This window comes from Aulonocara stuartgranti (assembly GCF_965226115.1).
Source record: "Aulonocara stuartgranti genome assembly, chromosome: 7".
NCBI lineage: Eukaryota > Metazoa > Chordata > Actinopteri > Cichliformes > Cichlidae > Aulonocara > Aulonocara stuartgranti.
Genome location: NC_138945.1, coordinates 67,198,092 through 67,342,270, shown reverse-complemented (window position 1 = coordinate 67,342,270; position 144,179 = coordinate 67,198,092). Strand labels below are relative to the sequence as shown.

At 41.6% G+C, this 144,179-nt stretch overlaps 4 protein-coding genes across 10 annotated transcripts; 2 read left to right on the top strand and 2 right to left on the bottom strand.

Moving 5' to 3' along the window:
- Nucleotides 1-10,956: 10,956 nt before the first annotated feature.
- Nucleotides 10,957-28,473, bottom strand: mlycd (malonyl-CoA decarboxylase). The gene is made up of 5 exons (XM_082539359.1): nucleotides 27,539-28,473; nucleotides 21,382-21,494; nucleotides 18,753-18,909; nucleotides 18,155-18,307; nucleotides 10,957-11,906 (listed from the first exon to the last, which is right to left on the bottom strand). The coding sequence occupies exons 1-5, from the start codon at nucleotides 28,082-28,084 to the stop codon at nucleotides 11,361-11,363; spliced, it is 1,515 nt and encodes a 504-aa protein (XP_082395485.1). The 5' UTR covers nucleotides 28,085-28,473; the 3' UTR covers nucleotides 10,957-11,360.
- Nucleotides 28,474-34,181: 5,708 nt separating this feature from the next.
- Nucleotides 34,182-63,249, top strand: LOC309710502 (DNA topoisomerase I, mitochondrial). 6 transcript variants are annotated; one of them, XM_082540027.1, is made up of 20 exons: nucleotides 34,182-34,259; nucleotides 34,590-34,717; nucleotides 35,848-35,902; nucleotides 37,534-37,580; nucleotides 40,534-40,653; nucleotides 40,811-40,898; nucleotides 40,996-41,123; nucleotides 41,240-41,355; nucleotides 43,221-43,342; nucleotides 46,858-46,980; nucleotides 47,117-47,304; nucleotides 47,607-47,751; nucleotides 51,689-51,832; nucleotides 52,388-52,573; nucleotides 56,468-56,536; nucleotides 60,137-60,251; nucleotides 60,923-61,050; nucleotides 61,813-61,913; nucleotides 62,512-62,661; nucleotides 62,849-63,248. In XM_082540027.1, the coding sequence occupies exons 2-20, from the start codon at nucleotides 34,602-34,604 to the stop codon at nucleotides 62,949-62,951; spliced, it is 2,244 nt and encodes a 747-aa protein (XP_082396153.1). In that variant the 5' UTR covers nucleotides 34,182-34,259; nucleotides 34,590-34,601; the 3' UTR covers nucleotides 62,952-63,248. The 6 variants fall into 6 exon arrangements, with proteins under 6 accessions (XP_082396153.1, XP_082396152.1, XP_082396150.1 ...); XM_082540026.1 differs by having other exon boundaries at nucleotides 34,191-34,296; XM_082540024.1 differs by having other exon boundaries at nucleotides 34,215-34,370.
- Nucleotides 63,250-64,358: 1,109 nt separating this feature from the next.
- Nucleotides 64,359-67,273, bottom strand: hsbp1b (heat shock factor binding protein 1b). Its single transcript, XM_082540059.1, has 4 exons — nucleotides 67,098-67,273; nucleotides 66,154-66,220; nucleotides 65,892-66,018; nucleotides 64,359-65,793 (listed from the first exon to the last, which is right to left on the bottom strand). The coding sequence occupies exons 1-3, from the start codon at nucleotides 67,140-67,142 to the stop codon at nucleotides 65,897-65,899; spliced, it is 234 nt and encodes a 77-aa protein (XP_082396185.1). The 5' UTR covers nucleotides 67,143-67,273; the 3' UTR covers nucleotides 64,359-65,793; nucleotides 65,892-65,896.
- A 58-nt stretch (nucleotides 67,274-67,331) lies between these two features.
- Nucleotides 67,332-127,044, top strand: LOC309710514 (solute carrier family 66 member 2). 2 transcript variants are annotated; one of them, XM_082540056.1, is made up of 5 exons: nucleotides 67,332-67,666; nucleotides 70,055-70,336; nucleotides 70,539-70,672; nucleotides 99,875-100,091; nucleotides 123,095-127,044. In XM_082540056.1, exons 2-5 carry the CDS (start codon nucleotides 70,128-70,130, stop codon nucleotides 123,267-123,269), a joined length of 735 nt encoding a protein of 244 aa, XP_082396182.1. In that variant the 5' UTR covers nucleotides 67,332-67,666; nucleotides 70,055-70,127; the 3' UTR covers nucleotides 123,270-127,044. The 2 variants fall into 2 exon arrangements, with proteins under 2 accessions (XP_082396182.1, XP_082396183.1); XM_082540057.1 differs by lacking the exon at nucleotides 123,095-127,044 and adding an exon at nucleotides 102,515-102,655 and having other exon boundaries at nucleotides 67,386-67,666.
- The last annotated feature ends 17,135 nt before the right edge of the window (nucleotides 127,045-144,179 follow it).

Here is a 144,179-nt window from a genome sequence, read left to right as displayed (position 1 = left end):
GATGACGTGAGGAATTGTTTCTTGGTGCACTTTGGGCACCTTAGTACCAAATGAGTTAAACACACAGCTCAAATCTTCTTAAGCTGTTTTTGAACATGACAGTGAGTCACCAGCTCTCTGTGCAGCAGAGCACCTTTGAGAGGTGAAGAAATAGAAACTCACATAATGGATGTGCAGTCGACAAATCTTTAGGACTTTGTAACTCTCTCATGTCAATATGGACCAAAATGTATCCAAAGTGTGATGTTTCCATTACTTTGTTGAATTTATGCAATAACAAATTACAGCAGTTCTGAAGGCAAAAGAAGTCCAGCCTTTTACTGGCACCTAACAAAGTGGCAGTGAGCATCACCAAGGAGACTTTTGCTATTCAACTTTTCCCTTGCAGTGTACCTGGTGTTCAGCCATATGCAATCTTGCATATTCTTCCATAAAGCATAACCTCAGTGGGTAAAATTGATCAGCATAGCTAAAACATCACAAGCCGACTGAGGCTGAATATAACAACTACAAAAATGACATCATGATCCCCAGAAACATGGTGATGTCACACTGACACATTCACAAAAAATGGATCCATGAAAACTAAAGTTAGCTTAGTGATTGTCATGGACACAACACAGTTTCAGCTGGTTAACAAAACATGTTCACTTTACAGTTTTATGATAAATATTAGTGCACGACTTAAACATTCAAGTTGAACTTAATGGCTGCATTAACCATTAAGGCACTGCAGCCATTTTTTATGCACAGCGTTACTCAAATGATGGATCTTTAAAATTAAACACTATTACTTATTATTTCTTCATAAGTCTCGAGCAAGTAAAAAAATGACTCAGGTTCTAGTCAAAGGAGCTTGCAAAGAAAAGCGTCTGGACTTCTTTAAGTTGCTTGAAGACGTTTCACCTCTCATCCGAGAAGCTTCTTGACTACGATGACCTGGATGACTGAGAACCTTCACAGACTCAGGTTCTAGCATTTGCGTTTGGAGCTGCTCTCAGTGCAAGTGAAGCAGGCTGCAAAACAAACCAGGTCCATGAGAGAGGCAGAGGAACATTACGAGCGGACAAACCAACAGCCGAGTACATTCATAAAAAAGCCCGGACAGAAGACCAGGCTGATGGACGATTACAAGACAAGACAAACACCTTGACAAAAATCCAGCCATTATCCAAGTGTACAGAGAGAGCAAATCCAGAGGTTTACCTGAAGGTGCAAACTTTTGATGAGTCTTGAAAACAGAAGGGTCGGGGCAGAGTTTGTTAAAATAATACACCTAAAAACGCCAGACCCTCCTGGAACAGCATTCTTTGGATAGATGAAGCTAACCTCAACCAGTAGGACAAGAGGAAAACAGGCTTGAAATAACCTGATTATTTTGCAGCAAAAACAAAGATAGATAGTAACTTGATCTAAATCCAATCAGAAAATCCCCCAAACAAAAATGCAACTAAAGGACCTTTATTTGTTACGGTCCCAATGTTTTTCCTTGATTAGTGTTTTAAATTCTTAGTTTGAGGTCCTGATATCTGGTGTTTAAAGTTTAGATTTGTGTGGTTGATGTATCTTGCTGATTTCTGTTTTGTTACCTTTGTTAGTTTTAGTGTATTTCAAGTTATAGATCTGATATTCATTATTTTATTTATCCTATTGATAAATGTAGTTTTGTGATATGTTGCATTTGGGCTCTTGTGTAGATCACTGTTCATTGAAGTAGAGGTCTGCCTGGTGTTTCTGCCTCTGCTTCTCTGTGTTTTAGCTCCATGTTTACACCGTCTGCTCCCTTTTGTCTCTTTTTGACTTTCAAACTTAAAACTTTCCCGTCTTTCATTAGTTTGGTTCCCGTCTGTCTTCATGTCTCCATGATTGGTTTCACCTGTTGTTAATTGTGTAAAACTTTGTTTCTCCATGTGTGTACACAATGCAATATTTCTTTTTGTCCTTTGTTGTGTCGGCTGTGTTGCTTCCTCACCTTTCTGACTTTTCATCATGAATCCTGGATTCTGAGGAAGTTTGTTTCCGCGATGGGGGAACAGAAGAGAGAGAGAGAGCTTCCTCATTGGCTGAGTGAAGTCAAACCTTTAACCCATCGTCTCAACATTTTTCTCCAAAACTTTAAGCCAACTTAGTAGCACAGTGGTAAAGTCCACTAACACTACAACGTGCTAATTGGCACTAAAACAATGAAAAGTGGAAGGCAATAATAGATTATTAATTCTGCAAGAATAAAGTTTTGGAAATTTTGACCAGTTGAAGCACGAGTGGAAAAGTATGCGGTCACAGAGGTTCAACTCAAGAGAAACTGTGAACAGTGAACATCAGCCAAACAACTGCTGCCATATTTCTTCTGACAAAGATGCCCCAACAGGGGCAGTAATCACACGTTACTATTTAATCCTACAGTTAATACATTCCTTCATTAATATTTGCATTTTTCTGGTGAGCCTGCTCTGAAGCTTCGAGCCCGGATAACTCGGATGATTTGATCACAGTTATTTCCTCAAAAGATATTATACAACTGCTTTTACATAATTACTCCCAGAGATCTTTACATGTAAAACCACTGGAATCCCATTAAACGATATGAGAAAAGCTGCTTGAATATTTATTTATTATCCCATATTCATAAGAGTCAATTTTGTTCTCATTTATAAAGCATAAAGTAATTAATATTTTATGAAAAGCCGTCAGGTGCATCATTCATGCTCAGTGCAAAGTTTTAAAAATCTATAATAGCGTGAGATACGAGCGTTCCTGATGAACCGCTGTGTGCATCTTCAAAATCATCCTTTATCTGGTAAAATGGAAAACATATGCAGCGACCGAGAGACTTTTCTTCGTACCTTTTCTCACAGACAAATTGAATAATGAGTCTGGCTTTTCCTGTCAACGCGGTTTGTCTTTCTAGTCGCTGCGTGCATCCCTGCGACCCATTAAGACTACAGGCCTCCTCCGCACTTCAAAAATTGGTTTACTCTTTTTTTCTCCCACACATCAGCTCACACTGCACCCTCTCCATCTTGACTTGCCTCTGCGTCTGCCTCCCCTCATCAAGACCTACACAGTGGTTGCAGAGCTGCATATTGAAAGGATACGCAGTCTCACTTCATGAAGCTGTGACTCTCATTTACACAGATGCAGCAGCTGGGCTGACACACAAGCCTCGCCTTGTGAATTCACATCTACTTGCAATAGGAGAGAGGAAGTCGACAATGGTGTGACAAATTGCGTTTTCTTATTTTTCATTCTGCTAATTTATTCCTTCCCATATTGCATTGCCACGCATCAACACCCCTCTCTGCAGCTCAGCCACTCCTCCATCCGGTTTCCCGTGTCGTTATTTCCTTTGGAGAGGGAGGCCTGTAGCGGTGGGAACGAGGGAGGTTAATTGGCCTTGCTGTGTCTTTGGAAGGGTGGATTTTGATGATGGCAGTGGGTGGATGGGGGGGACATTCGTCCTGCTGAAAGCCTGAACCTTCTCCTTTAAGAATCCAGGAGAAACTTTCCCCTTTCATTCAGATAGTAACACCCTTTCAGTTACTCCCTCAGAGGTCATACTCTCATGCTGCACACCATCAGAAGGTTGAAGGGATTTGCATTCTTGCAAATGACAGCATAACTTGGACAAAACAATGAAGGCAATCACACGTTCACTATGATGCACTGCCTGTCTCACGAAATATTCAAGCCTCTGCAAGATGATGATTATAATCGTTTGAATTAAAAGCTAAAAAAAAACACTGTACATGCATGCTATTATTTCATACGCCTGTTTAGTTTCCACAGCAACATCACCTATGTTAGCCTTTGAGTCGTGTCACTTTAGTATTTATGACCAGTTGGGAATTAAGACGAGGATGTTTCAACCGTAACCGCGCTCAGTGAAATCGATCCCCAGTTCCAACCTTTTCATAATAAAGGTGCCATTTGAAGTTTTTACTCAATACTGGTGGCAAAAAACATTGATCCTTGGATTTAACTCCAAATGCTGAATGAAATTATTGCATTAACCATTTCAGAAGTGCAGTTACAGTCAAATGTAACCGGACAAATGAACTGAGCAAGTTCAAAATATTCCACTTCTTTATTTTCAAAAACTCTGATTTTTGTAATTGTAAATGTACTGTGGAAATATTTTGCTGCTATTGTTAATAATCATCCTCATTACCGTTGCATTAATAATACAATCTGCAGTATTGATATTGTGTTCAGATGTTTAAACATATTGGCACCCAATTAGCCTTTATTACAGGTGCAGTGATAACCACTTTAAACTGTTGAGTTGAATCTATAATCTTAAACGTGCATGTGCTGATTCTGTTGGGTCGTAAAAGAAAGGCCTAACTCTGAGTACACTCTGTGCAAAGTAGACAGGAAACTGCAGGCTTTTGAGCGTGTTTGTGAAAGTTACTTTGAGGAGCTGTTGGGAGGATGCTATTTGAATAACCAGCTTATTCATTATTGTCTTTTATTCATTGATATTCTTTGATTAAGCTTTTAGTAGAGGTTCCTGATTAAAACATTTATTCAACATATTACAGATATAGTTTCAGTTAGGTTATTATGCACATGAGAATTGGCCTCTCTTCTCATAAGACAAAGTTCGTGTGAGGTCGAGCCACACACACACACACACACCTGCACACACTGTAGGTAGGCTTATGTTAGGTGAGAGTTCAGATATATTTTCTTGCAACTGCATTTTTGTGCGTGCAGAATTGCTAGTTTGTTGCAGAGCATGGCCCGAGGTTTTGGAGAGGCGAGAGTCAGAAGATGGACAGGAAGCACCTGCCGTGGAGACGGAGACAATGTTCTTTTCAACCTGTGTTAAAAGTCACTGTGGTTTTGATTTGACGCATGCATGTATTGTATCTGATGACGCATGAGGGGGCGTTAACCCTGATGAATCAAGAGCAATCTGAAGAGTGTTTTTGGGTGGAGATCTACAGCTGATGTTTTGCGTGTACATCTCCCCACGCTGCGTGTGGTCATTAAAATCAATTGTTTGACCAAGCTCTTCTGGACCATGGTTGTTTTTACTCTCCTCCTCAATACTGAACCCTTAACAGTACACCGAAGACCCGTTATCCTTAATCTGAGCAGAAATGACACATGTAGGTCTGTACACAAATACATCTGGCTCCTCTCTTCTGCAACACCATCAATAATAAACACCAGTGACCCAGTGCCACTGGGAACCGTGCGTGCTCGTAGATCACACTGCTCTGCCTCTGTCTCTTTTTTGTTTTATGGTTTGGATCACGAGCTATTCCAGTCCATGCTTCTTCTTTTTCTAACCTTGGGGATGCTGTGATTGTCCAGCACTGTTGGTGGCCATCCTTCCTTCTAACTTTGCTGAGCTCACCTAAAAATGTGCTAAAATATTTTTCAATGATTTTGATGAGAGTGTGATGTTCTCGCTGTCTTTCTGATGGATTTGATTAGTTTCTTAAGTGAAAGAATGGCCTTGCATTGAGAGGTTCCTCCACTACTTTTTGTGTTTTCACAAAAACAAAGAGGTCCATTTAAAATAGTCCAGGTTTTTACACATTTCTAATATGTAGAAACAAAGAGCAAAAGGCCACACGTGTCCACACAGCAGCGTTCGACTGGACTGTTCAGTTGTATTTTAGGCTCTTAAAACTGGGAAGTAAGATTTCCTGTTAATTCCTTTAATGAAAAATTTCAGTTCAACCTCTCAGATTAAAGCTGAAAGTTTGCACTTTGGTCAAGCGTTCACATCCATCATGTAGTTAGATTGAAAATAGTGTTGGACACAGTGTCAGAGTCCAAAAATAGAAGAATTATGAACAGTGCAGTTGTTGCTACTGACAGTTACGTCTTCCTCAGTTGCTCAGATTTTGCTTTGTCAGTACTTAAACATTGCTGAAAGACTGGTGAGGGCAGATAAAATATTCAGGACATCTGGTTTCATTAAATTTCTTAACATCTGGTTTGCGTCACAACTGTCAAAAGTTTGGGGAATTTCACTCATGCACAGTGAGAGGCAATTTAAATTAGCAGCGTGAGAGACAGAAAGGTGTTTCCAGGTTTTTCCAGGTGGCCCCAGCACTGAGGGGAAAAGGAAAGCGGGAGATGAGCTCGAGGTGAGCGAGCCTTCAGACAGTGAACGATCAACGAACTCGGTAACAGAGCCTCGTGTGTACATGTGTGCTATATGCATGCGTATTAACGTATTGTTTATCGAGTCTGCTTCGTTATATCTTTGAGTCAACGAGGCACCTTGCTGATGTCTCTTTGAGGTTTGCACGTGCATGTGAGTGCGTCACATTTCAATCTGTCTGGCATCAGGATCAGGGCATAAAGTGGCTTCACCCTCGGGGGATGCCACCGCTACCTCTGCGTGTTTACCTCCTTTTCATTCAATAACTCAATCTGATACAAGACGTCAGGTCAACTAATGCTAACTAATTGGTTTGAATGAAGGGTGGTGGAAAATGCCATCAGCAAGGCAAATGAGTTTTAATTACAGCTTATAACCAGATATAGCATATCTGTCAATCTCCAATTCACTCCACAACCGGAGCAGAGAAGCAGTGGTTGGTTTGAATTTAAAGCAAAAGGAGAAGAAGTGAGAGAAAGAGAGGAAAGGAAGAACTTGATATGAAAGAGAGAGGCTACGGTAAATTCTAAAAGGAGGGAATGAAGGCGTTTGGCCAACACATCAGAGCAGCACGGTTCAAACCAGAAGCAAATTCACTCCAAGTGAAACTCTGCTGCCCTCTAAAGGCTCCAGCTTGCAAAATACTGGCAGATTCGAAAGGCACCGTGTGTGCCGCAGGAGTGTGTGGCCACGCACACGATGGCGGTGCGTGCACGCGTGTGTCCCGATTGCTCGTAAAACCGTGAAGTCCTTTGAAGACGGACCAAGGGATTGGATGGGCTGTGGGTGCAGGGTCGGGTTACCAGGGGGTGGGGAAGGAAGAGAATGGTGATGATGTGAGGTGAGAAGCATGAAGGAGGGCCAGGGACAGCAACCAGGAAGAATGGATTAACACACTTGGATGAACCCTCCCTCCCATCCACACACACTTCAACACATACACGGGAAAGTCAGTGGCCTGCAGGTGAAGCCAGTTCAGTGTCAACTGAAAATCCCACTTTCCCTCACATCATCACATACCTGAAAACGCAGCAGCGAATGGACCGCACAATGACATTTACAGCATGTGTGCAAAAGCCTTCATCATAAAAAGCGACTCGAGCCCAAAAAGCGAGATGCATTGATTTCTCTCAAATGTCACGAGTGAGTGTTGCAATAAAACGGTACAAAATTCCAGAGGATACATCTTTCAAAGTGAGCAGATAAACTTCAAAAGCACGGAAAAAATCCTTTTTTAGGGTAAATAAACAGCTGTCTGGTGCCAACAGTCTCAGCGGGGTGATGCTACGAACAATGAAGTGCTGCATGAGCACAAAGCCGGTGCTCTTTAAACAGTGTTCTTATTGCAGGTTTTAAACATCCCATTTTGAAAAAGGTGATCAAAACTGAGTGAAATCCGATGACATTAGGAAAGCTGCTGCTGTGTCACTGTCAATCAAAGCAGGTGTAAACACATCACGCAGGCACGAGGCAGCAGCTTGGATGAGTTTTTGAGTGTTTAATGCTTGATAAAGTCAGCCTGTAATGTGTCACAGCAAAGGTTCGGGTGTAGTAGGTTTTACTGGTTACAGCTGTTTATCAGCACTCGAGTTCATCCGTTTGGACCAAAATTTCAGTGGTTCCCGGGAACGTAATGGCTGCCGAGCGGAAGGTTAAACGAATTTCATCGTGTTTGTGTTTCAAAAAATAATGACTTTTGCATTTTCTTCTCTTTCATAGCATTTTCTCTGCTGTAATTACCTTTGAGGGTGTCACTGGTGGATTGAATCTTACTTGGCATCTTTGTGTGTTTTCCACTGTGGCACAGAAAGCACAACAAATATTGGGCCGCACCAAGTTGGAATGGATTCGTTCGTGCTGTGCGCCAATGTTTATACTCTATAGTCCATAACATTTAAGTAATCGAGCACTTCAGTGAAAAGAAATGACACGAGAGCATTCGAGGAGGAGAGAGACGCAACGCAGTGTTTTGATGATGTTCTGGAGATGCTGATTAACACCCTTTCAAAATCATAAGCTGCTATTTAGTTTTACGCTTTCTGATGTATTTATAATAAAGTGCAACATATCAGAGTTTAAAAGTGCTACGCCCCAGCACTTATTTCCTCTGCTGTCCCTTTTAACTCCCTGTACAGAGAAGGACAAAAGGCTTTTAAATCTCAGGCCTTATCAGAATGAATTAAAACGTGAAAATACCACAGCCGCCACTCTCAGACTTTCCTGGTCACTGTGATGTGTAAAAAATGGATTAGCTTCATTTGTAAGGCAATTTCCTCCGAACGAGGAACAAGAAATGAAATGCCCCACTGCCGTGCGCGCGCACACGCACACTTCACATCTAGGGATGAAAAAATAAAAGGAGCTTCTGAATTACTGAATTATTTTTAGATGAGGCATGACTTTCCACAGCAGACAGTTTTGTAATCAATCGTAATTAGGTTCTCTGCTGCTTTTTTTTTGGAGGGGGGGGGGGGTATTGGCTCTAAGATGTGTCAGACAACGGAGCAGCGCAATATTGAACTGGGCTGTGAATCCATTATCAACATGCGCAGGGGCTGGAAATGTGACAAAACTGCAATCTGATTAGACAAATATCAAGACTGGTCTGAGCACACAGCGCATCAGTGACCTGAATACTCGGAGCTACATTTGGCTTCAAAAAGTTCTAACCTGGAATTTTACTGCCAGATCTTCACCCCATCATCATCATCGTTCTCTGACTTTGTTGCAATGACATGTTTAGTAAATCGCGTTTAATTTGACTTATTTTGACTGCCGCACAAGAACTAAACAAGCGAGCACAAGAAAAGTTGAATCTTTGCTTCCTTTTTGCAGTTTACTTAACTTTGAGGTCAAACACTAAGAGACAAAATGTTTTTTGTGGGGATTTTGGAACGTCGCCTCCACAACATGGAACAGGAGCAGAAAGAAATTTTTCAAAATAAACACTTTGCTGGACATTTTGTTCCAGCACTTTGTCTAAACAGACGCTTTGTTTGAGCCAGGAATCTTCACTTCAGTGGAGTTACATCAACCAATTTTTAAAATGTTTTATTCTGTTTTTACAGACTGAGTGTGCTTATGTTGTTCATAGCTTCATTCATAGAACATTTTATTCCCAAGAACCTGGCACTTTTGCAAAACATTGATTTTTTTGGCTGGTTGTTACCTGCAGTTTGGGGTTTTTGGAGTAAGGCTGTAGCTTTACCCAGGAGCAAGAGTCTCCGCTTATCAGAAGGTCACTCGTTTGATCCTGGGATCCTCCAGCCTGCACATAAAGACACCAAAAGACGTCTGTGGGAATGGGTAAATGCGCTTTGAGTGGTTGAAAAGTATGGTGAAAGCCTCATAATCCCAGTGCAAGCACAACCCGTTAACCTTAAAAGAAAGTCTACCCAGAATCCTTTGTGTAAAACTCTAATATCAACAATCTGAAACCAGAGTTTTCATTCATTTTGATGCAGTTCTCTCCCAGGATCTGTTGGGGTAAAGCATGCATGCAGATTAGTCCACACTTACAGTTGTAATAATTAAACATACGCTGTCAGAAAATGTGTCAAACAAAAATAATTATCTTAATGCAAGTAATACGCTTTTAGGGCTTTACTGTGATATCTATTAGCTGTTGTTTTAACCCCACCGTCTCGTCTCCTCTTCAAACAATTAGAAGCCTTCAGATAGACTCGCAGCGTGAACCGACTCGTCCTCGAAACATCCTCCACTGACGAGGTTTGTATCATTTCATTTAGAGGCAACCCGGCGTGTGCGCAAATCAGGTTTCAGAGCTGTAGCTGCTCGCCACATGAGCAATTTGTCCTCTTACTCCAAGGGGAAATACCTGACTGACTACTTTTAAAAAGTCATTACTGTAAGACATCATTTATAAAGTTCGTAATTAAAAGCTAGTGGACTTGGACTGCTGCGTGCACAGTGCCATTGGCCACTCCTGGGCAAAGGTGACTCAAAAAAACCCCTTAGCTTCCAGTGTCAGGTGTGGAGTATGTTGCTGTTGTTTCCGTGGCAACAACCACTATTTCCTCTATTGGGAGACAGAGGGATGGTCCCCACGCACATCTGTACACAGAGACGTATGCGTCTGCTACTGCCACAAATACCTCCAGAGACACTGTGTCTCAAGGGCATCCCTTAAACAACTGTCCTTTTTATGCTTCCTTATCCCCCCCAGCCCCCCCCCCCACAACCGAACACCATCAATCTAGCCATTTACTTTAACTTTATTTCTCACTCCATTAGTTTCTAGGACACAGAGCGGCACAAAGAGAGAATAGGGTGGGGTGGGGGCTGGAGGAGGAAGAGTGTGAAAAAAATGAAAAGAAAGTTTGGCTCCTTGGAGAGATAAAATGTAATTTCACAGTCAACTTACTGTGATATATTATTTCACAACAATGGGGTGTGGGCTGATATGAGCCCTGCTTGGCACCTGTACAGAGCACTTAGAACATCAGCGATGGTTCTCCGGAGACGCTGGTCATATGTAATTGTGTGTGTGTGTGTGTGTAGGCGTGGGCTAAATTATCCCCAAAAATCACCTGAATGGAGCTACCAGGAGGGTCCAGCCCACTGGGTTAAAGCGAGCACAGTCAACTGGAAAATATAAGCAGTTGTAACAAACGCGCAAAACAAATCTAATTTTTTTTAGTGTTATTTAATGTGAAATAATATTTCCAGTCTGTGATTTCATGTCGTTGTGTGTTGAGCTTTAGTGGGAATAAGCAGCAGGTGTAGATAAACCCAAGCGCAAGAAGAATAAGAGACAAAATCTATTTCTACCCCATCCTTTGACATATTTGCAACACGACAGTTCAGCCAAATGAAAGAATCCAAACATCATTTATTCCAGTAGCTGCGCTCCCTCGTTGCTCGCACTTTACACAGAGTCTTATCCAAGAACATGTTACAGCAGTGATGGATGCCTCGTGCTTCATTAGCTGCAGTCTGTCCTGGGAATCACTTACACACAATATCAAACAGGCCAGAAATCTAATGAGGCAAACAGCAGATGGCGAGAGTTACGTCACGTGAGAAATGCTCTCATTTCAATTCAAAACATAATATCGACTAACATCCGCTCAGCGGTTCTTCTGGAGCTGCTGGTCTTTGAACATTTATTAAACACGCCAAGTATCGAGGACGGATTTAAATGAAATTCTCACAAATATATAATCGACCGAAACAGCAGAACAACAGAACGGGTGGGCGTGTCCCCATCGCTTAATCACAGTTTGCTGGCCTTCTGAAACTGGGACACGAAGCCGAGCACCTGATCTGACGCTGCGATGACCTTATTCTGAAGGTAACGCGCGCTGTTTTTAGACGTCTCGTTCAGGAAGTAACGATAGTTCACCATGATGCCGCAGGAGTTGGCCACACCCCTGGGGCTGGTGTCGGCACGCCAGTTGAGCCGCCACATTGTAGCGCCATTTTGCAGGTGGAAGTTAGCCACTGGATTGAGAGCATAGCCGCGCCGCTTCTCCCCGTACAGGTACCAGGCGCACAGACGCATCAGAACAGGCTCCAGGACTCCGCACAGTCTCTCTGAACGCATCCACTCGTTAGAGCTGAGGAGCTTGCGAAGGGAATCCACGGTCGGGGTCCCCGGGGTCGAATCGGTGGCATGTTGTATCTCCTTCCACTCTTCCTCAGAGAGCAGATCAAATGCACGGCCCTCCTTCCTGCACTGGCTGAGCAGGCCTTGAAGCCAAGCGGAGAAGCCTGGAATGGGTGACAGGCTGGAGAACTGGGCCATGACAGGGAACTCGCTCTGGAAGGCAGAAGAGAGGCACAGAGTTATACCCATGACCTATTTACATCCAGTCGAATTTCATTCATTCAAAAAGGCCTGTGCATTTCAGGCTGCAGCACTGTTTTTACAGTATGTACAATCATGTGCATTAATGCAGTAAAAGCCGTAAAATAGCCTCAACTTTTCCAAACAGGCGGAAAGAAGAAAAAAGATCATTTGAAAATCCAAACTGGGGATGCAAAGAGGAAACAGAGAGACCACGTACGAGGCAGCACAGATCTTATCTTTACTACAATGTAAAGGTCACCAGTTTTACAGCAGTGGAAAAAGGAGTGATGAACACTCACCTCAGCATCAAAACACCCACCAAAAGAAATGTTTGTTCCCAGGCAGCTGCTCGGGCCTTTAGCTCCTCAGAGAGGGACAGCACTGCAAATCAGCTCCTCTGCTTCATGATCCTGCCCTCCTGATGGAGATGGATGACCCTCTCTGTCCTTACCTCCCTCTTATCCTCTGTCCCTTGCACCTTTAATACCTGTCCTTTTCTTTCAACAGCCGCCCCCGCGTGTCTCTGCCTCCTGTTGTCTGCCCACACACGAACCAGTCACCCACCCACTCACCCATCTCACAAGTCCTCTTCCACCCCACTACCTCTCTACTTTCACAAAAACGCTCCCCCTCCCCTCCCCGGCCCATCTTCGCGCTTCGGCGTCTAGGTTGATAAGTGACGGAGCAAATGTGGCAGGCAGAGAAGTGAAAGGCTGCCGATGAAAGTGTCAGACAAACCCTGGAGGGACACGTCGCTGTCTGTGTGCCTTGTTCTGCAACATTGTTTCTATTCCTCCCTTGATCTCGACCCCCTCGGCCCCTTTTACACTAAAAGCCAACCTTCTCACTCTCAGCGTCCTGCTGCCTTTGTACTTCTTTGCACTTCCTTATTCTAACCTCTACTTTTAACTACTGCCTGTTAGGAGTGGGCAGTGTTTACAGAACAGGAAGGTACCCGAATCAGGACAGAAACAGTAAGAAAGGAGGAAAAAGAAACTGGGAGGATAGAATATAGAAGAAAGGATGGAGCGGTGCCAGAACTACGCTCCAGGGTCCAATCTACAAAGACAAGCAGGGCGTCCTCTTTACCTTAAATCACCACGGTGACCTTTTCTTTTCCCCTCTGTCATCTATCAGTCATCAGAGTGCTCCCTCTGTGCTACGCCGCTCCTCTCTTCACCTTTACAAACGCTAAAGAAGCCAAGCTGAGAAACCTCTGCCACAGCTGGCTTTGAAGTAAAGCACTGCAGTCACTCGTCAGGGTCACGGGTACGATTCCCATTCATGGAAAACTGTCCAGAAGATTTCTTGAACCAAACAGAAGAATACATTCTGCCTCCCTGAAATATCATTCTATGTTAAAGCCTTTTATAGCATGTTGGAAACACCGACTCTGGTCGAGGAACCACGTGCAGATGAAACCAGTGCTTTCACGCTCTGCCCTGAACAGGCAAACACACGTTTGTGGTTTTTCTCCCTCTTTTCTGCCATGAAGCAAAAATTTCAATACACCAGAGTAAAGACTCCTCCTAGTTTTAGGAGACGACCTGACAAACCCTCACTCGGGCTTCTCTCCGCCGGCCCTCCGTAAGTTTTCAGAATTCATTTTGAGATTTTGCTTTGCACTTCTAAAACACATCTAGGTCTGGCCCCGAGCTACGTGGCAGAAATATTAACCCCATAAGAGCCCGTCTGCAGCTTTCAACTCCTCAGTTAGAGCTTTTCTGGCTGTTTTAAGGCAGCGGCTTAAATCCAACCGTGCTTTTGCCACCAGGGCTACTCAGCTTTTTCATGACCTGCCTGAGGAGATAAGGAGTGCTGAATCTGTGCCTTCTTTTAAATCACTTTTAAATACATTTTGTAGAGACTTAGTTTATAAAGTATTTGGTATATGAAGCAGTTGATATTATCATGATGATAAATAAAATCCCTAAAGCTAAAGACAGCTAGAGCTAAAAGCTTAAATTAGCTCAGGAGGGCAGTATGTATGTACTGATATTAAATTTTACTTAGTTAATTATAATTTTTGCTGTATACATTATTAAACAGCAAGATAAATAGCATAATTAGCCAATTGTGCCACCCACGACCCTGACAAGGATAAGCGGAAGGATGGATGGATGAAACGATATATTTTTAGACATAAGTTGTAACAGCCGCCGTTTTCTTTGTGAGTATTTATTACACGGCCTGCTGGGGGAAAAGCCTGTTCTAACGTTTGAGTCTAAGGTTTATTTTTTAGCACCTGAGGCCCTTTTTTTGCTTCTCATCCGTAAACACTCTGCATACTCGTTCATGGGATTCAGTTTATTTTGAAAAGTCTCAACAGGATCTTGAGCTTTATTGTGAAAGGTTTATGTGGAAAATAAACAAGCGGATACGCGATGGTGTTACCGTCGTTGTTGCTAACGACAACGCATAAAATCAGGCGCTTGTCTGTCCGCAGTGTGGTTCTATTAAATATAAGAGAAAGAGAGAACTTTAATAAATGAATATAGCCACTACAGTCACCATCAAAACCATGAAAAAATATTACCATAAACAGTTTATTTTGTGACACCACGAAACAAACGATAGACGTTTTTATATATATCGTTATATCGAACAGTTATGAGATAACTAGTTACAGTGACACTGTAACTAGTGTCACTGTAACCCCTATCTGTCTGCATGAAAATGGATTTAGAAATAATTTGGAACTTTTTTCGCTCTGTCTGATCTGTTGTCTGTTACAGTTCACACCCACCTGCTAACTTCCACCTGTTCTTTCTAATAATGCTTGATCTGTTATTGTTCAGTATGTTTAATAGAGTATACAGGCAGGCAAAGATGTATACATCTATAGTAGTTCACTGCTATAAACATACAAGCAGTTATTTCCTCATTTAAACTGCCAGCTCTCTTCTTCAACGTTGCTTCGTTGCTCTGGAACGATTCCAAAGCTCAAGATCTTTAAGATTGCTTAGTGTGAGTCCCGTTCAGACCACTTTCACTTACACTTCTGCCACAGTGGCTGGACATCCTCCAGCGTGTCAAGTTTAGATTTTTCCTCCAGGAGGAGGGACTGTATCCGACTGCCAGGGTGGGTGCTGAGTCAAAAAAGCCCCCACACAGACCACACAGCCACCATCTCAGCTCCCGTATTTACAGTAGAAGGTCAATAAGCAGTATCATTTTGCTAATCAACTTTCGTGTGCACAACCCTGTGAAGACCAAAAAACCACCTCCTGACCTGAAGGCCTGCATATCTGCTCGTATGCATGCGTGCAAATAGTCAGACCAGCACTTCCAGGTAGACATTTATAACTAATAGCAGCAGGAAAAGTGGTCAAGAGGAGATGAAAGGACAGAGACAGGTGTCTCACAACTGTTAAGCTACTTTCTCTTTGCAGATAGAAAGGAGACAGAAATCTGCATTAGGAGGCTGGAAGAGCTATAACAGCACAAGTCAGAGGAAGTGAAAGAGTCTGTGAGGACTATAAATACCTTGGAGTACACATTGACAATAAACTGGACTGGGCTAAAAACACCACAGCACTTTACAGGAAGGGCCAGAGTCGTCTCTATTTTTTGAGGCGACTGAGGTCCTTCAACATCTGCCAGAAAATGCTGAGGATTTTCTATGAGTCTGTGGTGGCCAGTGCGATCCTCTATGCTGTTGCATGCTGGGGGAGCAGGCTGAGGGTCGCAGATGCCAACAGACTTAATAAACTAATCCGTAAGGCCAGCAATGTTGTGGGGATGGAGCTGGACTCCCTCAAGGTGGTGTCGGAGAGGCGGATGCTGTCCAAGATAAAGACAATGTTGGATAACACCTCCCACCCACTCCATGACATGTTGGTCAGTCACAGGAGCTCGTTCAGTGAGAGACTGAGATTACCGAAAAGCACCACTGAACGACACAGGAAATCATTCCTGCCTGTGGCTCCCTGTACAACGCATCCACTTAACACACTGTTTGCTGCTACAGCTACACATGTTTCTTTTCCAAATATTTATTTATAAGTGACTTATGTATGTATGTATGTATATATATGTATATATTGTACTATTCTTAGTTAGTGTATTGTCTGTCTTGTCTTAATGTTGGTTTAAAATGGAGCACTGTAACAAAAAATAATTTCCCCCAGGGATCAATAAAGTATTCTGATTCTGATTCTGATGTACCGTTATTTATTTTGTTCCAGTTCCTGTTTCTTTCGTTTCTTTTGTTTCTTTACTTTATTAAAGTCTCATTTCTCTTACACGCCTTCACGAATGCAGAATCCGCATCTTTAAGGCTTCTACAAAACAATGCAATATAACATCGGTGACGTGCGACACCCAAAGCCTTACTGCCGACGCAGAAAACACAAAACCATATCTGCGCTGCTCACTCAACCGTATGCTTCCATTAATAACAATGACAATAAGCAAACCACTTACAGACATCAAAACAGTCACTTTGTATGGATAAATAAAATGAAAACACTTTAAACCTGATTTTCTTTTTTTATGAGGATACGCTATGAAAAGCTATTTCCCAGCTGTTGATGAGAGAAGCTTTTGATCTTCCATTCAGTGTTCCAATCGTTTAACAAGTGCGAGCTAGAGTGGTCCAACACAAAGAGCTCTTCTGTGCTTATTGAGAGGGATGGATGAGATGTTAGTACTGCCTGTCAGCTGAGTACTTCTCTCTTTATGTATACATGCATTCAGGCGCTATTGCAAGTGGGAGATTTATGATTCAGCACTAAGAATAAAAAAAAGGATGCTAAATGTAAGAAAGTAGGTCAGCTGGACAACACCTGAAGAAAGGGAGGAGCTCTGTGCCATGTGTGCGTTCACGATAAGGCGTTATTATCTAGCTGTAATGGAAAGGTTGAGAAGCGTCACTGATGTGCCTCGCTACATCCTGGTTATATTTAGATAACACATGTTTACTTAACCTTGCTGCATCTCTTTCATTGACACTTATCTGGAATGTCATCGGTATTTTAAACAGGTACCGGCAATTTAATTAGCAGAATTAACCAAAAATGTTTTGCTCTCATCCCATCAACGGGAACACTGAGGCATTTCCAAATAATTCGATCATATCCTCAAAGACAATTCAAGTTCTAGTAGCTGCAACTGAGCCAAGGTAAACTCTGTCAGGCTAAAAATGTGAAAATGTGATTGTTTGTTGTATATAAGCACTAGGGGTGCAACGATACACAAAATTCACGGTTCGGTTCGATACTTTGGTGTCACGGTTCGATATTTTTTTCGATACAAAAAAAATGTTCATGCCTTTTTAATTTGTCATTTATTAAAATTATAAATATATATTTTAACTCAAAAGTACAGTTTTTAAATTTAATGTTGCTGAAACAACAAAGTAATAAAAAAATTAATCTGATGGAGAAATCGCTCATCTTTGGAAAAGAGAGTTTATTACAGAGAAACGTCTCTTTCCAAAATAAAAGCTATACTATAGCTTCTTCTGGGCTATATTCTCAGCAGCATATTAAACATATCAGGTCCCCATAAGGAGAATCCTGTGCTAACAGCTGTCTAAATGACTCGGGTAAAGTTTGTAGCATGCTGCTTGTTGTTTTTGTCTGCTTCCACTTGTCTTTGCACTAGGATGATGTCGGAGTAAATGTGCAGTCATACTCGTTGTGTTCCCACTAGTGCTGTCAGCGTTAATCTGAAATGACGTTAACGCCACAACACGGAAAATCTCCGTTAACGAGCTACCGCGGATCGCCCCGTGCGTGGGGCTGGACGGCCAACACGTTAACGAGCTAACTGCGCTAACACACTAGCTCCCACCCATGTAATTGAGCATTGCGTGGCACATCCGACATACTGTTTTACTTTGTCCATGACGCGCTTACCTTCAGGGTCATACGTCACATGAAAACCAAAATAGTTCCAAAGGCCAGATCTGAATGAGGGTGGGGGAGGTTCAGTTTGCTATGTTGCAACGAGCTTAGCTTCTGTCTCGCTAGCTTGCGCTGCGCTCAGTGAATCTGCGTTCGACTACTCTGCCTAGGCTGCACTGTCGAGCACAGATCCACTGAGCGCTCAACACAGACAGCATCGTCAGAAGGAAAGTTGATAAAAATAAATTACAAATGTTGTATTGTTCGATACATATGCGTACCGAACCGAAAGCTCTGTATCGAACGGTTCAATATCGATACGAGTATCGTTGCACCCCTAATAAGCACTTGCAGCCCACATTCGCTTACCTGCAATTCACGCACCACCCTCTTGATGAGGACATTGCCCAGTTCCACCCCTTGCAGGCCAGCTTGTGTTGAAGAGATCGAGTAGAAGATAGCTGAATTGATCTTATTCACGTCTTCGTCTGAGTCCAGGGTGGCAAACTCACGAACAATACTCTGAGAAAAAAGAAAGAGAGAAGATCATTTTTTCTTTAGGCTGGAGTAAGGAAGACAAATCCTGCACTACTCATGCAGCTGTAAACCCATTTTCAGTGTTCTTAGCTGCTGAGCTGCTGTCAGGGCAAGTTTCACTACAACTATTTGAGAGCCGCTGGGGCAGAACTGTGGAAATCATTGCACAATTTTACACTGTGAAATATTCTTGGATTTCAGTGTTGTGAAAACCGCCTTTAGCTCGCACAAAAACAAAAAGAAGCGATTGCTGAGCATAAAGCTTTGTTTAAACAGGAATGTGCAGTTACAAGGCCTTGGCCGTGATGTTTCTTCATACTGGTCACGTGACAGGAGGACCGACACAGTAAATCCCAGACGTGTAACTGTCTTCTACGCTTTAATAAAGGGACACAAACCGTTACAGCAGCCTCCGGCTACTGAGTCTAACCTGTATGTTATCAGAGATGTCTTCAGTCAGAGCCACGTGGAGTACAACCAAGGGCTCTCCCGGCATGGCAGCATGGGTGAAGGCATAGCAGCGTCGGTACGGTCCCACTCTGCGCTTCAGGTCGGTCCAGTTTCTTACAGGGTGCACTGCCTCATACCTGGGAGAAGGCAGGCTCATGGTTAGCTCCAAAGTCCTTGGTTACCGATATGAAATGTTATTAGTTACACGCCTCCAGCTTAAATAATCACAGCAGCTTAAAAAAACTCAGTGTCCTTTTTGCAGCACAGGATCCTTCAGCTCAGACGGAGGTCGACAAAAGCGGCGTCTCATTCGGGCGGCTCAAAGAACCACCACAAGTGGGTCTGATTAGCTGCGTCGAGCCAGTTAGCTTTGAATGACATTTTCCTCATTTTTCATTCAAAGATAAAAGTGTTGTGTTACTCAATTTCAAATATTACGTTTTTAATTGCAACGGTTTGCAAAAGACCTTCTTTTTCTGCTATTCTAACATAAAATAGCCAAATTAATATAAAGCTAAATACAGGCGTTACAAAGTTTTAATTAAAGTGATTACTAACATTTGTGTTTGCAAACTTTTACATCAAACTGGCTGCTGTGAAAGATCTTTATAGCAATAGCTTCACATGGGGCGCTTAATAGGGCTCCTATTTATATTATATTAGAGTATATCGTTGATTATATCGAACTTCCATCGTTGCACCATCGAGAGCATCCTGACCAACTGTATAACAGTCTGGTACGGGAACTGCTCTGCCTCGGACCGGAAGGCGTTGCACAGGGTCGTGAAAACTGCCCAGCGCATCGCCGGAGCACCACTTCCTGCCATAAAAGACATCTACAGGAAGCGGTGTCTGAAAAGGGCTGGGAAAATCATCAAAGACCCCAGTCACCCATCACATAGACTCTTCACCCTCCTGCCCTCTGGGAGGCGCCACAGGAGCCTCCGGACTAAGACCACCAGGTACCGGAACAGCTTCTTCCCCACAGCTGTCAGACTCCTGAACTCTGCCTCCTGACATCTGACCCACGTTAAACTCATGGACTGAACATACACACACACAATGGACAACTGTACCCTCAAACACAATAATAACATGGACTGAACCACCACTCACAACCACCAGCACTTTATATAGCCTCTGTAGAAACTATCTACACCCTCACTTATCTTAACTGCACTACTGTATAGCTCTGTGTAAATAATCATTCTGTACATTCAATAATTTTTAACCCTACAACTGTTTACAACTTGCATAGTTCCCATTTCTGTATAACTGTATATCTCAGATTCTGTAAAGTTATTTATTTCATATTCTGTATAGTTTTTCATATTTATATCCTGTTCATATCCTGTACATAGCTTGTACTTACTACAGCCCACATAGAATATAACTATAAGTTATATTCTATAACTTATAGTTATAGAATATAACTATAAGTTATATTCTATAACTTATAGTTATAGAATATAACTTATAGTTATATTCTATAACTATAAGTTATATTCTATAACTTATAGTTATAGAATATTCACAACATACTTCATACCGTGTACATTATAACATAATAGACCCATTTCTGTAATATACTTACATATCTATATTATTGCTAATATATATTGTAATATATCTATATCACTAAGCACTTCTGGATGGATGCAAACTGCATTTCGTTGCCCTGTACCTGTGCATGTGCAATGACAATAAAGTTGAATTCTATTCTATTCTATATAAACTATGTTGCAATCGTGGCTCAAGAGTTGGGAGTTCGCCTTGTAGTCAGAAGGTTGCTGGTTCGAGCCCCGGCTTGGACAGTCTCGGTCGTTGTGTCCTTGGGCAAGACACTTCACCTGTTGCCTACTGGTGGTGGTCAGAGGGCCCGGTGGCGCCAGTGTCCGGCAGCCTCGCCTCTGTCAGTGCGCCCCAGTGTGGCTGTGGCTACAATGTAGCTGCCATCACCAGTGTGTGAATGTGTGTGTGAATGGGTGGATGACTGGATATGTAAAGCGCTTTGGGGTCCTTAGGGACTAGTAAAGCGCTATATAAATACAGGCCATTTACCATTTAGCTAATTTCACTGCAATATTTTGAGGACTGTCTCACCTGCTACCTTGTTTACCCGCCTTCTAAAGTGCACCTGATTTCTGTACAGTGGGAATAGGAAGTGAAATGACTCCCCCTAGAGCCTGGAGTAAAGCTACAGTTATATTCTAATACTAATCATTTCCAAAACCTGTAGCTGAATCTTTAGGTAAAGATAAAAGAGAGAAATGCACAGCTAGTTGGGCTGCTTTAAATACATTAATCAGCTGTAGCACCTTCTCCCAACAAGTACTTCAAACTTGTGTGTGCAAGCAGGTGCATGTGTGTGTTTTTACCTCCCTCTGTCATGCTACAGCAGCCCTGTCCACGTGTTTAAATGCTCATGAAGTTCATTTAAACACGTGGACAAGCCCGCTGTCCCTATGGTTACAGAGGAGGGGTTAAGTAAACAGTCATTTTTAAAACTGTGCTGTCTAATGTGCTTCAGGGAAGAAGAAAAAACAGCCTGCGATGCGATTCTACAGTTAAAGATGAGGAACAACACTGGGTCGCAGTGATGCCCTTACTGGCTGATCTTCTGCAGGATCTCGCAGGGGGACTGCCAGGTGATTCTCTCGAGTCGCAGCAGACCTACAGAGAACCACTCAGACAGCAAGCTCTTCAGCGCACCATTCAGGTCCTGTGGGAGAAAAAGGGGAGCGTTTAGCTGTAACAGCCACATCCAGCTGATAATTGAAACATTCGCCACATTCTTTCTGTTTCAGAGAGCAGCTCAGCAGCTGCTCTGTCAAGTAAATATAGTACAAGAAAAAGAAGGTCATCCACAATATTGAGTAATGCAAGCACTAACTAAATGTCATTTCACTGTTGCAGTGAAAAGCTGGAAGTGGAAAATAAAATACTGTCTTTTCTATTCCTATTAAGAACTGGATAAATACAACCCTGTGACCTGTTTTATTAGAAACTCACAAAGTAGAGCAGCGCAGCAGCTGAAGTTTGTCTGTGGCGATGAACAATTCATGGCCACATCTTGGACACTGTGCCTGGGCGTCGGTATACAGTTTGAATGTTTTCACATTATGAATAGTGATTTGTTCGAGCTTGCAATAAGCGTAGAAGGGGCACTTCAATAAGCAACTTGCCATTTGAAAGCAGGCCTGTCCTCCAACAAAGGTCAGACTTCATTTAAAGCAAATCTCTTGCAAACACACAAACAAGCTCACAAGGTGCACACACTCAGGCACATAAATAGAGCTTATATTGGCTGTTTCATAGGATGGCTTCTCTTCAGGCTTACTTTAATGACAGCTTGTCAATCATAATAAAAGCTAATACAAACAAGCACAACTACAGTCACGGTGTAAAAGCCAGTGGCTGAAATTCTCCACGAGCAGCGATCGAATCCAAAGCTAACAGCATTTGAAATTCATCCCCACATATAAGCATCATGCCCCGCATTATTCAGCTGTACGGTTGAGAAGTTTCAGACTAGAAGATTCTGTTGAGCAAAGAGCAAATCAAAAGTAACCCTGAAATACAATTTTAGCAAAACTTCAATTTCGACTTATTTCATAGTATATATGTGTTCCTCAGACTTCACAAGCTGCCAGAAGGGAAATAATCTACGATAGCTGATACGCACATCAACAACGCCGTGAGGGAATAGCAGCCGCTGGCTTGGGCGGCCAATTTTCACCCACACAAAAGAGAGGTCAAACTGGGATGTGTATTCCATTGACCCAGCAGAAGATGGAGTCTTTAGAAATGGAAGAGTGCATCACTCAAGGCCTCGAGTTAGGAGAGAGGGAGAGAGGGATGGCAGAAAGAAAGGGAAGGGGTAAAAAAGAAAATCCTGCAACCCATTAAAAAGAAAATGAAGCGACACTTTTGACACCGGAGCCGTATCAATGCAGCCGAGAGCGGATGCTGTAAGGTGATACAGCCTCTGCTACAAGCAGCCTCTCTACCTCGAGCTGGAGTTATTTTGTGACTATACAGTGAGCCAGCATGAGCTGCCTGCACAAGGCCAGATGACCACTGACTGTCCAAGTGTTTCAAAGGTCAGTCAGAGCCTGCCAGTACCTTTGCTCCAGCAGGGCGCGTGCCATTTGTAAGCTTGTGCGTTGAAGGGGAAAAAATAGTCCCGCTGACACGTGCACCCCCAGGGAGCCAACTAACACGATATCCTTGACATGTCCTAACCAGTGTTGGGCAAGTTACTTTGAAAAAGTCATTAATTACTTGAAAATTAACTATTACGTTACTTTAAAAAAAACGTTTAACCCCCTGGGCTCCAGGGTATAATTGGCCATTTTTCACTACGTTTGATTTTCCCTCCACATTTCACCTTTAAAAACTATTTCCTTTGCCTTGTTTATCATTGTTTTCAGCACAACCTCACGTGTCTGAATTTACAGTCATGTTTTCATTTTGACAGACTGTATTGATCTAAAAATCAGACAAAAAACATAAAATCCGAGTAGAAAAGGTGGATTTTTTACTGTAACAACCACAAACATGTTTAATGAATCATATTTCATAACTTTAAATGCAAATATAAATTGTCAATTTTAAAATCTATGTACAACCTATGTACAAGTTTTGCAAATAACAATGTTATTTGCAGCCATTTACCTTTTATTCCTTTTTCAATAAGATGCCACAAATTGTTTGTGCCACTCCAAAAACATAATTTCTGTCCACTATAAAGGAAACATCACAGCCTGATACCTGCAGGTCTGACAGCAGCAGGTGTGTCACTCCTGTTTCTTCCTGGAGACAGCAGTCGCCTCATTGTTCTGACACACAACACAAAACTATCCACAACACTACACACTAACTACACAAGACAACACATTAACTACACACTCCAAACACGCTAAACGTCACAAATCTCTCACATCTCAAAACTCGCTCTCTCTCTCTCTCTCTCTCTCACTGTCACTCCTAAAACTTCCGCCTCTTCCTAAACAACCAAACGTCATGTTTCCATATCATTTCTTGATTGGTCGACATGGTGCATTTTTCCACCAACACCAAAGGGCTGTTTTTTGTTTTGTTTTTTTATTTGTTGCTCATAAGCAGAGAGGTCTCGAGAGGCACCTTGTTGCTTTGTCTTTAAGTGGCCATGTGATTGGCTTACCACGACTACTTTATTCTTCCTCAGTCAAACAGCAGCACTCATGCAATTGTTTTGCCCCCTGAGCTCCAGGTGTTGTGCCAAAAAGTGATCGTCGGGCAGAAAGTGATCACCGCCCGCGGGAGCGCGAAGCTGCTTAAAGCTGCAGCGCCCAGATTACTTACAGCTACTTCCTGCAGCTGATATAAGATGCAGTAAGCTGAACACAGCTTCACCCGTCTGCTTGTTGAAAAATAGTAACACGACCGCATTTTCTCGTTAGTAACGGTAACGGCGTTGTAACGATAGGAACAGTAATTAGTTAGATTACTCGTTACTGCAAAAAGTAACGCCATTACTTGTAACGCCGTTGTTCCCATGACTGGTCCTAACATCTTCCAGTTGCAGTTTGGGGCAACACAAATGAAAGGGCCTGAAGCAAAAAGGTGAGAGGGAACATCAAAAATCAATATGCAAATCCAACTAATCTAAATGAAAGAGAAACACAGCGACTCGGTCTTGGGTACATTTAAAAAGTGAATGTACCCAAGCCTTGTATGCTGTACTGTAGTTCTACAGTCATTACCATATTCTGATTGCAAGGTCTCCCTTGGTATGCACATACCTTCAACGCAGGTACAAAAAGCTTCACGTAGGCTGTGACCTTTTCTCATTTTTTAGCTCAATCAATGCAGGCGGTAACAACAAGCAAAGATTACGAGGCACCAACAAGACCAGATACAGTGCTGAGAAGAAGTCGGTACTCTGTTGGCAACTTAGACCTTTTTAAGCTACACAGGCTCTCAGTGGTCCTGGGTTATTGAGATTAAGCACATCTGAACCACGTTAGAGCAGGAACGGTGCAATCGGGGTCTTTAAAAAACATATCAGCCAGTAGCACTTAACACATGAAAACACATGATTGCAAGGTCAAAGGCATATGCACTTTCAGTGCTTTCCAAAGCAAAACGTAGAAGCTGAAGATGACTAAAGTAGGCTTTCATAAAATAGCTGCTTATGATACCAGAAAAAGACATTTTAGTTGAACTATAATAGCTTTTGATTGTGGTTTTCTAATTTTGATTCACATATTTCAGCACAAGAATTTTACAGATCAGCAGCTTCCTTTTTATGTAGTATGTTGGAGAATCGGGGGGGAAATCATTTTCATGAGCTACATAAAGAAAAATGTGGGTTTTTAACACAAAACTAAACAGAGATGTTAATGAGGTTTTATCAAATGTTGAGACTGAGAAAGATTTGCTCATTCTGAGCTTGATGCCAGCAAGCCAAACTTATAAAAGAAAAAGTGGAACTTATATAAAGGCTGGAAAGACGTGCAATGCTTAATAAAGAAAAAGTAGAAGTGAAAGAAAGTACCTCAGCGTGATGGCTTATTACTGAAAGGCATCCGTCTTTTAGCCCTTTAATAAATATAGTGAAGTACACTCACAAAGTGCCAGTACTTTCATTCCCATCTAGATTTCTTTAAAATAGCACCTTGTGCGCCTTCAAAGACTTGGAGTTGAGAGCACTGCTACGCTGTATCTTAAAGGAAGAAAAGCACCTGTTGGAACATGATTGGATTAAAAAGGCGTCCCGGAGAGACCGTCTTTCATAAGTGAAAATGTGGAGAGGTTTACCACTTTGCGAATGACTGCACAGGCAAACAATTCAGCTATTTTAGAATAACCTTTCTCAACATAAAATTGCAAAGAATTTGCAGATTTCATCATGTTTGGTACAAAACCTGAATATAACAAATAAAAATAGGGTTGCAAACTATCAATTAATTGTGATGGCTGACTACAAAAACCAGTTCAAACTCAGGAAAGAAAAACGCTGTGCCTGAGCTTGTGTAACACAGACTAAAGTTAAATGCATGCCTGCGGTCTGAAATTTTATCTGGCAGGCACTGGTCTACATCTATACCATTACTGCTGAATGATATATGCAGGTTTACTTCAAGACAATATCTTTCTTCATTGAAGACGTATGCCTGACCCAACGTTTTGGAATCTGCTGCTGGCATCAAGTTTAAAATGAGCACAAACTTATGTGACATTCTGTCTTTGGAATCCTGTAAATGAAATCCATGGTTTACGCAGTTTGAGCATGATAGCATGCTTACATAACACCAGTGGGTTATTTATAACTCCACTTTCACATCTAATCAGTCTGGGTCCAACATTGAGATCCAGCAGGCATAAGGGAACGCAAGTCAGAGGCTGACATGAAACCAACAGAAAAGTCATCCTGTAAACATACTGCAGTTGCAGGAACTGCCACATAAACAATGCATGTATGCAATTACCAGTACTTGTAACTAACAAAATCATTTTTTATGTTTCTGTTATGTTTAGTTCAGCAGCATGTGTAAGCTCTTTGATCAAGTTGATATTTTCTATGTTTAAATACGATTATTGTTGTAGTTTGAAATAAAAATGTCATCACACAGAATTTCCATCTTTACTTTTTCCACACCTGACCAGACAATAAGAAAAAGATAAAGCCGATGTTGTAACTGTGGAAAAATCATGAAGAATATGTTACTCTGACAATGTAAATATTCTAAAAAATGTAAGTTAAAAAAATCACAACTGCTTTATTTGTTTACATAGCACTAAGGTTCAGTTGATAGACTTTCTAGCACATTACACTGAATGACAGAACAGATATCAGAATCAAACCACTTGTGGTAATTTTATTATTGCTATTAGTATCAAATATGGGGCTTTAGATGTGAATACCTCTACAGTGTTTATATCTGTACTCTCAAACTAAGTGCACGAACTACACGCTGACAAACCCACTTAAAAATATTCCACTGTTACCACTTACAGCGTGCATAAGCACTGTTACACCCTAGTGTGAACTGAAAGGTGTGATTATATTGACGCCTGAATGATGAGGCCTGTGAGACTGCCTTTATGGTTAAATGCGCTGCCAGAAATGTACCATTATAAGTGGGCAAAGAACATGGGATCGGTGTAATGGGATCTTTAAGGGTTTCTTTCCGCCGCCTTTTCTTTAAAGTCCGTTTTAACTGTCTTCAAAGGATGCATTCAAAATATTCATTACATGCCTGATTAATATTCAGTTCTTTCCCTTTGTAGCTACGGCAGAGAAGTTCTTATTCAGCTATAGAATTAAACATTTGAAAGTCTTTTTTAAACACGAGAGATTTCCAACAACAGTGGAAGACAGCTCTGATCAGCTGAGCTGTCCATCCAGAACACGCAGGAAGTCTGAAGAAAGCTCTGAAATTGAGCTTGACAGTGTTTTTGTCCCAAACAAGCCCCCGTCTAATCAATATGTTAAACAATCATACACTAAGAAGGAATCAAAAAGGACTCGTTAATCACATGGTTAGTAAGGGGGAGTTAACTGGGGCAAAGGTGCACTGAACCCGTGATGAAATATGAACCGGGGGGGCAGCGCACAGGCTGCAGTGTGCAGGCGGCTATACTGTAGCTACCGTTGGATGCTGTCAGGTTATGTCACATGCAGTGTCTCTATATTGGCAATGTCAAACACATAAACGCGAAAGGTATTTCTTGAGCTCGAGTCAAGCGAGCACCCGTAGAAATGTGAACGAATATTACCCTGATGTGCGGGCTGTCGCTAGCTTTGGACGAGATTATTTCGAGCACATCCGCTCGCAGATCCACAAGAAACTTCACTCCCCCCTCGACTCTGCTTATATGACTGAACAGCTGTTTATAACGGGGAGTCAAGGTGTACCGGAGTCTGTCTTCAGCTAGCAAAATGGTCGCCAAGTCCCGTAATTGAGTGTCCAGTAGCTTCAGTGCGAGCTCCGAAACACTTTTGTGGTCCACCCCGAAGTCTTGTGATAGCTTCGTTAGGAAACAAAGTTTATCTTCCTTATCGAGACTTTTGTAGAAGTACATGAACTCCAGGCTGTTAGTTTCGGGTGGGGGCGGGGATTTGTCCCTCGTTTCGTAGGAAGGTAAAGGTGCAACGACCCTCGATAGTATCTCCTCCATACCGGAGACACCGCCGCGACTATGTGTAGAGTACCGGCGCCTGCAGCGGACGTCTGAGGCCTCCAGAGCCACTCTGAGAAGAGCCCGGTGTCGCCAGCACCTTACACTGCTCCGGAAAGCCAAAATCACGGGATGGGATGTCATTACCGGGGGGAGGTTAAGCTGTCTGGAACCCACGACCAGTTACCACACACAGGAAATCATTTCCGGGTCTCTTAAAGAGACAGTACAACAAATAAAACGCACTAACCCGGTGTTGTGCCAAAAAGTGATCCTATGGACAGAAGTTCAGTTTCTGATGGCACAAAGTTCTGCCTATAGTGACGCCTGCCAAAAACTGATGTCATATGTTTCCGTGTGTTTGTTATATGTGTAATATCTTTACTTATGTTGGTATTCGGTGGACTTCGGTAATCAGGGTTTACAAATGGGTTATATATAAAATATATAAATTACCTGTTTTTCAAGTACCTTTGTAACTCTATGTTATTGTACTTACATTATAACCAATCCGGTCCTTTTTGTCCACTTTAAATATGTTTACAGAACTATTATTATATTTGTTGCAATGTCTGCTGTCCTCTTGCCCAGATTATTCTTTAAAAAGACATTTTTAATGTCAACGAGATTTTTTTTTAACTGCGTAAATAAAGGCTATATAAAAGTCACTACCAAAAACTGATTGCGGCTTGTACCTTCTTACAGGAATGTTGTTTGTGACTCAAGATGACTTGATATCATGAGGGATACATCTGACATATGTTTCACATATTTTAGAGCAGAGCTTCCCAAAGTGTGGGGCCCGCCCCCTAGGGGGTGGAGATATTAGCTCTTTATACAGTAAAGTTACAGTGAGATACAAATAACATCAGGCTGATCCTGCCATGATTTGTTCCCTCGGTTCAAATCACGGACAAACAGGATCCCACAGCTGTTTTTGTTTTTAAACCCATTTTGCACATAGAGACATTTTTTGAAAAATGTATTGATAGCAATGTTGAATATTATTACACAGGAAAAAAAACAACTACACGTACAATAATCACACCGTGACGCCTCTGCCTTTCTAATGGAGGGAGAGTAACTGTGTGTATGTAAGCGTGTAAAACCTGAAGATAGTCAGATTAACAGTAACAGTATTTTGTCTCTATTTGCAATTCATCTCATGTAAACAATAACGTGCGCACAGCGTGACGTGAAAAAAGGCACATACCTTTGACTTGCCTGATGAACTCTGTATTCCTCGTCCACACGTAAACACAAAAAAGGAGTTTTAAAAGATCTCCATTTTCAGTGATTCTAAACGTCGTTTACGTGTAGCTGAAGGACCCGTCCCATCCTGGCAACAAACTGTTCCAACTTCTGCAATCTGGTAGAAGGTTCCGCATCTTCCGGGCAAGGACAGAGAGACTCAAGAGGAGCTTCTATCCCCAAGCCATCCGTGCCCTAAACACACACACCCGCCCTCTCACATCATCTATAATTGACTGAGACAGGACTCTTCCAGACACTAAACCAAGGCACAATGTACATTTCAATTCCTTTAATTTTAAATATGTTTATATTGTCTATCCTGTAAAATAGTCAGATGTCTATTCATATTAATGTACAGAATTCACCTGCTTGCTGCTACTACTGCACATTCACCCAATGTATATACTATATATATATATATAATGTTCTTCCTCTACCCCCCCCCCCCCCCCCCCCCAAATTTTTTGCACATGTCGAGGAGCGTGTCAGGCTACATTTCACTGTGTGTTATACTTGTATATGCATGTGACAAATAAAGAACCTTGAACCTTGGACCTAGCTGCGTTTTCAAAAACACCGGTGTACGTGCGGACGTAGCGTAAGAGAGTTAGCAGTTTAATCTCTTACTACCTGTAATTTATTGCAGGTTACTTGTATTTGTTTAATTGTTTACTAAATGTTTGAGGTGTGAAATAAACCGCAATGGAGCAAAAGATGGGTGTGTGTGGCTGGAGGATGTGTTTGTGCGTGTCCGTGTGCGTGCGCGCACTGGGGGGGGGGGGGGCAATATTTTTCTTGTAAAACAAAGGGGGGCCCAGCAAAAAAAGTTTGGGAGCCACTGTTTTAGAGCAACAAGTTATTTATAGCACAGTGACTGGAACACAAGTGAAGAGAGATGTAACATCATACAAGACCATTGTTTCATCTGCCTCCATAATGACATCTCTCACCTTATCAACAAATCCAAAGTGTTTTGGATGCAGTGATTAGAGCTGCAAAGGGTTCATCTTTCACCATCTTACAATGCTTTGACTGCAGCCACTCCCCAGCTCTCTGTGAATGGTGCTCATGGCCATTGATCAATAGTCATCGAACAGTGGTCGCTGATCAATAGTCATGACAATAATGAGCAAGAAACTGACCTCACAGCCTGTTGTTGTCAGTGGTGCTGCTTTCAATCATTGTGCAAATGTCCTGTTTATAAGGTTGGGAAACCTGCAGTCATCTGAGCCTGAAGACGTCACCTGGATGATGACGAAACGTTTCTCCCACTGAAAATGTCCAGATGAACAGAATCAGCGTTCTGGGATTTCCTTACCTGGATGACTGAGCTTGTAATGACATTTCTGTGTCAAAAAACTATCCTTGTTTTCTTAGAAGACATAATGATACCATAAAAAGTTTTACTGTGTTTTTGTGGGTATTTTGTCGACTCCATTTACATATAGGGGATTTTCACATATTTCACTGAAGAGGCATGTGCCACCCTGCCTAGACCTCTTGCCCCTCCTTTGTCCCCCCATGTAAAAAATTCTACAGCTGATTCTGCTTTACTGCTTTGAGTCCAAGACTTGGCAATTAAGGGGATTCACAGGAAAGAACATAGCCACTGAGAAGTGAAAAGATTAATTTTAAAATTACTTTTATCCATCACAGTCAAAGGAGCTTGCAAAGAAAAGCGTCTGGACTTCTTTAAGTTGCTTGAAGACGTTTCACCTCTCATCCGAGAAGCTTCTTCAGTTCTAAGGTCAAATGGTGGAGAGTCCCAGATATAAACCTAGTGGGAGTTTCCCCCCACAGAGGGACAAAAGGACCCCCTGATGATCCTCTAATCGCCTGAGCCAAGGTGTGAAACTGGGTGTGGGTCCCAATCAGCCAGAGTTTCGGGTGTGTTCATTGTGAAACCTGGCCCCACCTTATCATGCGAATTCCTGAGGTCAGATGGTCCAGGATGTGAGTGGGCGTTAAGGCGTCTGGGAAGGGATCTCAAAACTGGATTATAGATGGCAGAGAGTTGGTGTCGTAAACCCCGCCTCTGTTCAAAGATGGTCGCTCACAGTGGACATAGATGGCTTCTTTCACTCCTCTTTCAAACCATCTGTCCTCTCTGTCCAAAATGTGAACATTGGCATCCTCGAAAGAGTGACCTTTGACCTTAAGATGCAGATGGACTGCTGAGTCTTGTCCTGTGGAGGTGGCTCTTCTGTGTTGTGCCATGCGCTTGTGAAGTGGCTGTTTGGTCTCTCCAATGTAGAGGTCTGAGCATTCCTCACTGCACTGTACAGCAAACACCACATTGTTAAGTTTGTGTTTTGGCGTTTTGTCTTTCGGGTGAACCAGTTTCTGTCTGAGCGTGTTGCTGGGTCAAAAGAGTGTCCTTTATCCTTAAGATGCATTTATCCTTAAGATGCATCTTAAGGTCAAAGGTCACTCTTTCGAGGATGCCAATGTTCACATTTTGGACAGAGAGGACAGATGGTTTGAAAGAGGAGTGAAAGAAGCATCTATGTCCACTGTGAGCGACCATCTTTGAACAGAGGCGGGGTTTACGACACCAACTCTCTGCCATCTATAATCCAGTTTTGAGATCTCTTCCCAGATGCCTTAACGCCCACTCACATCCTGGGCCATCTGACCTCAGGAATTCGCATGATAAGGTGGGGCCAGGTTTCACAATGAACACACCCGAAACTCTGGCTGATTGGGACCCACGCCCAGTTTCACACCTTGGCTCAGGTGATTAGAGGATCATCAGGGGGTCCTTTTGTCCCTCTGTGGGGGGAAACTCCCACTAGGTTTATATCTGGGACTCTCCACCATTTGACCTTAGAACTGAAGAAGCTTCTCGGATGAGAGGTGAAACGTCTTCAAGCAACTTAAAGAAGTCCAGACGCTTTTCTTTGCAAGCTCCTTTGACTACGATGACCTGGATGACTGAGAACCTTCACAGACTTTATCCATCACACATTCCTAAGCAAATTCAATCTACAAAAATTTATTTATTTGTATTTATTTATTTTACTAATTTTTAAACATTTAAAATAGAATTAACCAGTACTCTCAATATTTGGGTTAAATTAAATGAATAAAGAGAAGGTTCATATATGTTTGAGGGGTTTGCCACATATTAATGTATAATTTCACATGAACTGTGCTGTTTTGAGGTATTTGTGTTTGTGTGGCTAATGGTTCGCCCCCATCATGTAGCCTAATATTTTTATTGACATTGTGTATGTGTGTATGTGTGTGTGTGTGTGTGTGTATGTGTCTAACACCTGGCTGTGACTATATGTGGCCCTGTCAAGAAAGTGCAGCGACAGCCTTCAGCTGTCTGCTTTCACCGACTTCTGTGGATACATACCATTATTGCTTTTTCCAACAGTATTTTAATGCAAATTCATGTCTTCCTGCAGTAACTGTATCCTTCATTCAAGCTGAAAACATGTTTAAAAAAAAAATAAAAAATTTCAAATCATATCCACAAAGGTTCAGGAAACACAAATGATATACTCTAGCTATTTGCTTCTGGGTTTAACACAAAGTAATACATCCTTGTGTTAGTAAAGGATGGGCTAAGAAAGCAAAGAAAATTGATTGGACAGAATAGAAAAATAGACTCACAGTTGAGATATAATGATGCTGCAACCATGTGACAAAACCAAGTGTCAAGAGGTTAAACGGCATCCAAACTGGAAGATTTAAATGTGAAGTAGCTTGATCCTTACTTACTTAAACCTTAATTAGGTGCAGCCTCATTAAGGTTTAAGTAAGCTTAATCTTCAGTGAGTGTAACTTTTTTCTTGTAGTTTATTCAGATACAGTTCATAGTAATATATGGTAGGCTTAGTGCACCATGGATGCTTTTATTTTCAATGCAAAGCACCAAGAATTTCATTATTAACATGCCACATGGCAAGTGTCACAAGGCCTTGCATATAGCATTTTAAAATATTACATATTCATCTGTTACTCATCACTTTCTAATCATCTCGATTGTTGATGCTTCGTGCCATCCTTTCCAGTGTTGTCAGATCAAATAATGTCAAAGAACCCCAATGTTCTAACTCCAGGATGGGAACATTTTTCAAAAACACTTATCAAAGACTTTTAAGTAACAAAAAAAAGATACAAAGCTACCTTAATGCAAGAAAGGGCAGGGGGCAATACCAAGTTCAAAGTTTGTACAAAGTTGCAAACACTTAAACTTGTGACTATTTTAGCTACAGCAAAAACCATAGTTACATGTTACCAGCAGGCAGAGGTGGGTAGTAACTAATTACCTTTCCTCAGTTACATTTACTTGAGTAACCTTTTGTAAAACAATTACTTTTAGGAGTAGTTTTACTTTTTACTTTTACTTGAGTAATATTATTATAAATCGCTACTCTTACTTGAGAAAAATTGCTGGCTACTCTAGTCAGTGTGAGTAACTTCACTGAATGAATGATAAACAAGTTTAAACCAAAAATGAATGAGACACAGACACAAACCTACAGTTTGTGTCAAAGCGACACTTGTTGTTTGTACATAAAGTTTGTTGATTTAATTCTATTCTATCTGCTGAGCCTGTTGTGCCATTTGGAGATCAAATCAATTAACACCATATATTGTCACTGGGAGTACTTTACCCAATTTTAATATATGTGTGTGTGTGTGTGTGTGTGTTTTATATTGAACAAAAATTGATTTGGAAAAGTGTTTCTTCTGCTTAGATGTATTATTTTGTAATCATGTTATTTATATGTAGCGAAGTTGGGCTAAACTTTATATTTTTGTCTGTCTGATTGTCTCATTTTTGAACATTAAATCAGATGTTATGATCAGTTACTCAGTACTCAAGTAGCCCTTTTTTACTAAATACTTCTTTACTCTTACTTGAGCCATTTTCTACTTTTACTTGAGCAAAACTATGTTGAGGTAGTGCTACTAAAGAATACAATTTTTGGCTCCTCTACCTCTGCCAGCAGGTAAGGTAGGCTGCCCTGTAAAGAGAGTTCACAGGTGTAGCGTCACCAAACTTCGTCACCCAATCAGAAGTCAGCTGGGTGTGACGCGAAATAACCAGGCGAGATTCAGCGCTGTTTGTTGAGACCGCGTAAAATGTTTGTAGCCTACTGCACACGGAAAGCAACCCGTTATTTCCTAAAACTACAAGTGCTGAGGAAGTTTATTGATAGTACGAACTTCTACTGGCTTGTTATTAGTTTCTGAAGGGAAAATTCGCTGTAAGCTAACAAATGTATTCTTAAGTTCACCGGCGTTGCTGAAGCTTGCTAGCTAACTGATTAACTTCAAGGCCACGTTTTTACAGAACGACTAAATGTTGTAAAGCATGTTTTTTCCTGGTCTATTTGTTGCAAGTATGCTATTTAATGTTCTCTGTACTCTGCCAAAGAACGTGTGAAAGATGGGGCGGGAGAAGGACGCTAAAGAAGACGAGAAGGCCAAGCACAAAGCGACGAAACTGAAAAGACTGAGTGACAGTGAACGCGCAGGAGCTGGGGGAGATAACATCAAGAAGAGGTGAGTGTTGCGCGTGTCTGCTGGAAAGCTATATATACACACATGTATATGACAGGCACAGTTTAGCGAACACTTTATCATTATTCCATCATGAGAGACTGAGGGGCCATTATCAAATCAGCTCCCCGAGCCACCGTGTCCTGATTGCAGCTCCCTGATGATATATGCATGTGACCTGACTGAAGCACGTCCAACATCTGTTCAGCGTCGACACAGGGACCAGATCAAAGCTGTTTTTCGCAGGGAGCTTTGCCTTTCATGTTGTAGAATGTGGAGACAAATTAATTTGGATTAAAAAATGTTAATGAATAAGTTGAGCCATATGGCAGTATGGGTGCCGCTAAATGGGGGGAAACAGTGTTACTGGAAGACTGCTGTACTGGCTGAGCTGTCACGCAGGCTGATGCCATTGAGTGCATGCATTAATTTCACTGTGTACAGTGGGTACTCCATCTTCATATGAATAAATTAATTTACTTTGATATCTGATGCGTTTATTAGCATGCATATGTGAGCAGACAAATGAATGTGGAGTGATCTGTCATTGGCTTGTGTAATTGATGAGAGCAGAGAGATGAATAGACACCTGAAAGCGGCACTGGCAGCAGAGCAGACGGCTTTCTGTGACAGCTAGCCTCATGTTATTTCATGGCACACTGACTGAATTACTGATAAAGGATCAACTTATCCTTCTCAGGTACAAGACTCGGGGAACTAATTTTCCTGAGCAAGTGGCTCCTGCTTTAACTGGCGAACTGCCTCATTCAGATGCTGAGGATTTGTAATTTAAAAAAGAGAGGAGTAATTACAGCTCAGTTTCATTTGGCATCCTGCTCTGAAGGTTGGAAAGGTCACAACTCAAAAAAAAGCAGGCTCAGGGCTGTGGGAGGCTCCTCTGGGACACTGCTTGTCTGATTGGTGGCATTTTGTAGTGTTGTCTGTCTAGAATAATCGTATCTCGGCGTGGACACGAGTCTAACATCATCCTAATATGCCCTCAAGCCTTCACTTGATAACAGCATAGCTCTGTCTGTTAATGCAGTGCTTCTCTGACTTGTCTTGTTTCAAAGACGGCATCATTAACAGCATTTTTCTTTTCCTTTCGTCTGTCATGGCATCCCGATGAACAGCCCAAATCCAACTAAAGCCACGGAGAACATGGATAAAAGAAAATCTCATAAAAAGGTAATTTTTAAAAAGCGGCCTATCAGCCACTGAAATGTGACCCAGTGGGGAGGGATCATTCGTGTCCGCCTATAACTCATGCATATTCCACATGAACATGAACAAATCCCACTCCATTGTCTAACTCAGTGGTTCCCAAACTTTTTTTGCTGAGCCCCCCTTTGTTTTACAAGAAAAATATTGAATCAAGAATGTGGGATACTGTCCGTGATTTGAACAGCCCAGCGCTGCTCCCGACGAAGGGAAAAGCAATTCTGCAGGGGAGACCTACCTCGGCACTTGTGCAGGTGAAGCCAAAGGGAAGATTTGCTTCACCATATTTTCTAGTCTTTGGCTTAGAATGAAGTTGGTTTGGAAACATATTCAGCGATGCTTCATCTCCTGCTTTGCGTTTGTGTGGGCGCCCCGTGCTAGCAGTGTCCAAGCGTTTAGTTTTTTTTCTCCTTGGCATACGGGGGTGGGCCCCACACTTTGGGAAGGTCTGGTCTAACTGTTTGCATATTAATAATAGTACTTTGTATTACAGTGTGTAACATAACCCGATGCTATCCGGTCGTTAAGTGATGACACAACGAATCCTATTTCCGGGCCTAAAGTAGTCTGCATTTAATATGGCTTTTGTGTTGTTAACATGTTTAATGTTTTGTATTTTCTTCTATTTAATCTCAAAAAGCTCCTAAAACAGTCAGTGATCCCTGTTGACCTCCCTCGGCTTTTATTACCACTAATCATTTATTTAAGCTCAGTTTTTAAAACCTTAGGATGTAACTACAGCCCAGCCCATGCAGCAGTATATGAATGACTAACCTCGTATTGTGGATGGATTATCTCAGTTGTTCTCCTGGCTGAAGTTTGGTCCTTTTACAGCATCCTGCCATGCGATTACATTTGTTCCTGACCACCGAGAACACTCACGTTAACTTTTATCGAGTGGAAAAAAGTTAGCTTGTTTATATTATGCTAACATAGCTGCGTCGCTAGCGGTCACGTAGCACATCATTATATACCAGCTAGCCAAGCTTCAGTAACCCTACAAACGTCACTGCTGTTTAGTTTTCTGTCTTCATTTATGCTGGAAGTGATAACAGAGCTGTACGTTTTAATTTGTTTCCAAAACCCCGCAGTCAGGACATGCTATGTTGTATTTAGATAGAAGCTAGCGAGCTAACTCCCTGCTAACTTCTAACTCCGTTAAATGTCATAAATTCCGTTTTCATGGATGCCTGGATGTTAAACTCAATTGTTACACCTGGTAGAGCAGAACGCTGATCATTTTATTAAAGATGAAAGACTTTAGACAGTTTTTCAACTCTCAGTAATGCCACAGTGATCGTTTGATATATGGACCTGCAGCGGAGTTTAGACCCAGACACGGCTAGTGACGTCAGACTGAACGACCGGATAGATTTAAGGACTGTAGATATTGTTTCATTGTAAGGAATCTTGATTATTCTCGGAAAAAGTTGCTATTTAAGAAAAGCCCAAGCTTGTAACCTTGAGGTGCAGCACTGTTACAGAGATGTGAAAGAAATGAGTCGCACTTTTTTTTTTTTTTTAACACTTCTGGTGCTTTGCATGAGATCAAGGTCCAGCTGTCTGTCCTTGAGCTTTAATCTATGTTATTCCCTTAGGTCAAGACACCAAAGATGGAGAATGTTGAATCATCCAGCAGCATCAGGTAGGGTAAAAGTCCTGCTACCAGCACTGGATTACTGTTGAAATGCTGAGATAATAATCTCACTAAGCTTTGGTGTAACTGTGCCAGAGTTTTCCTTTTTTTTTCTTCTCCCTCCCGAGGTGATGAAAAATTAATTCTTGTGTTTTGATGTTCAGGGTCCCTGGACAGAAGCATTCCCATTTTCTACAGTGTGTTATGTTGTCTTTCAGAAAATTAATTTTACTGTGCACTGACGACAAATATCTTTGGCTTGTCTGCAGTGAAATAAATGAGACTGCATAGTTTGAGTAGTTGGATGCTCAGCGGGGTGTTGCCAGGATGGCAGGCTGTGGCCGAAGGCCCGCTGCGTCAAATCTGTTTCACAGCAGTGTTTCCATAGAGTTGTTAATGGATTATTTCCCAGATGTGGATTTAGCCCAACCCAATGTTCTGAGTGACATTTCAAAGGAGATGTCATATGGAAAAACGTTTTGTGAAATTCTGGCTTTTAATGTTTCCCTTTAGGGTTTTTTTTTTTCTCCCCCCACAAAGGCTCAGGTGGTAACTGTGCTAGTTGAGTGGGTTTCGTGCAGAGAGCAAAGTTAAGGCCTTGCAGCAGAGTTAGTGAAGAAACATAAGGCTATTAGAACCACAGACCGTAAATGTCAGTGCACACAGAGACCCAACCTCCTTTTTATAGCTTTTTATGGATTTTGCTCAGTAGTGCAGTATACCACAAAAATATAACCGTTTCTACTAGCGCGACGTTTTTTTCCTTTCATTGAGCAGTTGAACTGAACATCTTGACCTCGGTACTCTTACGTTTGCAAAGTTTGACTGAAAAGAGAACAGAACGACAGATAAAGCGTTTTCCTTTCATCGTCTTTTTCCAAAGTGAGCATATTACACGTTACATTAAAAATCCCTCACTTCCTCCATAAAGCCTTACACAGAGTGAACCTTCACTAACTAATCTATTCAGCTCGGCTGCATTTGGCTCAAATCCTTCTCTTCCTTCTCATGACTTCATGTTAAGCGATGTTTCGGCTGTGAGCAGGTGGGAAAAAATCTTTGGGAATGATGTCTTGTTTTTATTTTTGTGATTTTAATATTGTTAAAATGTAGGAAAAGCTCATACATCATCTCTGCTTCAATGCCTGGCTTCCTTCTGACTCATAATAGCCAATCATTAAATTCACTAATTTTTAGTGCAACAATGAAAATGACTGTAGTGTCTGATTAAAGACGTGATGGACCATAAAGGTCAGTAATGACATATAAAGGTGTCTTATTGTCTACAGCGTGTACAACAACTGAAACGTCCATCCATTCGCTTCCGCTTATCCTTTTCAGGGTCGCTGGAGCCTATCCCAGCTGTCATAGGGCAAGAGGCGGGGTACACCCTGGACAGGTCGCCAGTCTGTTGCAGGGCCAACACACAGGGACAGACAACCATTCACACTCACATTCATTCGAACATTCACACCTAGTGACAATTTGGATTATCCAATTAACCTATCCCCACAAGCTGCATGTCTTTGGACGGTGGGAGGAAGCCGGAGTACCCGGAGGGAACCCACACAAACACGGGGAGAACATGCAAACTCCACACAGAAAGACCCCGGCCTGATGGTGGAATTGAACTCAGGACCTTCTTGCTGTGCGGCAACAGTGCTAACCACCGTGCCACCGTGCTGCCCACACAACTGAAACGTTACTGTAGAAATTAGCTTTGCAAATATGCCTAAAGTGTTCCAGTGATGTAGCTTCTGATTTGTCAAAGTAGCTACAATAACACAACTTATCATAGTAAGACTCACTAATACTAATGATGATAATTACTGGTTGTGTTCTGTTTCAGTGTTTCTGAAACTCACAACAGTGTGATAGGTTGTCAGGCACAGAGTCCACTTTTCTGTCACATGTTGTGAGCTGTGTGGATTCTCTCCAAGTACTCGGCATTCCCACAGTCCAAAGACGTTAGCTTGGGTTAATTGATTCTATATTTGTTTTATTCTGTGGGGTATACTGGTACTTTATTCTAATTGTATTGTAAAACAGATATCTTTGTTTTTCTGCCTGAGTTCATACAGTATTGGGTGCAGTGACCGGATGGAGTCATAGACCTGAGAACCCCAGGAATAGCTCATTACCTTCAATCTGAAAGCATCAGGGTCCTGCTGTAGCAGAAAGAACATTATCCTGATAAATGCACAGTGAATAGTTGCTACTATAGTGCCTTGTAATTTGGATCAGTAAGCCAATTTGGCAATTATGTGCTACACTGCTTTACATTTTCCACATTTTGTTCATTTCCAGAATGTTGTGGGAGGAAAAGGAGAAAACTAATTTTTATTAGCAGCAGTGACTGTAATTTGTTGATTTCTTAATTTGGGCCATTTCTCTACCCATCAAATCTTCACTCTGCAGGGAAATCCAGGCTTGCACTTGTGTAATTACTCCTTTTTTTTCTCTCCTTTTTAAAATCTCTAAACGCTGTCATTATGTCATTATCATTACTGTCGATAATTTTACTCAATTACCACAATTATGCTTGATTTCTTATGGTCAGTGAGTCATCACGGTGTGCTTAAAGATTTTCTTTCTACGCCAAACAGGAGGGCAGCAGTGAAAAATAAGGCATCAAGCTTTTATTCTGCATGTTAACTTTATTAAGTTGATACAAAACCATCTACTCAAGTGAGATTAAAAATGAATAAAATATAGAACACTTGATAAGAATTCAGAAATGTGTTAGTCTAAGTCTTAAAAAACTAAAATAAGGTCCGACTTGGGTCCAAAAAAATTAAAATTAAAAATTGTGAATTAAATTTTGAAGGCTTGCTGTTAAGACTAGAGCTGCACTTTGGAATGAATATTTTAATAATTATGCTAATATGTCAGCAGAAATGTGTAACTCTGATGCTACAGAGTGGATACATTTGTAGCTAAAACTGTTCATTTTGTCGTTCAGTGAATCTGTGAAACAGGAACTACAGGATGATGCTTTTACAGCAAAGAAGAAAGGAGTGAAAAGGAAAAGAATTGAAGATGACCCCAAAGAAGGCACCAGTGATTCTGCCAATTCACCCACGTAAGTCTGACCAGGTCTAGAAAAAATCCTTGTGTGTCCTTCTTCATGTAGGATCACTTTTACTGAAAGCTGCTGCAGAAAAATGTACCTTTCATGAGTAATTCACTTAGTTTTGTATGCAAGCCATTAGTTTCTTTCATTCCCATGTTGCATGCAGCCTGAAGAAGAAGAAAAAGCAACGTCATCTCGAAGAAGAAGGTGATGGAGTGGCTCAGACAAAGACGTCAAAGAAGAGAACACAAAAGGTAAACTTCTGTCTCCATCGGGGTAATCTTGCACCTACAACAAGTTCAGCACGAGAAACATGGTTCATGGTGAGTTTTTTTTCTCTCTTCTGCACAGATGGTAAAGAAGGAGGAAGAAGAGCAGGCTGTGTCAAAAAAAAGTAAGAAGACAAAGGAGGAGATTGAAGAAGCAAGACAGCTGAAGATCAAAAAGAAGGAGGATGAGGAGCAGAATCGCTGGAGATGGTTGTGGAGTGCTCTTTTCATCTGGACACTCTTCCCAACCACACATACAAACACAAAGTGCAATTTTAACTTTCACTGATGCGTCTGTACTTTTTTATCATCTTGGTTTTTGTCAGGTGGGAGGAAGAGAAGTATGAAGATGGGGTGAAATGGAAGTTCTTGGAACACAAAGGACCCTACTTTCCCCCTGAGTACCAGCCTTTACCTGACAATGTTCACTTCTACTATAATGGTCAGTTGAGTGTGTGATTGAAACAAGGGTGACGGGTACAGGAGCTCTACTTTTGTGTCTTACAGATACTGTTGAGACAGTGTTAAATGATTTTACAAGTTAGATGCACTTCAGTGTAGGCTTCTCTGCTTCTATACAGCGCAGTCAGACATTACCGACATCATTTACTGATACGTCTGCCTCACTCTAAAAGCCAGAATCAGCTCATGTACGAAAAGCATTGTGTGGGTCTCATTTATGGAGAGCGTTACAGTTGTCCTAGAAAAATTATGAATAAATAATTATACAAGAATTTCATTTTATGCCAATAATTTACGTCATGATTGTCTGTATTCCTAATCTAGGATTACCAGTTATGTATCAAATCAATAAAATGTAAGAGTGAGTTCAATCTTAGACAGAAAAAAGGTTCAGTGTCGATTCAAGAGGCTGTGATGGATAGTCTGTTAATGTTTCTTCAGAAGCTTTTAAAAAGGTTTATTAAACTTTCTTTAAGAAAGATTTTAGACTGATTATCAAACCTTCATGAGTGTCCTTCCAGAGCCAAGGCCAAAGCTCCATCCTCTTTAGTTTAAGTGCTGCTCTGGTCACGGCTTAGTTTTGTAGAAGAGCAGTCCTTTCCAAGAAACATCATCAGTTGCTGTTGGAAAAAAAATAATGAAATGTTACATTGCAGTTCTGAAAGGTATTCATGCAGTCCTGTGAAATTTTCTTTATGCAATACAGATATTTAAACCCCTCACATTCACACACCCAGACTTCAGGCCTGCATCAAGATCACGTGTAGAAATGAACACGGCTCTCACACTGATACAAAAAAGGAATCCCTCCCTGCTCATGAATAACCTCCACTGCCTGTGATATCCATGTATGGCTTCCAGATATTCACAAAGTGCCGTTGTTTGCCCATGGCAATGTATGAATCTGTGATTTCCTTCTTCCAGAGTCCCATGGAGGCTGCATCCATACTTGTCCAGCATAGTGCAGTGGCTCCTCAGGCTCGAAGCAGTCCATAGTCCAGTGATTTAGTCTGCTTTATCAGTACACAGTTTAGCCTTTAAGGGGATTTTAACCTTAAACACTTCAGACAAACACTTGGTGACATCTTTCCAGAATTCCTGAATTTTAGGACATTCCCATAGACAATGGAGAAGAGTTCCTTTTTCTGTATTTCGTACAAATGTCCAGAATGTCATTGGACATATGATGGAGCCTGACGGGTGTTATATAGGTTCTTATGAGCCATTTATATTGCAAAAGTTTAAAGTGTGTGTTTGTTTGTTCAGGTTACTTTATAAAGTCGCTTCAGCTCATTGGGCATAAAGGTGCAGCCACACAGTTTCGCTCGGGATGAGGTCTGAGCTTGGACTGTAATTTTAAGACAATCTTGTGAACGCTAGCGTACACACATCCTGACTTTGTTTGCTCACACAGAAGACATAGCCGCACACTATTGGGCCTTTAGGATTCAAGACGTGTTTGAAGCTGGATACTGATTGATGGCTGTAATTGTTTTTGCTTTGTTTAGCAGTCCAGCTGCAAACGGGGTCCTACGGGGACTTGGTTTGTTCTGTTAATTCCTGCACGTGCATGTTTTTAAAGGTTGGTCCTAGCAGTGGCCTTGAATGTAGATCACTGTCCTTGCCTCTAATCCTACCTCCCTCTATCCACGGGCTAGTCTGACAGCCTGGAGGAGCTAAGGTGGGGGTGGTACTGGGTGGTGGATCTTCAGAGGACCCCGAGCTCCCAAAGGCTTGTGTTCTTGACTAGTACGGCTCGATAAACGTATAGTTCTGACAATAAGGCTTGGTTGGTTTAATGCTGTTAAAAATGATCTCAGTGTAAGTGATGCTGCTTGTGTGCAGGTAAAAAGGTAAAGCTGAGCCTGGCGGCAGAAGAGGTGGCGGTGTTCTTTGCCCAGATGCTGGATCATGAGTACACCACCAAGAAGGTGTTCCGCGAGAATTTCTTTAAAGATTGGAGAAAGGTAAAGCCAAATGCATCATGGAAGTTGGAGTAAGTTACCTTTAGGTGTGATTATGAGTTTAAAATGTGCTGCAGTAGACTGGTGGCTCCAAAGCCAGCTGGGGTTGGTGTCACCACATCTGCAAACTTTGTCTTCATGTAACAGTTTTGCAAAAGTTGCGTATGTTCAAGCCTTTTGTTAGAGTGTGAGTGCATCATAAATAGATTGTATGTGTGTAAATACAGGACGAGTGTGACTGGTACATGCTCGCTGGTGTCTGTCAGGGTGTCCTCTGCATGGAAAAAAACACCGTGCCAAGCCCCTAGGCATATCATGCAGAATTAATTTTGCGCTGCTTAGTGCTCAATGCACTTGAAAATACGATTTATGTGAAGGCATTGATATGCTAATCCAGACAACTAGCTCTCCTGCATATGAACAAATCCAATTAAACTGTTTTATTATAGCCGGAAAAAACTCTCCTCGGTCCACTGCCCTCAGTGCCCGCCCACTGTCGGGTGTCATTCATGCTTAGACACGCAGGCTGACTGCCTGTCCACGCTGTCAGTGTTCCTGAAGGTGTGTGTGTGGTTATGTGTAGGTCTCTATTTGCATCTCATCTTCTATGACGGTAGATAACAAAACTGGGCTGTATCAGTTTGATGGATGAGAGTCATTTCCTTTATTCCTAAAGTTTGTGTGTGTGTGTGTGTGTGTGTGTGTGTGTGTGTGTGTGTGTGTGAAAGATTTAACCATTTTGTGTGCATTTCAAATTACGGTCAGTATTTTTGTGTGATTATTACTGCACTGTTTATAAAAAGCACCTCTGTGGTAGTAAGTGACAACTTATTAATACACTTGATCATTAATTATTATTAGCAATATGTCATGAAATACAGATTCTTTCCCTACAGCTAGACAGCACATTGAAAGCCACTGATGATATTTCAGCATCACAACAGCTTAGAGCTGCAGCTGAAACAGAGTTGCTTTGCCCTGTTGGTCACCTCTGATATGACCTCTGGTGACCCCTTGTGAAACAACTTTTGGCAATTAAAGTTGAAACTCAGCTGCTCCACCTGGCCTGTCAGGATTCTTTATTTAGCCTGCTTAGCAGTGACCTTACAGTGTTCACACTCATAGCTACTGTAGTTCTGGGAGTGATGTGTTGTTAAAAGTGCTAAATACTGGAAAGCTGTAACATTTTCTTATGTTTCTGTGATGCAAAACTGCAGCTTTGACTGTCCCCACTTTTTAAATGGCTTGTTAGGAGAAAGTACTGTAGCCTTTTATGACAGCACCAGTTGTTTTTTTTTTTCGACTCTGCTTCACCGCCGTAAAAATGAGTAATTAAAGGAAAGGTCGGTGATCTGTTTGAATCCTCCTCATCTAGTTTTTCTTTTGTTTGTTTTTAATGATGCATTATTGCGTTAATTTGTTATATGAATAGACAAATGTTATGTACTCTGTTTTCATAGCTGGTCAGTAGGGCTGCCACGATTAGTCGACTAGTCACGATTAGTCGACTATCAAAATCGTCGACGACTGATTTAATAGTCGACGCATCGTTTGAAGCTTTGTAAGATCACAAAAGACGCAGGAATAAGTAGCAGGATTTAAGAGTGTAATAACGGACTGAAACAGAAGATGGCAGCACTGCATGTACAAGCATGCCAGCTGCCGTTAAACCCCGAAGAAGAAGAAGCTGTGTCCCAGAATTCATAGCGCGGCCCAGCTCAGTTTCCAACAATGGCGGCAGCTGGTTAGTTTTAATATTACTCTTATTATTCTTTCTGGGTCACAAAATAAACGTTTAACATATTTTCAGGTAAGAATGTAGCTGTGTAAACCTCAAATATCTGCTCAGTTTATCAAGACACCGCATATTTTCAAAAGCGCTCCGAAGTTTTCGGAGACGTCTGTTACCCACTAGCTCGATAGCTAGCCGGGGGCTAGGCTCACTAGCGCCGTGAGAACACCGGACTCCCGGCAAATCGTTTTCAAACCCACCGCCGTCTTTTGCTACTCAGGTTAAACATGATATATGAGTCACTTAGATAACTTAAAAATGTTATTGTTTGGCTTTTTTTAGTATTTTATTTGTTCCTGAGTAAATCGGTTTGGCTGAGATTAAAGTTTTTACACAGCTGAATAAATGTCAAGCAGACAGCTGATTATCAGAAGTGTGAGATGCTGGACTATATACTATCATGTCTTTATTTTTAGTTAGCACATACCTTAAACACTTAAAGCTGTAAGCTAATGATAGTTATATAAGAGCAGATGCTGCTGGTGCAATAAGCTGTAAGTTTTACGTCCAATGGATGCTGATCTGATTAGTCGACTAATCACAAAAATAATCGGTGAATGGTCGACTCAAAATAATCGTTTGTGGCAGCCCTACTGGTCAGTGAATATAACAAAGCAATGCTCTGTACAGAACTCTTAAGAGCTTCTTCTGCTGACTTTATCACAACACCGTCTTTGACCCCTTCCTCATTTCTTATTTTTTTTTGCATATTTGTCACACTGACATGTTTCTGTTTTTATTAAAGCTACATTCTAAATATAAAATTTAGCTTTTAAATGAGTTCATCTATTCAGGTGATGAAAAAACTATCCCAACCTGCCTGGCCTAATGTGATTAAGTTACGGCCCCTTAAACCTAATAACACAGTTAGTGATGATTTCATTTATTAAAGGCAGAAAAGCCCAAACCTAATCTGAAACTGCTTGTGGCACCGTTGGCAGCGAGAACTGCAATCAAGGGTCTAACTGTCAGTCTTGGTGTGGAGGAATTTTGGCTCTTTTTTGCAGAATTGTTTTAATTCAGCCACAGTGGAAGGTGTTTGAGCACGAGTGCCAAGAGAATCCTAACCGGCCTAACGTCCGGACTTTGGCTAGGACACTTCAAAACATTCAGTATTTTATTTTTGAGCCGTTTTGCTGTTATGTTTCCAATCATCGTCCTGCTGACTGTGTCTTGGTTTTGGGCATGATGTGTTGCTATGTATTTTTAAACACGTCTGGCAGTAATCTGCAGTGGGTGTGGTCAGTGAGACTGAACTCAGCTTTCCAAAATTGTGGTTAATCAGATTTAACAGGTGGGTGTTCGTCTTCACAAGAAACGGGTAGGTGTGGATAGTTTTTTTTTTCTCCTTTCATCAGCTAAATAATATAAAAAGTGCAGTTTTTAATTGCTCAGATTATCTTTCTCTGATATTTGTTTGATCTGAAATGTGTGAGAAACTAAATGGATAAATGGAGGTTGTTATAATTTTTACAGCAGTGTAATTGCTGTTTGCATCACTGGAGGCGAAGACACACGATCAGTTTCTGCAGTTATTCTATCATCACTTTAATTGGAACCATTTATATCATGTTAATTTTTTCCTGTAAATATAAAAATAAAGAATAATGCTCACTACAACTTCCAGATTGTTTTGGTTAATAGCTTGCGTGTTCTTTTTGTTGCTGCTGATATTCTCAGACTTGAAATGAGACTGTATGCCTCAACACACTTTGTGCTTGTGTAGGAAATGACCCATGAGGAGAGGTCACTGATTCAAGATCTTGATAAGTGTGACTTTGGAGAAATCCATGCCATGCATAAAGCCAAAACAGAGGCAAGGAAAAATATGTCCAAGGAGGAGAAACAGGTAAAGCTCGCGTTCCCTTCTTTGTATTTGTATGCTGCTGTCTTCATAATGTGTAGCGTAATAACTGGAGTAAGTCCAGAGGAGCACCCTGTCCGTTTCTGAGGTAACGCGATCTGTATCTGAAATCTTTTTGTAGGCTTTGAAAGAGGCAAACCAGAAGATAGTGGATGAATACGGCTACTGCCTTCTGGACCACCACAAAGAACGCATTGGCAATTTTAAGATTGAGCCTCCGGGGTTATTCCGAGGTAGAGGCGAGCATCCCAAGCAAGGCATGCTGAAGAAGAGGATCCAACCAGAGGACGTCATCATCAATTGCAGCAAGTGAGAGTGTGATTGTGAAATCAGTGTATAGTTGAGTACAGCTTTAGTTTCAGTCCCCTCCGTGTGCCCTTGTGGCTCAATGCAGAGCAGTGACATTTTCACTCAAAGAAACAAGTTCTTAATACACAAACTGTTTAAATGTGTAGAATCACAGGCTTGTTTTGTTTTTTCTGACAGTGTTCAAATCAACATGACTAATATTATTTTTTTTGTTACTTTTTTTTAGGCTTAAATCTGTATTTGAGCTGTGCATCAGTGCTGGTCATTTACATACTGTATTGCACTTGTTCTTGCTCTGGCAGAGAATCTCGTATCCCCGCACCACCCGCTGGGCACCACTGGAAGGAAGTTCGACACGATAACACCGTGACATGGCTCGTCAGCTGGACTGAAAACATCCAGGGCTCCAATAAGTACATCATGCTTAATGCCAACTCAAAACTGAAGGTGAGCTATCTGTTGCATAATGGGGGGGATGCACATACAAGTGGGTACAAAGAAACATGCTGTCAGAGCTGCAGACTTTGGGTTCAACAAAGTTCAGACTACTTTGGCAGCACAGTTCTCAAACTGGTTTTGGAAAAAACTAGTATCTCAGATTATTAGAATATTGTTAGATTTGTCTGCCAGTCCACAGGTGGTGGTCCCCATCTTTAAGAAAGGGGACCGGAGGGTGTGTTCCAACTACAGGGGGATCACACTCCTCAGCCTCCCTGGGAAAGTCTATGCCAGGGTGCTGGAAAGGAGAGTTCGTCCGTTAGTCGAACATCGGATACAGGAGGAACAATGCGGTTTTCGTCCTGGTCGCGGAACACTGGACCAGCTCTTTATCCTCTCCAGGATACTTGAGGGTGCATGGGAGTTTGCCCAACCAGTCTACATGTGTTTTGTGGACTTGGAGAAGGCATTCGACCGTGTCCCTCGGGGTGTCCTGTGGGAGGTGTTGCGGGAATATGGGGTGTCTGGCCCATTGCTACGGGCCATTCGATCCCTATACAACCGTTGCAAGAGCTTGGTTCGCATTGCCGGCAATAAGTCGGACTCGTTCCCGGTGGGTGATGGGCTCCGCCAGGGCTGCCCTTTGTCTCCGGTTCTGTTCATAATTTTTATGGACAGGATTTCTAGGCGCAGCCAAGGGGCGGAGGGCTTTCGCTTTGGTGGCCTCAGAATCTCATCTCTGATTTTTGCAGATGATGTGGTTCTGTTGGCTTCATCGGGTGAAGGCCTCCAGCTCGCACTGGAACGGTTCGCAGCCGAGTGTGAAGCAGCGGGAATGAGGATCAGCACCTCCAAATCTGAGGCCATGGTTCTCAGCCGGAAAAGGGTGGAGTGCCCACTCCGGGTCGGGGATGAGTTCCTGCCCCAAGTGGAGGAGTTCAAGTATCTCGGGGTCTTGTTCGCGAGTGATGGGAGAAGGGAGCCGGAGATCGACAGACGGATTGGGGCTGCGGCTGCAGTAATGCGGACGCTGCACCGGTCCGTCGTGGTGAAGAGGGAGCTGAGTGTAAAAGCGAAGCTCTCAATTTACCGGTCGATCTACGTCCCTACCCTCACCTATGGCCACGAGCTGTGGGTAGTGACCGAAAGAACGAGATCGCGGATACAAGCGGCAGAAATGAGCTTCCTCCGAAGGGTGGCTGGCCTCTCCCTTAGAGATAGGGTGAGAAGTTCGGCCATCCGGGAGGGGCTCAGAGTAGAGCAGCTGCTGCTCCACATCGAAAGGAGCCAGCTGAGGTGGTTCGGGCATCTGACAAGGATGCCCCCTGGGCGCCTCCTGGGTGAGGTGTTCCAGGCATGTCCCACTGGGAGGAGGCCCCGGGGCAGACCCAGGACACGCTGGAGAGATTATATCTCTCGGCTGGCCTGGGAACGCCTTGGTATTCCCCCGGATAAGCTGGAGGAGGTGGCTGGGGAGAGAGAGGTCTGGGCCTCTTTGCTTAGGCTGCTGCCCCCGCGACCCGGCCCCGGACAAAGCGGATGAAGATGGATGGATGGATGGATGTTAGATTTGTATTGTTGATTGTCATTTATGCTTAGAAATATTTACTTATATACTAAGATCAATTCATACATTTAAAATACAGAAACATCCAACTTCTGAAGCATGTGTTCAGTCACTGGTTGATGATTCTTTACCATAAATGACTTCATTGTGTGCCGCATGGAGCCGATCGGCTTGCTGCTTCACTGTTATTGGCTGCTTTGATAACAGCCTTTAACTTGCCTGTTTCTCATTTTCTTTTCTGACTAAATGATAAATTCTCTATCGGCCTCAGGTCGTCTGAGTTATCTGGTCTATCAAGTACAGCAGTAACACCGCTGGTGTGTCACTGCATCAAACTAAACTGAGATAAGCAGGATCAACATAATATTTCATTTTCTCAAACTTGAAATTTTTTTCACAAGCTGTAAGTCAGATTAAAATGACAAAGGCTTGAATCATTTCACTTTACATGTAATGGACATGATATAAATAAATTTTTGAGATGCATTAGTCAAAGTGCTTCAGTTCTGATATTTTCCTAGCTCGCATTATGCCATTTTAAATAGAAAAGAATAAATAAGTATAAAGATATTTTGCTGTGTGTTTCGCTCATCTTCTACTGTTGTTCATGTGGTGAGCAAACACTTAGCCACTGTCCTTCAAAGATAACTTGATAAATGTTGGAATTCATCATTCAGAACATTCAAGCTTTGTTTGATCTGTCACCAAACATCTCTCTATTCATTCTGTGGACTCCTTCAACCAACATTGTGAATGCTTTAATCCCACATTAAAAATATGAAATGTAACAGAAGCGTCCCGTTTCCAAAGGATTTACTTTTTCTTTCCCTCTTGAACGTAAGAAGCAAAACCAAACCGACTGGAAAAGCAAAAAAGCAGAACTTCAAAACACCATTTTCATCATCACCAAAAACTGCATGTGCACCAAACGTTTGATATAGAATATTTAAAGTGAAACTCCTAAGAACCTGTTTACAAGTCATGGGTGGAACTACATGTGAAATAAGTTGTGGCTTCAAAGTGAGTAGAACTGATAAGTTTCTTCATTTGAACTAGTTTGATTCTGCAGACTGCAAGTTTGGGGAAAAAATGAAAAAGAAGTTTGTAGAATTAGCTGCTCGTGCAACATCCTCCTCCAGGCTAGAGGCTGGCTGTAAAATTAGACGAACTGTTGTGCTGCAGAGTTGCGTAGTAAGTAAATCAAGAATCAAAACCTTACAGAAAGAATGCAGGGGAATGCAAATAACATTATAACCAAGTTATAATAAAATAAATAATTTGAATGGTTTGCATTTTGTCAGTTCAGCTCCAGATCTGCCAACTGACAAATGGTTGTTGTCCTGCTTCTGATATTATTCACAGAGCTGATTTAAATGAAACGTTAGCATAAACACAGCACAGATTTACAAACAAATCACAAACCTGGACACTTTTACACATTATGTTGAGCTATAATGCATAAAATGTATATTCTTAAACAAAATTCGTAATTACTTTTGCACAGCATGTCTTTTATCCCGCCTTCCTTCTCTCGCCCCGCCCCTCCCTGAGCCGGAGGTTTCTTCCTGTTAAAAGGGAGTTTTTCCTTCCCACTGTCGCCAAAGTGCTGCTCATAGAGGTCATATGATTGTTGGGTTTTCTCTGTATTATTGTAGGGTCTACTGTACAATATAAAGCGCCTTGAGGCGACTGTTGTTGTGATTTGGCGCTGTGTAAATACATTGAATTGAATTTGATAATCCAATATCAGAATCAGAATCAGAATACTTTATTGATCCCTGGGGGAAATTATTTTTTGTTACAGTGCTCCATTTTAAACCAACATTAAGACAAGACAGACAATACGCTAACTAAGAATAGTACAATATATACATATACATACATACATACATACATACATAAGTCACTTATAAATAAATATTTGGAAAAGAAACATGTGTAGTTGTAGCAGCAAACAGTGTGTTAAGTGGATGCGTTGTACAGGGAGATGGCCACAGGCAGGAAAGATTTCCTGTGTCGTTCAGCATGTTCAACATGTTGTTGTTCTGTGCTCTGTTTGCTGACTCGTCTTCCTTTCCATCTTTCATGCATAAAGGTTAAGTTATTCCGCAGTTCTCCGTGACTGTATCGGCACGTTGACTGATGGAGGGTTTAATTGTATGTAGATAGCAATAAATAACCAGAAGCAAACAGCAGACACAGAATGTTGTCTTATAGTGGAAGATCCTGTGTTAGTGATTGTTTCAGGGCTTTTAAAGGAAAACCACTTTTTCATCATTTTATTTTATAATTGTCATCACCTGTCACTTTTGCTTCGTGTTTCCGTTTCATGTTTAGTCTTTTCTCTCTTCCTGCTTATCTTGCCTTTCTTTCTTGCAGGGAGAGAAGGATTGGGAGAAATATGAGGTTGCTCGGAAACTGAAATCACGCGTGGATGACATCCGTTACCAGTACCTCCAGGATCTAAAGTCCAAACAGATGGTTACACGTCAGAGAGCTGTGGCGCTGTATTTCATAGACAAGGTTTGGGTTGCACAACTGATATTACAAATTGTTACATGTTCACACAGCAGAACTAGAAAGAAACTTTCACACGTGAGCTTCTCTGATATCTGTCCACACGGCCTCTGTCGTAGCTTTGCTTGTGATGTTTGCATGAATGTCGAGAAAAACTGACGACTGCAGTGGCCGTGTAAATAGGCTGGAGCAAAGTGAAGATATTGGAAATCAATTCAGTATGTCTTGATTGCCTTTTCTGTTTTCCAACATAGTTGGATGAAAATCTTTTGCAAAGTAAATGGATTACATGTAGCCATTTTCTTCCAGAGACTTCAAGCTAATTATCTCAGTCTGTATGAAGTGAAATGATGGATTGAGGACATGATTGCTTTTGGCTCATGCCAGAAACTGTTTCAGTTGCCATTTTTGTCTTTCGTTTGTCACGAAGGTCTTTTTATTAGTACGTGTATATATTTTAACGGTTGTCTGACTCGCATGCGTGCTGTGTACCTTGTGATGGAAAAGCTCGGCGTGTACTTCTGCATCTGTGGTAATCTCTGTATCCTCTGACCCAAAAAGCTGGCCCTGAGAGCTGGCAATGAGAAAGAGGAGGGAGAGACGGCGGACACGGTGGGTTGCTGCTCGCTTCGTGTTGAGCACATCACTCTGCATGAGCAGCTGGATGGCAACGAATGTGTGGTGGAATTTGACTTCCTGGGTAAAGACTGCATTCGTTACTACAACAAGGTTCCTGTCATCAAAAAGGTAAAGGAAGAAATGACATAAACACGTTGGCACTTAAACGGGTGGATGCTAAACAGTGTTCTTCTCATGGGTGCACAGTGGTCAGCGTGATCGCTCTAAGATCACAAATGGAGGCAATTTTTAGCCTGGTTTCTCATTAAGATAATCATGTGCGCATCTTTGCATAAACCTGTACTTGTAACACACACAACCACACAACCACACAATGTTGGCAGCTCTTTCCTCTTTGAAATCATGGATGTGTGTGGGGAGCAGCTACACTAATCTCATCATCAGGAGGAGGAACAGGAGGGTATCTTTGTTGATTTGATTTTAAACTGGAGCTTAATCTATCTTAGTTTATAAACTTGTGTGTAGGGAATTTTGAATGAAGGAGAGACGGATGAGCCGCTTTACACACAGCAAACAAACTGCCTGAATGACTTACTGGACTACAGACCCGAGCCAAAACAGAGCCAGCCAGATGTTGTGACAGATACTGTTTTAATACTTTATATGGTCACTAATTATGGTGCTTATGAGCAATATCATTACCTTAACAAGTACATGCACTTGTTAAGTGCACCTGCAGTGATGATTATATTGATTAGAGGTGCTGTTTGTTTCAGTAGCTAACACCCTGGAAACTCTGGGTTTTCTCCTCCAGAGAGAGTCAATTACTGGGGAAAGACTCAGGTTTTCTCCCCTCTGACCTCTGCTTCTACTGCACCTGAACCAGCTGTTTTATTTCGTCATTCATAAAATTGCTATCAAACGGCACAGCAGAGCGAATTCATTTGTAGAAGTTTTAAAACCCCTGTTAGCTGTTAGTTCACTTTTTCCTTGTCTTTTTTGTGTGACTGCTTTTATAGTTTATCAGTACTCAATACAAGGACAGAGATCAGCTTAGAATAAACTTTGTAAGTTTCTAATTGTGTGACTGTGATGCAGCTAACAGCTAATTCCTGCACTGGAATCACTGCCCGTAATAACGTTTCTCTGTAAAGTTGTAGGCGAATCATAAAATCAAACACTGACGTCACACAGAAAAATGACTGTCACTATTGGGATCCTGGAGATGATGAATAGTATATAATATTTGAGAAAAGTTGAGGAGGAAATCACTTTAAAAATGAACCTAATACATTTTAAAATCACTTTTTAAATACACGATGCAGGAGGTCTGATTGTAATTTGATTACATTTCATGTTGAAATGTGTTCAGATTGAGATTTAGTCCTTGTACAGTTTCTGAAAACTCAACATAGTTTCCACTGAAACTCTAAATCAGAACTGGATCCGCTAACTGTCCAGTTTGGAGTCCACATGCATGATTGTTCCAAAATGGGTCAAGATTACAAACTGAGACTGGATCATACCTGGATCCAGTCTGGCTCCGGGCATTTCCAAGTCTTATCCCATCAGGATCCATTCATAGTGGCTTATTTAAAACGGCTCAGCCTTCGTCCAAAACTGAGCTGAAATGTCTAAAATCTAGCCGATCAACGTGTCGATGGCTCTTTAACAGCCCGGACACTCGTGCACATGCTCGGTTCAATTAACTGTGTTTGTTCACTCTAACTCTGCTCAGCTGCTCAGGAACCGAAAACTATTACAGAGATGATCTTAGTCACTCAGCTCGGTTTATTTTTAAACTCAGTTTGTTGAAGATGTTTCCTGGAGCAGCGCCCTGAATCTGCAGTTTGTAAACAGTAACGCTGTTTTGGAAAAGTCTTTACTAATGTAGTTCATGTGAGGCAAATCTGTCCATTCTCAGTAAGACAAGACATCAGCAAAAGCCACTGAGTCCAGTTTATATCATTATAATAATCAAGGTTTTGCCCTTTGGTTTTTGGCACAACTCACTGTGGAGAAGGTCACACGTGTCGATGTGTGCAGAGCCCCAAGCGCAGAGGGAACTGAGATTTGTCCGAGGGATGCAGTTGTGGATTGGATCGCTGCGTTGGTTTAATTTGTCAGGCTGCTTGAGTAGTTCAGTCTGCAGCTCTCGGATCCAGAACCACAGCACGATGCTTACATAAAGTGCTGCTTCTGTCATCTGGACGCTGCACTGATACGCATGTAGTTCTGGGAAATAGATGGTATTGCAAGTTTAAGCTTGTGTTGCCATGTATTTACAGATAAAGGTGTATTCAAACGATTTATTATTGTGCACACATACAAATGCTTTGTTTTCAGGAGAGAAAATAGAAACTGAAGGCAGCAGATAACCTGTACTTTTGCTCCTAGTTCAAAACACTTGGTATTACATTTGCTACAACGTAGCTTAATAGGATCTGTCAGCAGACCTCATTTTTAATGTCACCTCACATGACTATAAGTCCTTTTTTTTTTTTCGAGCCTTCTTGATGATAAATCAAACAGCTTACTTTCAAAGTCACCAGAGAGCCGTTTTACAATGTAGCGACAAGAAACCTGCTCAGATTGTTTCCAGTTCGCTGTCCTGACACATAACAGGCAACGTTTGTGAGAGAGCACTTTAGTAAAATAACTGAAACTCACTTCTGATTGATTACAGTTAAAAGAAGGTTCATCATGTTTTGTCACAAATGATTGCGAAATTAGTCTCGATGTTTGTTTGCTGGACATTAGTGCAGAGAATTGAGGGGCTGCCTCAGACTTGCAGGACCTTGACGTGTCTGTATCTGATGCACTAAATGATAATGCAGACTTAATGAGCAGGTTAGCAAATATCACAACAGAAGAACAAAATGTGACTGAAAACTTGACAAAAGAAAGAAGTCTAGAGTCTGTCAAACAGCTGTCTCGTGCGGATGTGTGTGTCTGTGTGCGCACACGTGCATATATGCATATGTAAATTTTTAACTCCTCCTCTGGTGTCAGCCAGTGCTATCATCTGTAGCAGAGATGGGAAAAGAAATGTTAGCACCTGACAGCCAAAGTGTTTTGTTTCTTGGCAGAATGTATAATTATTCAAATGAGTGCATTCAAAAGCATCACATGAGCTAGAATTAATTAGTCCCTGCATATTTTAGCATCATCAATTCCATGGAAAATCAGTAAGATTGCTGCTAAATGTCACCAGGAATAAAATGGAACAAGAATGGAAGAGAGGAATGTTTAGTTCTAATATCTGGAGATATCCCAACACATTGAATGCTATCATATGTATTTCACTTATCCTGTACATTTTGCATTGACAGTTTTTCTCAATTTTTTCGAGTCATAGAAAAAAGCACTGGAATAAATAACCGAATCATTTTAAAGGGAAGTCCTGTATGTTGTTCGTTAGCATCAGGCTGTCAGTGCGTGGCCACCGCTGTATCAACTTGGACGACAGCCTGACTTTTTCAAAGAACCCAGAGTGTGAGGACACATGTGGATGCGTAAATACAGACACATACTGATTTACATCTCACGCCCAAAGCATCGGTGCTTTGCTTTTTATATTTGCAGCTCGTCTTTCAAAGGAAACAAAATTGACACACAAATCAGCCGGTGAATATGTCAGCGTGTTTTATGAGGCAACACATCTGTGGCTCGTAATTGGTGTCTTGCATATTTTAGTAGTTTATTTGGGGAAAGGATGCATCTGTGAAACCCACAGAGTCACTTGAAATGTCAGATTTAATTGTGCCAGTTTTAATCCTCTGGCTTTGAGATGGACAAATAAAGCGAGGCTCCAAACGTGCCCCACAATTGCACTCTGGTGTGTGTGTGTGTGTGTGTGTACCTGTAGTTGTGTGGTATTTTTAGACCTGTCAGAAAATATTTTCTGTTTGGTTTTTTTTAATTTCATCAGTTTTTTTCAGCCAGAATCCACCAATGAAACATAAACCCAAGAAAAATCTAGTGCAGCACCTGTGCAGATGTATTAAATGTTCTTATTTCTCTCTATACATGTTGATGTACTTTACCTGCATCTCTTTTCAGGTGTTTAAGAATCTTAAACTTTTTCTGGAGAATAAACAGCCCGGAGACGAACTCTTTGACCGCCTAAATGTGAGTCTGTCTCAGCATGCATCTCCTCCAACATGTTGCACCTTTTATATGATCATTGCTATTAATGTGTCACAACATGGGACATTATGGGAGTTTTTTTGTTCACATTTTTAGCTGCTACACAAATGTTGGTGTCAAAAGCAAGCAGCTGATTTGATTTGAGTGTGAGGTTGTTTAAAAAGGGTGAGGAACCACCCCCCCCCCCCCCACCCCCCCGAGTAATATTTTAAGAAAACAGAAAAAAATGGTGGAAGCAAAGTAGAATTACACTTTTTATATTTTCTAGGGACAGAAAGCTGCAGTGAGGGGAAAAGTAGGGACTAAATTGTGAGGTGTAAGAGATGAGATTGAATGAGGATGAGCCGTTGGTGTGGAGAGATGAAAGGGCTAAATTAAGGAAATGGGAGGTGCAGAGAAGGGCTCGAATATTGGAAGCAGGGGGGAGACTGAAAGCAGAAAGGGAGTTTCAAAAGGGAGAGGGGATGGACCCTGGCAGATAAAAATGAAACTGTGCGCGTGAAAATTGAGAGTGAACATGTTGGGCGGATGAATTTCCACACATCAAAATGTGGCATCCTCTGAACCTTCTCCTCTAGCTTCAGGCAGACGGCAAAGCCTCACAGAGTGCTCGGCTTTCTCGAAAACGACCTCACTCATCTGTTTGAGACAATAACCGATTTCTGAAAAATACCTGACTTTGCGATATGTTCAGAGTAACAGTGTTGTATAAAAACATACAGAAGAAAATGCAGATTAAGATTCATGTGCAAGATTAGAGAGCCAGTCACGTGTTTGGCATATTAAGACTGACAGGCAGGAGAAGGATGTTGCAACACAGGACAGGAATGTGAGGAAGAGATGAGAAAGATGGAGCAATTGAAGGAGGGAGTACAGTGCTTCTGCTCTCTGCCCTCCTGTGTGTGTCAGGAAATGTCAGTGTCTGTTGGAGGTGGAATGGTAATGGCTGCAGAGGGCAGGCCTGATTGACACCTGGAAAGGCCAGGACACCGAGAGAGCAGAGGCAGAAGAGGTGTGTAGTAGTAGATGAAGCAGTAGAAAAGTGCCAAATGGTCCAGTTGAGGGGTGGTTTAGTAGAGAGGGTGGATGATTGGTAGAAAAAAGGATGGGGAAGGTGGTGGGAGGGCAATTTGGAGAGGTGACAGGCAGGCAGCTGAGAAGAAAGGGAGAGTGGGGATGGAAGATGGGTAGAAATGTAAGGAGGGGGGGAGATTCTGACATATACCCAAATCAGCTTGGCTCATAAGTTTGCTGTTCATTATTGCAACACTGATGATATTATACCAGCACGAGTTTTCTTCTTCTATAGAACACGCAGCCTAAACAAAAGGGCAGAATAAGAGCATTGAAGCAGCTGCATTTGTCGATTAAATGATGTATTCTCAAACACAGACTCAGGAGTGCTGAGTTGTCAGCGTCCCCAAAACAAGCTAGTTAATGTTGTGTAGTTCAGCCGCATGGCGAGGTAAAAGTGTTTGTTTTGAATGCTGCGGCAGACGGCTGGGTGAAAAGATTTCTATGGCAGAAATGGTGCAGATCGTGATAACGACAAGTACTTTTTTGTGCTTGGAAAGTGCCTTAGTTGAAGCCTGCAGGCACAATTTAAACTTGTTTTTATCTGCTTTTTTCAATTTTAGAAAAGCAGAAAGTTTATTTTTCTACATCTGCACTCAGCTACACAGACTGGAGGAAAGACATCAGGAGACGAGGCTTATGAGTTAGACATCAGTGAAGATGAATTTCAAGGAGTGTGTGTGTAGCTGCCATCACCTGTGTGTGAATGGGTGGATGACTGGATGTAGTGTGAAGCGCTTTGGGGTCCTTAGGGACTAGAAAAGCGCTATACAAATGCAGGCCATTTACCATTTGCACACTGGTCGTGGGTGACAAAGCACATTCATTATTTCATTATTTGGAGATTTTGTTTAAAAGCTGCACATATTGATGGTGAAAGAAGAGCTAGAGTCTCAAATAGGACAAAACATCCTGGGCAGATGAACTTAAATACTTTATTTCAGTGTTTTAGTTAAATGCATTCACTTAAAGGAATCACTGTTAATTTTGTGGAGGGTGAAGCTGAAGGAGAACAGGATGAGTGTTTCGGGTTTTTTCATCGGCCTGCTCCTTCTTATGGTGCTGCTTTGTAGGCCGTGAGATTTCACATCTCTAAGCATTCAGTGTCGTGTCTTAGTGAATAACATTTTAGAGAAAGACGAGGAGAGTTGATGCTCATCAATATGATTGCAGAATGCCTCGCTAAGGTGATTGTGGGTTTTATGAGCATGCACACAGATAAACACACACATAGACAGACATTATGTTAAGGTCTGGATGTCTGATCTGTTTTGAAATTGCAGGTATTTTCAGCTTCTCTGGAAGCCTCTTTACTGAACTCCACATCATTCAGGTTAGCTGTAATAACTACATCTTACAAAGATGAATTAAATTACAACCAGCAGTGTGTTGTGGTCCTTACGAGCTCCTTTATTCGGTACATTTTCCCTCCACTCTTTTGTATCATTTACCCATCTATAGGAACCGGTTTTGTTTTTTGGCCGAGGAACCGATGCACGCAAATTAGACCCAGTGAGAAATGAAAAGCACCTCATCATAGGCGGTGTAGAAAGGCAATAGTCGATATTTCCCTGGCATTAGTAGCCATCACAACAAATTGGATAGCAGTATGTTAATGAGAAAGTCCAGTATGTTGCATCCTGTATTATAGATAGGAAATTAGAACTGTGGTAATGACGCATTTTAATAACGCCTTAGGAGAAGACATGGATGACACACACACACACACACACACACACACACACACACACACAGCGCACCATGCCGAGGGAGTTGGGGGTGTGAGAGGTATCGTACTCCCCCCATAGACTTGCAAACTCCTTCATTAGCATCGTAGGGCCAGAGTTAGGTAGCTCGTTAGCAAGGCAGCCACAGCAGCAGATGCTTCTACCTGCGTGCTCGTGCTCCAGCACACGCATGCACACATACACTATATGTATACATGGAAAAACACCCACTCAGCTTGCAGTGAGACACAGTGATACAGGCCTGTGGCCCCAGTAGGTCCTGATCCTGATGATTAAACCAGCATCATTATTATAGACTATCAGAATTACTTCTGCTTCACATCTGAATGCTTTCATCCATATTCAAAATGCATGTGACGCCTTCCTCATCAAGTCTATATTTGCACCTGAAACTGCCGTGTGTGCATGAGCATATGGTTTTTGCTCTAACTCCAGTGAGTCCTCTCACACTGTTAACTCTGTTTCATCTGTTTTGTAAAGACTGCTGTTTCTCAGGTGTTAATGGAAATGTAAACTAGCTATATACAACTTAAACTTGTTATAACACCTGCAGAAATGTCAGTGAGACATAGAATTATGATCTGTTTTATTCTCCCTGATCTAATGGATGATGATAATGAAGTCAGAGATTCTATTTTGATTTATTTGTAAGATGGAGATTCTTTGCCACCGCAGTGGCACATTACCACAGTGCCACCTAGTGGTAGATGGCATGTGTTGATTTATGTGTTTTCTTTCTTGTTCCTGTTTCTCGTTGCAGACCAGCGTTCTGAACAAACACCTGAGTTCTCTAATGCCCGGTCTGACTGCGAAAGTCTTCAGGACATACAACGCCTCCATCACTCTGCAGCAGCAACTTAAGGAGCTCACAAACAGTCAGTCACACCTGCTCGCTGCACTGTAACAGTCTAAATTGACTTTAAATGCTCTGCACCACACATGAGCATTTTAAAGCGGTGGCTCGTGTTCCTCAGGTGCTGGTGCAGGGCGGTTAATAATGTAACTTGCCATCAGTTCAGCTCATTGTGTCACAGGGTCCAGTGAAAACACTGCAGTGACCCTCTTTTATATTTAGCGGGCTTAGTTCAAGGTATCCTGATGTCAGTCGGGTTTCTCAGTTATGACAGGAGTACATTATCACTAAACCCAGAGCTGTGCATCTCGGTCTCGCTCTTATCAGAGTCCCATTGGCTGCCTCGGCCATGATTTTTCCCTTTCAGAGATAGAAGTGTCATACTCGTCTCATTTCTGGCTTGCCACTGAGAGCCAATATGCAGGCTGACATGTGGTTGCAGGCAGTGTTGTGTGAACCACAGGAGGAATAGATGAAGTTAATACACGTGTATAAATGAAATAGGAGAATGTAATTGTATGAATGTGACTTGAAGCTTGATGTTTTGTCGCTGTGTGAGGTAATGGCATTAGGCGTGTCAGCATGAGTTTCTCTTTAATAGTTTCTGTGCATAATTCTGGTTTGATATCTGTTCTCACTTGGATTTTTTTCCTTGTTTAAATACAAATTACTTTTTTTTTTAAAATTCCTCAGAGTCTGACAATGTGGCAGAGAAACTGTTGTCCTACAATCGAGCTAACAGAGCAGTTGCTATTCTGTGTAACCACCAGCGGGCGCCGCCAAAGACCTTTGAGCAATCCATGGCTAACCTTCAGGCAAAGGTAAGGGCAGCTTGATTGAAAGTTACTTTAGTTTATATTTTATTGGACACAGTAATTTAAATTGGATTAGAAAGGGGCGATCGTGGCTCAAGAGTTGGGAGTTCGCCTTGTAATTGGAAGGTTGCCGGTTCGAGCCCCGGCTCGGACAGTCTCGGTTCGGTCGTTGTGTCCTTGTGCAAGACACTTCACCCGTTGCCTACTGGTGGTGGTCAGAGGGCCCGGTGGTGCCAGCAGCCTCGCCTCTGTCAGTGTGCCCCAGGGTGGCTGTGGCTACAATGTAGCTGCCATCACCAGTGTGTGAATGTGTGGATGACTGGATGTGTAAAGCGCTTTGGGGTCCTCAGGGACTAGTAAAGCGCTATATAAATACAGGCCATTTACCATTTATTTTTTTGTATTCTTCTCATTGTTAATTGACTGAAGAACAGATGAGAATTCAAGTGACAGTAAATGGTAATGGTAAATGGCCTGCATTTGTATAGCGCTTTACTAAGGACCCCAAAGCGCTTTACACATCCAGTCATCCACACATTCACACACTGGTGATGGCAGCTACATTGTAGCCACAGCCGCCCTGGGGCGCACTGACAGAGGCGAGGCTGCCGGACACTGGTGCCACCGGGCCCTCTGACCACCACCAGTAGGCAAACACGGGGTTAGTATCTTGCCCAAAGAGATTTGGATCCACAGCCTGTCCTGTCACATTTTGAATTTAAATGTGGTGCCTGTGTGAGAGCTTGTATCCATATGTTCTCCACCCAGATTGATGCCAGGAAGGAGCAGCTGGCCTTAGCCAAGACGGAGCTGAAACAGGCCAAGAAGGAGGCCAAGACGAAGGGGAGTTCGGACCCGAAGTTGCAAGCGTGAGTGTCAGTAGTGGTGCGGCGGACAAAAGAGAAGCTTTGGTAACATTTTGTCCTGTCCATGCGTTGGACTGAGGGCTACCACGAAGTAGCTTTAACCATTTTGGCAGATACCTGATATCCTCTGTCCTGAACATTTTTTTTCTTTAATACAACCAAAAAAAACAAGAGCATGAAACTTTACAGGTGTGTACCCGAGATCAGAATAAAGGTTTTAAAATGGTTGCGGTGGAATCCACGGTGCACTGCTGGAGTTACGTCATCGTTCTTTCCTTTTTCTTGTATGCCTCCTATTTTTAGAATATCATTCATTCATTCATTCGAATGACCCTCAGGCAATGAATGGTTTCATGATATCTAATATTTTCATCACAGGGTAAATAGGAAAGCGCTGAACAACTTTGAATGCGTTTGCAATGACAGCATCAGATTTATTTCCCCCCCCCCCCCAGTAAAAATGTTTGTTTTCGGGTCTTTTCTACTATTTTCAAATATTTACACAAACTCCTCTTTAATTGTTACACTGTGAGAGGAAGTGATACAAAAAGGTTCTTCCATCCACACATATCTGTACCAGTGATGATTCCTTCTCTGTCAGGCTGGTGGAGCGGAAAAAGGCAGCAGTGAAGCGTTGTGAAGAGCAGCTGCTGAAGCTGGAGGTCCAGGCAACCGACAGGGAAGAGAACAAACAGATCGCTCTGGGTACCTCAAAGCTCAACTACTTAGACCCACGGATATCCGTGGCCTGGTGAGTGAACACTACCAGCTGTTAAATATATAACACAAGATGTATACTGATATTTTCCCTCAGACTCAGAAGTGATAGCTGGTTTGTTTGAACTTTACCGTCTGTGTACCTCTGTTTCTAGGTGAAAAGATCTAAACCTGAATAAAGACGTTTAGGCTCATTTTTAATATTCCTCCCATCTATTCAGGTGTAAAAACATGGAGGTACCTATAGAGAAAATCTACAATAAAACCCAACGGGAGAAGTTTGCCTGGGCCATCGACATGACAGAGGCAGACTTTGAGTTCTAACCTAAAACTTGTTCAAGTCTCTCGTCTTAAAAGGTGACATAAGCTGCAATTCAGGAACCACTCCGTTAATTTTACATACAGTACTTTAATGCTGCATTTATTGTATTTTCAAAGACTGCCCATGTTGTACTTATAACTGTGTGGTATGATCGAGCTGTGCTTAATGTGCTTTTGCTTAGTGGTGTTTGTTTTTGTTCAACACTTTCTTTGGAAAAACTGCTGTTATTTGCTGTTTGTATGTTTTTGTTTGCATTAATCTGAATAAAGGTTCCCATTAGGCAGTAACGGGCCAAAGAAGCTGTCACGAGTTCTTAAACACCACTTTTGGGGAAGTGTTGTTTCAAATGCATAATTCTGCTGGTGTCGGTTTGCATTAACAAAGACAGTTTGTATAAGACTGAGGGCCAGTTCATTCTAAACACAGTGCTTTAAAATTAACAATGGGAAACACTGATTAGAATGCAAATAAAAAGGCAGTAACTTTAAAATCCTTTAAACCCCATATTTAATTAAAATGGTACAAAGACAACAGATTTTGCTTTTTGGAAAAAATCAATGAAAATATATGCATGCGCTGATTTTTATTTAAGGGCAGAAATACATTTAAACAAACTTTTATGACCGGTGTTTTCCAGCGTGTTGCGTGACCTCTTCTTGAACTGATGAGACTAAATGTTGTAGTTTTTAAAGTAAAAGTTGCATTTTCCAGTTCATAGCACACTAAAGTTTACAGTAGATAATTTCATCTGTGGATGCGATGACAGAGTCTTTAATGACAATAAGTGCTTCTGAGCCCAGTGACTGAAGATTCTTATTTTTGTGCCGTGTCACTCCATACATCTGAATATATTATGCACTGTCCATGATGGGCTCACATACTTATTTGCTGTGTCATTGTCCTTATTAATTCTGAAACCCTTGGTGTCCCTGTGGTGCTCATGATGAAGTTTCAACATGCAGGGTTTAAATGATTATTTACATTTTACAAACTGTCCTAACCTAAGAGGTTGATTATAATTTCATTACATTATAAACAATATAGATTTAAAAACCATGCAACACTGAGACGTTCCACAGAATTTGCATCTGAAAATACGATTCTGGTTTAAAAAAACAAAACTACAGAAAAATGCAGAGCACCTCGGAGTTGGATGTATTGTTAAAAATTCTGTCAGCACCAGAGGGGTATGATACGAAGAACATTCAACACAGGCAGGCTCTCTTTGCTGTAGCTGGCTTGACAAAACGTAAAACTCCAGTAAGAGATTTGTTTTCAGCTCAGTGCGCGCTCGTGTAAAAAGGGGTTTCATGCATCGTGACTCTGTGTCCACGCAAAATGATCCAAGTGCCATCTACTCCAATCTCAGACGTTATCAGATGGTGTAAAAACTGGATTTGGTGCATAAAGTGGTAAAAATTAGAATTTATTATGTTATTGCCGAGTGTAATTTCAGTGCTGTCACCTTAGAAATAGTTCTGAGTCTTTTAGACTGGATACATTAAATGTGCCTGATGTAAAGGAAATGCACAAATCGCTTTCATTTGTCAGCAGATTGCGAAATGAATTTCACATTAGTACTCTTTGTGTGGGTTCTGTATGCTGGACTAAATCAGGGGTGTCTAACTCCAGGCCTTGAGGGCTGGTGTCCTGCAGGTTTTAGATCTCAGATCTCACCCTGGGTCAACACACCTGAATGAGATGATGAGGTCATTACCAGGCCTCTGGAGAACATCAAGAGATGCTGAGAAGGTCATTTAGCCATTTAAATCAGCTGTTTTGGATCAAGGACGCATCTAAAACCTGCAGGACACCGGCCCTCGAGGCCTGGAGTTTGACACGGCTGTACTAAATAGTTGGGATAGGCTCCTGCCCCCACACACACATCTTAACTGGATAAGCAGGAAAGAGATGGAATGAAGTTTAACATTTATACATTTTTTTTTTTGCTTCACTAAAATAAACATGCACATACATAATGCAATTTCCTGACGATGATTTTAGTGGTTCCACTAAAGTGCAGCTTAACAACTTGTGACACATAAAACTTATTCCCCGAACATGCGTATAAATAACACTTTTTAAAAATGCGATGGATAAAAAAAAAAAATAAAAACTCTGAAAATATGGATTTTTAAAACAAACTCTGAACATAACCTGCGGCCGAGCGGCTTACGTCTTCAGGTTAAGTGACCATAGTGACTTAGGTTAAAAGAGCCGCTTATCTTAAAATCAGTTTTCATTACAGAAAACTGATTTTAAGTTTGACCAACTCCAATAACTCACTGATCTCACTTCATAGTGCACCCCTCTTTCCAAGTATTGACCATACATGACAAACAGCCGTGTATTAAATAGCTTTAATAGAAGACTATCAGGATTGGAATGCATCCCACACAATGGTTGTAACAGTGCTCACTGTGAAACACTGCTAGCTTTAGAGATTCGCTGCACCGTGTTGGTGCGGACACTGGGTTAGAGGTTTGTACTAACCTGTTAGCCTGCAAGTTTTAGTCCTCGTCAGAGGCTAGGGCAAAACCAACACTGTCTGCTTTCGTGTCAAGGAATTCAACTACTGATATACATGTATATGAAAATAACCTCCAGGTTAGTACGCTAAATCTGCAATCCTGCACATGAGCACTTGAGGTGCTGAAGGGCATGTCACACTACTCTAGCTTACAAGTAACGTTCAAATTTTCAAGTCATTACATAACCATTTCACAATATATAAAAAAGCATTTCACACAACGACACACCAAATCAATATTAGTCATTTTCAGAATGGAAAAAGTCTGCTGCTCCTGAATACAGGACCGACTTCACGCCTTGTGATTTAGGAACCTGTGGGACAGATTTAGAAAACCATTCACTATTAAAGCTGACATTCAACATATTTACAGGAAAACTGACAAAGCTAGATGTGCCGACTACTTGATTACCTTCATTATGACCCTTGACCCTCTTTAGCTTTTTCTGGTGTTGCCTCGATCTCCTCGACACCAGCCTGGGTCATCAGGTCAGCAATGTTTTTTTCCAAGTCATCAATACGTGTGCTCATTTCATCAAGTGGAGAATTAGTTAAGGCTGGTAATTACAACTGGAAATCACAAAGTCAGCTAACACGGAACAAATGACCCAGCCTACAATTATTAACTTTGATGCATATAATCAATACAATGTTTTAGATGATTATTAGGATATTCCTTCCAATGATCTGGTCTGACATGGTCTGGAACTTGTCCTGCATCTGTTGCAGCAGAGTCTGAACCTGTGGAGGGGAAAAGAGCAGAAATTATGAAACTGGAGCCACTTAGTAGTTAAAGTTTATGGAGATATAAAGTGAAGTCATAACACTGCCAGATACAAACACTTAAGCATATGGTCTGTGAATCTGTTTCTATGCCAACAACTTAAAAGCTTGACTATGGATCTATGATTTACTGTAACAAGTACACCTGCAGCGCCCCCCCCCATCTCTTCATTCTGCATCTCCTTCACATAACAGTCAAGTTAATCCTCAGCTTCTTTAAATCTGTGTGAATACGACTGTAGGAAACTAGGTAATGCATAACAACAAATGACTCAAACTAGCGGAGGTGGTTTTTAAACGTTTGCGAGGTTTACTGAAGCTGAACGTCTCTCACTGACCCCCATCTCTATGGCAACACTCAAACACTGCCTACGCAGGCTTTGTCGTATAGGAAACACTAAAAGAATCATTAACATATAATCTGTACATTTTAAGGTCTGTGTGAAACTGCGCGATATTCAGTAGTCAGACACTGATAAGGGAAACCTACTATATATAAGTGCCAGGTGAATAAGGATAGAACATGTACTGCAGGTAACTTTTACATAATTCTGTGCAGTTTACTCGTTGGAATTTGGTGATGCCATTTACATGACCGGTTGACCATTACATAACATTCTGGAGCTAAAGTCTGGGATTGTGGTTTGGATGCAACAAGCTCAACACACACTTTGAATCTAGAGTTTTACACACCAAACAAAATCCACGAAACACCGCATAAGTGCTAAAATTTGCTAGCTCAGATAGCTTGCTATCGTTAGCATTGTTATTGGCTTTGCTAGCTAAGGCTAAGCTACTGTGGCTAAAGCTAGCTTGCCTCGCGATCACGACTCACCACATTGGTAAGGTCCTGCACCGATTTGGGGTCCGTCTCAGCCATGTTGTGATGTAAATGATTATCAGCGCCTAAACAGCACAAAAATTCAAACCGCTATCTAGCGACTGTTTTGCTATCTACTCGAAGTAAGCAATCTCGCACAACACCCACAGCACAGTCAGCTGTTCCAAAGCACAGAGAATCTCGCGAGAGCTGCTCCAAAGTACAGCGAGTTTTGAATGGGCAGTACAGAGTTGTAGATTTTATTTACCCCACGTAGCTTCATAAAACTCCTGACATTCAGATATTTGTTCAGTGCAGTAGTCTGCCTCATTTAGGCGTCCGGGTCATAGAAACATGCACACAAAAGCCTTTGTTAAATCTGTATTAACTAAAACAAAAGATAGAAGTCGATGTATCCGTGCGAGTGCGTGTGCGCCTGCCTGCGCGCGCACGTTTCTCCTCATCTGAACGAGTTGGATTTGAAAGTTGGAGCTGCCGGGAGCCCGGTGTGTTTTGACGCCGAAGAATTCGTGTGCGGGTTTTGTTTATGTTACAAACGGGCGGAAAGTGAACGACGAGGCTTGGTAAGTAAAGCTTGAAGTTTTAAGTTAACTCTTAAATTAGGGAACTTACTGGGGTATAAAATCCTTATAAGGGGCGATACAGAATCAGCCCCAGTGAGCTCGTTCTACTATTATAGAAAACGGTAGACTTTCTTTGGTGATTTAATTTTTGCCCTTAAAAGTTCTTATTTGCACAGGCTTATACGAAACCTTCATCTGTTTATAACAATGTAACCACTCGCTGTGAATGCTGGGCCTCTGTGTCTTGTTACTCTGAGGCTGGCACAGTAGCCTAAAATTGATGTCTGGAAGTTCAGGCATGTTAGCCCAACCCAAAGAAGCTATGCTTTGCTTACGTAACAAAGCTCGTTGTGTTATCAGATGTAGTCCATGACATTTGGGCTGCTCTCATGTGATGGTTAACTTCTACAGCAGGCGGAGGGAAGTAGCTGGAGACGCCTTGGACTGTTAAATTTCCTGAATAATATTTAACTTTGGAAAACACGTAGAAACCTTTTTATGGAATGTGTTAAAGGTCTGCTGCAGGTTTTCATTCACTTTGCATTGTTAATCATCACACCTTTAAAATGCTTTCTGCAATGTTGGTGTTTTTACAGCCGTTATGTCCTTATTACAAATAAATGCCCTCTGATGTTAATCAGGCTGTACACAGGAGATTCCACTCAATGCATCTGCTGTTACGTTGAGGAGAAAAGGTTAACAGCAGCAGTCTTACAAGAAGAGAACCTGTTGGTGAGGGTTTTGTGTTATCACGACAAAAGTGTGTTGACCCAGTGCTGACTGGATTTCCAGGTTTGACTGATTCGTCAGCTGAGCCTTGTGACCAATCAAAAGAGCACATTCATTCTAGCGCGTTTCAAGGTTTGATAATGAAAATATTACACAGTCATTACTGAACAGGAACACAACAGTACCCACAAGCATGATGCCACTGCTCACTGTTGTTCAGCATGTGTAGGTCAGGGTTTTGTGTACACAAAATACGTTTGTTTTTGTTTTGTTTCTACTGAAGAACAACAATAGGGAACTGGAGTTTTAGGGAACTGTATGAAATCAAATTTACTGAAACATATTGTAACACTGTTTGGAGGGAAAAGAGAACTACTGTGACCATTTGTAATAAAGTAAAATAAAATTCACTTCCTGCTGTGACAAAACAAATTTCCCACGTGTGGGACTAATAAAGGTTATCTTATCTTATCTTATCTTATCTTATCTTATCATGCCAAGTAGTCACAGTAGTCACTTTGCATTGCTAATAATAATATTAATTTGAAGATTTAATTTAAGAAAACATTTTGAATTACCAGGACCTTTGTTATGAAGACAGCCTGGTAATAGAATATGTTTAACTGAACATTTAAGCTAAGAAGAAAAAAGAAAAGCTGGTGTATGCAGTTTGACAGAAGTCGGTGCAGATATGCATTTTGACTTGTTATTTAAACAGTGTGGTAGATCCCATACTGGTCACCTTAGTAACGCCCCTAGCTTCACCAGCCGGTGACTGTTTAACCTCTCCTGGCAGTCCATGTCCTCTGTTGCTGTACATTCCCAGACCTTTGACTCCCACTTGTGATCCCTGTTCTGATATGTGGCCACTATAAAAGACAAGAAGTTTAAATAATAGAAAAGTAGTTTGCTACTTGTCTGTCCTCCTTGACCTATTTATGTAATGAATTAAAGTACAGTATACTATTTCCAGACAGTCATGGGTCCATTTATTGTAACTGTTGGGAAACCTGAATAAAAATGAACATTTTCTTTGCTGCACCTCTGTTTGGAATCACTACTACGCCTGCCTGTAACAGCAGAGCTTGCCTAAGATGTGTTATTGAATGATTTTGATTGATGGAAATGGATGTAAAATGATTAGAAAAATAAGATAACTGCCAACATTTAGAAGTTGTATTTGGACAATAATGAGCCTTTTGTACTTTAAAAAAATATAAAAAGATAAACATTTAACAGCTGTTTTTGACTAATCAACCAGCAAATATGTGAAACTGTAACAGACTATGCAACAATGACATAGTTGTCTACTTCAACATTATGTTCTGCATAAAGAAGCTTAAAAGCAGTATTATGCCTGCATTGTATGTGTGCATTGATAGGCCAGAATCAGCTGACTGAGATCATTTTGGCTCTAATATGAAAGTATATTGCTTCATGTTTTATGTAAGTTTGGTTGTTTTGGTCATCATGCACAGGCTACTTTCCTGTAAGAGATTTAGTGCTGGAAATAAACATGAAAATTGTGATGTGAGATATAAGAATGAGGCATTTAATTGCACTCGGGCAATGTTAATCTCTGGTTAGTGACTCTGGGCGCCTCATAATGCCCATTAATGATAACGCTGCTGACCTCCCATTACTTTGACTCTCTGACAGTGGCCTGCTGTCTGTCAGATCTCCTACTGCTACTCATCCACCTCCTGAACACTCGTAATATTCCCTTGCTGTGATGGATGCCGAGGTGGTTCTCCAGGAGGAGGACATGGAGGGCTCGTGGACGCTGCTCTCCTGGCTGGCATCATTCGTAATGGTGTTTGGGGGAGCCCTGCCTTATGTGCCGCAATATCAGGAGATCCAGAAAAGCAGCAACACTGAGGGATTCTCCACCAGAGTCTGTCTGGTGCTGCTCATAGCTAACATCTTGCGTATATTTTTCTGGTAAGAAAGCATTTGTTCTTTACTCATAATTTTTATCCTTTTGCTTTTCTGTTTTATTCCTTTTAAAGGTGCTAACCTGTCATGTCAGCCTTGAGGCTCTGTATTTAAATACAGCTGATCCTACCGGACTACATGCTGATCTATAAGAGCTCTGTATCTAAAGTCCTGATTGATTTTGGTTGCCTTGGTCTTGTTCTTGCAGGATAGGGAAGCAGTTTGAGCTGACCCTGCTGCTTCAGAGTGTGGTCATGATTCTCACCATGTTTGCCATGCTCCACCTTTGTTGCACTGTGCAAAACGCCAACAGAGTAAGCACCAAGCAGCATCGCCTTTCAGGTAACCGCAGCTTACCATGCAATCACTGTCATGAGCATTTACAATTACAGCAAGTGACGCATCCAACATTCAATGCTTCCCTGTGTCAGCAGTTTTAGGCGAGAACTCCTGCTTCTTTCCAAAAGAGGGAGCTAGTGGAAAAGCTAACATTGCAAGATTGCTGTTCTCAAAACACCTTACCTATGAGAGCTACTTTTTTATATTCTGACTTGTCCTCTGTATATTGAATTCTTCTTTTCAGTTTCCAGTGTGACGAATACGCAAACACACTGAACACAGTAAAGCTTGAAATATCATTAAAATATCACGTTAAAGAATGTGTAAGAAGTGCAAAGCCAAACAGAGACCATCCACTATAACTGCAAACCCTTCTTTAACCTTATGGCATAACCTGAAGTGCACCTCCCTCAAAATGTAACTACATGTCATGTTCATGCAGCCTGCAACTAGTTTTTAATTTATCAATAATCACGGTCTCAATGTAAAAAAATGGAAACTAATATAAAAGCAAAATTCTGGAGTGAGATCACTGAAATTGTCCAAATTGATGTGAAGGGATGAACAAGGCACTTTATTTGTTTCTATTTGCTGGCACTGCATGTAAAGCACCAGGACTCAACCATAAGGTGAATATGCACCAGCACAAGTATAAATGTCGGCAACAACGTCGACCACTAAACGTAGGTTACGTCGTAGACGCTACCGCAGACGTCTAAAACAGCCATTAGTCAGTTTGTGTGGAAATAAGCCGGGTTACATGGTGGCATTGTGACAAATATGTCTTCATAACATGAATTATAGAGTACAGCAAGGTAAAGATTTGATTTAAGGTGCACAGGCAGCAGGTCTGCAGAATGTCGGCCCATCCCACCCTGTGAATTACAGGATATCTCTTCTTAGAGTGCGTGTGCACGAAGTATAAGAAATGTGATGGAAACACAAGCATGTGAATGTGTTTCTTAGGAGGCTGTGGATGACGTATTGGTACAGAGTGAGAGCAGATGATGTGAGCTAAGATTAAGCGCACCAATATCAGTGTCTCCTCTGAATTGTGTGTGTGTGTGTGATGCCAAGACGGGGAACCCAACCAAGATTATTTACAGGGTCTATTTTTATAGGCTGCTGTCTTTTATAGGTAAAAGACGCTCGAGTTGATTGCCAAATATCCTGACAGAAATTCAATCTTAGTGCAGTTTTTCTTTTTTTGTTTTATTAGACAACGAAGTAAAACTGAATAATGGAATCTTGTAATAGTCTGATCATGCAGAGCACAACGTGTTATTAAAGACATAAATCACGATAACTGATTTTAGGTTGATGGATATGAAACAGGGAGAATATTTCTTTGTAAAGACGAGCAGAAAGCATGTCTGTTTGTTAGGCTGCCAGAGGCAAATCCCTCTAAATGAGTTTTGATTGAGGAACTACAGACTGAGTGTGTGTGTGTTTAGACAGGAGAGTAATGATCACCTTTATGTTAGACTGTGCTTCTCTTGCCTTTACAAAGAACTGATCTATTACTCATCAGCAGCCCCCTCCCCCCTCTGTTTATATTATTTCAGCCTACGCCAAACAGTTTTTGTGGTGAATAAAATAGTTTATTGTAAGTGGAGGTGGATCGTCTGATTTCCATATAGGCTGTTTGTGAACGTGTAGCAGTGAACAACAATTCTGCCTGCAAGCCACTGAGGCGTAAACTGTTAATCAGAGGAAACAGAGCGATTGGTTTAAAGCGATCTTTATTTTTTAATCACACTATCAGATAAAACACATCATGAACACTCTTTCACATTAAGCCCCTCGCTCTCTCTTAAGGGCAGCTCTGAGGTCCAGTTGCGATGGGGGATGGTGGGGTCGGGACAAGAATAGATCAGAACGGCTCTTCTCCCCAGCTGCCTGCTCTTCCCTCCACGTTTCTTGTGCAAAGTCTTTCCAACAGATCAGGGTCATCTCTATGTAAAATAGTTACTTCTAACCATGATGCATGTCGGCGTGGTTTACAAACACGGAGCTATTTTTGTGGCTCCTTCATTTCTTAGCTCCTCGCTCAGAAGTCCTGACTGCTCTTTATTTTTCTCTTCTTCTTTTTCTCACACCTTCCTCCACTGTTCTTCTACTCTCCCATCTCCTCCTCCTGTCGATCCTTCTGTTGCAGTTTCAAGGGCTCCCACTTCTTTTCCTTAACTTCTACTTTTATGAACAGATATCTGAGACTGCCAGAGTCCATGCTGAGGTCATCTCTGATCCACTTGCTTTAATGCCAACTTCTGTCATCTGCCTACTAACCTCATTTCCACTGCCTCAAAGCACACTCGAGCAGAACATAACCTGACTGACTGAGGCCAAACAGAGAACTGCATGTCTCCTGTGAGTGTCATTCTCCCACAGTTAAAAAAAAAGATTAAAATTTTGCAGTGCTGAAAGTTTTTTTCTTTCTTTTCTGTTGGCTATACCAACACATTGTTGTTGCGTTCCTAAATACATTAAGATATAGTGAAATGTTTCTTTTATAACATTGCTCTTATTACAATATTACATAGTCCAGTGTATTACTTACCTTTTTACGCTTTATAGAAAGTAATTTATGAATTGCTCATTACATTACTTTTTGCATTACTCCTCAGCATCACATAGGAAGCACTGTCACTTAATTGCCTATATAATATGAAACTTTCCATCTACATGTATATATGGATATCCTGACAGTGAAGACTTATCAATGATCTCCTTTCAGTATTTAGTTCTTATCACAAAGCTGAAAACAGCTGGGAGCACTCGACAGCTGCTTCGTGTGTTAGCACGCTGCCATTGAAGCTGGATGCTGAGATTTGATATCGTGCACAGGAGATGGGTTTGTTTTTTCTTCTGGATTTCACAACCTTGTGTCCAAAACATTAGCATAATGTGCATATCTCCACCCCTGAAGATCTGTAGACCACTGTGCCATTTAGGCTATGGTTCACTAATGATGTTTTACTCAGAGCTGACTCTGGTCTTCTCAGCCTTCCTGTCCTTTTGGATCTGAGTTCAGCCTTCGACACGATCTCTCCTTCTAAACAGACTTTCCTCTCTTGGCGTCTCCGACACACCCCCAGCCTGGTTCCAATCATATCTCCTTGACCGCTTCCAGTTTTTTAAACTCAAATCATTCCGCTCTCGTCTATTCCCGGTCAGTTCTGGTGTACCCCAACGTACAGTCTTAGGCCCTCTTCTCTTCATAACATACATCCTCCCTCTTGGTACCATTTTCCATAAATTTCATCTTTCCTTTCACTGTTTTGCTGATGACACCCAGTTAAATCTCTCCCGCTGGCCTGATTCCTCCCTCCCACCTTCTCTTATAGAATGTTTATCGGAATTAAAATCCTAATTTTCTAAAGCTCGATGAGGATAAAACTGAACTCCTTGTTGTCGGCACTAAATCCAGCCCACTGAAGGCAAATCATTTCACTCTCACTGTTGATAACTCCACAGTTTTCCCTTCTCCTCAGGTTAAGAGCCTTGGTGTCATCCTAGACAGTTCACTGTCCTATAAATCTCACATCAGTGATCTCACCTGTTCTGCTTATTTCCATCTATGCAACATTAACCGATTACGTCCTTCTCTTTCCACCCAGTCTGCGTCCATTCTTGTTTAATAGTCTCGTTACCTCCCGCATTGACTATTGTAATTCTCTCTTGCATGGTCTCCCCCAAAAATCCCTCCATAAGCTTCAACTGGTTCAAAACTCTGCTCCCGGCATTATTACCAGAACCCCCTCCTTTTTTTTTCTTGCGCCTGTCCCGTTTGGTTCTTTTGCCATCAGAATTATTGTCTAAAGGCAAAGAAAGATGCCCAACGAACTTCCTCCTACAAGCGCATCACCTGTCATGTGATTACTGAATTAAGGAAAGTACCACTGCTTATGAGAATCACAGTTAGGCTTCTCCAAATAGGTTTGAAACTGGTGACTGGGAGTTCCTTTTTGTGTTTCTGTCACTAAGATGTGGTTAATAGTAAAAATTTGTAATTGTTTTCTCCTCAAAGGGTAGGTGTAAAGCCATTGTTGCCCGGTAACAGTGCCTCCTGCTTTTGTATTGTATACGTGAAAACAGGTAATTGTATAAAGTTGTTGCCAGAATGGCACGACAAAGAGAAATGTCAGTCAGATGAGCAAGCTCGCTTCTTTCAAGGATGAGCTTGTTGTGCAAGTTTTATGCCCACACTTTTTTTTACTCCGGCTTTCTTATAAACAACCAAAGAGTGCCAGTAACTACATCATGGCATGTGAAAAAGGAAGTGCTGTTTTTGGCTTTATGCACAAACTGTAGCACAGTCTGGAAGTTTCTTCAGACTATCTCACCAGGAGTGCTCAGACTTTAGAAGTGAAGCCAAGCTAAGAGATAACAAACACAACTACACAGCCTGGATTTTCTCGTCAGGTCACCTTCATTATTATTTATTGTTTTTGTACTAGATGTGTAAGGTGTGTGTGTGTGTGTGTGTGTGTGTGTGTGTGTGTGTGTGTGTTTGCATCCTATACAGTAGCTCTTTCTGTCTCCTTAATCCATTGATGATGCAGTGATATCAGGATGAAAAGTCAGCAGAAAACAGAATCTGTTTTTCGTCTGCATCAGCATTGTTACTCTGCCCATTTTGATGCCCTTTGCATAATCGTTCATAGAGGTGAAACTTCATATATTTGTGGTTAAAATGTGTTCTTGAGTCTTTGTCATAGTCTCTGCCTGTGCTCACTCAGAGTTATGACTTTGCAAAGTCTTCAGTACCTGCCACAGGGTGCCACATTAGCAGTCCTGGCCTTATAATGCAGGAGTTTGAAGCCAGATAGAGAAGTAAGGGGTCTGAATATATTCAAAGACACACGTGACCTCAGGCTAAGTGTCAGATTGGTGCAGACAGTAACTCTGAGTATGTGAAAGAAGAGAATTCTGGGGCTGGATAAAAAAAACTTGATTTAAAACAAGTCAAGAATATCTAATGAAGTGTAATTACTGAGCTACTGTGAGGTCGCTGAAAGTGGAACACCATAAAAGCTGAACAACATCCTCCTCTGTTGGCTGAAACGGGTAAAGCACACACATTTAACGTTGTACTTACAGCTTACGTTTGTGTGAAGAAAGCGCGTTTGAAAGTTAGCAACAGCTGCTGTTTAACATTCTGTTTGTTACCTTACCTCACTATAAACAGAAGAGGCGGGGCTCTTGATAACTAGCGTTGACCCTGTGGTCTTCCCTAAAAGCATTATCACTCAAGACAGTGGAAGCATGATAGGAATTGTTGAAGTGTTCACGAATCACCGTCTCTAATGTGATAAAATGAACTGCTACTCTGTCCTCTGTTGCCTCATAAATTCACATCATAGCTGCCAGATGCAGCCACAGTTCTTTGAAACAATACTGCTAACTTGATTTTAGAATGTAACAATTTCAATGAATTAATAGATAGAAATTAGACACGAGACACACCTGTGGGTTCAGCGCATCAAAATAAAAAGTGAAGGAAGCTGAATATTTGACTTATTTTTGAATTTCCACATCAAAGTTATGGTCGTGTTGTACTTAAATTGCTCGTGTTAACATACTAATATTAATTCAAGTACAACTTTAACATATACTCATAGTTTCATACAGTCCAACAGCTCAGCTTTTGCTGACAAAGGTTTTAATGAAGTTATTGATGAAGGCCACAGTTAATGAGACTGATGCACTGTTGTCTCTCTAATAAATGAAGTGTGTGTGTGTGTCTTTGTTGTTTTCTAGCATCTGTTCATCAGGTCTGCTGTAGAGCTGGGTGGGTGTATATTTCTGTTCCCTCGAGGAAGTGCACTTGTATTTTAGCCAAAAGCTGTTATCCTGTCACAGCAGTTAGACACAGGTCAGACTTAGGGCCCGTTCTTCGTACCTCGCTAAGTAAGTTAGCCGGATTTGACTGTTGACGATTTCGCGTGATCCTGGATCGTTCGGTTCTTCGAAGCCCATCCGGGACTTGCTGTCATAGCAACAGAGCCGTAAGCGTAAACCTGCTCGGGAGCAGGCTTACTTTATGTAAACAGGATTAGATCGCGGCCACGCAGGTATGCCCGCGTCATTCATACGAAAGCAACAGCGATATTTTACCACTGTTGTACCATAAATAAATAACATCAATGTAACTCAAGATAATGCAGTATTTGATCCTTTTATTGATGTCACACAGATACATACAGGTCATTTCCTAAAAAAGGGAAATGTACTATTAACATTCTATTACATGTATGTGATTATTACAGATGTAATTCATATTTCAGAGTAGCAATTGCAATTTACTTCGTGTAATCAAGATGAGAGACCACGGCTATAAAAGCGAAGGTGGATTTGGGAAGTCTGTCGCAGCCATGTCCTGTCCGTTTACGCGAGCAGCCCATTGCGGAAGGTGCAAGATTGATAAGGAGAGTCCTCAGAATTCAGCGTATATTGCGGGACAGACAGGATCCTTTAGCTCAGCGCGACAGTGTGCTCATTGAGAGATATCGATATTCCCGTGAGGGTATTATTCACTTAACCAACTTGTTGACGAGGGGGTGCAGGACCACCACCTGTCTTTTTTTGCGCTGCCCCTTTTCTTGGTTGCTGTTATGAACAAACAAACAGATTATTTCAGGGTCTCTGTCCAAGAGACGAAAAGCAATATAAGTGATAAATATTACCATTCTGTGGAATATTCTTATATTTCACTTTTACTTGTTCCCATGTTCTAGTGGGTCCTGTTGTGGCTCTAATGTGAAAGGGGATATAATATAACATAATGTAATATAATATAATGTAATATAATATTGGATAATATAGTGTGATATGATAAATCTACCCTACCACCTACTGGTGTTGGCCAGAGGGGCCGATGGCGCGATATGGCAGCCTGGCTTCTGTCAGTCTGCCCCAGGGCAGCTGTGGCTACAACCGTAGCTGCCTCCACCAGTGTGTGAATGTGAGAGTGACTGAATAGTGGCATTGTACAGCGCTTTGGGTGCCTTGAAGAGCGCTATATAGATCCACTCCATTATTATTGTTATTATTAAATTACTTACGAGTTTAATTTGTCAGCAACTTTCGGCCAGCCCTCTCTCCTTGCTTTTGCAGCCTTTGCAGTGTTCCCTTGCGTTTTAATTAGACTCTGAAACTCCTAAAATCCCTCACTCATGAGTTCTTGCTCTGCTGCCGAAGAATACCGAGCGCGCTCCTTCGACATTTTCGCCGACCAATCAAAGGGTTGCCGATCAATGTTTCTACTATCGATGCGTAGCCCCTGTTGGGCCACCCAGTGATCTCACATTACTTCATCCAGCTATACTAATCGTCAACAACAGGTGTGTTCGGGGAACCGGAATAGCGAGCTCAGAGTTAGTGCGATGATTTGATCTTGGATGTAGTAAGCGACGTACGAAGAACGGGCCCTTAGTGTACTAGTAAGCCTGTGTAGCGTCAGCTTGTTGTACACTGTCTGTGTCCAAAGCTCTTCTAATCTCCGTCTTATGTCTCTGCTACATATCCAGCTCATACTGTGCAGCTCTTTCTGAACTATATGCAGATTTGTCACTTTGATGTGAAGTCGCTGTGGATGCTATCTGTAGTTATTATCAGCTGTCCAACAACTGAATCACTGTGGTGGTTATCTCAAAGAAAGAGACTAATGAGGGCTGAGGTTGTGTTTGATATCAGGAGTAAGCTTGAATAGTTTTTAAAGTGACATCAAACCTTTGGTTTTATTTTATTTTTTTAACTAGCCACACATATAGTCAAGGTAAAGGTACCAATGTTTTATGTATCAGGACACAATGATGAATCATGTGGTCCTTAGTGTGTCTTAAAATAATTTCAATAAAAACCCAAATGAACAACATTTGAAAACTAAGGCTAAATACAGAAGCAGTATGGGAAAGTTGAGCTTATAGAACCACCTTAAGCAGCTTAAGCAGCTTAAGCAGCTTATAGAACCACCTTAAGCAGCGATAAGTTGTTTTACAGTTTAGAGTAAAATTTCAATCATATATATTTAATCTCTGTAGTATTCTGGATAAAGCTATTTCTTATATTTTGTAACTTTGTAAAATATTGTATTATTTACCCCAACTGGTCACAGCAGATGGCCCCGCCCCTCCCTGAGCCTGGTACTGCTGGAGGTTACTTCCTGTTAAAAGGGAGTTTTTCCTTCCCACTGTCGCCAAAGTGCTGCTCATAGGGGCTCATATGATTGTTGGGTTTTCTCTGTATGTATTATTGCAGGGTCTACCTTAAAGCGCCTTGAGGTGACTGTTGTTGTGATTTGGCGCTATGTAAATAAAATAAAATTGAAGTGAATCGAATTGAATTGAGTTCAGTCTGTTGGAGCAACTGTAACCACATAATTTCCTTAGAGTAAAGTATTCTGTATGACTTCAACAGTCTCTTACATTGTTGTGGAGGCATTTTGGGCCACTTTCCTTTACAAAGTTGCTTTAGTTTATTGAAGTTTGCAGGTATTCATTTATAAATCGCTAGTTTTAAGGTCTGGCACAGCATTTTAATAAGTTTGAAGTTTGGACTTTGACTAGGTCATTGCAGCTCCTTGATTATTTTCTCTTTCAGCCAATCTGTTGTAGATTTGATGCTGTGCTTGGTTTCACTGACCTGTCGCTTGACGGCTAAAGCTCGGCCCATTTTGGTGTGCAGAGGAGTTCAGCGTCAACTCTGCAAAGTGCCCAGGTCCTGTATGGCTGCCAAATCATCACCTTTCCACCACCGCTGTGTTTGACAGTTGGTGTGAGGTGTTTGTGCTAATATGCTGTGTTTAGTTTTCCTCCAACTTGGCTCCGTACATCATGGCCATATATCTTCACTTTGCTACTTTATCAGTGTCCAAAGGACATTGTTCCAGAGGTCTTGTGGTTTGTTTAGGTGGAATTTTACAAGCGTTCACCACGCTGCCTCGTTCTTTTTAGAACAAAAGGAGACTTCTCCTGACAACCCTTCCACACAAGCCATGCACATTTAGGCTTTTTCTAGTTGTACTGTCATGAACTTTTACTTTTTACATGCTAACTGAGACCTGTAGAGTCTCAGTCCGCAGCTCTTTTTCTTTTGCAGTTTCTCTGAGCATTGCATGTTCTGTCCTAGGGGGGGAATTGTTATGATGTTCACTCCTGAGAAGACTGGGAACTGTTTTCCACCTGTGAATAATCTTTCTGACTGTAGAATGATGGACTGGAAATTGGTTGGAAATTGACTTGCAATCCTTCCCAGGCTGTTGGGCAGCAACAATTGCTCATGTGAGATCACTGCATTGTGTTAACACACAGCCGGAACGCTCCGGACCACCAAACTGCCAAAACGTCTGTTTTAAAAAAAGGTGCTCACACTTGCTCAGGATCAGATAATCATTAGCAAGCACGTTCTGTTAACAGCAGTTGGCTGCTACTTAACATCCTAATTGCTATAGAAACAGACACTGATTCTATATTTTGGCATAAACAATAATAATAATAAAAATGATAATAATAGCACAATCTAGTATGTCTTATGTTGTTGCAGTGACCTAACTGTAAAACCTGCTACAGACCAATTTCACACATATGTGAAATCCTGGATTTGAAAGAATGCATACTTTATTTATTTAGCATGACTGTAGACACATGTATGGGTGGGCTCAATGTTAGCCTGTGCATGAGATTCATCTGGATGCCCGTTCAAGAGCAGTGCAACTGAATTATTGCAGGTAAAAGTTGGCAGCCCTATTCCTCCTGCAGTAAATGACTTCTGTTCACTGTTCTCTGGTGTAAACCCTCAACTTGTTTTCATTATCATATTGAGAAAGTATCTTTTTTCAGATAAAAACTGTGTGGTCTCAAGACTAATTCTACTGTGTACTGTCTTTATTTTCCTATGTTCGTTTTTATTCACCTATAAGGGCACACAAGCTGAACGACCAGACACCGTCCAACGATGGACTCTGTGTGTCGTTCAGTATTAAAGGTGCTTCACATGATGTGCTGAACAAATAACTTGCAGTTTCAGGCTCTGCCCAACATACCACAACAGTAACACACTCACAGAGCAGCGCATTAAATGAAAACCGCTGCTCACGCACATCTGCATCACTGCGGTGGCACAAATCAGGTGTAACAAACATTGACCGAGATTATGTGCAGCCTAAATTGAATTTACATATCCTGCAACAGGAAAAAAGTGTTTTGCTCACTTTCAAAGTGATGTATTTTAATTAAAGCCCCGATAACAGCTGAGTTTTATTAGCAAGTCAAATGAAGTCAGCTAGGTGAGAGGTGTTTTATTAGCAGCCAGGCATACTGGATTACTCCAACAGGATAGATAAAAATGCAAATAAAACGAGGGGGGGTATTTGCAGTGATAATTTTTGTTCCCGGAAGCTCAAAGGAAAGTAGGAATGAGAAAACATTTTTGAGACGAGAGATAAGTGTTATAATTAGTTTTGGATTTGATAAGGCTTTATTCATTTATTTTTATATATTGCATTTGCAACAGGAGCAGTAGGTTTTTGGTTGGTAATAAAACCAGAACATTGGCGACTCTTCCATTGGTCTCATGGACCAGGCGACGGTTCATCCCTCAGGGGCGGTTTGTTCCCAATCATGCAGCTAGCATTTTTCAAAGTTTATGGGCTTTTTAGATTTGTACCATGTAACACATAAACCTAGCAGGAACAGTACTGGTGCAACAGGCTTTTTCATGGGTCACATGTGCACATAAGAAAGTCTTTGATAATGTGGCTCTTTCAGATCAGTGCTGTGATATGGAGCCTGGTGGCACTGTCGGGAATAATCATGCATTCATATGGCTTCAGATGATTCCATTTACAATATTGGCAAATTGTCTGTGACAGTGTGAAGTTTTTTCATACTCTGGGGGAAAAAAAGGATTGGTTCACCACTCAGGACCTGACTTTTTCTGATTATTTCACACCCATGTAAAACTTTTCAGCTGCAACAGGCAAAAAATGTTTTTGTAGCTCTTTTATACTCCAGTTGTACGCACGCATTAGCCTGCTGTCCGGTCAAATTGTCAACACGTCTTACGCGGCATCCACTCTGAATTTCTTCCGAAGAGAGGATTTGGTTCTTCTAAACCAGGGGTAGGCAACTCCAGGCCTCGAGTGCCAGTGTCCTGCAGGTTTTAAATCGCACCCTGGGTTAACACACCTGACTCAAATGATTAGTTCATTACCAGGCCTCTGGAGAACTTCAAGAAATGCTGAGGAGTCATTTAGCCATTTAAATCAGCTGTGATGGATCATGGACACATCTAAAACCTCCAGGACACCGGCACTCGAGGCCTGGAGTTGCCTACCCCTGTTCTAAACCAACATGTCTGCCCATAGCTGTGCCTCAGTGTAAAGTTTACAGCAGCTTGTCAGCTGGTTTGATTCTGCCCATGGAGCAGCTCCATCAGTCTTCTTTTAGAGACGTTTTCTGAAACTTGGATCGAGTTTAAATCAGAATGCATGTTTTAATTGAACTACCTGATGCCCTGCAGGGCTTTGCTAACAGAAGAGAAACCCCTCTGGTCTGTCCTGATACCTTGTGGTTATTTATGGATGTGGGTTAGTAATTCACAGAGTTGTCTCTGACCCTGTTGACCTGGTTGTGTCAGTCAGGACAGGGTGTCGCCTCATTAGACCAACACTACGGAGAAGACCTGACAAACAGATAGCATCCATCACATCCGTCTCCACTACATAACCTGACAGGTGTGTGTGCCTAAAGAGAGGTTCGGACATCTACCCATCTGTTAGTGTGGTCTGCTACGTGTGTGTGTGTGTGTGTGTGTGTGTGTGTGTGTGTGTGTGTGTGAGAGAGAAGGACAATCTCAGGGGGTGTTGTACATCTGTGAGGGTGTGTGTGTGTTATGTCAGTGACGACCTCCATCTATCAGTCCAGGTAGATGCTAACTGAAGATGAAGGCAATACCATGTAAGTTAGGTAAATGAGACGGTGCTCTATGAATTACAAAGAATGAAATATAAAATTACCACTCGTGTAAATGTTGTTTGTTCTGATTTATACTCAAGAAAGAACTGAAACCACTTTTCTTTATCATCTTTTTCCTTCTCAGTTTTCCGTCATGGTGCTAGCTCCTGATACGCTCTATGCTGTGTATCCTGATCAGCCAATAGCTGATAATTAGCTGGCTTCCTTGTCGGTGTCTATCCGTTTTCCGCTCTCATCTGTCTGTCTGAGATGTCTGGAAAGAAAGATTTGTTTTAGTGGCTCGTCTGAGTCAAACTGATTATACAGATATAAACACACCAGACTCACAAATACAGTTAGCTGGAAAATTATTTTTCTGTACTCGATTTCTTATTTTTTTGCAAATTTGACTATGAAACAAAGATATCCCAAATAAAAAGTTTCAAAATTATGGTTTATGTATTAATGAATGCATTTCTGAATGAATTAAGGGAAAAAGCAACCCGAGTCTACCTGGCTCTGTGTAAGTAATTCCCCCCTAAACCTGATAACTGGTTTTGCCACCCTTGGCAGCAACAACAGCAGTGGTGTTTGTGATAACTGGCAGTGAGTCTTTTGCATCACTGTGGAAACATTTTGGCCCACTCTTCTTTGTAGACTTGTTTTAATTCAGCCACACTGGAGGTTTTTCAAGCATGAAAGTCTGACTCTGACTGGGCCTTTCCAAAGTTTTCATTGGTTGTTATTTTTTCTTTTTTAGCCATTTAGAGGTGGATTTTCAGGTGTTTCCAAACTTTGTCACGCTGCAGTACCTGAGTGCCTTCGAATTTCCAGGGTATGAACTGATCGCTGCTCATTCTCCTGGTATAAAATACACTCATGGTTTCATTGGTTACGGGAACTTTCAGGTCCTGAAACAGAAAGCAAACATCACACTATCATCAGTGTCCACGCTACCATTCTGAGATCATGTGAACTGAAATGAGTGAAGTATCCTTTTCAGTCATCGGTGTGCTTTTTGCCTTGGAACTCTCCTGTGGATGCCATTTGGCTCATTTTTTCCCACCTTTGGTGATGCCTGCAGTTCTTTTGTTCTTGGCTCTATTTTGGCCTCCTGGATCCGTCATTGATGTGCTCTTGGAGTAATTTTCCTTTCCTGTGAAGGTTCACCGCTGTCCCTCCAGAGGCTTTCTCTCCATTGTGGATAATGGCTCCCACTGTGGTTTGATGGAGTCCCAAAGCCTTAGATGTGGCTTTGTAACCCACTCCAGACTGATAGATGATGCTGATAGTTGTTTTTAGTTAGTGGCACGATGTGTTGCTTTTTCGAGATCTTTCCTCCTTCACTTTGTCAGACACGTAATGTCTTGATTCATCATGTCTAACAGTAATCAGATCCAGCCAATTGGAACTCAGTTTTATAATAACAGTTAATTCATGATTTTAAAAGGGAGGAAATGACTTTTGCACACTGGTCAGGCAGCAGTGAAATCGTCATTTAAAAACTTCATTTTTTGTCTTTAGTTGAACGATATTTGTTTGATGGTCTGAAACATGTAATTGTGGCAAATACGCCCAAAAACGTATGACGGGGGAAATGCGTCTTCATAGCGCTGTACATTAAAAATGCTGATCATGGACAGCTGGCACCTCTAAGAATTCCTTCTATGCTGCTGCTACAAACACCTCACAGTTCTTCGTGGGTCCGTATTAGTGTTTTAGTCATTTGCTTCCCAAAGACAATGATGCTGCGTAATAAACACTGATTGCTGTGAGGTTTAAGCTCATTATTTCCTCATCCAGTTGTGCTGAAATGCAGTTGGGCTCAGCCGTTCCTCCTTCGCGCTCTCACCGCTCAGGTTTTGCGCTCTGATCAGGCGTGATCAGAGGGAATATGAGTCAAATTTTAAAAGCCCTCAGGCTCTCTCATTAGAAAACTTTCTGCCTCTCACTAAGACCGAACCTGCTTTTACTGTAGCCCTGAACTTTTTTTGACATTCCACTGTGGGTGTGAGGACGCAAATGTCTGGACATGGAGTCGTTTTGAACAAAGTGTTCGGTGGTCTCCATGTGAGGAGGGTTTTGTCCTGAGAATATTCACTCTTCCTTATCAGTATCCACATTTATGTGGATATTTGGCCAAATATGTCATTTCTAGCCTGTTTTTGAAGTTTGTGACACGATTTAACGCGTAGTCCTCGTGTCAACCACACGAGTCACAACAGTTTGAGCTCCACCTCAAACTTGCCACAAAGTCAAATCTGCCAAAGTTTTCAGTGTTAACTCTACAACAATTTAGAGATAATAATTTTTGCACAGGAGCAGGAACTTCCAGTGGTGTGTAGTAGATGATGTAGCAGGGAGCTTTCCTGCTGTCCTAATTGGAGAGGTGATGCTGCGCCCTGGGCACTCTGCCATCTACGAGATGCTAGACTCGTCTCCAGCATGTCACACAGCGCTTCCTGAGAACATCGGTGCCTGGAGGACTGCCCTGAAACAAACACACACACACACACACACACACACACACACACACACACACACACACACACACACACACACACACCACTAATATCATAAGACAGTGATAGAAAGATAGACAAACTGCAATGCCACTGAGGAAACAGGATATCACAGAGACAAAAACAGACAACCAGGTGATGCGAGTGTCATTATTGTTTGTTTATGCTCGTTCTTGTTTGGATGAGTAATTTTTAATCTCTTGCTGCTTCCACAGTTTTCTGAAAGCAGGCACTCCACAAACAGCTCCGGTTTATCAGAAGCGATGGAAGCACAGACAGTGTTAGTACACACTGATGCTTAATAAGGCAGCGATTGGCAATGTTTAATTATTATTTGAATGTCGCGCGAGTCATTTAACACATGGCACACAGTGCAGTGCGGCCATGATTTAAATCTTTTCGAGTTCACGCTGTGAACTTTACGCCGTGCTGTTATTGAGTTTTCCGTTCCGCTTTTAGACGATTGATTTTCTTCTCTTAGATTTAGGAGAAAAAGAAGTTTTGAATCTGGAAACCAAAATGCTGTTTGAATGTTTGGATATGTAACTTGGCTCTGCAGTTAACGTCAGAGTCGCTCTGTCGTAAGCAGGCGACACATTCAATCATCAGCTGAGATTCCTCAGAAAAAGTAAAATATTCTCTCTACAGTAAGTCGTCTGTCTGTTTTCCCCGACATCCTTTTTTGCATTATTTGCACGAACTTTTTAATTTATTTTTACTTCCTGCTCATCTCTCCAACCCTATAAATCTTTCTTCATTCATCTACTCTGTTGAAACAAGTGGACACTGATGCAATCTCGCAGCAACTGCCCGGCTGCTGCTGCTCAGGCTGCTGCTGCTCAGGCTTCTGTCCGTACCGGTATGACAACGAGCACCGATGCACGTCGCCTGTTATTTAGATCAGTGTCTGACAGAGTGTTGAGTGATGACTTTTGAGAAGATCTTTTCGCCGTCGGCTGAGGTCCTTTAGGGTTCGTATGAAGCGCTATGTTTGCACCTAAAGATAAGCCCAGATTCAGCTTATTAGCCTTTGGCAGTCAGTAGTCGCCCATGTTTTTCTCCGCTGTGTAGAAATGTTAAAAAAGCCAGCCGAAGCAGATAACCTCCCTCTGATTGACAACATCAGGGCTGCAAACACAAGAACATAACACAATTTCATGCTTATAAGTGTGTATTTGTTATGTACTTGGCATATCTGCTGTTGTTTGCTGCAGTAGCAGAACATCTGCTCTGTGGACACCTGGTATCAAGAGCTGCTGATAAACGCTCATTAAATTGCTGTGGGCGCTAACTTTGAACAATGTTTCTCAGCGAAATAATGACTTAATGTTGCTGCTGTGCTTGTAATTGTGCTCTCTGACTGAGTAATGTGATAATTATACCTGTGTGTGTGTGTGTGTGTGTGTGTGTGTGTGTAACACTGTGGATACAGACGTCCTGTGTATCTCGCTAAAGTTGCCAACTCGTGTATCACTTCCAGTCGACGCACGTCGTTGTCTTTGTTGTCTTTGTTGTCTGGATCTACGGAAACATTTTTTTTAAAATTTCTTTGCTTTTGAACATGAATGCACATCTGGCAGAAGATCACACTGTCAGGTACGGATTCTTCTTATTCCTTTACATCTTTGTACGAGCTGTGAGAGCATTTGGATTCATTTATAAAATGATAACATTTTTATTGCATTCTCCATCTGCACGCTTCAAGTACTTCTGACAAAAGTGCAGCTGTACAAATATAACGCTGCATTTGTCAGCGTATTGCAAAACATGCCTGATTATATTTTCATGCATCAGGTCTGTGTTCCTGCTGCAGGGGGGTCGCGGCGGTGACGTAGATGGAGCTCTCGCCGCTGTTGCTCATGTCATGTGATCCACGCAGTCACGGCGTGCACGACCTCACTCCTAGCTCTGTGACCGAGCGGGGAATGTGCAGGGCTGTTCAAACATCTACGGCGTTAACCACGCTGTATCAGCTTCCTGAGTTTGCAGGCATGTGAATCCCAACATGTTTACATGCGTCATTGGTACAGATTTGCATAGATCAGCTAAAAGTCGTCCTGCAGCCTTAATGCTTTTGCGTAGCTGCATGTCTGATATTTTCCAGTATTTCAAAGGAAAGTCCAGTTATTTAATGTGAACAGAGTTTTTAGACATGTGGGAGGGTTGAACGTGGTTTATGAACGCTCCTAATTCTGTTGCTTAACATTACATGACATTACATAATGTTGTAATGTCAATACATTCTATTTTTGCAAGTGCTGTGAAGTCTTTGCCCTGTAATGCTGGTCTGTGTATATCATATGTTCACTTAAGGCTTTATTCCCCTCCAGGAATCTGCACATATTAATAAAGCACAGCATTAAAGCATTAAGAGGTCTTCTTCCAACATAACCCTTAGACTAATACACAGACACGGCCCACATAGCACATCTCTGCCATGAAGGTCATGTTGTTTGGTCAAGAGAGCTTTTGTCACACCCAGTGGTCTGCAGCAAAGAACAGTACTGCTGCTTATCTTTGATTAACACCTGCTTATCTGAACAGAAAGAAAGCCTCCCATTGATAATGTATCTGCCGAAGTAAAGCTTTAATAAACAGTGTGTACCTTTTTCCTTATCTGGACCTCCTGATTCTTCCATCTGGTCAACAGCTGATTATTATCAGAACAGATCACCTTCACACACACGCTTAGCTTTGACTGCATTAGAGCGTCTGTGTGTGAGTGAATCTGCATTAAGCGGAAAGTTGGGAGAGAAAAGAGGAAACAGGTTGTGTTCTACATATGTGTGCACCGTGTATGTGCATGCACATCATGTGTGTGTTTGTGTGTCTGCGAGAGACCGTCAAGACAGGACGAGAGAACAACAGAGCCAAAGTGTAGTTAATTTGATCTCATGCTTCTCTGTGTCTGTCATGCTCTCGCAGTGTGGATTAGAGTGGGTAGAGTGCTCCGCTGACACCACACCTCCTCGCTTCTGTTCACTCCACTCCTTCATCCTCAGCACCAAGGTCACAGCATTTCAGTGCTTCGGCCTCAATGCTGGTTGTCATCCATCAGACACTCTCCATCCTGGACAATTCCAACTGTTCAGTCTTTCACAGCCCTTTTGAATCTGCTGTGTGGACACAGAACGGAGCTGCTTTAGAGCTGTGGAGCTAATGGAAGGAGCCTGAGTGATCCAGGACATTTGGATGTTGTTGTCTGCCTACATCCACTTCAAAATGTCTAATAGCTTTGCCTTAATCTGAAGAGTTTTTAAGCAGAGATATTTGGTGTAACGTGTAATGACAGAAATGGGTAAAGAGGGCAGACGCTTACTAAATGCCACATAATTTGCTAAAATGCAGCTCCTGAATATTTTAACTGATAGCTCAGCGGTCCCCCGCCTGTCCCCAGCCACGGACCGGTTTGATGCCAGGCAGTATTTTCACGGACCGGCCTTTAAGGTGTTGCGGATAAATACAACAAAATAAAATGATCCGACCAAGACAAAAAATGTGGTATTTTGTAAATATAATAATAAACATGAATTCACTGTGTAACTTTATTAGCAGCGTCCTCCTGAAATGCGCCTACAACACTGAGTAACATCCTCCGCTCTGCCCCATAATGCTCTCTGGTCGCTATGGTCATGTGTAAACATTTCTTTCAAAATGAGACACACAATTACAACACAGGAAAAGACCCCGAAAACCATAAATGTCACGCCCGAGCCTCAAGTCTCGCGGCCCGGCGCCAAACGAGTCACGGACCGGTACCGGGCCGTCGCCAGGGGGTTGGGGACCGCTGTGATAGAAGATATATTAATAGTAATAATTGTGTAGTACTGTTTGAGACAGGTATCATAACTCTAAAATCTTCACCATATAAGCCCATCGGCGTGTCTGGTCCAAATGAATTCCTGTCAAACATCAGCATTAGGAACTGTTTTTTATCGTAAGCTACAAAGCTGACGTTACACGGCCGACTCTGTCTGGGAGCAGGTGTACGTGAACATCACACAATCATAGACTCACAGATGTGTTTTTGTTTCTCATGCAATGTGCTGAGTGCAGCGAGAGCAACAGAAACATTGTTATTATTATCCTATCCTATTATCATACTTATCCTGGTGCATGAAGGGACATTAGCACAGTCAACTTTGCTGGACTTTGCAGCTCAGCGTCAGCTCTGTGCTTTGACGTATCAAACAAGTCCTCACAGCTCAGGCTCGTGCTACTCTGACAGCATGAGCTGCCAACACTGGCTGAAAGTGCCAGTCTGCAAAAAAGTAGAAGCGAGGCCACGGATGTTTTGCTTCATCTGAATCACCTGAAGTTGCTCCTGCTGAAAACAGACTCCGATCCGTCTGTTATTATCTTTAAAGTTTCTGAGAAGAAAAGAATGAATAAAAAATGACTACTTTGGAGAAACTGAGGACTTCTTGTCTTTTATGTCAGTGTGTTAGAAACGGGCTTCGGTGTTTGGGATTAGAGGGTGACGGCTTATCAACTGGCATCAGTAACAAAGCACAGCTGCTCACTCAGCCTGTATCTGAAAAACATGTGAAACACAAGAACAACAGCACTTAATTTGAACCGATGTTCTGCTTTCACTTTGCTGCAGACAGCAAATTCTAAGCAAAAAAACAACTTAAAAAAGAACTTGCTGAAGTGTCTTGAGGCCAAACTACCTTCAGACTTACCCAAATTTGGGAATTTCAAAAAGGTTGAAGACATTTACGGATTGAACGGGCATGCAAGGTAAGATAGAGGATTATGCAGCTGCTGTTGGGGCAAATGAAGGACAGTGGCAGCAAAAAAAGCTTTTAAATTTTGATTTTCTCTGCTTAACGGATTTTACAGTGTAAGAGAAACACAGAAGGACTGAGGGAGGATAAGAGTCATGGAAACATGTGCCAAGTGCTCCTTGTGACTTGAGGTTGGTTGCACAGTTTAGCTGTGTTGTACTGCTTCTATCGGATAAAGTGAGATATCAAGGATATCTCACTTTATCCGAGCCGACTGTATATAATTTTGTTTCATTTCATTTTAAATGTACTCGTACTTATTGTTCTAAGGCTCGTCATGTTGAACTGAATACAATGAAATAATCGCACAAACACAAAGATTGCACTGAGTCTTGCGAGAGCCTGACTGTGGTGGCCTGTGCAGACGGGTCATCGTTTTTGAGCACAGCATGCACAGCTGACTGACTCACTCTTGTTTATCTCACAGCTGCAGGTGGAAGCCGTCCGCCGACTTTCAGGGAGGGAGACTGACAAAGGAACTAGTGTAAGAATGAAAAGTAAACTGGATTGTGGCGAGGATGTGAGAGTTTGAAAGTACGTTAAAACTGTGAGCGGCCCTGAAGCTGAAATAGAAGTTGCAGGTCGAAGCGACTCTTTGCATAAGTAGTGAAGGAGCACATGCTGTGATATGAAGCTCTTACAATTACTCTTCTATGTTGCTGTGAGTTATTAATGCTAATACAGCTCGTTAGTTAGTCCTCATCTCAGTCAAAGGTTAAAGAGAACACACACACACACACACACACACACACACACACACACACACACACACACACACACACACACACACACACACACGCCTTCATCTTCAGTTAGCATCTACCTGGACTGATAGATGGAGGTCTTCACTGACATAACACACACACACAATCTGGTACCCACACACCCTCACAGATGTACAACACTCTCTCTCACTCTCACACGCACTCACTCACTCACACACACACACACACACACACACACACACACACACACACACACACACACACACACACACACGGGGTGTAAAAACAATCACTAGTGGAGAAATCAGTCATGGATCACAGGAAGGTCAAAGCCTCCCACCTTCAAAAAAGTGCTACTGCAGCAAAAATGCTGTTGACAAATGACTGTTTGCTAAAAACCACAAAGAAAAGACTTTCAGCTCCTTATTTTCTTAAGTATGTTTCAGAATGTGTCTTTCTCTTGTAGTAGCCAAAAGGACTGTAAAGCAGAATAACTCATTTAAATGGTAATAGTAACGTTGCACTCACTGTTTATTCATTTTTAGGAAATCATTTTATTAAGTCTCCCGTTGTATCACATCATAATCTTTCATGTAATACCTCCTGAGTGTGCTGTTAAGGCGACAGAATCAGCTCTTGCTGCGTCGGCTGTTTGCCCTTTGTTGCACTGGCTGCTAACATTAGCATTGCTAATCTCTGTTGTACAAAGAAAAAGTCTGACCTTTGCCCTTTGACCCTTCACCCCCGGAGTACAACTTGTTGTATTATCTTTTGCACACACAGGAACAGCTGTTTGGTGGTTGATTTGGAAACTGAAAAGTCCAACACATCCCATCAGACGTTAAGAGCTCTTTATCCTTCCAGGTCTAGTGATGCCTGATTTGAGAATGCACCACGTCACAGTGTGGGGTGTTCACTGATTGTTGGTGGGTATATTTTGTATCCTGCATGCTTAAGGCAGCACCCTCACCTAACACAGAGGTAGAGACGCGGACTCACATGTGGTAAGTCAGCTGTTGTCCTTATGTTGCTTTATTTCAGGAAGAATCGGCTGTATGTTCCACTTGGTTTAGATATTCCACTATGACGATTTCCATGAGGGAAGAGATTCAATTTTCTGAAACCAGTTGCTTAATGCCAGTGTTCACATTTTGACGACAGCTCGGGGGCATTGATATTCCAGCCCATAGATTTGATTGGCTATCATTAGCCATCTTATGGCTTTCCCTTGACTGATTGCTTTTCCAGCCAAGTAATCTCAGTTTCAAGTAAGAGTGCCAGATGACGCTCTAAACCCAGAGAATTGGAGAGATTCAAAAGTGTGAACCCAAGTGACTCTCTTACCTTGCAGCCTTTCAGCTTACGGCACCTTTTTAAAAACGTTTTCCTTCATAAAGCCTCTGTTAAAAGGCTCACAATGCCTTAGCCTTAGGCATTCAGGCAAGCCACTGAGAACTATCGACTGCTGAATGCATTACTTGGATGTTTTTGCATGAATGACTTTGATGATACACAGAACATTATGCAAATTTGTGTTCTTTCTGTGAGTAGATATTTATAAAAAGATGCACGCAGGCTTTTTAGCTTTGCCAGATGTGGCCATGCGGGGATGAGAGACTTTACCGCTGTGCTCCGTGGGATTATAGAACAAGTTATTTTATTAATGTGCTGGACATAAAAGATTAAAATAGAAGACATACTTACAGTAAATTGGGCACTGAAGCAACAAATAGAAAACTGTATTAAAATGAAAATTGAAAAGATGCTGCAACAGAACACAAATTGAAATTAAAACAAAACATTGTTAAGGTATCGCACAAACAGACAGAAGCTAATGGAAATTAAAAAGATTGCATTAATTGCAGTGGACATTGAGAATTCCCTCGGTGATGTACGATGATGAGATTTAACCTCTTTTTGCCTGAAGCAGTCTGTTAAGTAATCATGCTGAAAACGACCTAAATGGCATTTTCACAACTTACGCTGTTTCGTTGTTTATTATATTTTTTACGTGTCCCACATACTCGGAACAAAAACATGTTTACTTGGAGCTTTCCCGGCAACTGGAAACGTCAATTAAGGAGCCATCCAAAGGGTCGAATGTTTTCTGTCTTGAACGACTGAGCACGGATGGTAACATTCTTCAGAAAATCACCTCATATTTCACAGAAATAGCCCCTTTTATTACCACAGATAACTCTTGTAATGCATAGCTACTTCAGAGCGTCCAGTTGCCCGCTCTTCTGTACTGTTGCATCTCAGAATTGTTCTTCACTAAGAAGAGTTTCAAGTGTGTTAAAAAAGGACGGTGAAATGAAGCTGTTGATGTGGATGAGGGTCCATATGAAACATTACTGGTAATATCTAGAGTCATTTCAAATAATGGTGATCGCTGCTTCCTTTTTATATTCTGCTTTTTATTACTTTTTTTGACTGAATTGTTCTGTGCTCAAGTGAAAATGAATTTTAAATAGATTTTATAATCTGTGATCTTCATCTCAGTCAGCGTGACTCGACTCAAATATAGTAAAAGTTTGACCACAGGCTGTGTGTTCATCCATCGCGAGCAAAATCTAAACTAGTTCAAGACATTAATCTGCCGGGAAGGCAGTTTATTTATTTATTTATTTATTTATGTTTGTAGATTTTTGTGTGTGTGTGTGTGTGTGTGTGTGTGTGTGTGTGTGTGTGTGTGTGTGTGTGGCAAAGTGTTTCTGAGCGGTGTACCAGGGGCACGGAGAAAAGTTGTCGTAGCATAGGCACAAGCAGTGTGTGTGTGTGTGTGTGTGTGTGTGTGTGTGTGTGTGTGTGTGTGTGTGTGAGAGAGAGAGAGAAAGGGAGAGGCCCAGTGTGTTTTACATTCTCACTATATCCTAATGAGTGGACATTTGCATTATTCAGAGAGCTTGCAGAGCAGTGGACCCTTTCCTGTCTGTCTTCTCTCAGTCCTGTTCAGTTAGTGAACCAAGCTGGGAAAACAAGACCCCCCCCCCCCCCCCCCCTCATCCCCCCCCCCCCCCCCCCCTTTATGTGGTATTTCTGCCCATCCAAATGATTGCAGAGCTCCTGCAGCGTCCCCATTAAAACCTATGAAGGAGGCGTGTCTGTTCCTCGTGCTGTCAGTATTCTGTGGAGCTGTGTTGAGGAGACAAAACCAAACTGCGGCTCAGTTCGCGGATTCTGACACGACCGCCGGCCACAGCTCCTGGATTGGATTAGAATACGGTGAGGAAGTTAGTTGCTCGCATTGCCTGCGTTATCTAAACCGTCTTTACCCGGGCGACTGTGGCTCAGCGGGTTGGGAAGCGCATCTGTAACCGGAAGGTCGCCGGTTCGATCCCCGGGCTCTCTGTCCTGGTCGTTGTGTCCCTGACACTTTACCCTACCGCCTACTGGTGATGACCAGAGGGGCCGATGGCGCGATATGGCAGCCTCGCTTCTGTCAGTCAGCTGTGGCTACAACCTTAGCTGCCTCCACCAGTGTGTGAATGTGAGAGTGAATTAGTGGATAGTGGAATTGTAAAGCGCTTTGGGTGCCTTGAAAAGCGCTGTATAAATCCAATCCATTATTACCCATTACAGCGATCTCAAAAGTCCACTCCATCCAACACAACAAGAAGTCCCATCCATCCGCAGATTAGGCCAGCGAGCCGAGCGGCGAACGAGACAGCCTACAAGAGATGTCAAACAGCAACTTTCACACATCTTAAAATACACAGAGCTAAGTCGTTGTACACGCAGACTGACAGTGCTGAGTCGGCACATCTCAAAGCTCTCTAGCTGTCAGTGTCAATTCACATCTCTGTCTCTGCTCTTGGTTCCATGCTGCTCTCTCTCTCTGCTAAGCCTGATGGGAAATTAGTTTAGCTTCTCTGCTGTATATCTCAGGACTACTCTTTGACTCAGGCACCTTCTCCAGTTATATATATGCTTCCATCTCTAATCATCTTTTCCAGCCTCTGTGCAGCCTGCATCAAACAGCCATTGAAATAATGTCTGGAGTTGTACGCTGTAGCTCCTCCTGCCGAGACACTTCCTCCCAGAATAACGTCACACGCAGGTATCGACATGTCTTTTACTCATTAAATTGTCTCATCTCCAATGACCTTTGTGTAAACAAAGACTCTGTGTCAAGGAAGAGTGCTTCCTCACCTCCTGGCACTTCGGAGTCTCTGGGGTCTTTGAAGTGCGCCTCTGGTCTTCAGGCCCACCAGACAAGGAGGGAGCTCTTTGAGAAAGGCGGTCACTTGCCCTTCCCGACGAAAGGATTCCAATATCGTGAGGGAAAAGGTGAAGTGGTCAGAGAACGGTGCAGGAGGATAATAGAAGCGACTCCATAAAAGACGTCGTCTTCTCTTTTGGTTGTACTTTTTAAAGGCTTTACAAAAGAGAGAGGGGGGTGCAGGGATAAAGAAGGGGAAGTCGGCGTGTTGCTTAATGTATGAAAATAGATTGCAGCTCTCAGGAAGAGAACAAGAGAAGAACATTTTTTGGCATCTTGGCGTGTGTGCTGCAGATAAGCAGAAGGAAGGTTAAGCTGAGCTCAAAAATTGAAAATGTAACATGTGAGAGGCTCAGAAAGGAGTGCTACACAGAGAGGTGACACTGATTTTCACTACTCTCATTGGTGCAGCGCCTCGATACTTCACCACCTCGGCCTCATTCTTAAGGAAATGAAGCAGCTTTTAATTTTGTGATAAAGGCCAACCTCTCCTGGCACTTCCCTCCCTCTGCCAAGCGCCGGTGGCTGCAGTAGCTCAAGTCAGGTCTGTTTATTCGTGCGGAGCATGAAACACAACAAATGCTGTCTGAGGGGCTGCACAAAATCAGACAACAGCCCAAAGAAATTAAGCTATTAAGAAGTAATTAAAACAACAAATTAACCCAGTTAAAACAATTAAGACAATTAAGGTCTTTAATATTGTAAACAAAAGATAAGCTTGAAGCTGGGACTAATCTGAGAGTAAAGGAGGTTTTTCAGGTGAGGGGGAAGCTGGAGTGACTGAAGACTGTTCTTCAGTCACTCCAGCTTCTTCTAGCCTATACCGCAGATAGTTCACGTTGAGCGTAATAGAAATCTGAGTCACTCAGTCAGTGATTGAAGAAAGGAACAGTTTACGTTGACCTTGACCTGAAGTCTGTGACGGCAGATTTAACCTGCAGGTCTAATTTATGTCTTACCCGTGGTTTTCAGCATGATGCCCAACTTTATCAAGTTGGTTTATTTTCAGGTTGACAGAGTTTTGTGAGAGCCAAGCAGGGTTTTAATAGTTTTGCAATTTTCATTAGTTTTTATTTTTATTTAGTTTTGACTTCAGATTTTCAATTTTATATCACTTTTGATTAGTTTTTACCAGTTGTTTGCTAGTTTAGTTTCGTTTTTATTTTTTTGAAAATCCTTAGTTTCAGTTTAGTTTTGATTAGTTTCAGTTATAGTTTTAGTCGTGTTTGCAATAATTAAGTGCAACAAAATCCCAGTTTCATCATATCACGCAGAGACAGACAACTCACATTCCCACCTATGGGTTCTTTAAATAAATAAATAAATAAATAAATAAAGCCAGATGAACAACCATTGATACCAGGCAACTATAAAATGTATATCTTGGCCCCAATGAGACTATTAACTCTCGCAGCACCGGGTGTTCGTAATTTTGGTTCAAGTGAATTGATACTTTTTGAAGGCAATTGACTCACAGTTATGTAGATGTCCCCGTCCTGTTGTCTCGGGATGCATCACGCTGCCTTGCCTGGGGTTAGCTTCTGTTTCTGGGGATGAGGGTTGAGTGTGCTCCCTTCTCAAGGTAAGCTAGGTTAGCCTTCTTGTGTGAGCTTTTCAAGTTCACTTTAAGGTTTGTGGGATTTTTTTCCCTTTAGAAATGTCCCTCATAATTTGTCTCTTTCCACTACAAGACACTTGCTTTATCCAAAACACAGTCATATTCAAAGTAATCCCAAATTGGACTCTGGCGCTTTCTCCCGACTTTTCCTGACATGATTCTGCGCGTGGACGGAGCAGCAACACAGACGACTCGACTAACGTGCTGCCACCTGCTGGCATAATGAGACACAGCAAGAAAAAATCTGGAAACTAAACTTCATTTTCACCCTCGACTATTGTAGGACACGCACACATCAATGAAACTAAACACATTTTTGCTATAAATTCAGTTAATTTTAGTTAGTTTTGTGAGCACACATTACAGTTTTAGTTAGTTTTCCTTTTTTTGTTTTTATTTTTATTTCCGTTAACGAAAATGTTTTTTCACTTCTAGTTTTTGTTATTTTGTTAGTTTTCGTTAACGATAATAACCTTGGAGCCAAGCACATTGAGGATATTCAGCCGGTTTAGAGAAGTCCTTCAGATGAAAATCAGACACAACAATAAGGTCCAAAACCAGCACATACGCTATTATTATATTATTATATTGTTATATTAGATTAGTCTTCTTTAGGAGCGGATGGACTGTTTACTTCTCCCCTCTCAACTTGATTTATTTATTTCACGGTCCAGTTACGGAGGAAAGAGATATTCTAGTCTTACGTTGGGGGTTTCAGCTTAGTTAAAGCTAACAGGGAAATGAGCCCGCTGGCGTTCTTAAAGATATTATTGACAGATTTAATGGTGTTAATTATAACGATCTGCTTTGTTAAAAGCTTTCTAATTTCTGTTCATCTCATAGTTTGTGATGAACGACACAAGTCTGTCCAGAGAGGCGATATTTGTCCTGTCGCATGTGTGTAAGAAAGCTGCGAACCCTGTGTGGGGGTGATGTGTCTGCTGCAGTATGTTCTAATAAAGCCATTAATCACATTTGCTGTTTGCTGCAAACATGCAGCACTTGTTGCAACACGTCTCATTCTGTGTGTCCCAAGACAGCGCAGCAGATGCAGCGTACAAGAGTGAAATCAAAAATGTCCCAGTCAGGTGTTTGATGCATGTGCGCGCTTATTCTGCGCAACCACACGTATGTATCGCGTGTACGGTTAGAAATGGAAAAGTCCTTGTTCAGACGGAGGAGCTGGAAACATTTCTCTCTGAGTGACACAGAAACATTGACTCCTGTATCTTTGTCACCACCGCCAAGAAAAGCAAGAGTCGTGCAAAACCGTCGTCAGGATGCGATCAGAAAGTTCTGCGATTCTACACATAAAAATCCAACTTCCAGTATTTTGGTTCTCATTAGCTCATTTCCTGGAAGTCCCATTCTGACCACTCATGCATCTGCAGTGTGCACTGAATTTCCGTTTTGGAACGAGGACATTCAGCAGATGTGGCATGTGTGAAACTTGGTGAGGAAGGTAGTGATGGTCCAGCCAAAAACCCCACAAAACAGTTCAGCTTGTCTGAAATGAGCCACCGCAGTGTGAAGTGTTTCCACTGAATGTGAGATGGAAACACGTCAGGATGAGATTTTTAATAAACTATGAAGAAATAAAAGCCACTAATAGACTTGTGTTGTTTAATATTTCAGAAGAAAGTTATCATATAACTTTTCTACATGTATATACATTTGACTCCACTTGTACTGCCTGATTAAGGACACAGTAAGAGTACAAATATCAGCTTAACGTAGTAACAGAAACTTGCTGTGTTTGAATCGTAACAATAAGTTTGACTCTCAGCATGTCTGATCTATTCATCTGACACAAGTAAAGAAAATGCAGTTTAATACCTTTAATAAGTTTCTAATGAATGTTGTGAGTCTGCGATCATTTCTTTTCTTATAGCATTGCTGTCTCTAATTCTTATACTTCGATTATTTTAACTGGAATCAGGACTGATGTCTGTTGATCTTCCTCAGATTTCTTCCGTTGTTTTCTCTTATTTGATTTGATAGTCTGGGGTCGGAGTGTGAATGCTGGGATGTTTGCTTATACAAATGAAACTGAATTGAAATGATTCATTTTTAGTTTAGCTGACAGCAAACTAAATGGTTAATTCCACCTTAAGTCTTAGTCTGGATTAATTCATTCTTAAAAGATGAATTGATTAATTTGGAATGAAATAGATTCTTCTTTTTCGTTTGTGTCATTTTGAATGCAGTATCTGTATTTTACCGTCTTGGTTGAACCAAAATGCAATTTGAAGACATCTGTGTGTCTGACGTCTTCTTAATGACTGTTTTCTGTTCATCGAGTAGATCACAGTAGACACCAGGATAGAGCACAGAAGCATCATTCAAACCATACAAGTAAAAAACATCAGCTGACACAGAAACGTCAGTTTGTGAGCTTAAAATCACCTACATCTACACACCTACACGCCCCTATTTTTGCTCATGAAGCGAGCGTACTTGGACGTCTGAAAAGTATCTACCTCAGGTGGAGAGGTCAGGTGCTTCACAGCACACGGCGTGCTCCAGTCTCTACACTAACTAATGCGCTCTTATTTAGTCATCAATCCCCTCTAGCTGATGTTAGCCGGTTTTCCACGGTCATACATACACAATGAGAGATTGTCCATCATCTCATATAATGGTCCACTGGTACAATACTGATGGTTGATGGGAATTCAGCTGTAGTGAGCCTAATGTTCCCGCTCATAAGATTTCCTTCTGAAGCACGTGGAGTCGCCGCTGTTACTGAAGATGGCAGGACAGAAACTGCTAGACCACAGTGTGGCTGTTCTCGTGTTCAATTTTACTTCACAGTCACACTGACTCACTTTTTCTTTAATGTTTCTGCAAGCTAACAAACGCTGTGGTCTTTTAATTTTCCTCTGAATTGTAACGGCACACGTGATAAATACGCTTGTGTCAATGAAAAGGTTTAAAGGTAATAAACGTAAATGTATAGCTCAGCCTCGCTAAAGTTCAATTTATTACAAAGTCATAGAAATGTTAAAAATCTCGTTTTTCTTTGTTACATTCACGTATGCATGTGCTCAGTGATTTTAGTGCCGTCTTTGCAGAATTCTATGCATCCTGTAATGAAATGTGCTCATTGGTCCTTCTTTTTTGCACCTGTCTCAATCACTCCTCTTTTCCCATCCTCACATAGCGTAAGCATGTCGTTACCCCTCAGCAGCCACACACGCGCTTACATTTATCTCTGTTTCATCATCTCTGCTTTCTGTTTCTGACTCTTTTTCAGAATCTTTCATTTTCTCTGTTCTGCTCTCGTCACCATTTCTTTCATTTTTGACTAGAGTCCAAAAACCGTCGATTACCAGTAAATGTTTGTCTGCGTTTCTATCTCCCGATCATAGACCTGAACTTGCATTACTTCTGGAAGTGGAGCGCCTTTGAGGACTACCTCCTCTTCTGCTTCGGCTTCACCGTCGTGTGTGCAGTCATCACCCTGCTGCTGCTGGACTCTGTGGTGTTTGTGGAGACTTTGGGTTCGCTGGCCGTGATGTTCGAGGCCATGCTGGGCGTCCCGCAGCTGCTGCAGAATTTCCATAATCGCTCCACAAAAGGCATGAGGTACAGTGTGCTCCAAGGTCAAACAGAGCTCTGCTCACTGCCCTCACACTGGCATACAGAGGCACAGTCAGACTTCACTCCTGTCTCAGCAGTGATTTATATTCTCATGAACACATTATGCTAATAAGGTCATTTATAGTTACTGAAGTCTCCATGAAAAGAAAATGGAGAGTCACATGCATCTTAATTTCACTAATGAAATCATTTTTTAAATGTTTGAATTCTTTTAAGACAATAATTATAACAAAATTGTTTTAATTTATTTTATTTAACAATTCAAAGCCAAACAGAAAAATTCAAAACCTACAAATTAAAAAATTAATAATTTTTTTCCCTACTAGTCTTAGGACTGTGAACTGCTTACTAACAGTATGTGTCAGCACAAAACTATCTCATGGCTTTAAAAGGTTAATGCCAGCATCATGTTTGTGATGTATTGTTTGTAGTTGGACTTATCGTGTTTGCTTTGTAAGAGTTTCAGATCAGATCATGCAAATGTGCTTTATTTTGGTTCGCAGCACACAAGTTTGTGAAAATTGTCCTGAATTTAGGGTAAAAAGAAGAAGCATGTGTTATTTTGTGTCCCACTTGGTTGTGATAGTTGCTGCTTAGGAGTGTAAATTTACTTGGAATGAGAGGCTTTTAAAAACAAGTGTGTAATCAGCGCTGGTGGATCACTCAAAGGTGTGAGGATCGTGCCCAAGCTCTGGCTGTGCGTTGTAGCTCTTCACCCTGCATTTTTAGAGCCGTGCACGACATATTTACAGTCTTCAAGAACACTAGTATTTGGATGAAAACAGAGCAGATCTTAACTAAACCGACTGTCTGAGCTGAGGCAGAAGGAGAGTCCTGATACGCGATGTATAGCAGAATGTGTCTGCTTGTACAGAGAACTGTTGCCACGATCTGGAAGATTATCAAAAACTTATTGTCATTCAGCTGCCTCTCATTGATCTGAGTTACCATGTTTTCCATTATTTTGGTTAGTGGGCTACTTGCACCCTCTTCAACTTGCTGATTTGGGGATCTGCTAATTTGCGGTGCTCTCGGTAGAATGCTGGCATTATTTAAATGGACTGTCTGAGTCTTTGTAAATTAGCATATTGTTAGTAGATCATCTGCAGAACTTTTTACTCCCATCAGAGCATTTTTGTGATTGCAACCTCACTTAATTTGCTCCACTAATGAAATCTGGTCCTTAGTGTCCTACAACATCTGCAGAGCTGCACACTACAGCTTCTGATTAGTAAAGGTTTCAGTGAAAGATCAAAGATCTGTTTAACATATATACTCAGTTCCACTTGCACTTGTTGATTTCAGTTTGTGTGCTAGAGGCTGAAAATAGTGTCACAGTCTACAGCGTGTACCGGGACGTCACTTTGATTCTTATTGCACGAAAGGACGAGAGCACGAAGTCGCATCACGGATAGAAACAACTGGGTTATGCTGCTAACACAACATGCTAATGCTAAGCTAGCCAAGACTGAGTGTCTGCTGATCCCAGCTCAGTAGCCAGACCCTGAACTTCAACATGAGCTCTCAGGCTCCAGGCTCTGCTTCTAGAATCACCGTGATGATCACATCAAACTCTCGCTGCGCTGGTTTTTATCTTTGGTTTCTGGTGTCAACTTTGTCTTCATACCTCAATACTAAGAGAAAGATCATATGTGTGTCATTAGGGATTTGTGTTGTGTGTATCTGTAGCTTAAAGGTTTATATTGTTAAATGGTAATTTTGAGACAATGTGTTCAAGTCGTTTTATGGAGAAATGGGAAAGTAATGAAATGAGATTTGTGATGAATTACTTTCTGTATTTGATATGTTGCCTAGCGATGGTGGTGACTCTCAAAGTGGAGCCAGTGAGAACCAATCAGATTGATTGTCTGCTATCCTGTCTTCCTTCTCTCACCCCAACCAATCACAGCAGATGGCCCCGCCCCTCCCTGAGCCTGGTTCTGCCGGAGGTTTCTTCCTGTTAAAAGGGAGTTTTTCCTTCCCACTGTCGCCAAAGTGCTGCTCATAGGGGGTCATATGATTGTTGGGTTCTTCTCTGTATGTATTATTGTAGGGTCTACCTTACAATATAAAGCACCTTGAGGCGACTGTTGTTGTGATTTAGTGCTGTATAAATAAAATTGAATTGAATTGAATAAGCAATATCGATAATGGAACTGGAATCTCTAAATTCTATCAATTCACATCCCTAACAATGAAGAATTTAAAAATCCAATGTTGCTCTAATATTTAAAGTATATTGCAAGTAAAGGGGATTCAGCTTTAGCATTAGTTTCTGTCAGATATCTAAAACGTCACAGAGAAAGCTAGCCTAGATGCTTTTAGTATGTGACCAGAGCAAATGCAGGTTTTCTTCAAAAGACTAAAACTAAATCAGTCTCATGCCAAAATCGACTGTCTGTTTAAAGACAGGAAACACCAAAATAGAGCCTTCAAAAGAGTGAACACCAGGAAAGCAGCAGGACCAGACGGCATCCCAGGTCGTATCCTAAGAGACTGCGCATACCAGCTAGCTCCTGTGTTCACTGAGATATTCAACATCTCTTTATCTCAGTCGGTGATCCACACATGCTTCAAAGAGTCCATCATTGTTCCTGTCCCGAAGAAACCCCACCCTGCTTCTCTCAATGACTATCGCCCTGTAGCCCTCACCTCAGTAGTGATGAAGTGCTTTGAACGCCTGGTCAGAGACTTCATCATTTCTTCACTACCAGACACACTGGACCCACTACAGTTCGCTTACCGTCCAAATCGTTCCACAGACGATGCCATCTCTCATCTCCTCCACAGATCACTCACTCACTTGGACACTAGAAGGGGGAATTATGTTAAAATGCTCTTCATAGACTACAGCTCTGCATTTAACACCATAATTCCCTCCACACTCACCACCAAGCTGGAGCATCTGGGACTCAGCTCATCTATGTGTCAGTGGATCTCCAACTTCCTAACTGGCAGACCACAGGCAGTAAGGATGGGCGGACATGTCTCAGCCTCCACCACTCTCAGCACTGGAGCCCCCCAGGGGTGTGTTCTGAGCCCCCTGCTGTACTCTTTGTACACATATGACTGTGTGGCCACTACCAGCTCCACCACCATCATCAAGTTTGCTGACGACACCGTCGTGGTGGGCCTGATCTCTGATAACAACGAGACGGCCTACCTGAAGGAGATTAGGAATCTGGAGAACTGGTGCCAGAGGAACAACCTCCTTCTAAACGTCAGTAAGACAAAGGAGCTGATAGTGGACTTCAGCACTAAGCAGGAGAGGAACTACCAGACCCCCGTCATCAACGAGTGCCCAGTGGAGAGAGTGGACAGCTTCAAATACCTCGGAGTTCACATCACGCAGGACCTGTCATGGTCCTGTCACATCAACACCGTGGTGAAAAAGGCCCGACAGCGTCTCTACCACCTCAGACGCTTGAGAGACTTCCAACTGCCCTCCAAGGTGCTCAGGAACTTTTACTCGTGCACCATAGAGAGCATCCTGGCGGGAAACATCTTAACCTGGTTCGGGAACAGCACCATGCAGGACAGACGAGCTCTACAGAGGGTTGTGCGGTCAGCTGAGCGCACCATCCGCTCCGAGCTCCCTGACCTGCACTCAATCTACAGCAGGCGGTGCTGGACCAAGGCCAGGAAGATCGTGAAGGACCTCAGCCATCCCAACAACAGACTGTTCTCTCTGCTGAGGTCAGGAAAGCGATTCTGCTCCCTGAAGACCAACACAGAGAGACTGAGGAGGAGCTTCTTCCCGCAGGCGATACGGTCTCTCAATCACACCACCACACAGTACTGACCCACACATATGGTTCTTACACACACACTGGACTTTCTGGACTTTGTTTTTGCACAACACTGGTCACTATATTCTTCATTTCCGGTTAATACTTGTACAGCTGCTGTTATTGTGTATATATTTATTTATATTTAGATTTCTTCATACATTCTTATATAGTTCTATATTGTGTATTTTGTTGTACAGTTATTTTATTTTCAACTTTAATTTATATATTTATCTTTATCTTATTCTTCCCAGTTAAATTTACCCTTCATTCTAATTTGTGTTATACAGTTATTTCATTTTTAACCTTAATTTATATTTTATTCCTTCCTAGTTAAATTTACCCTTTTTAATTTTTCATATTTATTTCCTATCTTATTCATAGCCTTTTCCTTTTTTGTTTTCTTTAGGTCACGAGCAGTTGTCCAAGCATTTCACTACATATCGTACTGTGTATGACTGTGTACGTGACAAATAAAATTTGAATTTGAATTTGAATTTGAAATATGAGTGACAGTTATTAGTATTAGCATTAACATTACCACTAATGAACAGGAGTCCACAGATCCCTTAGAAAATATAGTATAGAATTATTTTTAAAAGCAACATTTAAAAGGGATCCCTTAGGTTTGGGTCACCCCCCACTTAAAATTCAAGGTTTCAAGGTCACCTTGAATGAGAAGAGAAAGCAGAAGGTGGAAACGGGAGGCAAACAAAACCCTCAGCTTACGTTATGAATGCTTTCCCAGTTAAGATTGTGTCAGAGTGAGTTAAGGTCAGTGAGCATGCTTATTAGCCTCTCAGGTAAATGACTGTGAGATCAATTACACTCCTAATGGCACAGAACCTCATGCTAATTATGATCATTATTTCCTTATTATGTCTGTCGTCAGTATAAAATCTGTGTGTTTATTAATATGCATTTATAAAAAAATACTTTTAATCTCTAGGAAACAACTGGCATCTTTTCATGAGGTTTTCAGGAAGTTACTGAAGTTGGTTAACATTCATACCAGGGGAGCGTGGTGAAGAAAGAAGAGCTAAAATTAGGAAATTACAGTGACGTCAGCTGGAAGTAGCAACTCTCCTCGGCGCGGGGTTTGTTTTCCTTTAGTCGAGATTCCTTTTTGTAAAAATGCACAATGGATACATAACGTGTGTGTGTGTCTGTGTGTGTGTGCGTACGTGTGTGTGTGTGTGTGCAGATTGTTAGCTATAGCAGTAGACTTATAACTGATGTTTTGATCCATGTGCACTTACTATAAAAATGAATTAATATTTCAAATATCATGAACTGATTGGTTTTGCTGTGTAAATATTTGCATTATATTTTCCAACATGAAGAATTATGGAGCTATTTTTAGTGTGTTGTGAGGTGAGAGGGGACCCGTGATATACTGTCAATGTTTTCCTATTAGAGACGTTTGCTTTGTCTGCACTGAGCAGCAGAGTGACCGGTGTGTACCGTATATCTTTATATCTTCAGTATGTCCCCACTTCCACTTCAGATTGCCATCCATGCTTTCTGTAACTACCTGCACATACTGTGTTACACCACCTGCATCTCTGATTGCATTTTTATCTTCAAGTTGCTGTTTTATGATTTACTGTTCTCTCGCAGTTATTTACCATTTCACATGTCCTCAGGATCTAGATCTAGACTTGAACCTGAACATCACACAAAGATTGGCAACACAAAAGGTCTTTGAAGTTGGGAACATCAAATCCTTAAACTCAGATATGTGAAAGTCCCCAAAAATAAGAAAGGAAGTCAGCTGTGTTTGTGTAGGAGGTATGAGTTAATCATAGAGTAATACTGCACAGTATTGGATGACTCATTCCACAAGATTATGCATTTTCAACAGGAATATTTCATAATTTCAGTATAGATATTGGCTTTATGGCACAAATGTTGCTGACGGTTGGAAACGGCACAGATGATCCCTCGCGATGCATACGTGAGGATTTTCCAGTTTCTAGATATTAAACACTGTTTTCCACACGACGTGTGGCACACAATCAACACTTGCTCTAATGCTATCCCAGGTGTAACAGTAGCTTGTTTTTGTGCACTCACATTCCCCTGAGCCCTATTACAGAGGTGTGATGCTGAGTGTATGGATCTGTTTCATGAAGGACTACGCACCTTTTCCAGGTCACCCAAATAATGACTTTCCATGAGATGCATGGAAAAGTCAAGTAAAGGATGTGAAAGAAGCATGGAGTATATTTGACAGTTTGTTTAATATGTTTCCAGGCAACATTTTTTCATTTGTGCATATGTGTGCACACTCATTCTACTACTACTAATACTAGGAAAATTAAAGAGGTGACAGTTCAGTGAAGAAAAAATCCAACAAAAAAAGCAAAAGACTGGATGAGCCTGACTGACGTGATTGGCAAGGAAAATTAGGTGTAGGTTTGAAAAAGTATTAATCCAAAGGGTTAATGTCATTAGCAAAATCTAATTAGTGTCAGGTATCAAGAGACAAGGTGGAAGCTCCAAATCAATGAGGATGAACTGAAAGCACAGGTTAGAGACACTTGTTAAAAAGAGGAGAAACGTGAGAGGAATTGATGATTAAAAAGAAATCCATGTTGTACTTCATGGCGTCCCCCAAGAGACCCTGGTCTGCACCTTGAATTTAATGTGTAAACTGTTGTTTGTCTCTGGGGTCCAACAATCAAATGAAACCCGTTTTTTTTTGCTTTCGTCGTCTTCTCCTGTTCTTCCTCCTCCTCCTTTCAGCTGGTCCCTTTAAGGGTTGCCACATTGAATCATTTGCCTCCATCTCATCCTATCCTTAGTGACATCTACTGTCACACCAACCCTCTGCACGTCCTCCTTCAATACATCCATGAATCTTCTTTTCTTCTGCCTTCTGCCTGCCTTTTCTTCAGCATCCTTCGCCCATCATATACACCGTCCCTCCTCTGCACGTGTCCCAGCCATCTCATCTCACCTCTCTTTGTCTCCAAATTGCTCAACCTGAGCTGTCACTCTGAAATAGTCATTATTAATCTGGCTGGTGACTGTCTGAGTATCAGAACTCTGTAACTGCTAGCTCCGTGCTCTGTCTTTTTGTCAGTTCCACCATCTCCCAAACCATACCTCACAGCAGGTCTCACTAGCATCTTGTCATCCTCCCCTTTCACTCTTGCTGCTGTCCTTCTATCACAAATCACCTCTGACACCCACTCCACCCTACCTGCACCCGTGTCTTCACCTCTCTTGACTGCTGCCTATTGCTTTCTGGTAATGTCAAGTTGACCCTTAAGTGTTTAAACTCATCTACCTTCACCACCTCTACTCCTTGCACATGTATTCTGTCCTTTCATTCCTATTTTCTCCAGAGCATACCTCTACCTCTCCAGGCTCTCTTCCACCTGCTCCCTACTCTCAGTACAGATCACAGTGTCCTCTGCAAACATCATAATCCAGATGGCAGTCCTCATCTGTTAGTAGGGCTGCCACGATTAGTCGACTAGTCACGATTACGTCGACTATCAAAATCGTCGACGACTGATTTAATAGTCGACGCCTCGTTTGAAGCTTTGTAAGATCCCAAAAGCCGCAGAAGTAATAGGATTTAAGAGTGTAATAACGGACTGAAACAGAAGATGGCAGCACTGCATGTACAAGGAACCAGCTGCCGTTAAACCCCGAAGAAGAAGCTGTGTCCCAGAATTCATAGTGCAGCCCAGCTCAGTTTCCAACAATGGCGGCAGCTAGTTAGTTTTAATATTACTCTTATTATTCTTTCTGGGTCACAAAATAAACGTTTAACATATTTTCAGGCGAGAATGTAGCTGTGGAAACCTCAAATATCTGCTCAGTTTATCAAGACACCACATATTTTCAAAAGCGCTCCGACGTTTTCGGAGACGTCTGACTCCCGGCAAATCGTTTTCAAACCCACCGCCGTCTTTCGCTACTCAGGTTAAACATGATATATAAGTCACTTAGATAACTTAAACATGTTATTTTTGGATTTTTTTTTGTAGTATTTTATTTGTAGTAAATCGGTTTGGCTGAGATTAAAGTTATAGTTTTTACACAGCTGAATAAACGTCAAGCAGACAGCTGATTATCAGAAGTGTGAGATGCTGGAGAATTTACTCCGGTGTCCTGTTATATTTTAGATAGCAAGGAGTTTATTAAACTTCACCGAAACAATCTGCAAACTTCATTAAAATTTAATAAACTATCATCTTGTCTTTATTTTTAGTTAGCACAGACCTTAAACACTTAAAGCTGTAAGCTAATGATAGTTATATAAGAGCAGATGCTGCTGGTGCAATAAGCTGTACGTTTTATGTCCAATGGATGATGATCTGATTAGTCGACTATCAAAATAATCGTTTGTGGCAGCCCTAGCTGTTTATGTGTCCATCAGCACTGCCAAACCTATGAGAGCCATTTTTCATTCTTGGATCTATATAATGTCAGAGAGAGGGGACTCCTAATGTAGTCAGGCATATAGCTTTGGATGTGCTGACAGCCAAGCAGGTGATACTCTAGATGTCACTTGAATTATGGCCTCAGTGAGCGTCTGTTCTCAGTAGCTTCAAGCTCCCTTCATGCAGTAAACGTAGTCATATTGTATTATTGTGTTATAAAAAGCAACACAGACTGCAGTACTTACTGGTATCTAATGTTTCAGTGCTCGGCTACGTTTTGATTGACAAGTTGCTGCTGTATGTGTGTACATAGTGTGCAGATCCACTTTGTGTTTGTACAGTTCCAAAAAACCAAGACAGCAACAGACAAATGCCAAACCAACAGCTTCAAACTAATAAGTGGCTACGACTGTCGTTCCTACACAGGTATGAAAGCAGTCTTAAATATTTAATGAATTTACTATTTTGCATCTTTCAAATAAGTAGAAATTGCATAATCATCAGTTTTATGTGCTGTTGATGTCTAAGAATAAACTGGTTTCTTGCTGTTTAGTAAACACTGACTATGTAATGTTCTCAGGTTTAGATCTGATGGTGTTTGGTCGTTGAATGAAGCTGCCAACCGCTCGGCTTTTTAAAAGCCTTCATTACTCAGGTGGATGCTGCAACCGGTGCTGGAGTTGCTATTTGTTTATGTAAACAACGTGTGTGTGTGTGTGTGTGTGTGTGTGTGTGTGTGTGTGTGTGTGTGTGTGTGCGTGTGATTGCTCAGCTGCCTGGGGAGTGTGTCTGTTTTTTTCTTTCGTCTCATTAAAGTTTATCACTTTTGCTTCCTGTCCCATTCTCCTTTGCTAGCTCTGCACCAAAGCCTCCAACCTTCACAATGTCACTCTGTGACAGTAAAGGGAACGCTGACGCTGGCCGTCTCTCTCACTGACAGTATGCAGACAAATACAGTGCTGGGCTTTCTTCTACTCTTTTTCTCTCTTAGTTAAATTTTCTTTATTGTCATGAATGTGAGCTATTATATAACACGTACATAACGATCCGTCCCTTATTCCCCATTTTTATCACACACTCTTACACATACACTCTAACACCTTGTTTCTTGCTCTCAGCTCAGGTTAACACTCTTCAGGCGTTAATAACGCTCCTACTGGGGATGGTAATGGGACCGTGGCCATTACCTGTAGGCCATTTCAACCAGTACCTTTACCTTTACAGTCTGGCCCTCGGGGGCAGCGCTAAGACCTCTAAGCAATTTGTGACCTGTGTATTAGAGCTATATCCCAGAGGAACCAACGAGTGTAATGTTGTCACTCTGTGTCCTGCTTCTATGCTGTTGCTACCTTGTGATGGAAGATTTAATAGAAGCAGAATGCTCATCTACCTCACAATCAATCTAAATTCACAGGTTATTGCCTCTAAAACAAATGACACCTTAACCCTGAGCTTGAGCACAGTTTGAAGACCCATTAGGTGATCGTGGTCTGTTATTTGAATAAATTCTTACCTGTGATCTAAGGGAAATAGCGATTATTGTGAATAAATGACCGATGTCTCTCCATGACATAAGATAATTGGTCCAGCAGCCCGATGAGCGACGCTAATAAGCCCGATATGACGGTAATTCTAGCTTTTAATTATCTTTATTTTTACCTGGACACATTTTACTTTACTTATTTGTATTTGGAGAAGAGTGATTTAGGAGATTCAGCCTGCCCTTTGTTGTTATTGCTCTTTCTTTTGTACGCATCATTTCAATGTCCGAAAGCAACTGTGTTAAAACTGTCAGCGAAGGTTCTCAGTCATCCAGCTCATCGTAGTCTAACCATGTGCAGTGCAGCGAGGAATGCCCAGACCTCTACATTGGAGAGACCAAACAGCCACTTCATGAACGTATGGCACAGCATAGAAGAGCCACCTCCACGGGACAAGACTCGACTGTCCATCTGCATCTAAAGGTCAAAGGTCATTCTTTGAGGATGCCAATGTTCACACAGGCACACACCACAATTGAAATAAAAAGATGGGGGCTCCTGTTATAGCAGCTTGGCTTGTTCTTAGGACATGTTTTGTCCTCTCACACAGATTTCCTTTAGCAACAGTTTAACTTAAACGGTGATGAATATGAGCCGTCGCACTCTCACTATTCTCCTGTGGTGTATATTCGTAACCCCGAGTGCCAGCACACTACTGCAGATGGAAAGAAAGAAAAGATGGTACTCAACCAACGCACAACACCTGTGTCTCACTCTGCGCCTGTCAGCAGTTCCCACTATCTGTTCCTCTTGCTGCTGGGCTCTGATCAGGCCCCCTACCACAAACAGTTTTCAGCTGTGCCAGCATAATTACGAGAATTATTCTTAATGATCAATTAGCCTCTTTACGTGATAAACCTGCACTGGGTAATGCAATTTACCATTGGAATGATTGCTGTGCTTCTGTACACCTATTCAGATATTCCATTTAAAAACATAAATGTTTTATAATAAATAGAGATTTTGTTATTAATTAATGATTATTTATAACATTCTTTATCAGTTAGATGCTAAATTAAAAATGTGCCTTAGAAAGGGAAATTTCTGTGAGAAACTTTTAAGCTGATTTGTAAACTTTCCAGTACTGTGAATAAAGTTTTAATTACTGTGATGACAATAAAAGTTTCTCATTTTTAATAAATAAAAGCATTTTTCTCACCGGGCTCCTCAGCCTTCACTTTCTCTGCTCTTCTATGCCGTCGATGCTGTTATCATAGTGACAGAGAAGAATTTATTATCAAGGTAAAAATAAAACAACAATAAAATGGAGAAATTCTGGTGAAGTTTTTTAGAGATACAGTGGTCCTTCGTTTATCGCAGGAGTTGCGTTCTAAAAATAACCCACGATAGATAAAAGTAGCCAACTTTATGTTTTTTACAATTATTCTAGATGTTTTAAGGCTGTAAAACCCCGCACTACGCACTTTATACACTTTTCTCAGACAGGCAGGAACATTTTCACACTTTTCTCACTTGTTTAAACTCTCAAAGTTCAAACCTTCGTAAAAAAATACGTCCAGTATTATAGAAAGAAACCAAAGATCAAACCCTGTTTTCAGGTTTGATTTCAAGAAGAATGAGTTGAGTAAAATTTGACTCATCTGACTCTTTTGTTTCGCGTTATGTGCCTTAAAATCCAAAAAATACAGTAACTTCTACCTTCCTTTAGGATGTCCAGAAGTCCAACTTTTTGTGCGATGGTTAGCATCTTCCTCTGGCTTTTGGGTGCTAGCGCAGGAGCCTCTGACGGTGCAAAACGTTTCGTCGACATTGTTGTGTTTGTTGGGGAGAAAACTTACAAACATACAGAGCAGCACTTCAGAGTCACACTGCTAGAGATTGAAGATTTATGTAAATATGACAAGCTGAACGCATCCTGTACTGTACAGGAGACACGGCGCGAGATTGATTGACAATGGTCTACAGCCAATCAGGACGCAGGAGACAACGCGCTGCAAAAAAAATAAAAAATCTGCGAAACAGCGAGGCTGCGAAAGGTGAACCGCGTTATAGCGAGAGATAAAGGGTTGAGGGTTGAACAAGGCTGTTCCAACATTTAGCAGCTACAGCTTCAAAGACGCAGTCACCTCGAGACTGGATGAGCTTTGAGAGATTGTGAGAGTCAAAGTTAAAAATAAACCCACAGTTGGTAGCAGAGGATTTGATGCAGGGCCTTTGAATTCCCCAGATCTCAAAGCTTGTGTGGACCATAACATTTAGTCTGAATTTCAGCCTCGCACTTTATAAAATTTAAAGTCTCTTCTGTGTGTGTCTGAAACCGCTCTATGACATCTACAAGTCAAAGCTGTTTTAGCAGCATGACGTGGTTTAATATTCTGGCACATCTTGTTTTTTCAAATATTATTTAATTATTTTCAAACCGTGTTGACCGATTTTGAAAAACATACTTGCATTTAGAATTATTAATGAATGAGATGTTTCTCATTCATTAATAATGTGTGTGTGCCACACCAAGGCTTAGTCACTGTGTTTAATCTGAATGCAGTGTGCAGTGTCTTGACAGCCTTGCATGAAATACGTTTGTTTAGCTTTGAATCAGGTGGTATTTGAAAAGCAACGCTACAGCATCCTTTCAGATTACACAAGATTACACATGTAATAAATATATTTAAATAGCCAGCACCAAAAAGCTTCCCCATCTATTCTGTCCTGTTGACATACTCCAATGAGGGATATAAAATATCCGTAGGCAAACTCTGTGTAACACCCCTTCTTCTCCTTTCCTCCCTTCTGCTTCATTTTGTTTAGCAGAATCCATCTTTTTCTGGCAGGTTGGGAACTTTTCGGTGTTTGCCTGTGTGCGATCGATCAACATGCATAATTCATAGTTAGTGCGTTAAGAGCAGCTAGGCTCCTCTCTCACTGGGCCCTTTGATTTTCGTCTCTATCTGCCCCCCTCGGGGAGATCTGCAGCCCCGCTGCTAAATCACCTCACCAGCATGTGTGGGTGCACATGTGAACACGCACTTAAAACAGCATGTGTGGACACACATTTTAACCCAATGCACACATGCATGTTTGCTTTAAAAAATAAAGATGGAAAAGGGGATCTGAAGCTCTTCAAAGCTTTTAAGCATCAGCCCCTGTTTCTCCAGTGGGCCTTTTTCCACAGAGCTTTGTACTGGATCAGCAGTTTCTGGGACCTTCTGAACCCCCCTCCCATTGAGACTTTTTTTTAGGTCTCAGATGCAAAGTGTGATTCCCAGCTCAAAGCTTAAAGCTGTTGTGGGTTGGATCAGCTGCTTATTTATCTCAGTGGCAGCAGCAGTGGAAATGTGCTGTTTTTCTACTGAGATACCGAGGGCAAGATTTTGGCTCTTCGTTGTGGAAAAATCTACAGACAAATCTATCTAAATCAAGGACAGTTAGCGGAGAAACAACTGTGAAGGCAACTATTAAGTGTGACTCAGTTTCTATTACAAGTCACGTGGCACTTTGCCAATGACTCTACTATTATCTTCACTGTTATACACCAGCTTTACCAGCATTTAGAAGAAGGGCAGGAGGTATACATATAAATATATATTCCCCCCTCGCCCCTGTGGGCGGTCTATCCTTCTAGCTTGGGTCCTCTACCAGAGGCCTGGGAGCTTGAGGGTCCTGCGCAGTATCTTAGCTGTTCCCAGGACTGCGCTCTTCTGGACAGAGATCTCCAATGTTGTTCCTGGATCTGCTGGAGCCACTCGCCTAGCTTGGGAGTCACCGCACCGAGTACTCCGATTACCACTGGGATCACAGTTACCTTCACCCTCCACATCTTCTCGAGCTCTTCTCTGAGCCCTTGGTATTTCTCGAGCTTCTCATGTTCCTTCTTCCTGATGTTGCTGTCATTCGGAACCGCTACATCGATCACTACGGCCGTCTTCTTCTACCATCACTATGTCCGGTTATTTAGCCACCACCGTTTTGTCCGTCTATATCTGGAAGTCCCACAGGATCTTAGCTCGGTCATTCTCCACCACCCTTGGGGGCATCTCCCATTTTGACCCCGGGACTTCCAGGCCATATTCAGCACAGATGTTCCTTTACACTATGCCGGCCACTTGGTTATAGCATTCCATGTATGCCCTGCTTGCTAGCATCTTGCACCCTGCTGTTATGTGCTGGATTGTCTCAGGGGCATCTTTACACATCCTGCACCTGGGGTCTTGCCTGGTGTGATAGACCCCAGCCTCTATGGATCTTGTGTAGGGATGGGTATTGTTTAGGTTTTATCCGATACCAGTACAAAACCGGTACTTTTGAAACGGTGCTGGTGCTCAAACGGTGCTCAAACCGGTGCTTAAAGAATGGAGAACACAAAATTGGTCCAAAAACCTCTCATGTTCAGCTGTTTTTTTGTAAAAAGATAACAATGTTAGCCTTTTCTGCAGCTATGGGGCATATATGGTATCACTCTTGGCTGGAAGCAGTGCTTAAACAATGGAAAAAACACAAACTTTGTCCAAAAACCTCTCATGTTTAGCTGTTTCCCACTTTTTCTTTGGTCATTTTAGCCTTTTTGGCCAGGGTGAAGGGAGTATCTGCCATCAAACAAGAAGACAGCTGCATGTAGCTATGATGATGTTTGCTAGTTCACCTTACATGCATTAATGTAATAACGTGGTTAGCCTACTCAACGTAAATTACACACGAACAACATTAAGCTACTCACGCAGAGAAGAACGGCTGCTGCTGCATCATCATCCTCATAATTTCTGCTACACTGGCAGGGCTAGGGGCCAGGACTCTCCTCTTCGGGTTCTTGGGGGATGTTGCTAGCTCCGGGTCCGATAACTGGCACCACACCCGCAGTAGATGTGCTCGGTGTGAGGTCTCGCAGCAAGCTATCAAATACGGTGCATTTCTCGGCTTTTAAAAAAAAACGCTATGCGTCGCCAGCTGTTTCATCGGATTTGAGGTGTTACCTCCTTTGACAGTATCACAGTATCAGCTTAAAGCACTTGTTGCTGCTGAGTTTGCATCTTCTGCTGTGAAGTACAGCCAGACTTTTGAACGCTTCGCCTTGGACATTTTTAATCTGTAGCTCTGCTCTAACAGAACGTACGTACCTGGCCCCGCCTACTATCCTCAGAAATGTAAAACGTAAAACGATTGAAAAAAAAAAAAAAAGCACCGAAATGTGCGCTGCTTTTCGGTCTGGTTACTACCGTTTATGTCAGATACCGGTACCCATCCCTAATCTTGTGCTCAGAGCTTGTTCCTGTGTTGCCATGATTAGTGCCTCTGTGCTGTCTTTCAGTCCGGCTTTGTCCAGCCACTGGTAGGATTTCTGGATATCAGCCACCTCCGCTATCTGCCGGTGGTACATACCGTGCAGGGGCCTATTTTACCAAAGAGTAAAACAGTGAAATGTGGATTATTAAATATTAGGTCTCTCTCCTCCAAGTCTCTGTTGGTACATGACTTAATAATTGATCAACAAATCGATTTACTCTGCCTTACAGAAACCTGGTTGTAGCCGGATTTTTTTTCTGCTCTTGACGAAGGCGGTCGCACTTTTCTCCTCTCGTCCTCCTCCTCTCCCTTAGCTTCCCCTTTGGTTTGGCTAAAACCTAAAAGTAGTCAGGTTCTATTGGCTCCATATACATTCTGATGTCTGATTACTTATTATCTTTAAAACATCCATCAGACTCAGAAGATGGGATGTTTTCATTGCATGTAATTAAAAAAATGCCATTGTTGCAGGGCACAACTGCCTGTCCCAATACAGGATGTTTTGTAGAAGTGGAGTCTGTCGGTTTTTGGCTTCTACACTGAAGCTGGTTTAGACTGAAGTTTTATGACACAGTATTTCCTTCAAATAGTCCTTATTTAGATGTTAATGGCTGCCCATGTATAGGTAGTAACTCATTTAATCATGGTTATTTTCTTCATTCCTCCACTACCATCAGCTGCTGCAAATACAATATTAAACACTATTTTAGGCACGTTCCATAACACAACCATTACTTTCCTCTGTAACAGTGACATTAGTAATGGGTGTACTCACTTGCAGTTTGATGAACAAAATATTTGCGGTTTTGCATGTTTGGAGTCTTCAACTAAATGAGTTGAAATAACTTGATTGACACTGTTTTTGTGGTCGTTGCAAGTGTTGTCCAATGTCCTCACCTTAAAATTCACCTTGCCACATATTTGCTTTGGGCATTTAACACCTGCATGAATTGAAACCCAGACCGGTGGGAATGTTTTGGTTAACACAGGGCCTGGAGTCAGCTTCAGTTTTCACTGTAAGGTTTATTTCTCTGTCTTAAACATCGTCATTGAGTTGTCACAGATAAAACTGTCTGCCGCCAGCTTTGAGGCGACGTTACAGTTTGTAATTGATTTTAGCAGTTGCAAAGGAATTCAGAAATGAAATGCTGAGATTCTGTTTCACAGAGTGACATTTAAAGATGCACCAGGCGTCTTTGTAAATATTTGGGACGTGAAATTAGAAAATAGCACAAACTGACTCGTTGTCCTTTTCATTCTCTCTCCTTTCATCCTTCTCTCTCTGTCTCTCTTTCTAAATGTCACTCAGCCCTGCTTCCTGTAGTAGCGTTCCACTTGTCCACTCTGGGTGCTTAGAGGAGTTAATAGGTGGCCTGGCAGCGCTCGTTCAATACACAGTCCCATTACTGCGAGGCTCACATACCGCACTGCCACAGCAAAGTGCAATCAGACCCCCTCTCTGTTTCTCCATCTCTCTCCCCTCTCCTGTCGCTTCCATCACCATCAGGGTGGCTTCGCTTCTCACACTTCTTCAGATTTATCATTCCTCTGCCTGGTTACGTCGTCATCCATCTCTGGGAATTTTCTTCATTTTGTCTCCCGTATCCTCCTGTGTCCACGTCCACACCTGAAACACACAGTTCAAGATTTCACCCTTTCCTCTCCCGTTTCTAGCCTCTTAGCTCAGATGAAGGTGTTTGGTCGTTGAATGAAGCTGCCAACCGCTTGGCTTTTTAAAAGCCTTCATTACTCAGGTGGATGCTGCAACCGATGCTGGAGTTGCTATTTGTTTATGTAAACAATGTGTGTGTGTTTGCGTGCGTGCATGCGTGTGTGTGTGTGTTTTGGTGAGAATGTGAGAGAAAATGTGCATTTTAGCACACCCTGTTTCTATTTCCCTTTTAGTACAATTTAACACAAAGTGGTGATGTTGAGTTGTGCGTGTGTGCGTGTGACAAAGCTACTCACTCACTTAGTATTCTCAATCAATAGCATAATCACGCCTTTTCCCTGCGGGCACTCAAAGCCTTAATCAGGACCAAGTTCAATTGTTCTGTAGGTCTTTCATCAACTGTCGAGTGAGCCACAAACGGCGTCTCTGCCAGATGGACCAACATGAGAGTAGCATGACAAACAGTAACACGTGGGAAGCATGTTTGTGAGTTTGTGCGCGTGCCTGCGAGACACAAACGACCTCAAATTGGTGTTTTGTCTTCATTTTCCCACTCTGTTGTGCAGACTTCTTCTGTACAGATGACCCACTCTGCTTAATTACATTGTTAATGACTCTTCCTCATTAATGATGTTTGCTGTCTCCTGAGCAAAGAAATGAGTCAAAGCGGGGCTCGGAGTATTCGGCAGGGTGAGGTTTAGGCTCCAGCAGAGAGGCTTGCCGGAAAAACCGAAGCTGTGATTAGGCAGAAGAATAAACGAGGACAGAAATAGACATTCAGTGAAATAAACCAAGAATAGTTTGTCGTCAGAGATGCAGCAGGTGACGTTTTTATGTAAAATTATTTTGACCTCTAAGAGCTCTCGTGGGTGTAGTTTTCAACTTTTTTACTCTTCTTTTTTCCTCTTCTTCACCATGAGCTGCTCACTTGTCTTGACCTATACCCAAATTTGGGTGCAGAGTCCCATTGAGCATATCCACATGACCATATACACTCACTGGCCACTTCGTTAGTTATATCTAGTATGGGGTTAGGGCCCCTCTTACCTTAAGTACTTCCTTAATTCTTTGTAGCATTAATTCATCAAGGTGCTGGACAGAGATACTTTTTTCAAGTAACGAGTAAAGTAAGGGATTACTATTGCAAAAATGGTAATTAGATTACCGTTACTTTCCCGTAGGAACGTTGCATTACTGCGTTACTAAAACCGTGATTTTTTGCGAGAATGTCTCATGACAGTGACGTAAGCGAGTGCGACGTTCGTGACAACAGCTGTGTGCAGATCAACAATGGATCATATATCGAGTGCAGGAGAGAGTATGAGCGTGCAGCGTTTAAAGCCTGGAAGTACTGACCTTACTTTGAGTTTGATTCCATACAAAGTGACAAAAACATTAGTGTCCGCTGTGCGTGGGAAGAAAACTTCTTTTTACAGCAAAAAAACCCCTAAACAAGCACCGAGTAGCTACGACGTAATGGGAAATTCACAGAGAAACTGCCGTATCCTTCCACTGACGGCTGCAGCACACCTGCACTAAAGCACACCTCCGCCTACCCCACTCCTGCTTTACAGGTGAAAATAGAGCAACAGGACAGCTGAGTCTTTGACTTTATTTATTTTCTGCTGTGTTTTACTTGCATCTATTTGAAAGACTGAGTGTAAACACAAAAAATATTTTATTTTATGTGCTGGAATGTGCAGAAAATAGGTTTAAATGTTAAACTAATTTCTTCCAGTCAGAGAATGTTGCAGATAATTAAATTTTTGCTTGATGCATAAAGTTAAAAGATTAAAACTAATAAAACAAGTTTAAAAAAAAGAGACTTTTCCATTTGATTACATTTTATATGATGGATTATGCAGAAAAAGTAGAATTGGGTTGAAAGATCTATCACTTTATCACCTCTTCAGGTTGTAAGTCGTGTTTTTAAAAAGTAACTAAAGTAATTAAGTAATTAATTACTTTTGAAAATAAGTAATCAGTAAAGTAACGGGATTACTTTTTTGGGGAAGTAATCAGTAATTAGTTACTGATTACTTTTTTCAAGTAACTTGACCAACACTGGTGCTGGAATCATTTCTCAGAGATTTTGGTTCACACTGACATAATCGCCTCACACACTTGCTGCAGATTTTTCAGTTGCAACTCCATCATGTAAGTCTTCCATTCCACCACATCCCAAAGGTGCTCTATTGGATTGAGATCTGTGAAAGTCATTTGAGTGAAGTGAACTCGTTTTCTTCTTCAGAAAACCAGTTTGATATGATTTGAGCCGTGTGACATGGCATATTATCCTTCTGAACATGGCTACACATTCCCAGATAGCAAAATTGGTATGGCCTAGATCTGGCCCACACAATGTGCTTACACATGGCCCACATACCGCAAAGAATGACGGCCCTTTGGTGGCCCAGATCTGGTTTAACAGAGGTGGCCTACACATGGGCCAGCACAAGGCCAGTTGCAGACACACTGCTGGCCCTGTGCTGGCCCAGAACAGTTTCAGTTCTGGCCCCAGATGTCAGCCTAATGTGTACCTTAATCAAGCCATGTAATAACAACATGTGCCAGAACATAATAGTACATAATAAAGTGTACACTCACAAACCTGCATTTGAAACGTTGGCTACCATAGCAGTATAGAATTGCAACATGGCATTTGGGTCTTCTAACAAAAATAGGAAAATAGGAACATAAACAGTGCCATCATTGAGATACATGACACCAGTCAGTCAGAAGTACCAGCTTGATGCCAGATCTGGGCCAGACCCGTTTCCTATGAGCCTGGCCAAATAAACCAAACCACAATCGAGCCAGATGTGGCATGCCATCACATAGACAGTGCCATCTATGCCAGGCCTGGCCATATCTGGATGACATACCACTCACCATGCCAGAAGTCAGGTAGCAGTGCTGGCTAAATACCAGCTCTGGGCCAAACCTGGACCAGGCAGTGCAAATGGTTCAGAGTAGCAGCTAATAAGTCTTTTAAGTCTTTTTAAATACTAATAATGAGATAACACTTTGTTCCTTTTTATGCTATGGAGAGGAGCAGAGTAAAGGGAAAGACAGAGTCAGTAAAAACAAAGATGGCAGTTGTGCAGGACAATGGAGAAAAGGGAAAAAGTGGCTCAGTGAAAGGAAAAAAACAGCAGAGATAAAACAGCAAAAGAAATCTCAGCGTCACTTAAGAGCCTTCTTTGAAGAAAAAGAACTTCAGCTGAACAAAAACCAAGTATTTTCCCTGAGGAATACTGGCGTCTCTGAGAGAGAGAGTGAAGTAAAAGCACAATGATTTAAAATTCCTTAGCTTGCCTATTTTTGGAGCAGTTCAATCAAACCGTTGAATGTTTACCCCGAAAGTTTAAATTGTTAGGGGAGCGTAACACACCGCTGACACTCCCTGATCAGCCTGTGGGAGCAGTGGGAATAGCCTGGTTCTTATGAGCCTGAGCTGGTTAAACTGGATGAAGCCAAGTCAGCTGGACACTGGAATGTTTTTAAAGCTTTCAGAGTGAAGTTGGTAATAAAATACATTTTGTGACTTTGAAACTTTGCTGAGAAAAAAAACTCAATAGAAATGTGAAGAATCCTTCAGATCCAGTCAACAGCCTGAATGACAAACCTTTTAGAAGAGCACGTTGTTGCACTGATGCATGGCTGGCAGACTTCTCGTTACTGACTGAATGCTGGATTGTGCCATAGATTTTGCGTAACTTTACATATGCATAGTAAAAGTGTAACCTTCTAAAATTTATTTTAGACAGAAAATTCCCAAACTTTTAAAGCATTTTTTTTAATCAGTACCTATATGTGCAATTTTTATGTCCTGCTGATGATTTAAATTACAGCTATTACTCTCTCCATTCAGATAAGTTAGGGGTTTCAAAAAAGCTGCCTATAGAGTAATGAAGTTGGAAACAGTTTCCAGAGGGACTCGGGCTATATCAGAGCATAAAAAGAGTCACATATTTCTCCAGACATAAAAGTGTCCAAAGGAATCGAGTTGCGGTTGGATTATCACCGCTCTAATATGAGTGAGTCATCTGAGTTCATTGTAACAATAGACCTTTGGTAGGATCCTTTGTGATCTTACGAGCATGCATAGGAGCGAGACTGTCATCTGCAGCTGATCTGTGACGAATTAAAAATGAGAAAGTTTAACCATTCGTGTGCCATTGGTAGCGTAGTGAACTGAAGCTGTCATCTGTGTACAGTAGACTCGTGCATTCTTCCGGTTCTTATATTAGAAATGGCTGAGATCATTTTCACTTCCTCTGGCCTGTTTGTCAAAATAAGAACACTTGGTTTAAAGGAAGTCACCTTTAAATGAAGCTATTATTTAAAAGGTGCTCAAATTGAATCATTAAAATGCGTCACTGTGCAGAAGAGTCACAAAGACATATAACCTGAACCATCTACATTTGGTACAGTTACACATATCTTGAATAATTTCTATGGCAGGGCGAGCTTGTTTGTGTTCCTCATCAGCCTGAAGGGAGCCCAGGGGAGAGTTTGATGCCGCTCTGCAAGGGTAGCTGAAGGATAGTGCAGGACTGCCGTCCCCACGGTCATTAGGCTGCCTGTGCTTGACACACACTCATCATCCATAGCGATCTCGCAGAGGTCTCCGTCCCGCTCGCAGAGATCCCTCACTTTCTCTCTGGTGGTTTGACTCGTCTTAGCCCCGTCTCTTTCTTGCTGCATGCTGGATGAATTCTGTTTTCCGCAGCCTCTCTGTCTCTGTCTCTCTGCACTCCCTCACCCCCTCCCGTGTGACCCTTTTACTGTATGTCTCACTGATGACTGATTGTCCTGGCCAGGCCCAGCCAGCTCTAATAAAAAGAATAAACTCATATTACATTCATGCCTATGGGTCTTTGCTGTTCACAAAGAAAGAATAAAAAATAGAGGAGAGAGCAGAGAGTAGGTGGAGTGGGAGTGAGGTGCTGTAAGAGCATAGAGCATGAAGGGTAAGAGTTGAAGGAGCTTGACAGTAAATGAGTCAAGACTGCAACAAAAAGGAGAAAAGGGTGGGAAGGAGGCAAAAGCTTGAGAAGGCAGTGTGAATAACTGATGGAAGAGTGCAATAAGCAGTGATGAGACGGTGATTTCTGTACTGTGCTTTTCGCAAATTTTCAGATGACTTCTTCAAGGTCCCGTGTTAGGAGCAGGCTGCCAGCTTGGCTGATGACTCGAGTCTTTCTTTTCAGCCCCGTGTCTCCGACAGTCTTTCCTTTGCTTTCTCTAACTTGCTCTGATCAATCAGAAGCTTAGACTAAACTTCACTCTGACTAATGATTTTTCACTGCCTCTCCTGCTGCTTCTTAGACAACGGGAACTTAATCAAGAAAATAAAAAAATCAGTTTAAACTTTTCAAATGAAAACAAAAAGCTACTTTTGGCTGATAGTGCTGTTATTTTGGACTCTTTGGGAGGCCTAATCAACAGGAGGATTGTTTGTGTGCTGTATGAAAGAAAGCATTTTAAGGTAATAATTTAACATTTTGGGAAATAAAATCTTGTTTGCTTGAAAAAGCATTCCCTCCTTTTATGCCTGTGCGATAAATATTCACCTGAAGTCAGCAAATTAGTTAGTGATAATAAGCAACTCCAAGGCCAACTGACAGAATAATCATCTGCTGCATCTGTACAGCTGAACTGTGAAACTGACATGCATGATTTTAGGTTAGAGTCACGTGAAAAGAATTTTTCATTAAATTCTGTGTTGTCTTGTTAAGAGGCTGTGTAGCAGCTAGATGCTACTAATCAAATGCACTGGATTAATTAATCATGAGCTGATGTGACCACCTCTATAAAGCAGAGGGTTAGGCAGTTTGCTGGTCTGGAATATTAAGCTGTGTGTTAATAATACAATGCCACAATCTTCCCTGGAGTGGATGTCCCAGCAAAATCACCCCAACATCAGACTGCGCAATACTCATTGCAGCAGTTTCCTGCACCTTAACAGCGGGCATGTTGGAGGGTATACTGGTGCTTCCTGGAGTCTTCATTGGTTGCCAGTCAATACATTTCTCACTCATAACCCTTCCTAACGTGGAGTTGTAATTTTTACACTTGTTGTTTTCAGTACAAATTTAACAAATGATTTCTATCATGTTTATGAGTGATGGGTTAATAAGCGGGTAGGTACAATCCAGCAGAACCAGACTAACTGTTCTCGGTTTGACGTTTAGCTTTATGCTAAGTTATGCTAACTGGCTCCAGTTATGCTAGCACACTAGCATCTATCTTCTGTCTAATGCTGAGCAAGAAAGCCAGTTTGCAAAATGTCAGTGCTTTGAGGAAAGCTCACACTTGTCTCTTTGTGTTTCCATTGCTCCAGTGTGAAAATGGTGCTGCTGTGGACAGCTGGTGACGTCTTCAAGACCACCTATTTTGTGATGAATGAAAGCCCGGCGCAGTTCTGGGTGTGCGGTTCAGTCCAGATCCTGATTGATGTCGCCATCCTCCTCCAGGTCCTGTTTTACAGCCAAGACACAAGAGCCAAGCTGGGCTGAGCATGGCTGTTACAGTGACTAACACAAAAGCCCGAGTGTTTGAGTAAGTTTCGAGGACTCTGATGACTTCACGCCCTTTACAACATGCTGCAGTGTTGATAACGTTTAATGTTTAGTGCCAGAGTAAGGACAAATCAAAGTCAAATAGTGTGTTTGTTTTGTTTTTCTTTGGTGTGTTTGTTCACTTCTTTTACTGTTCATACTATCCTAGTGTCAAAGAGACCCAACCGAGTGACCTGTAAACGCCGTAAAGCCAAAATTCATGCATTAGCATCTTTAATCATGCCCTAGCACCTAAATGCATTTGCCTGTACATTTGTCCTTATTTTGCTACGTGTCTCCTGAAGTGTAGTGGGCATGGAAATTGTAAGGAGGATGCATTACTCATATTGGCAGCTCACTAACGACAAATATGTGCTTCTGTAACAACCGTAACAACCAGTCCTGCACTGGTAGGCCTCCACTGGACCCTGCTGCCTGACTGATGGCTCTCCCACTTCACACTCCTCACTTCACTGGACTGTTTCTCATGATACATAATATGTGAGCTTGTCTGTGCCTTTGCATGTGTGCGAGGTTGTCGTTCTCTCTGGTGTGTTAGCACAGCTAAAATTGATTTTCGCCGTTGGCATCAAGAGCCAAGCCAAAGCTTCAGAATGTACATGGAGTAATCTACACAGGCCATCAATCTGTGTGTTATGTATGGTGGTTTGATTGACGTGCAGTACATGTCTCCACACAGTATACATAGAAATATGAAAAATGTGGGCAGTGATGGTTTGCACTTTTCCTCAGCTGCAAAATGTGTTGCGGGCATCGGAAACACAGCAGACTTCAGGGCAACTAAACTTCTCGAGGGGACAGTGTTACTGAATCTTTGTGCTATTGCAATTTCTGCCAGTGTATTTAGGTTAAGCTGTTTTTTGCTCATCTTTTCCTCATTCAAAAGGAGGAAAGATTTATATATATATATATATACATATATTTACCTTGGTTATTGACTAGATGGTGTCCACACCCAGTAAATAATAAGTGTGCTGCTAACAGATATTTAAAAAAGGTCAATTGTTCGTGTTCAGTTTTCTTAAACTTCATCATTAAGTCAAATCCCTTCATTATCAAGCCCATCGTTAAAATCAAAGGTGATTTTATTTTCAGCAACAGGAAATAACTTTTCTTTTAACAACCATTTCCTTTTCTGATTGGCTCATTAATACACTCGCTGTGATTTTAATAGGTCACTCAGTCTAACTGCAGGTGGCTGATTCTTCGCTTTAGTCCAAGAAGTGAAGTGGTGAAAAAAAAATTATTATTTTTTCTTCCGGTCTCGTTGTTCCAGATCAATTATGTGTCTTTCAAATTTTGTTTCCTCATTTTAAAACATAATCAGGCTTATATGCACTGATTTACCTGTAAAACACTTAAAAATAGCTCATTAAAATCGTGTCTAAGATACTAACTGAGGGTCTAAAACTGAAGTTAGCCGATGCACTGAAAACAGGCGGATGCTGTGAAAAGAACCGAAAATGCTTCCAGCTCATCATTTCCACAGTCTGAATGACATTTAAGCGAAACCATAGAAATCAAAATCAAAAACAAAGACCCCTTTCAGACAGCTTAATATTTCATTTTCATTTAATCTAGGGTCAGTTTTTAAAATATTAGAAAAGCAAATTCTAGCAATATTTAACCTCCTAAGACCTGAACTCTTCCACAGCAGCATTTTTAATTTCTCTTTGCTATTTGGGCTGATTGGGACCTGATGAATGTAAAATTTTATTATTATTTTTTTAAACCTGACTTTTGGTTCTGAATAAAATGAGATCCACATATGAGGACATTTGTTTTAAATTTCGATAGAACAGTGGCAGTATAATGTCTTCGTAAGTGGATTTCAGGCCCTTGTAGAGCAAAATCTAGTATTTTGGTCTAGACGACCCAAAATGTGATGTCCACATATGTGGACACCAGGTTCTAGGAGGTTAATGAATGATTTGCTTCTTAGTAAAGCTTAATTTAAGACTGGTTTGCCCTTATTTAAGTGGATTCGGGCCAGTGATTCAGAAATCCAAAGTTAACAATGGATTCTGCCAAAAATCAGCAGATTCTGAATGCAGATGTCTTGCAGTGAAGTTCGACTCACAGGAGGAACATCAGCTGAAACCTCTGGAACAGCCCTGCAGTCTCTCAACCTGAACAACATGCCGTGTGAGCCCTGTCTCACAAAATGATCTGCAAGAAGACGGGCTGACAATTCATGTGTGAAGGATGACTTGTAGCTGACGACATCTCTCAGGGATGCCCCGACTTTTATATAAAACTGTACATCAACTAATGGCTACAAAGAAGTCAATAAAAGAGAACGACTCCCTATTGTCTCTCAGAAAGTCAGACCCACTTTAGTGTCTCCACTCACATAGAAATGTGCTGCTGGATGGGGCAAAGGTTATGTAATGCACGGAAAACGTGCTAACCTTTGGTTTAGTTCCTTCATGCTTCCGTGTAAAAGCTCCGATGAGCTCGGCTTTAGAGGCAGCAGCGGCTGGAGTGTTTTCCACGAGGTTCACGTTTTCACATCTTCAGTTTGAATGCGCTCTCTGTTTAATAGGTTTTGGGGAAACCTTGCAGCCATAACAGAAGCAGTTAAACTCTGCATTCTCTGCAGCTTATAATATGCAAAACAGTTCACATGTACTTTATTCAGAGGCTCTGTCTATAATCGAAACAGCAATTTAAAAATAGAGCCTTAAGGTTAGTTTTGGTTCTGTTACCTACTGCTTGATAGTTTCCTCCTACAAAAACACTGCAGGGTCAAATACATCAGTCCCAGCAGCTGATCAGTACTCGGAACAGGTTTCTTTTTAGTTTTCCACTTGCATGATTTAATTAAGTAATGAAGTTTCAAGCTGATTAAATCTTCCACACTTTTACCTCACCAGTTTCCATTAGTTGATCTACACCTGTTTATCTCAGTGAACATCATATTTAAATTACCCGCTTTTGCTGTTATGGTTTTTATAATGAAGGCAGCAGCAGCAGCCTGCAGCAGCCAGCATGTCGGTACCATTAGCTCAATAATAAAAAAATATTGTTTGGTCTGCTTTGGAAACAGACCAAGTTTGCATGCATTCTTTAAATCCACATATCTCAGATCTGTTTGCCATGTTGTAAGCTGCATGTGGCTTATCGCCTCTATCCTGCACACCACAGTTGTATTTTGTTCCAGTTCTGTGTCATGTATGCTCTTATCATCAGATGTGTATTTTTATATTGTTTTTCCTCTGCAGAGGCTCAGAATAGCACCCACACCGACTTTAGTTTAACATTTGCCTGCTCTGTAGCCTTTTCCTCTCAAGGACAGCAGGACAAATGAACACACACACACACACACACACACACACACACACACACACACACACACACACACACACACACACATATACACACACACATGCGCCTCAGGTGTGATAATCAGTGAAGTTCATATGATGGTAAATCTACTTGTTGCCTTTCTGCATGCAGAGGGAGGATATGCTGTGTAACAATAATAAGCCAAAAGATCCTTTCTGTTGAACCAAAAGTACAAACAAAGTAACTTTTCACTGGAATATAATGAATATAATGTAACTGTGATGTAAAATGTAAGAGTTTGTGACATCAGGTATGTAAAAATACTGCAAAAATGTTAATGTCTGAACGTTTTACTGTCTTATGGCAGCTCTATGTATGTATGTGAAATATTTATCATCATCAAATATAAACTATTTTGAGTCCATGGTGTAGTGCTGTGTGCTTTCTGTCTCTGTGAACTCTGTGAATGTGAAGCATGTGAAGAAGAAAGAGTTTGACAGACAGAATAGAAGCCTGGTAGTCTGAGTGATTAGCTTTAACATGGCTAAGATCTAACATATAACATTTCCAACAGCTTAGCTAGAAACACCAGACGTGAACCACATATATGTTCTCTACATTCCCGTACAGTAGATATATCTTTTCTACAGAACAGGTCCCAGTCGAGCTGTCTTGCAGTGAGATAAAGTGCAGAGGGAAAACCTTGAATTCTTTTATTTAAAAGGATTGAGCACCAAATAAATAATGAAAAAGACTGAGGTAGAGTTCAGACTTTTCTGTTGCTGAACGCACGGAATTGAAGATCTGCGGGTTAATTAAGACTCGTGTCCCTCCAATCCCCTCTACCTAATTCAACATCACACACGAAGATGGTTGCGGCATCGCTTGGTTCAAGATAACTCACAGCAATAAAGAGGAGCGCTGCAGCGTGGATAGTAAAATATTAAGGAAGCTGGCTATAGTTTGAGTGTTGGACAAGGACAGAATGTGTGCTGCACCTGTCGGTCTCTAGCATATCGAGACTATCTCTCCACACGTTACATGTTCCATATGCACGGGGTACGACCCCCTTGGTCGTGGCGTGTGGATATTTCTTTAAGACACTCCGGCACACCCGGCTACGCCCCACAGCTCACGTGTAAAACAGCTGTGCTTTCAGTGGATTCATGTTTTGGCCTGGCTTGTACATCCATTAATAATAGATAAACTGGAATGCAGGCTTGAACTTGAACGCTGTATCTGATCCTGATACCTGTAACGTGTGTCTCATTGGTATCACATAGCATGATGGCAGTCATGACTTTGTCTATGGGTTTTAAAATGTTTCATCATAAATCTCATAATGGATCTATCTGACCACCTGCCATCAGCTACGTCTTTCCATCCACCCATCCATCAGCTGATAATTCCAACATGTCTGTCTTTACAGTGGCTTGTTTTAATGATGGATGAGGTGGGCTGAAATAGTTCACCTGCACCCCATGTCCACGAGGTCTGCTCTGCTCCGGTCTGCTCCATTTATTAATGATAGGTGACGAATATTGAATAATAATGAATACACCATGTTTCTTAAAACACTGATTCTTGTTTATGTGTTCCAGGATAACTGTCCTTATTGTTTCTACCCTCATGTTCATCCTCTAGTTCTTTACATATGCTTCTCCTGGCTGTTACACAGAGTTCCTGCTTTATTTTGGTAATTATTTTCTTTGCTTTTCTTCTATTGTTTTACTTCCTGTCTTTGTCCTAGTTCTCTGCTGAGGTTAGTTTCATGTGTCTTGTGCTAGTCATTCAGTTTCTATTTAAACACATCAGCCGCTTAATTAGCCATACACCTGGTTAATTGCTTGTTAAATATCTAATTAGCCAATTACATGGCTGTGACTTTAAACGTGGCATGGTTTTTGGTGCCAGACGGATTGGTCTGAGTATTTCAGAAACTGCTGATCTGCAGGGATTTTCCCATGCAACCATCTCTACGGTTTACAGAGAATGATCTGAAAAAGGAAACTATCCAGTGAGCGGCAGGGCTCTGTTAAAAACCTTCAAGGAGATGGTCTACACCAGCAGACCACAATTGGTGCTTCAACATGAAGGCAGGAGGAAGGAAGGCAAGAGTAACAGTAACCATTCTAGCCAGAACGGGAAACTGAGACTGGCACAGGCTCACCAAAGTTGGACAAAAGAAGAGCAGAAAAAATCTGCCTGGTCTGATCAGTCGCAATTTCTGTTGCAACATTCACATGTTAGAGTCAGAATCTGATGTAAACAACTCTGCCTTGTAGCAATAGTTGTTGGCGTAAGTGTGTTGGGGATATTTTCTCGCCACACCTCAGACTCTTTAGTACAAACTGATCATTTTCTAAACACCACAGCCTGCTGAGTATTACTGCTGAACATGTCCATCCTTTCATGACCACAGTGTACCCATCCTCTGATGGCTGCTTCCAGCAGAATAACACGAAGCTCAAATCATCGCAAACTGGTTTTTTGAATATGACAATGGCCTCCATAGATCTCAAATGGACTCCATAATCACCAGGTCTCAATATTTCTTCATATTTCTGACATCTTTCCTTCCACTTATCCAGTTTAGGGTTGCAGCAGGGCTGGAGCCACATGCATGTCTTTGGACTGTAGTAGCACGCACACGCAGGAAAGCACAAACTCCACAGCGTTTTCAGCCAATCAGTGGATTTGACCTTCTTGCTGCGCTATCAACCCTTGTGTAGCTGTGTTTTACTGCAGCGGTCCCCAACCTTTTTTGCACCACGGACCGGTTTATGCCCAACAATATTTTCACGGACCAGCCTTTAACGTGTCAGAGATGGGCGTTACTGTAATCCGATTACTTTTTTCAAGTAACGAGTAAAGTAAGGGATTACTATTGCAAAAACGGTAATTAGATTACCGTTACTTTCCCGTAGGAACGCTGCGTTACTGCGTTACTAAAACCGTGATTTTTTTGCGAGAATGTCTCATGACAGTGACGTAAGCGAGTGCGACGTTCGTGACAACAGCTGTGTGCAGATCAACAATGGATCACATATCGAGTGCAGAGAGAGTATGAGCGTGCAGCGTTTAAAGCGTGGAAGTACTGACCTTACTTTGAGTTTGATTCCATAAAAAGTGACAAAAACATTAGTGTCCGCTGTGCGTGGGAAGAAAACTTCTTTTTACAGCGAAAAAACCCCTAAACTTCCAACAAGCACCGAGTAGCTACGACGTGATGGGAAACTCACAGAGAAACTCGCGGATTCTTCCACTGACCGCGGCACACCTGCACCAGGGTAAACCTCCGCCTGCCCCACTCCTGCTTTACAGGTGAAAATAGAGCAACAGGACCGCTGAGTCTTTGACTTTATTTATTTTCTGCTGTGTTTTACTTGCATCTATTTGAAAGACTGAGTGTAAACACACAAAATATTTTATTTTATGAGCTGGAATGTGCAGAAAATAGGTTTAAATGTTAAACTAATTTCTTCCAGTCAGAGAATGTTGCAGATAATTAAATGTTTGCTTGATGCATAAAGTTAAAAGAATAAAACTAATAAAACAAGTTTTAAAAAGAGACTTTTCCATTTGATTACATTTTGTATGATGGATTATGCAGAAAATTGGGCTGAAAGATCTATCGCTTTATCACCTACTCAGGTTGTAAATCATGTTTTTAAAAAGTAACTAAAGTAATTAAGTAATTAATTACTTTTGAAAATAAGTAATCAGTAAAGTAACGGGATTACTTTTTTGGGGAAGTAATTAGTAATTAGTTACTGATTACTTTTTTCAAGTAACTTGACCAACACTGGTCGCGGATAAATACAACAAAATAAAACTAGTACCGGTACCAAAAAAAAGAAAATTTATTCATAACACACGTGAAAAGACCCAGGAAAACCGAGTAAACGATAAAAACGATAACAAAATAACGCTGAAAACCGATAAAAACCCTGAAAACTATACATTTCACACCTGAGCCTCAACTCTCGCGGCCCGGTACCAAACGACTCACGGACCGGTACCGGTCCGAGGCCCGGGGGTTGGGGACCGCTGTTTTACTGTATGTCTATATTGGTTGAGCAGCATAAAGATGCAGTTGTACAGTTCTCTCCCATAGTTCTCATTCTGAAATTAAAGTTTGATAGATCCTAAATCTTTATTTCTTGTCACATTTTGATGTATAATGTAGCCTAATGATTTGGCTTAAAATAACCTACAGGTTCGACTGTTCATCATAACACTTAAATGCTTCCTCGACCGTAGCCAATAGTTTGATGTAATGCACGATCCAAACTACCATCAGCAGCTGCAGTGAGCGTCTCCTTTCCAAAGTTATCCCTTATTTGGATAACGGTGTGCACTTTAATCAGCAGCAGCCAGATGTGTTTGTTTTGAAAAGCCTGTCTTACATCAGCTCAGCATAATCCCTAAAAGGACATGTTGGAAAATGGACAACATCCATGTGAAGGTTCCCCACTGATTACTACAGAGGATTCATAGGACGTTTTCTTCATCTTTTACCTTTTCTTACGACATAAATTAGGCCAAAAAAAGCAGAGCAGGAGAGAGAAAGGGATACAACTCGCTTCTGAAAATTCAAGCTCAAAGCAGGCTGATGGGCTCATAATAATAAGCCCAGGTATGTGACACAGGAGTTTTGAGAGCTCTTCCATTTGAGAATGACAAAAAAAATTCAGCTTCTTATCCTGTTATCAAGACTAATAAAAGCATTTCACTGCTCGTTTCCTGTACAAACAATTTCTGAAAATGACCCTTGGCACTTCTTTGGTCAAAGAGTGGAGGATAATGCACCAAGACAAGAGTCTTCAATGACAGATGGACAGACAGAAAAAATCTTTCTGTATTTTGTAGAATTTAATAAGCAGATGGTCGTCCAGTCTGGGATGCTCTATAGCCTGGAGATTGAGCAATAAATTGGAGGAAAAAATCAGAGTAAAATGGAAAAGAGGAAGAGAACGATTCTCTGCTGGCTGCCCTGTCATCACTCACAGAGCTGATGACATTGAAAACACAAGAGTAAAGTGCACGATGTATGAGGCACCTGAGGAAAAGACAAAGCACGAGTCAAACTGTATACTTTTGGGAAATGCAGCATATCCAGATGGCTTGGGTTTAGGGCCGCCTCATGTTCCTGCAGTACGGGACAGTCAACCCCCCAGGTATGTAATGACAGGCCGGGACAGGATCAAACCCTCAAGATGGAGGAGGTTGTTCCGAGGTCACAGACTGTGGAGAACAGAGGAGGTGTAGGGGGGAAAAGAGAAGGACAAAGTGAAAAAAACACTCAGGAATCTTTAAAAATTCAGGTGTTGGAGAATTTAATGAAATCAAAAGCTGACCTTCTTCCACCCTTCGTTTAAAAAGATCATCTGAAACGTCCATGTGAGGTTTAAACTTGTACTCCGTGACAGATTGGAAGTATCGACCTTGTGTTTATGTTTGACGGTGGAGGCATCTCGTGGATCATCACGGATCGAGTGAATCGTGTCTCCTGATATGGCAGAACAACATCGCTGAAAAAGAAGTAGGAGATCCTCAAAATGATGATCATACTGAACACTGTATCCCAACTTCTGTGCAGATTAGATATGGAGACAGCATCAGTTTGGTAAGACTCTACCATGTAATCCAGATTGTGGTTACTCTTTTGGTGGCTGATCGAAATAAAATAAGCAGGAAATGATTTAGTACACTTAAATTCTATGTAATAACTCTGGGAATTTTTAATATTAACACATTTAAACAGTTTGCAGTGCAAACAATCTATTAATCAACAAAATCATCACATCAGATTTTCAGTGCAAAACTAGTTGCTGCTGCTTATTTTGACTGTTTTGAACAGTGCTGCTCAAAAGTCTTGAACCACTGCTTTTTCATATTTTCCAAGGAGCCAGACTATGGATTAGTTTGTTAAAGTGGTCTTGAGCAAAGGTTTGCTAGGTTTTCTGCAGTTTTTCTTTGGACACTGGCTGGTTTTCGACTCATTTTCAGTTCAGCTCTTTTGTGTTCCTTCCTTTGTTAATATCACTGATCTGTGAATCATTTAAGCATAAAGAGGAGTCAAACTTATAGGATGAAACGGTGTCTGTAGCACCTTAGCAAATAAACTATTTTAAATTGCATGCTTAGGCACTTTGTCACAAAATCATAGGGTTTGTTTCCATTTCTTTAGTAAAATTTATGAAAAATTCCAACGATCAAAGAGTTTGACGGGCATAAAATGCCAAGTGCCACTCAGCTCAGCACGACCAGGAAGAAATGACCCGAAAGACTGAAGCTCAAAGTCCTGATCTCATGGACTCGTGTGGAGTATTGACTATGTGCACGTTAGCATATGCTACTTCTGGTGCGGAAACTCCTGTGGGGAGCTTTGTTTCCAGTGTCCAAAACAAGTTTTGCAAATGAATGAATCAAGCGGCGATTTACATTTCTATAGATGTCTCGGGCATTTACCCAATATATCTGTAAATGATGTTCATCGACTTGTCGATATTTTTCCCCGCGCCTCAGAGCAAAAGAGAAAAGGGATTCAAATGTTAGGTTTCTCAGCTGTCCCTCGTTTATCGCGGGTGTTATGTTCTAAAAATAACCAGCGAGAGGTGAAATCAAGTAGCCAATTTTATTTTTTGATGGTGCAAAACGTTTGGTGGACATCGTGGACATACAGCGCTGCACCTCAGAGTCACACTGCTAGCATCGATGCAGCGATTCTGTACTGTACAGGAGAGACGTCACGGAGGAGATCGTCTGCAGCGATCAGGACACAATGTGACGTAAAAAAAAATAAGCATGCAAACTTGCACTAAAAAAAAATCTGCGAAACAGCGAGGTGAAAGGTGAACCGCGTTATAGCGAGGGACCGCTGTAATTTTGAAGGTAAGTCACAACATACCCTTCGTACATACTAATGTATAGAAACCGTTACAAGCAGTCGTTCATTTTTTGTGTGGCTTTTTTCACGGTTTGTTAACATGCTGTGCAGGTGTGTACTTGACTAGCTGATCTCGACATAACGGGGAAACATCTGGTTTGACTGTTGTTCACCTGTAGTTTGAACGCTGAACATTTGCCTGTTTAGATCATCAGACCAGTCACTATACAGAGATGTGCTTCTGAATGTGGACGAGGTGTCTTCTGCTGCAGTGATGCAGTTCTGCTTGTGTTGAGTGATGTAAACAACTGATCGATCTAAACTCTTTAAACGTCAAAATTGATCATTAGATTTTTCATGACACAACAGCGGTGAGTGTTCCCACCTTCTGCTCTTTGTAACTTAACGCCATCTTTCCTTTTTTCGAGTTTTGGACATGATTTTGGAGGATATATCTTCACAGTAGCGATTGACCGCAAAGTAAAGCTACCGGAAATGTACAACCCCACATCTGGTCTCAAACCAGGAAGTTAGCATTTTCTCGTGCACAGGGTCAATTACAGCAGCCTGGAGGTCAGAACCAAACAGACCAAAGTGCAGGTCACACAGTAAATCTTGAAAACACTCTGATGGATGCTTTATGCACTGATCTCTATATGAGACGGGATGCTGCAGTCTGTTTCGTAATAGAAAGGCTTATTTTTATCAAAGTCTCCTTCGGGATAAACATTGCCCTTGCTCACCAACTGTTCCCCTGTGGAGTTCATGTTTTTCTTTGCTCTCACTGACATTTCAACATCTGAAGATCGAGTCCACAGATGGCCAAATAGCTCTTTTTTGCATCATCTCCTTCTCACTCAGATTTATTTTGGAATCATGAGCCCAGCATAGGGGGCAGGTTCTTTTTGCTGGTGACGCCAGTTTTTTTCCTTCATATGGTGTTTTGATGCCTGCAAGCTACACATCGCGCGAGTGTGCACTCATGTGGGTGTGTGCTGTCGATCATGATGGAGAATGCAGTATAGCAAGTGTCATGTTAGTAGAACGAGGACATTAGTTACAGTGGAGCCAGACGATAAACAGATACTTCATGAAAGGGACGATAACAGAAGAAAGTGAAGTATTCAGCAAACACACAATTTCGATGCACAAGAGCTGGAGAATGTCAAGCGGAAAGTTGTTTTCCTCAGACAAAAGTTTTTGACACTGGCTTTAAAATGTGTGACTCAGATTGTTCAGATTTTTTTTCACACATCCCAAAAGACATGAATTAAGGCAGCTAAACAGAGCAGCAGCAGCTTCCAACAGAATAAAGGGCAAACGTAGAACTCGCAGTCAAAAGCAAAGAACTAAATGCTCGGCTTAAAGCAATGAATAATCAGTAACAATGAGTTTTAAGGAAGATGGCACATCATATCAGTGCTAAGAAGAAGTCAGTTGTTCGTTATTGAAAACTCGCTGACTTATTGGTTGTTTCATATCTAGATAATTGGCTCTATTCTCACGGTTCTGGGTCATTTTGACCCAGCATTTTGAGTTCCTATGTTTTGGTTTAATTTTGGATTGTATTCTGATTCTTGTGCTTTGTTGATTATTATTAGAATTCTATGTTTCTGTTTCTTCTTGTTAAGGGATTCGTTCTTAGGTTTGGTGTCTCATGTTTAGTGTAGGTTTAGTTCTGTGTCTACTCTGCGTCTTTGTGTAGTTGTTTCTTGTTTCCTGTTTTCTGTTTTATTGTGAAGGTCCGTGTCTTATGTGAGTATATTCAGTTTTGCTTCCCTTGTCTCGTCTCGTCAATTACTTCCAGCTGTGTTCCCCACCTGTGTGTAATCTCCCTCTGTCATCCTGTGTTTCCCCCTGCATCTGTCTACGTCTCCCTGCATCTCCGTTTGTGTCTCCAGGTGTTTTATTCTTAGTTTTCCCAGTTAGGTTTTTTCAGTTCTGTTCTCGCCATCCTTTGCCTTTTGTTGTACGTCATCCTCCTCAATAAAAGTCCACTCACATCACTAGTGCCTGCGTCTTGGGTCCTTTAATAAATTACACACGGCTCGCCCCGCTGGCCGTGACATCTATTTTTTAAGTCAGTAGTATAAGAGATTTCTTACTGGCTTTTACTGACTGTCTATATCAATACAGTTATAGTTATGGTACAGTTTTTTGACGCCTGTCAAAGTGGAAAATTGCAGGTCACCAACAGATATACAGATTCTTGTGTGATATGAAGAAAATTACCCCCACAAAGAGGAAACAATACAGTAAATAATGGGATCAAAATGGGTGAAATTGATGGAAAGTGATTGTCAGAGACCTTTGTTCATGTTTCCAGTATTTCCTGTCATGTTGATGGATGCACTTCACTGAAACCCAAATGACTACTAAACAAAACGGCAACTAAATAACAGCTTATACAAGGACAGGACAATACATGAGAATAAAAAGACTTTTACATAAACGTCAACTTCCTTTTACTCACATAGAGTAGGCAGAGCGTTGAGAAGGTCACGCCGCAGTAAAATATATATCTAACGACACCGCTTTTGACAAGCCATGCCACTTTTTTCCTTCATTACTTTTCAGGACTATTAAAAACACATTTCTGAAGAAGAAAATGAGATTTAAGCTCTGCAGTAGTTCTGCTGTACTGGTATATTGTAACATAATTGAGTTTTTTAGTAAAAGTCTCTCTCTGACTTTGTAATGGCCATGCACAGATATGACAGAAAGCAAAACATCACTGACTCTGCAACTTTACCATTGCATAAAATCCCCCATTGTCATTAAATTGTTGGGTTATGCTAAATCATCCTCGATCAGAACTGAGACTAGGACAGACAGTCCGTCCATCCATCCAATCTCCATCCGTCCATCGATCCATCCATTCGTCCATCCATCCATTTGTCCATTCATCTGTCTATCCATCCGTCCATCTGGTCCTCCATCCATGCATCCATCCATCCATTATTCGTCTATCCATCTTTCCATCCATCCATCTATACATCCATTCGTCCATCCATCCATCCATTCGCCGTTGAGATGGTGGTGGGTCTGGAGCCTATCCCAACTACCATAGGGCAATAAGCGGGATGCACCCTGGACAGGTGGCCAGTCTGTTACATATTGGATTGGATGGTTATTAGTAATTAAAAATAAGTGATTAGAAAACATAACTGACTTCAAGCGGTATTTAAATTATCAAGCACCCAACATTTGTCGTAACGGTGTTTGTGTAAACTCTCTAAATTGCATTTCTTGTGTTGAGGATAAGCTGGGCTTATAGAAATAATTCAATAAAAAATGAACAAGTAATAATAATAACAAAATACTTTTAGTTCACTGCAATCAGGAATGCATGCTATGCTATGCTTTCAGAAAGCCATTGTGGCTGCTTCCCCCTCTTCCACCAGCACCAGCACCCCGAGCCACTTCTGAGCCACATTAAATGACTCCATAAGTTAGTTTAATAGAGAGGAGTGCAGGCCCACAGTGAAATATCCACCTTGTCAGTGTGCCACAGCTGGCCCTCAATTTAGGACTGAATAGCTAGCATTTCGTGTTGTTTGCCCATATGTTCTCTGGCTCAGAGGAGTGTGTGTGCGTGCTTGTGATTGTACGGGTGTGTTTGCAGTTCCACAGGCTCTTTTGCCTCATGATTGCTTCGGCAGCACTCTACTGCTTTCTCTCCTCTATTTGCAATCGGCATGGAAGGTCACGCATGCAGCACGCTCATACAAACACACACACAGATACATTCACGCCAGCTGTTTTCTCCTCTCTAAGACAAACTGCGAGAGAAAAAGCAGCAGACGGGGGAAGATTTCCTCAAACTTTCAAATGTGTTTTTAACCCAAAGACCTCTCAGACTTGCTCAGTGTTTTAGGGTCAGATGAAGACAGCAGGGCTTTGTGCATTCACACTCAGTTCCTCCATTCCCTGAGCAATTAGCTCAGGATTAGATTGAGGTCAATACCTTCACCTTCGTTGCAGTCCCTCTTTGTGGAACATTTTAATCAATCCAGCCCCTCTACACACAAATCAACTTTCTTTTTCACCTCCCTCCCTCTGTTTTTATGCCTCAATTGAGATTCAAATGAAACCTCATCTAATCTGGCAGTTAAGCAGAACATTATTTTCTGCTCTCAGGTGAGGTCGTTACATTGTCTTTTTATGCTGAAAGACATGAAACAAAGGGGCCGCGTGTACTGTACCACTGAACATCATTATTAGCCCCCAAACTCTCTTTTGAATAGGTGATTTAAGCCAGAATAGAAAGGAGGATGATGATGATGAGGAGGAGGAGGACAGTGCTAGATGTGACAGTGCTGAAGGTGATGATGATGATATGGGTCAAAACCCTCATGACCATCAGCAACAAACTTATTTCCTCCCACCGTTACTTTTGAAGGAGGCAGAGTGGCTGTCTGCAATACTTTACAGTCCATAGGTTTTACACACCATTACTGACTCTCACTGGTGGGTATTGAACTCATTTGCATGTTATGATACTGCATTAGTGTGATGACCTCAAGCTTTATAGCACATCGCAGAGCATGTGGCTGATGAGGATTTATCCAGAGGTCATCTGTGTGATGTGCACGCCAAGATAACATCAACTTCTGCAGAGCTTCCCGACATTAAGTCACCGATAATCATTAGTCACGTGCTGGAAGTCAGAGCAGATACACAAGTTCATTAAACTACTCTTGTTTTTAATTTCATAAATTAAAAGGTTCTCCCTGGATAATGAGGAGAGATGTTCAATGTCACTCAAAGTGTTCAACAGAAAACATCAAATTTACAGAATATTAATTCATCGAGACAGCTGAGTATGTGATATTAATCTGCTTTGTTTAAAATACATTAGTTCCAGAAACAATTGACCTTGTTATAAACCCATCAATAATGAAATAACTGAAATAATCACATAAGGCATGACTCTTTACTTTGGCCTAGTCTAAACTAACAATAAATACTAACAGAAATCATTGAGATTCTTATCCCAGTGTCTTTGTTTTCAGTATCTCTGCTTTTACAAAACAATATGGTTGCTACACACTTACCTCAATAAATGTCAAGGACCCTGTGGTTCAGTTATAGCACAGTATGGCACTGCGAGGTAGCGGCTTCCTGTTATGATATGATGGCATTAGAGAATCTCCAGACTGCTTTCCTTTAGTAACAGGTTGAAGTAGGTTATGATAACTGTGTCCTGCTGCTCTCTGCTGCCTGTAATGCTGTGGCTTTGTTTTGACATTGTAAAGTGAAGTAAAATAAAGCAGCAGTGTAGGCATTCCTATAACGTTGTCCTCTGTTCTCGAAGCCAGCTAACTGTGTGCTGCCAGTACCTTTCTATCTTTATCATATCATACAGCTTTATTGCAACTGATTTTTTTCCAGTAGTGGTTTAGCATGTTTTTGGCAGCAGTGATCAGAATACTGTAAGGTCTGAGAGTGGCCTCCTCTATGCTCTGTACTCAGGCCTTGGAAAACCTGGCATGTGATGGGAGACTTTGTCCAATTGCCAGATGAGGTGATTGTTGTAAAGAGTGATGCATGAGGTTTGAATACCACGTTTTTATATGCATTCAAAACGCGCTCATGTTCAAACATCTTCTAGATTTCTGCCTACTGAGACTTTCAATTCTAAAATCTATTTGAAATATTTGAAAATACAAATACATTTTCTTTTTTGAATAAATGTCAAAAAAAATATTTTGAATCAGCTGTTTGTTTGTTGTTATGTTGGCAGGAAAACATACCAAACAAAATACAAATAAACAGATACAAGTTGCCTTTGTGTCATCAAGATGATGCTTTTTGAATGCAAACTTTTATACATGTCATATAAAGACATTTTCATGATTAATGGGACTAACAATGATTGCTGCTTCAGCAGGGTCATTGTGAAAGCCAAGCCACTGTCACTGGATACTTGGAGAGTTAAATAAACAAAGGCGTTGTAAAAAGACAGAAACCCACCTGTGCTGCTGTGACAGTGTTTGCACTTGATCTCTAATCACACTTATGAAAGTATTAAACATGAGATTATTAGAAATTTTTCAATGGCTTAAATTCTATTTATTATCTTTCTGGCTGTGTAAAATTACTGTACTCACTGATGATACATTGGCATTCATAAACACATTATTTTGGCTTCGATGTATTCTAATGTAGCCATACAATGAATAAGGCTGAAAAACCGCCGCCTGGCATCAAACCACCAGAGAGGCAATAAGGTAAGTATCACTGCCAAGAAAGCTGGTGAGTCTATTAAAGGGAGACAAACTACAAGCGTAGTACTAGCGCTCAAATTTGCTAAATGTAATGTTCTGTGAGGCAAACCAACAGAGATGTGTAGTTTATCTTTCCTTACCAAACTATTCAACTCTGGAGCCATTAAAGCATTTTAGGATAGGATATGTTTCTGAAGGTGGTTGGTGTGCATATGTGATGCTTCACAGTGTAGTGAGTTTACAGTATGTGGCAAGGGGTGAGTGACATTTTTACACAAATTTTGTCAGTCCTTCAGAAATCCAAAGGTGTGCTCCCCTGCTTCACCCCGAGAGAGAAACCTGATGGTTGGAGGATGAGAAAACAGAGTAGGAGATGTGAAGGAGGGGGAGGGAGAGTCGAGGGGATCAAGGAGCAGTAAGGATGAATGTGCAGAAAGTGGCTCGGAAGAAAAGCAACAAGACAAAGACGGAGGAAAATAACATAAAGATGAAATAAAGCGTTAAAAGGCTGTGAGGATATTTAGCGTGCACGGCTCAGGTGATGAAAATCTTTTGGCCTCTCCATCACAGTAAACCTTTATTCTGACACAATAAAATAACAATTACCTCTTTCACACCTTTCTTTCAAACACTGTCCTCCACAGACGTATGCACGGCTGTCATGTTTGATGCTGTCGGGAAACTGATTTTACAGCAACATGTGCCACAGTCTGTATTTCCTGTAATGTAAATCTAATGCACGTGTGTTCAAAACTATTTCTGTGTATACTCTGTATAACGCCTGTAGAGCTTTCTAAAAGATGTTAACTGATGCATCTTGGATTAGATACATCAGATAACATCAGATTAGAAAAGTAAGGAAATTAAGTCGACTCTATTATTTCTAGTGGGTCAAATAAAAATGTGAAATGTAGAGGAAACCAAAAATACATCAATAAGAGAGGGAAGATTAGACTTAATGCACCAGGAGACAAGAGTATCTGAACCCTCTGCCTGAATTGTCATGGTTGGCTGTGTGGCAGGCGGGCAAGCAGGAGTGGTGGATCCAAAATGCAGGACTCAGACACAGAAGTTCAACTTAAAGCGCAGCTTTATTGCTGGAAAACCTCTTACTAACTAAACTCACCCAAAGACAAACAAAAACGCTGGTGGACTAAAACACTGAAGCAGAATACTGAACTGGAACTAGAACTAGAGCTGGAGCTGGAGCTGGAAACAAAACACTGGTAACACGGAGGCAAAACACACACAGCTTGTTGAGGGTACGACGCAACACTGACACAGAGAAACACAGGGTCTAAATACACTGGGAAGTAACGAGGAGAATGAGACACAGAAGGAGAGCACAGCTGGGGGAAATTAGAACTGACGAGACAAGCAAAGCAGGACACATTCACATAAGTCACGGACCTTCAAAGTAAAACAGGAAGGATCACACAGAGACGCGAACTTGACACAGTGGAGACTGCAACTAAGAAACACAGACATAAACCATAAGGCAGAGGACTCTAAGAACCGAGAGACACAGAGGGGAACTCAAAACATGCAGACACAGACTTACACAGAACAGAGGGGACATAGAGAAACATGAAGGGCAAGGGATCGAAACTAGAAACCATAGAAACTCACACAAGTACAATAATACAAAAATTACAAAGAACTGAAACGCTGGGTCAGGAGACCCAGGACCCTGACATGAATATTAAAATAGAAAGAAACGCTCAAAAACATCTTACTTTACTGTTATTTGAGACGGACTGAATCAAATACATTATTACACAAAACCCATATTTATTTTTCCCGTTACATTGCTTGTTATCCCTGAAATGTGGCAAAGAATGACAAGGTAAGGTTACAATGTTTCTTTTTGTGTCATCAATACGAGAGCTGGAAGAGAGGCAACCAATCTGAAGGTGAAACCTGGGAAAAGAGGAATGAAGGCAAATAGGAACGGGGAAAAGCAAAAGAAAAGATGTGGAAAAAACACAAGCACCCAGAGAAATGGCTCCACGGACAAAATATACTTTTAAATGACCATGTGGTAATATACACGGTAAAATGAAGTAGGATGGAACAGGATAATTACTGAAAAAAAACAAAAGATAAAAAACAGTCAATTTCATAATTTCACAACATTTTAAGTGGAGATATTGTCTGAATTACAGGAGCGGGACCACTCCTCCTTCACGCCCCTTCCAACCTCAGACTATGTATGCCTCCTTCTCCAATACCTGCTGTTGTCATTTTCATGCCCCCCCCCCCCCCCCCTTTCCCCTCTCTTCTCCTCTTCTCTCCTCCTACCTTCCTTCATTCACCTCTCGTTAGTACATGGGGTTCTGCCCGGCCCGGGAGCCTTCGCCAGTCCCCTTCGAGGCCTTCCCCAAACCGCAGCACCAGTTCATACTCCCTCATGCCTCCGCTCATCGTTCAGAGGATGTGATTCCAGCTACTGAAAGTGAATTTTAAATGTAAGATGTCATCATGAAACTTTCCCAGTTAACTCCTCACACTAAGACAGTTATTTCCTGTGTATTAGGAGGTTATCATTAATATCCAAGAACATAATAATAATTCCAGGTTTTAAATCCTTGTTTGGTTTTGGTGACATTATGATTTCACAGAGGAACCTTTTTTTTTACACTCAATACTCTGAACTGGCACAAAGAGTCCATCCATATAATGCTCTATGAATCAGGTGTTGACAGAAGTCCCACTATAATGACATTCATAAACTTTTGTTTCGTAAAACTGAAAATGTTCCTGCATGTAAGTGTTGAGAAAACGGGCCTTAGAGACATTCAGTTGTGGTCGTTTCATGGTCTCATGGTCATTTTGGACTCTTAACGCTTCTTTTATAGAAAAAAAGAACCTGCCCACAGGGAGGAACAAAATGTTTTATGATTGAGATATTTGGTCACAATGACAACCTGTATGTTTGGAGGAGTGAAGGTGAGACTTTAAACCTGAAAACACTGTCGAGCATGGTGGTGGTAGCATCACACTCTGGGGTTGTTTTGCTGCCAGCTGGAATAGTGATGATGGAGGACTCTACCTCCCAGTTCTTGAACTTCACATGAAAACAAAAGCTCGATGGTTAAAACAACACAACAGGACAATAATCCCAAACACATGTAAAAGCTGAGTTTGGCTAACGTTAAGTTTCTTGGACAGCCTTCCCAAAGCACCGATCGCAAACCACTCAACATTTCTAACTATGCTTAAAAGCCAGTTCTGCCAAGAAGAGTGGTCAAATATCCAACCAGAAGTATTCCACAAGCTTGTTGGTGTTACCAGCATCATCTATTCAAAGTACAGTTTGCTTGTGTCTGTTTGGGCCTGTTTGGATATTTACTTTGTGTGTGGAAGAGAGAAAATCCAAAATAAATTCAGTGTTTGAAAACACAAAAATGACCAAAAATGCAAAAAAAGCTTCTTTACAGATCACATACTGTACACATACATGTGCTTGTACAATGTTATTTATACACGGACACACAAAAGCACACTTAGTCACCATTACAAAGCCCCCCCCCCCACACACACACACTCCTATCTGCTGCTGTAAACAACTCCTCAACCTTTTTCCAGTCTCAAATCCTCTGTGTGATTTACCTGCCCACATGAACAGCTTGCATGGAAGCATCATGAGGTCAGACACGCACAATTGCACACTTACTGTCTTTCTTTTCTCTCGCTCTCCACTGATGTCAGCGACGTGCAGCAGAGAAAGAACGAGCGGCTGAGTGAAACGGACAGAGTGGACTTCTCCCTCCCACACACCTAGCTTTCTATAACAGTCTCCTCTGCTGTATCACTGCAAGCCTTTGTGGACCTCTTGTTCCCAGTGTGAATCATTAACTGGCTCTACAAGCCCAGACAGGCGAGTGAGAGGAGAAGAGAGCATTTCTCAAACACTCGGCTTAAAAGCAGAGAACTTCTTTTGTTTTTTTTGCTGCACTTTTCGCTCTCACTTTCCAACAAGTCATGCAAACACAATGAAATGCGCAGGGTGTTTTGGTGAAGTGGGGTAGTCATCGTGCTCGATCATGAGACACATTTACATTTACGTGGCCTTTTGTCGTGCTGCTTCCTTTGCTTTGTCTCTTATGAACGTTGAGCCAAAAGAGAAATCTAATGCTGGGCAATTGAGAAGATGGAAATCAATGAGAGATACCACAGGTGAGTGTGTGTTCTCATGTATATTTGTGTGTGTGTGTGTGGAGCATTGGAGCATTAGGGATTATCCTTTTACTGCTACTCTGCTTTAAAGCATCAGGCTCTGATTTCATTAAGCTTCTCCAGCCAGAGTCTGATCGTACTGAGGAAAAGGCTGAATGGGTTTGTGATCTTCCTCGCTGCTCTCTGCACGACAGTGGAAACCTGACTTACTAATGGCGCGGTCTGAGTCAAAGGACTGACAGCAGGGGTAACCACAAG

Coding starts and splice junctions, on each gene's coding strand:
- mlycd (XM_082539359.1), bottom strand. CDS start 28,084: ATGACATCCCATCCCGTGATTTTGGCTTTCCGGAGCAGTGTAAGGTGC. Junction 18,910..21,381: donor ATCCTGCAGAAGATCAGCCA/GTAAGGGCATCA, acceptor GCCTTCTCCCAG/GTATGAGGCAGTGCACCCTG. Junction 18,308..18,752: donor ACATCTCTGATAACATACAG/GTTAGACTCAGT, acceptor CTTTTTTCTCAG/AGTATTGTTCGTGAGTTTGC.
- LOC309710502 (XM_082540027.1), top strand. CDS start 34,602: ATGGGGCGGGAGAAGGACGCTAAAGAAGACGAGAAGGCCAAGCACAAA. Junction 43,343..46,857: donor TCTTTAAAGATTGGAGAAAG/GTAAAGCCAAAT, acceptor GTGCTTGTGTAG/GAAATGACCCATGAGGAGAG. Junction 47,752..51,688: donor ATGCCAACTCAAAACTGAAG/GTGAGCTATCTG, acceptor TCTTTCTTGCAG/GGAGAGAAGGATTGGGAGAA.
- hsbp1b (XM_082540059.1), bottom strand. CDS start 67,142: ATGGCTGAGACGGACCCCAAATCGGTGCAGGACCTTACCAATGTG. Junction 66,221..67,097: donor TGCAGGACCTTACCAATGTG/GTGAGTCGTGAT, acceptor TCCCCTCCACAG/GTTCAGACTCTGCTGCAACA. Junction 66,019..66,153: donor AGACCAGATCATTGGAAGGA/ATATCCTAATAA, acceptor CTAATTCTCCAC/TTGATGAAATGAGCACACGT.
- LOC309710514 (XM_082540056.1), top strand. CDS start 70,128: ATGGATGCCGAGGTGGTTCTCCAGGAGGAGGACATGGAGGGCTCGTGG. Junction 70,337..70,538: donor ATCTTGCGTATATTTTTCTG/GTAAGAAAGCAT, acceptor TTGTTCTTGCAG/GATAGGGAAGCAGTTTGAGC. Junction 100,092..123,094: donor CGCTCCACAAAAGGCATGAG/GTACAGTGTGCT, acceptor CCATTGCTCCAG/TGTGAAAATGGTGCTGCTGT.